The 130,970-nt window shown below is 40.7% G+C and overlaps 1 protein-coding gene, 2 long non-coding RNA genes and 1 pseudogene across 13 annotated transcripts; 1 reads left to right on the forward strand and 3 right to left on the reverse strand.

Moving 5' to 3' along the window:
• Positions 1–14,740: 14,740 nt before the first annotated feature.
• On the reverse strand, positions 14,741–19,766 carry LOC147576914 (uncharacterized). Its single transcript, XR_015241278.1, has 2 exons — positions 17,237–19,766; positions 14,741–15,598 (listed from the first exon to the last, which is right to left on the reverse strand). It is a non-coding gene; the product is annotated as an uncharacterized LOC147576914 (long non-coding RNA).
• Positions 19,767–21,613: 1,847 nt separating this feature from the next.
• SC5D (sterol-C5-desaturase) lies at positions 21,614–28,567 on the reverse strand. Its single transcript, XM_025928059.2, has 4 exons — positions 26,429–28,567; positions 25,486–25,618; positions 23,517–23,617; positions 21,614–23,167 (listed from the first exon to the last, which is right to left on the reverse strand). Exons 1-4 carry the CDS (start codon positions 26,636–26,638, stop codon positions 22,712–22,714), a joined length of 900 nt encoding a protein of 299 aa, XP_025783844.2. The 5' UTR covers positions 26,639–28,567; the 3' UTR covers positions 21,614–22,711.
• A 4,068-nt stretch (positions 28,568–32,635) lies between these two features.
• LOC147576915 (uncharacterized) lies at positions 32,636–101,894 on the forward strand. Of its 11 annotated transcripts, none has more exons than XR_015241287.1 (5): positions 32,646–32,719; positions 45,059–45,210; positions 46,901–46,988; positions 98,018–98,099; positions 101,701–101,894. It is a non-coding gene; the product is annotated as an uncharacterized LOC147576915 (long non-coding RNA). The 11 variants fall into 11 exon arrangements; XR_015241279.1 differs by having other exon boundaries at positions 32,647–32,719; positions 46,901–46,997; XR_015241280.1 differs by lacking the exon at positions 32,646–32,719 and adding an exon at positions 32,940–33,044 and having other exon boundaries at positions 46,901–46,997.
• On the reverse strand, positions 86,817–87,216 carry LOC112865987 (large ribosomal subunit protein eL30 pseudogene; annotated as a pseudogene).
• Positions 101,895–130,970: the final 29,076 nt, after the last annotated feature.

Here is a 130,970-nt window from a genome sequence, read left to right on the forward strand (position 1 = left end):
CCGAGGGTGGGAGCCAGTCCTTACCACGTAAACAAGGCTGGGCACTGTTCATTTCTCCAGCCTGAAGCAGCAGGCTGACCCTCCCCAGGACAGTCATGCACTGAGTGGAAGGGGAGTGACAAGGGGGATCCATAGACCTTCGGGGGCAGTGTCGCTCAATTTCTGTGGGTTGTGAGTACACATCTCTCCAGAAGTGCAAGTGACCTGGAAGGAGGGGTATAGGATTTTAAGGTGCAAAAAAGCCACAGCAGGTCACCCTGACCTAGCCAAATAAGAAGTTTGATTTGAGCCTAACAGTGGCATTAATAATGTTGTCGAAGTGCTCCGCAAACATTTTAATTTAGCCCACAGTTTTTTTAATTGTAAAAAAAAATTTTTTTAATTACAATGATGATTTTCAAAAACATTAAAGAAGACTGAGCAAGAGAAAATTTTGGCGACTGCAAATGTATTAAAATTCGTCACAAAAGAGAAAGCCTGCTACATATTAAAGGTGCCTGTGGCTGCACCATCCAGATGGTTCCTGACACATTGCGATCTTAGGCATAATCGTTTTCTACCCTAAAAGGTGGAGATGGGCCATTTGAAAATAATAATGCAATTCCAGTTACCAGTTCAGGTTACCGAGCCCGAAATGTCCCTCTATGAATTGTTATGCTCTATTGAAACTCCCAATTTGCTTTAATAACGTGTCAACTTTTAGACTGAAGTATGAAGGTAGCTGTTTTCTGAGAGCATGTTTGAATGGGTTTCTGGAACACTCAGGGAGACAACAGGAGGAACAGGATCATGTTTATTAGAAAGTGCCACTCGCACTCACCACCCAGCTCCCAACCCAGCTCTTACAGCCACACCCAGGACCTTCTCAACTCAGCCCCTCCTTCTTGAAGTTTCCTCTTCTTGTGACAATGTCTTCTTCTCCCATTCTCTTGGCTGTTGGTTTCTCATCCATTAAGTTCAGGATTAAATATCATCCCTTAAGAGACCTTTAACGACTATGCCATCTAAAGCGGATCCCCCCCCCCCCCGCCATGACTCCAGCTTGCAGTGTGCTGGTGTGTTTCATAGCACACATCAGTGTATTTCCTTTGTTTGTTTCCTTGTCAATGGGCTCTCCCTACTAGACTCTAAGGTCCGTGAGGGCAGATGGACAGGATCCACACCTGCTTCATTTCTCATTACAGCTTTAGCATCTAGCACAGAGGCTGTGATCTAGCGGAAGCCCAATAAATACTGGTTAAATGAGAGAAATAAAAGTTCAATATTTCCTTTTAATTTATCACCTACTTATAGAAAATATACTAAAGCATGAGCCCTTTCTTAGCTCTGTTCTTAGATCTCTGTAGGAAATTCATGCAACTTATTTAGCTGAAGATGGGTAGCATTTGACCTTGGGTTATTTAAGGCCCAGAATAAGATTGTCAAAATGTATTGCTCAATGACATGAGTCATACACACACACACACACACACACACACACACACATATATCTTTGCAACAGAAGCAAAAATATATTACTCAATGACATCATATCAAATATATATATCATCATGCATATATACATATATATTTGCAATGGAAGCAAAATGTATTACTCAATGACATCAGTCATATATATATATATATATATATATATTTGCAACAGAAGCAAAAATAAACAAATAGGACTGCATCAAACTAAAAACATTTTGCACAGTGAAGAAAACCATCAGTGAAAGGCAATCTACAGAATGGGTGAAGATACTTGCAAACAATATATCCAATGAGGGGTTGATACCTAAAACATAAAGAACTCATACAACTTAATAACAAAAAAAATCCTAATTAAAATGATTTAATTAAAAAAATGGGCAGGGTGGGGGCGCCTGGGTGGTGTAGTCGGTTAAGCGTCCGACTTCAGCCAGGTCACGATCTCGCGGTCCAGGAGTTCGAGCCCCGTGTCAGGCTCTGGGCTGATGGCTCGGAGCCTGGAGCCTGTTTCCGATTCTGTGTCTCCCTCTCTCTCTGCCCCTCCCCCGTTCATGCTCTGTCTCTCTCTGTCCCAAAAATAAATAAACGTTGAAAAAAAAAAAATTAAAAAAAAAAAAAATGGGCAGGGGATCTGAATAGGCATTCTTCCTAAGAAGACATACAGATGGCCAACAGGCACATGAAAAAATGCTCACCATCATTCATCATCAGGGAAATGCAAATCAAAACCCACAATGAGATACCACCCACATCTGTCAGAATGATTAATATCAAAAAGACAAGAAATAACAAGTGTTGGTGAAGATGTGGGAAAAAAAGGAACCTTCATGTACTGTTGACGGGAATGCAAATTGGTGCATCCACTGTGGAAAACAGGATGGAGGTTCCTCAAAAAATTAAAAATAGAACTACCCATGATCCAGCAATTCCACTTCTGGGTATTTATCCAAAGAAAATGAAAACACTAATTTGAAAAGATATATGCACCCTTATGTTTATTGCAGCACTGTTCATAATAGCCAAGATATGGAAGCAACCTAACTGTCCACTGATAGATGAATGGATAAAGAAGATGTGGTATATATGTGTATACACACACACACACACACACACACACACACACGGGAATATTACTCCGCCATTAAAAAAAGAAATCTTGCCATTTGTGATCATATCGGTGGACCTAGAGTATATTATGCTAAGTGAATTAAGTCAGACCAGAGAAAGACACATACTGTATGATTTCATTTATATGTGGAATCTAAAAAAAAAAAAAAAAAAAAAAAAAAGAACAGAAACGCACTCATAGATACAGAGACAAACTGGTGGTTGTCAGAGGGGAAAAGAGTAGAAGGATGGCTAAAATAGGTGAAGGGGATTAAGAGGTAAAAAACTCCAGTTATAAAATAAGTCTCAGGGATGTAATGTACAGCATAATGAATATAGGCACTAATATTGTAATAACTTTGTATGGTGACAGATCGTAACTAGACCAATCATGTTGGTCATTATGTAATGTATAAAAATATCAAGCCACTCCTAATATAATATTGTATTCAAAGCAATTATAATTCAATAAAAACGTCTTACTAAATACAGTTTGATTTAAGGCTCACCTCCATTTGAGTCATTGAGACAGTGTTTTCTTACCATTTAAAAGAAACGAGGATGCCCTCACTTTCGGCCCTTCATATATAGAGCCAATATCTTACACAACATGGGCACAAAAACTTGTCCCTTTCCTTATAAAACTGTGAAAGGTAAAGATCACATCTCAGACTCTTTTTTTTTTTTTTTCATTTTTTTTTTTCAACGTTTATTTATTTTTGGGACAGAGAGAGACAGAGCATGAACGGGGGAGGGGCAGAGAGAGAGGGAGACACAGAATCGGAAACAGGCTCCAGGCTCTGAGCCATCAGCCCAGAGCCCGACGCGGGGCTCGAACTCCCGGACCGCGAGATCGTGACCTGGCTGAAGTCGGACGCTTAACCGACTGCGCCACCCAGGCGCCCCACATCTCAGACTCTTAATAGCAGTTGGATTGAGAATCCACTGTGTGTCAGGTGCTGGAATAATGCTACAGAGTCCTTGGCATACCAATTCTCACTTTACTCATGATGAAAATGAGGCCAATTAGAAATTCAGTAACCTTCCCCAGTCTCCAAACTTAGCAAGTGGCAAGGGGCAAGATCCGAAGCCAGATCTGTCCAATGCCAAAACTCATATGCTTAGCCCTCTAACAAATAAACAGTCCAGCTTTGCCCAGGTATCTCAGTCTGCATCACACAGAAGCAGTGACAAGCATCCTAGGACACAAGTTGAAGAAAAAGAAAGCTGTCTACTTTACCTTTCCTTGGATTATATCATCACAACATACACAAAACATCCCCAAAATGCACCCAGCAAAGGCAAGCCTGACGTTTCTGAGTAAGTAAATGTATGAAGGACAAGAAAATGAGATACGAGGGGTAGGTAGGCTGATTGGGAAGCCTTTCAAAAGGTGAATGTAGTTCACTAGATTTTAACGAGAGGAGAAAGAGGGACGGAGGAAGGAAACAAGAGGAGGGTGGCTTCTGTGGTGGTCACTTTTGGCCCCTCCAACACCATTAGCTGTACGGCTTTTTGGTCATGGCCCGAAATAGAGCCAGGAAGGATGAGGAGGATGGTCAGGATATTGCATGTCTTAGTATAGCCAACACTGGCTGCGAGATTCTTGGGGAAGCAGGGTAATGACCTTCAGGAAAAGAGTAAGTCTTTCTTCTTTGCTGTCGTGAATGAGTTGCTCCAGTGCGACAAAGGGACACGGGGCGGATGTCAGTAGTGGCTGGCATTTTCATTAGAGTAGGACCCACGTGAGTATGGCTTCCAGGACTGCGCCACCAAAGCCAAAGTCATTAGAGTTTATATTTAGAATGAGGTGAAGGAGCTTCTGTGCCCTTGTGGGTTAACTGTGGCTTCCACGTTAATCTTCCAAGCTTGCTGTAGAGAACAATTAATATGAGGGACTTTGTACAGAGCAGACTTCCAAAGAGCTAAGATCTGAAGGACTACCCTAATGATTACTCGGAGAACGTTCCCGCCTACGGACCTGGGTTGAAAATAGGGAAAATTGTAGCTTGAGTTCTAACAAAGGGAACTTTGGTTCCTGTTGCTGAGTAGTCCTCCTGACGCTTTATGGGTCCTTTCTGGAAGACAGGTGCTTCCTCCTCTCAAAAAATGATACCACGGAAAAGATCTCAGCTTCAGCTAGGAGGATTAACTCTTTATGGTTTGGAACATTGGATTCTGCATGATCTTAAGACAAGGAAACAACCAGTTTGTGCTACCTCCCTGTGCTCTCCTTCCCTCCCTCCCCCAGGGTGGGCTCCACGTGAATAAAAGTGTGATGCATTTATTCTGTCTAATTTCTTCAAACTTCATTGACTCTGTTTGTGTATATCCTTATTGGACCATGCTGTGATATTTAGTATGCACTTGAGGTGGATATCAAAGAAAGCACTTGCTTATTGCCAGCATTTAACACAAGCATCTAATCAAGTTCAGGTTACCGGGTTAATTATCATCCAGTTCCATAAAGTTTAATATAATTCTACTGCAATTAGTGATTATGTATTCATCCAACTGTTCAGAGGAGAAAAAAAAAACATTAAATCTGGATGTGTAAGGTAAATTGTTTTAATTCAGCTAACCATTAGATTTGTTCATAAAATGTTTGTTAGGGTAAGATGTACAACTTGAGTTTGAATTAATATCTTTAGTGAGCCCACCATCAACTGCTTAAGGACAGAATTTTCACGAGTCTCTTATCTTCATACTCTGTCTTGACCGTGAATTACATTGATCTAAATCTGTTTTTTTTTTAATTTTTAAAAATGTTTATTTATTTTTGAGAGAGAGAGAGAGACAGAGTGCAAGCGGGGGAAGGGCAGAGAGAGAGGGAGACACAGAATCCAAAGCAGGGTCCAGGTTCCAAGCTGTCAGCACAGGGCCTGATGCAGGGAACCCACAAACCATGAGATCATGACCTGAGCCAAAGTCAGACGCTTAACCGACTGAGCCACCCAGGCGCCCCTATAGAAATCTGTTTTTAAAAATACAACATTTTAAGAATTTTCTCTTCACATCAAGTTCATGAAAGCTTTTAGACACTTCCTCTTAACAAGGATTTTATTTTATTTATGTTTTAATTTATATCCAAGTTAGTTAGCATGTAGTTCAACAATGATTTCAGGAGTAGATTCCAGTGATTCATCCTTTATGTATAACACCCAGTGCTCATCCCAACAAGTGTCCTCCTTAATGCCCCTTACCCATTTAGCCCATTCCCCCACCCAAAACCCCTCCAGCAACCCTCACTTTGTTCTCTGTATTTAACAGTCTCTTATGTTTCCCCCCTCTTTGTTATTATATTATTTTTGCTCCCCTTCCCTTATGTTCCTCTGTTTTGTATCTTAAATTCCATATATGAATGAAGTCATATGATATTTGTCTTTCTCTGACTGACTAGTTTTGCTTAGCATAATACCCTCTAGTTCCATCCATGTAGTTGCAAGTGGCAAGATTTCATTCTTTTTGTTTGCCGATTAATACTCCGTTGTATATATATACCGCATCTTCTTTATCCACTCATTTGTCAATGGACATTTGGGCTCTTTCCATACTTTGGCTATTGTTGATAGCACCGCTATAAACATTGGGGTGCATGTGCCCCTTCGAAACAGCACACCTGTATCCCTTGGATAAATACCTAGTAGTGAAATTGCTGGACTGTAGGGTAGTTCTATTTTTAACTTTTTGAGGAACCTCCATACTGTTTTCCAAAGTGACTGCACCAGCTTGCGTTCCCACCAGCAATGCAAAAGGGATCCTCTTTCTCCACATCCTCGCCAACAGCTATTGTTGCCTGAGTTGTTAATGTTAGCCATTCTGACTGGTGGTATCTCATTGTGGTTTTGATTTGTATTTCCCTGATGATGAGTGATGTTGAGCATTTTTTTCATGTGTCTGTTAGCCATCTGGATGTCTTCTTTGGAATAGAATCTATTCATGTCTCCACTGGATTATTTGTTTTTTGGGTGTTGAGTTTGATTAAGTTCTTCATAGATTTTGGATACTAACCCTTTATCTGATATGTCACTGGCAAATATCTGCTCCCATTCCGTCGGTCGCCTTTTAGTTTTGCTGATGGTTTCCTTTTCTGTGCAGAAGCTTTTTATCTTGATAAGGTCCCAATAGTTCATTTTTGCTTTTGTTTCCCTTGTCTCCAGAGACGTGTTGAATAGGAAGTTGCTGTGGCCGAGGTCAAAGAGGTGTTTGCCTGCTTTCTCCTCTAGGATGTTGAATGCTTCCTGTCTTATGTTTAGGTCTTTCATCCACTTTGAGTTTCTTTTTGTGTCTGGTGTAAGAAAGTGGTCCAGGTTCGTTCTCCTGCCATGTCGCCGTCCAGTTTTCCCAGCACCACTTGCTGAAGAGACTGTCTTTATCCCATTGGATATTCTTTCCTGCTCTGTCAAAGATTAGCTGGCCATACATTTGTGGGTCCATTTCTGGGTTCTCTATTCTGTTCTCTAATGATCAACAATAATTTTAAAACTTCTTGGGGCGCCTGGGTGGCGCAGTCGGTTAAGCGTCCGACTTCAGCCAGGTCACGATCTCGCGGTCTGTGAGTTCGAGCCCCGCGTCGGGCTCTGGGCTGATAGCTCAGAGCCTGGAGCCTGTTTCCGATTCTGTGTCTCCCTCTCTCTCTGCCCCTCCCCCGTTCATGCTATGTCTCTCTCTGTCCCAAAAATAAATAAACGTTGAAAAAAAATTAAAAAAAAAAAACAAAAAACTTCTTAATGGGTATGTTGAAAAAGGTCCCCCTCAGACCCTTTTTCCCTCACAGAGAAAATGAGAGTCACCGGACAGGAACAACCTCAAATATTCGCCACTAAACTCACAATTGTCTCAATCTCCACACCCCATTTCTCCTCCTTCCCTCCCTTGACAGCAGAAGCACATTCCTCCTTCTTTCCAAAGTCGCTGCTCTTCCTGTATCCTGAATCTCAGCCTCTCCAGTCTCCAGTGACCTCCTCACAGACTTTCTGCAACTCCCTCCGCTCAATCCGTCACTTCCTTCAGTACTTAAATATCCTCCAATTTTCTCGCATTTATAAAACATATCCCACCTTGACCCAATGCCCCACCATCCACCCCTGGCTCCATCTTTGCTCTGCATTTGCTGCTGGACTTCTTGAAGAGCCATCTATCTTCATGTCTTCACTAACCAGTCACTGCACACCCACCCCAGGCTAGCTCTGCTCCTCTCACCCTACTGACACGGCGTGAGCCGAGCTCACCCTAGACGTCCCTGTGCTAAATACACTAGAAGCTCCTCAGTCCTGAGTTTGCTTGGCTACTTGGCCACATGTGTTACCGCTGATGGTTGCTTCCATTTTGAAGCAGTCTCTTATCTTGGTTCCTGCAAAGCAACATTCTCCTGGTTAACCTCATTGGGTGGGCTCCTTCCAAGTTTCTTTACTGGTTTCTCTTCTTCTGCTTGACCTTCCAGTATTATTCAGGTTTCTGTCCTTGGCCCTTTTTTCACTCAACACGTACTCCCTGGGCCACGTCTCTCAGGGCTCTTATTAACATCTATATGCTGCTAACTTCCAAATCTATATCCCCCTGTCACCCATCCATTCACACAGCAGGCAGTGTGGTATTCCTCAGACACAGGTCTCAACCTGTTACTTCCCTGAATACATTCTTCAGTATCTTCCCGTTGCTCTTGGGATAAAACCGAACATCCTCACCTTGCATACCAGTCTTTCTAGGATTCCATATTCCCACTGTGCTAGACCTCCTTCCTGGTCTTTGATGGCCCATGTTCTTCCAACTCTCGACTTCCTTCCATCCAGTTCTTTCTACCTGGAACCTTCTTCTACTGGCCCTTCCACGTGTCACCTTCAGATCTGTGATTAACGGTCCATCATTTTTGGAGACCTTTCCTTCTCCCCCACCTCCAACCCCAGGCTGAGTTAGTTAGGTCCTACTGCCTTGGGACCCCATAGCACTTCTGTATATTTCCTATGAAAGCATTCACTATTTTTTATTTATTGATATTTCCCATTTAACTGTTCACAGCTCTATCTCACCTCCTATCTAATGTCCAATATACACTAGATTCTCACAACTGCTAGTTGAATGAACAAATTTACCTAAATGGTAATAACAACGTTATCTGAACATTCATATGCGAGGATTTTCCCATTCCTTCCAGAAGGTGGTCCCTGTGCATTTTCCCATTTGCTAATCAGCTAATTCCAAACCAACCTGTTCATTTGAAAATAACTAGGCTCTTTTATAAACTTGTGGAGGAAAAGGTTACAACACAAAAAGACAGCCGTGTCCTCTCCTGTTGTAGAAAACTGGGCGCGAGTGTAACTGAAAAGGCGTCTAACATCTGATTTAAATAACTCACGGCTTTTATTCCCTTTAGGCTTGCTGGCTAATTTGCACACATACTCTGCAACCTGCTTTGAGTAGTATGATTAGTGGTTGACCATGAAAACATTGTCCTTTAAACAGTTAAAAATTACTATACCCCTAAATGTGGCTTTATTAACTCTTAGGCCTAGGTTTTTCCAAAGAAGGGGGAAACACTGTGATTTCTTTCTTTCTTTCTTTCTTTCTTTCTTTCTTTCTTTCTTTCTTTCTTTCTTTCGGTTTATTTATTTATTTTGTGGGGGAGACCAGAGAGAGAGGCAGAGAGAATCCCAAGCAGGCTCTGTGTTGTCAGCACAGAGCCCGACGAGGGGCTGGAACCCACGAACCGTGAGATCATGACCTGAGCCAAAATCGAGTCGGACTCTTCACCAACTGAGTCACCTTGGTGCCCTAACGCTGTGATTTCTAATGGAAAAACAGGATTAAATATGCAGACAGTAGAGCTTCACAGAAAAAATTTCAGGAGCATACTAGTTGCATATAATTGAAAAAAAAAATCTTTTCATACACCTCCTTCTGGGCGAGACACGCATTATTGACATAAGCATCTTCCCGGGGCCAGTGGGGATGTTCATCTGTCTAAATCTTGCCCTGCTGATTTTTAGTCCTGCCATTTTGTAAATATATTTGCTGGTGTTTTCTCTCTATCAGGACCCAAAATACTGGGAAATAACCTAAGACAACCACGATGCTTTGTGAGAACCCACAGATGACATTTACTAAGCCATCAGAATGTGGAAAATCACTCCGATAGCCTGCCGCACCAAGAGTGCTATGCTGCCCCACGGGGAGGGGATGTGGGCACATGCACATACTGGATTTTATTTGGCTTGCGTATTTTGTTGTTGTTGCGCCTAAAATAAACGGCCAGGCCCGGAACGGTGGAGATTTAAACTCAGCCAAAAGGAACCTAGCAGGGAGAATGGATGCATCAGCGCCGGGCTGGTTGAGGGGCGAGATTTTCTAAAGACAAGGGAGGGAGCAGATGACCTTTCCAGAGCCCTCCGGTCTGCAGGTTTTATGATTCTGTGCACGTCCTCTGTCTAGACAAGAAGTGTGGATGAGCTAGCTTTTACTGCTAGCACGTGGGGAAAAGTGTAACTGCTCCACCTACAGTCTGATGCTGGAAACTACTCAGCCTCAGCAGGGAAAAACAGAACAAAACAAACAAAATCGGGGAGAGGAAAAAAAAAACCCACTGGAAAGAATGTAATGTCAGTCTATAACAAAGAACACCCCCCCCGCCCCGCCCATTACATGTGCTTTTACTTCAGCCTTTCAAAGCGATTGTAATTTTAATGCCCGTGTGTTGTCCCGTTATCAGTCTTCATTCGTATATTTAAACGTCTAATATGTAAGACGGTGGCACGGGAGAAGGAAGAGATAGGAAATTTGGCTCTTTCTTTGATGGGGGGGGGGGGGGGGACAGAAGCCTGGAGGGGTAAGTCAGCTGCCCCAAGTCAAGACCCAAGCGTCTGACTACCAAAAAGTCAGGTCGTGCAGATTTATTTCCATGCTTTTGAGACTGACGCAACATTGCAGCATTTTCATTAAACGTTATACCTCAAATCCTTTCTCCTTCAACTCACAGGTCCTGGTACTCACTCCTCTAGACTCCAGGCAACCCGAGCACACCTTCCGGCCTTCCCACTCTCCTTACCTCCGTGTGTAACTTCTAGACTTCCTCATAGTTCCATAACTTTCCAGATCTTACCAGGCCCAGGTCACAGCAGCCTCATTGTTCTTTCTCAAACACCCCAAAGACCTGCCCTGAATGCTTCTCTCACAGATGCCCACACAGCTCGCTCTCTTTTCATTCGGGCGGGTCTCTGCTCTGCTTATGAAGCAGCACCGTGGGAGTTCATTTTTTAAAAATTTTTTCTAACGTTTATTTATTTTGGAGAGAGAGACAGAGAGTGAGCAGGGGAGGGGCAGAGAGAGACAGAGAAAGGGAGACACAGAATCCCAAGCAGGCTCCAGGCTCTGAGCTGTCAGCACTGAGCCTGACGTGGGGCTTGAACCCACGGACCGTGAGATCGTGACCTGAGTCGAAGTTGGACACGTGACCGACTGAACCACCCAGGCGCCCCCCCTTCATTTTTTTAAAAAACATTAATTAAATGTACTTTAAAACTTTTATTTATTCTCAAGGGTAGTGCATATACCGAACGTCGCATGAAGCCCAAAGCCTCCCTCAGCCTGCGAGGGGTCCAGCTCCTGTGCCAGACGGTCACTGAGAGGGATCGTCCTTGTTTGACACCACCTAGTGGCTTCAGGTGTGAATTACTGAACAGAAGGAGGAAGAGGAAGCGAGGAAACATTTCCCTTTCACTTTGAGCCCTCGTGCTGGGTGCTAACTAAAGTCTAACATTGAGTCTAACATAAGCCTTTCTCTGTCCATAGGCACCGAATTTCTAATTACTACTCAAGTAGCTGGAAGCTTGGCATCTCAAAGGGAGTGGAAACTTCCCACACCAGCTCTTAATCCAAAAGTCTGATAAACAGATTCCTCAATTTCCTACAGGATGGTACTTCGAACAATAGGATCTGCAAGGATTACCCACAACTACCCACTAAGTGATTTCACACTCATCGAGAGAGAGTACTTTTTCTGAAACGCCGGCCCCTCCAAAAAGTTTACAGTGGGAGCTGCCCTACATGATATCATTAGCATAGTTGCTTTAGAGGGAATTTGAACACCTGCTTTAGTTTGTTTTTCTCTTAACCTTCTCCACAGAGTTACCATCCTGCCTACAAACTCACAATGTGACGCTGACTAATTCCGCGTATCTCTTTGGACTTGTTCCTTCTGTAAATAAAGGGTTGAACTCATGATCCTTAGTGTCCTCCACAGGTCTGACATTTTGCAATTGCATAAAAGGTTCTAGAAGAAGGGTTACGATGTTAATCATTCACCCCTGTGAATGAATTAATCACCGGGCTTTAACCTAGAGAAAGAGGGTGATAGGAGCGAGAGTTGAAGGGAAGTAAAACTGGTCAAAGGGCTTTGGTTAGCTGGTGTAGAATGAATAATAACAATTACCGAGCGCTAACCATGAGGCCCTTTGATCTAGGTACTCTGTAAGGGTTAAGTCAGTTTATCTTTACATTACAGCAGTGTTATCCTAGTGCATAACCAAAGGTTGTGAATTGAAACAGAACTGTTTGAAATTTTTTTTAACGTTTATTCATTTTTTTAGAGACAGAGAGAGACAGAGTATGAGCGGGGAAGGGGCAGAGAGAGAGGGAGACACAGAATCCGAAGCAGGCTCCAGGCTCTGAGCTGTCAGCACAGAGCCTGATGTGGGGCTTGAACTCACGAACTGCGAGATCATGACCTGAGCCGAAGTTTGATGCTCAACCGACTGAGTCACCCAGGTGCCTCTAAACAGACCTACGTTTAAATCCTGAGTTCAAATCCTGACTTCCCCATAAGTTTGCTCTGTGATTTTGCACAGATTCACCTTTGCAGTCTCAAATTTCTTCATATGTAAAGTATAGAATGTGCCTCATAGGTTTTTGGGAAAGATTAAATAAGATAGTGCATGTAATGGGCTCCGCACAAGGTATTACACAAAATATTATTCGGGGCACCTGGGTGGCTCTCCACTGGGAGATCTTGGAAGGCAAGGGATTTATTTTACACAGGTGGGTGCAGAGGAGATCATTCTCCAGAGGTCTGAGCCCAGAGCATCAGCAGTGGGGACAATTTATAGTCTTTTGGAGTGTGGCAAGTCTTTTGGGTAGGAAGAAAAACCCGGAAGGGGGGTCTTTGGGCAGGGACTGGAATCCCCCATCAGTCCTGTCAGCCATCTTATAACAGATTTTTCCCTATCAATAGAAGAAACTATATAAGCTCAGAACCAGTATCTGAATGCATATTACTTTTATGCCATATATCTTTCTGCTAAATAGTGCTGTCACAATACTTTGCCTACTACACAATTTTCTCTTCTACTGCCCGAGGAGGCTCAGAATTTATGGGCTCAAGGTCCCTAGTTGCATCAAATCTGCCTATCTACCTGTGATATTGTGATTTATAATAAAAAAATATATATTTGGTCTTCATCTAGTTTCTGGCACACACAGCTCCTAAAACTCTTGGGATTTCTTAAGTGAGGAGAGTAATAAAAGTGTCATTTGTTATGTTAATGGGCTAACTTTTGGACCACACTGAAGGATGGGGACTGATTGCCAGGAGAGACAACCATGTGATTAGAGGGATAGAATTTTCAGTTCTCTTATTTCCTGGGAGGGGTGAGGGACTGGAGGTTGAATCAGTCACGAATGGCCAATGACTTCATCAATCATGCCTCTGTAATGAAGCCTCCATAAAAAAAAGGGGGGGGGAGGGCTTCAGAGTGTATAGGTTTGGGAACTGGAACCTTTCTGCGTGGCACCAGGCCAAGCCCCGGACTCCACAAGGAGGGAAGCTCCTTTGTTCAGGACCCCACCCTACGGAAGTCTCCACCTGGCTGCTGATTCGTATCCTTTAATATCCTCTGTAATAAGCCAGTAATCTAGCGAGTAAACAGGTTTCCTGAGTTCTGTGAGCCACTCCAGCAAATTATTCAAACTCAAGGAGGCGGTTGTGAAAACCTCTGGGTTATAGCCTGTGGGTCAGAAGCAAGTACAGATAACAACTGGCATCTGAAGTGGCCAGTCTTGTGGGACTGAGCCCTTACCCTGTGAAATCTGATGCGATCTCTGAGTCAGAGTGGAGTTGAAAGGCAGTTCACCCAGCTGGGGTCAGAGAATTGCTTGGTGGTATGAATCCCTCCCTCCCCAACACACACACACACACACACACACACACACACACACACACGCTGGAGTTGGGGTGCAGAATTCTTTTAATACCTTTATCTCATTTTCAGAGTCCTATTCGTTCCCCATCAATGCCATACCTTTAACATATAAAAGTCAATAAGATCAGGAATTTAATTTGCTGCCAGCACAATGAAACTTTGATGTGGCTTTCAGAAATTTGGCTCTACAACTGCAGAGGTAAGAGTTTATTTTAGGGCAATCATATTCTCATTTAAGGCAATTCTCATTTAGGGCATTTGGGCTCCTTAGTTGGGTGCTGAACTGGGAATTTAAAGTCATAAACTCATCATCTTTGTCTAAGTTTCTCAGCACGCTTAGAAGCTCTGCATAAGCTTCTTACACTCCGTTTCCACTAGAATGTTCTATGCCTCAAACACTTGTTCCTCCCAAGCCTTGTCTTCCACATGCACTTGATTACAGGTGTCTCCAAGTGATTATTTAAGTAACTGTTTTGCTATTGCAAGATCACGGACTTCCAACATCCCCTTTAATTTTGGAAACAGGGTCACTGATGACTTTAAAGCTAACTGAATCAGAGAACCGCTTGCAGATAACACAAGACCAGTTCAGAGAACTGATTGTTTTTTAAATTTTTTAATTGAAATACACAATGTTATGCTAGTTTCAGGTATCCAAACATAGTGACTTGAAAAGTCTGCAGAGATCTGATTCTTTAAAAAAAATTGTGTTTAATGTTTATTTATTAAAAAAAATTTTTTTTTTAACGTTTATTTATTTTTTGGGACAGAGAGAGACAGAGCATGAACGGGGGAGGGGCAGAGAGAGAGGGAGACACAGAATCGGAAGCAGGCTCCAGGCTCTGAGCCATCAGCCCAGAGCCTGACGCGGGGCTCGAACTCACAGACCGCGAGATCGTGACCTGATCCGAAGTCGGACGCCCAACCGACTGAGCCACCCAGGCGCCCCAATGTTTATTTATTTTTGAGAGAGAGAGAGAGAGAGAGACACAGAGTGTTAGCGGGGGAGGGGCAGAGAGAGAGGGAGACACAGAATCTGAGACAGGCTCCAGGCTCTGAGCTGTCAGCACAGAGCCTGAACCAGGGCTCCAACCCATGAACTGTGAGATCATGACCTGAACTGAAGTCAGATGCTCAACCGACTGAGCCCCCCCAGGTGCCCCAACAGAGGTCTGATTCTTAAGATTCTGACCCCTGGGATCACTTTCAGTGGCAGGTTCTTTATCAGCGTTCCATCAGAGAAGCGAGGATTTGACCACAGCTAACTGTGAAGGCTGGTTACAGTTCATAGGAGGTGATCGTTTCCGTCTGGTGTTGGGATCTGAAGTCTGTGGAGGAGGAAGTCAGGAAGGAGAGGCAAATGTGAGGTGGGCACGAGGGGGCGACGAGGACGGACTAGCACTTGGGAGACTGTGCAACTCAGGACGGTGGACCGGTGCCTTTGTCAACCCCTCACCACCCCTTTGAGATGGAGGGCGGCAGAGGCTTAAACACACATCAGGCCCAGAACTGGGAGAAGCCCAAGGGGAGCAGAGCGGAGTCACGGCTGCCGCAGGCCCAGATGCTGCGTTGGGCCGACCAGGCGAGCCAAATGCGAAGTTACAACGTGACTGAATCGGCAACAGTGATTCCTAGACCGCCTCATCTTTCCAAGCGTGAAAAGTAACATAGTTGCCGCTCCATTTCCACCTTCTAAATCTGACACAAAACGACTTGGGCAGCCGTGCTAACCCACAACCCTGTAGGAGAGTAATTTCGGGAAACACCATTCTGGCTCGGCTAAGCTGACCCAGTACAAGGCCATCGTACCACTGGTCACAGAAGGGATCGCTCTGAAAAATAGAAAATACTTGCAACTCAATAGCAATGAAGACACAGCATATCACAATGTGTGGCATGCAGTCACCGCAGACCTTACAGGAAATTCGGTGGCTTTAAATGTTTATATTTATAAAGGAAAAAAAAAATCACTGATCTGAGCTTCTGTCTTGAGAAGTTAAGGAGAAGACATAGAAAGGGAGAAAGGGAGAGAGACAGAGAGATCAATGTAACCCCAAAAAAATAAAAGGAAAAAGAGGCAGAAAGTAACAAAACCGAAGACAAGCAATGGAGAAAAATCAACAGGGCGAAAAGTAGATTTTTTTTTTAATTTTTTTTAATGTTTACTTATTTTTGAGACAGAGACAGAGCATGAATGGGGGAGGGGCAGAGAGAGAGGGAGACACAGAATCAGAAGCAGGCTCCAGGCTCTGAGCCATCAGCCCAGAGCCTGACGCGGGGCTCGAACTCACGAGCTGCAAGATCGTGACCTGAGCCGAAGTCGGACGCTCAACCGACTGAGCCACCCAGGCGCCCCGCGAAAAGTAGATTTTTAAAAAAGATCAACTAAATGTATATTCGCTCCGCTCTACTGATCAAGAAAAGGAAGAAAACAAATGATCAGTATCAGGAATTTTAAAAAGGAACATCAAAAAAAAGATCTTCTAAAAAAAAAAAAAAAAACCGAAACATGACTACAGATCCTGTAAGCGTTGAATGTGTAAGAGGGAGGGGCGCCTGGGTGGCTCAGGCCACGATCTCTTGGGTCATGAGTTCAAGCCCCGAATCGGGTTCTCTACTGTCCTTGTGTAGCCTGCTTCAGATCCTAAGTCTTCCACTCTCTGCCCCACCTCCCGCTCAAAAATAAATAAACATTAAAAAAAATAAAAGTGTAATAGGGGAATGTTACAACTTTATGGCAAAAAATCTGAAAACTTAAAACGAAATAAACAAATTTCTTAAAAACCAGTGTATCAAAACTGACAAATGGAGAAATAAAAATATGAAAAGTCTTCTATTACGAGTTTGAATGCATTATCAAAAATCTTCCCACAAAAAGAAGTCCGAGCTTGCTTTGAGATAGGCAAAGACTTCTTAAATGGGACATAAGATGCAATAATTATCAAAGATGTAAATTGATAAATTGGTCTTAATCAAAATTAAATAACTTTCCTGTTTTTGACTTTAAAAATACAATTAAGGAAATGAAAAGGCAAGCTACAGATTGGAATAAACATTTGTAACACATATATCTGACAAAGGATTTGTGCCAATATATAAAAATTCTTATAAATCAATAATAGAAAAACAACTTGATCTAAAATGTGGCCAAACGACTTGAACAGATACTTCAGCAAAGAAGTGTAAAACAGCCAAAAAGCATGAAAAAAAAAAAAAAAACGTGTTTAACATAATTAGTCACAGGAAAATACAAATCAAGTACAATGAGACACTACTCCACGAACCCACTAGCAGGCTAAAAATAAGGACTGACAACACTGTTTGTGAGGATGTGGAGGAAATGGAATTCTCATCATTTGTAGTCAGAATGTAAAATGGTACAGTCACTTTGGAGAAGAGTTTGATCGTTTCTTGTAAAATTAAACACATATCCACCCTGGTACTGAGGCATTATACGAACAGGTATTTACCAGAAAGAAAGGGAAACATAGATCCATACAAAGACTTGCACATTTGTTTGTAGCGGCTTTATTCATAATAACCTCACCTAGAAATAGACCAGAAATCCATCGGTAGACACACAGATAAACAAATTGTAATATACCGCAATGGAATAGAGATAAAAAGGAACAAACTACAGACATATGCAATAGCCTGAATTTCAAAACATGTAAGCTAAAAAAACTAGACACAAGAGTACATACTAATTCAATCTATAAGAAATTCTAGAACAAGCAAAATTCATCTCCAGTAACAGAAAGTGGATTGGTGGTTACCTAAGGGATGTGGAGAGATTGTGAAGGTAGATCAATTTTTTTCTGGTAAAGAAAATGTTCTGTATCTTTTTTTTTTATTTTAATATTTTTAAAGTTTATTTGAGAGACAGAGAGAAAGAGAACAAGTGGGGGAGGGGCAGAGAGAAAGAGACGGTCCACGCCATCAGCGCACAGCCTGATGCAGGGCTTGAACTCACGAACCCGTGAGATCATGACTTGAGCTGAGATCAAGAGTGGGACGCTTAACTGACTACACCACCCAGGCACCCTGAAAATGTTCTATATCTTAACAGGGTGCTGCTTGGATGGTGTACGTATTTGTAAAAGCTCATTGAACCATACAATGAGTACTTTTTACTATATTTAAATGATACCTCCATTAAGTTAATTAAAAGAAAAAAATCTTGATGAAGCACTGGACAAAACTCACCACAGCAAGTGCTCTCAAATATCGGAATGTGCACTAAGTGTCCAGGTTCCTATTTGTTTGTTTGGTAGAACATGTCAGGAGGCCACATTTTCATACAGGGAAATGGCTTAGTGTGTAAAATTATAATTTTAAAATAGATAAAATGAGGGGTGCCTGGGTGGCTCAGTCGGTTAAGCGTCCGACTTCGGTTCAGGTCATGATCTCACAGTCTGTGAGTTCGAGCCCCGCGTCGGGCTCTGTGCTGACTGCTCAAAGCCTGGAGCCTGTTTCAGATTCTGTATCTCCCTCTCTCTGACCCTCCCCCATTCATGCTCTGTCTCTCTCTGTCTCAAAAATAAATAAACGTTAAAAAAAATAGATAAAATGATATAAGAAGTGGATGAAAGTCTATAGTACAAATATTTTATTTTTTTGAAGTTTATTTATTTATTTATTTATTTATTTATTTATTTATTCTGGTGGCGGGGGGAAGGGCAGAGAGACAGACATAGAATTCCAAGTAGGCTCTGTACTGTAAGCTCAGAGCCTGACCCCATGAACGGTGAGATCATGACCTGAGCTGAAACCAAGAGTCAGACGCTTAACCGACTGAGTCACCCAGGTGCCCCAGCAATGCATTTTTAAAATAAAATTATTTAGCAACAAATAATTTAGATATCTTACAATTGTTACAAAGAAAATTTACAGTATATGTGTTAACTTTGGCTTTTCTTAGGATTTTCCTCTGTGCTCCCTATTTCTTGTTCACCCCGTGTCTTTCACCCTCCCATGTTAAGGCCAAAGTACCCAGGGGCGTTTTTTTTCTCCCAGTAGTTGATTTCCATTGAGGGGCTATCCTAGGTGTAATGACAATAATCATTGAGCCTAGAAAGCAGAGGCTCACAATTTACATGAATTATAGCCTCTGTTGACATTTAATTGAGTGTTTCTAACCCGTTTAATCTTATCAGGTAGGCAGTATTTTCATCAGTTTGCAGATAGAGAAACCAAGGTCATGCAATCTGCAAGGGGCAGAGTCAGGACTCAAAACTATTTAACTCCAAAGCAATTGGTGTCTGTAATTCCTCTGAGATGAATTATACTCCAGCTGAAGTTATAGATTGTCCTCCCAGGTTCGTCATTTCTTGGTGTAATCAACCAATAATTTTGAAGATCTTTTTTTTTTTTTGTATCCAGAACACTGTTATGTGGTAACTCCACGTGGACGCATTCAACTCCCTGATCGGTTCTCTTACTACTGATTCCTATATGGTCAGAATCCAGGGTACTGGCAAGTTTTGTTCCTTCATTCCTAGTGAACTTTGAGTGGAAAGAAAAAAAAAAAAAAGGACAGTCCATCCTTGATTAGGACCCATCTGAATCCTCTTTACTTTCCCTTTGACTCCTCCCAGGCACTCAGCAAAGGTCAGCTAATGAGTAAGACCTGAATTGTTGGCTAAAAAGACAGTGCTTAAGAATCTACAGCATTTGGGCGCCTGGGTGGCTCAGTGGGTTAAGCGGCCGACTTTGGCTCAGGTCATGATTTCGCGGTCTGTGAGTTCGAGCCCCGCGTTGGGCTCAGAGCCTGGAGCCTGTTTCAGATTCTGTGTCTCCCTCTCTCTGACCCTCCCCTGTTCATGCTCTGTCTCTCTCTGTCTCAAAAATAAACGTTAAAAAAAAGAAAAGAATCTACAGCATAAATATTTGCAGCATCTGGTGCAGTGTGTGACCCCTGGTAGGGGTTCCTTAAGTGTTTATTGAAGGGAAGGGCATTTCCACCATTTCATTAATTCATTCAGCAAAGTATTTATCAAACCCCAAAACCCCGTATTTTGAAACCTACACAAGGTTTCAAAGTCAAGGGGAAAAACCTTTCACTTGATGTTCCTGTGAGAGGGAATTTAGATCCTCACTTCCACGAATATTGTCTGAATTCCTCTAAAGGAGATTGGCCAATGCAGTAGTAGTATAGAAAATAATGGCAGACTACTAAACATCATACTGCTTAATAAGATTAGAATTTTTTTTAAAAAGGCGGAAAAAAAGAAAAAAAAAAAAGATGGGAGAGTACAGACCAGCTAGATTATTACTAACGTTTTTGGGAAGCTTTCCTCTCCCTATAAATTCTGTCCTTTCTTTTCTATTAGCGACACAGTAGTAAGAACCTAGAGGAAACTAACACACAGTTAATTAAGGGCACAAAGACATCCAGTGGATGGATAACTTGAAATACTCTGGGGGCTCATTCATCACTTCAATGCCTTTTACTGGGACCCCCGAAAAGAATAAATTATGTGCGCATGGCAAACTGGCTAGCTGTTCCAGAAAGCAGTTGCCCCATCCTTCCAGGCACAATTGGACACATTTTCCAGAATCTCTTTCAGTGTGATTGGCCATACAACTAAGTTCTGTCCAAAGGAACATGGCAAGGGATATGCATGACTTTTAGGCCTGACCCACAAACATTTTCCATGGGTACCTTTCCCTCTTCCTCTGTGGGCCTCTCCAACAAGCAAGACTGTAAACTAGAGATAGGTAGCCCCAAGATGGAAGGAGCCTGGGTCTCAGAATGACTGCGGAGAGCTGCCCACTGACCAGAAACATCCACACTAGGCTTTACATGAAAGAAATAACCTTGGAAAAGTCATACAACTGCATTCCAATTTCCTCATGTCAAGGACTTGTAATAGTGCCTGATCAGGAGTGAAACTCAATAAACACTAGCTGTCATCCACAAGAGTCCAAAACTTTTGGGATGCAGCAAAAGTGATCCTAAGAGGGAACTATACAGCGATACAGGCCTACCCTCAGAAGCAAAATAAAATCTCAAATAAACCACCTACCCTTACACGTAAAGAAGCTAGAAAAAGAACAACAAAGTCTAACACCAGCAGAATGAAGGAAATAATAAAGATTAGAGCAGAAATAAATGATATAGAAACTAAAAAAACAATAGAACAGATCAATGAAACCAGGGGCACGTTCTGAGAAAAAAGTCAGTAAAATTGATAAACGTCTAGCCAGACTTACCCGAAAGAAAAGAGGGAGGACCCAAATCAATAAAATCACAAATGAGAGAAGAGAAATAACAACCAACACCACAGAAATACAAACTATTACAAGAGAATATTATGAAAAACGATATGCCAACAAATTGGACAACCTGGAAGAAACGGGTAAATTCCTAGAAACAGATAAACTACCAAAACTGAAACAGAAATAGAAAACTTGAATATTAGCCGTCATTATCAGAGGAAACAAAGTTTGCTTAATTTCCTAATTTTGGGGGGTCCAAGTGGAGCACTGGAGCCAGGGGGGTTAGTGACCATCACTTGTCTGCATTTGTCAGTTACAAAACACCAACTGGCACGCTAGTATGTTTAAGTAGCAGGACCCTGTCAACAGTAACTCAGAAAAAAATACTTTCTTCAGGACACCAAGCATTACGTTTTATGACGGGTCTCTTGCTAAAACACTCATGTCTAGTAAGAATGTGAATATAAAAAGAATGTGCTACCCCTTCTTTCTCTCTTGACTCGGAGCATTTGGGAACATTTAAAAGCTTCAACAATCCACATCATGTCTGTGGTTTCAAGTTGACACAAAATTTGTACAAAGAATACTTTGTGCGGTTACAATATTTAACTGATACAGTTTAATAATAGTGATAATCAACTTTTATTGATTTTACATAAATAGCTTATAGAATGCCTTTCCAAATCATGTTTTCCCAACATATTTGTTACAACACACAACATTTCTTTACGAAAGTATTTGTTAAATCTTCTTGCACAGAATGTGGGGGAAAGTGAAGGGAGAGGAGAGAAAATTTCAAAGCTAATCTTCAGTGATAGGCCTAAATTTTTGGCAATTACTTCCTTTCATAGGAAATTACAGGATTGTAACTTTGAAACATATCAAAAGTGCAGTGCATCCTTTTAATTAAAAAAGCAGTAATGTCAAATATATTACTTGGGCATCAAATTTCCCTTTCTAAATATACTCAGGTTCACATAATACTTATTAAACAACGGTTTAAAACAATAACCATCAAAATCTTAAAATAGTCCCAGGTTTGGATTAAATCATGGTAGTATGAACATTTTCTTAAAAATTCTAGTTTATGTTTTCATCAGTAAAATGCAATTATTTGACAATGTCTACAGAGAAGCTTCCTACATGTAGGAAGATGATAATCTTCTTATACCTGCTATTAATTAGGTCATTTACTTGGCTGCTAATGTTTTATCAGAGTTTTTTTTCACACTGATGTTTCCACTTGAACAAACACTATGGGTAGTCATTACCACACCAACACTGAAGACTTAACCATTCCTGAAATAAGGAACCCTATTCCTATTAGTATTTCTTTGTTATGACGCTTAGCGTTGGTATTATCAAGCATAACATATTTTTCTTAATCAGTATGGGTGGATTAAGGCAAAAGGACATAACCTAGTCCCCTCGATAATTTATTCTCTATCCTTACAAAAACCACTGAGGCTATACAAATTATAGATACGCTGGCTAGAAAGACATAACTTGCCCTTCAGACCAACACTTAGTATTGTAAGCACGAGGTTGAAAATCTTGGTGTTCACAGACAGCATCTTTCCTTGACCTACCATCATGATGAGCAGAACCCACAACGTGGACTTTCAAATACCATTTACTTGCTATGTCTCTTGGTTGTATGTATGTAGATTATTTTTCCTTAACTAAAAATATTTTGTCATATTCAATAACAGGGCAAAAATCTACTACTCAGTCTTTGTAAGCTCTCCACTGAATAATTTTCCATTTTTACAACCGTTTTCTGCGTGGCTGTTCCATTTTTCTTCTGTCATCTTCTTCACGTAACTAAGTGGTCCCTTCCCTTCGAAGGAGGAAGGATTTTTGAATGAGCCTCCAATTCTATCCCACAAGGTGAAATACTGTCCATAGTTATAGTCAAAGAACATGTGGTGGTCTGTATGATGGGCTGAGCCATTAATAAATGGCCTTAAAATGTGGGGAACACGGAAATCACCATCATGAATGGAAATCGTCCAGATATTGACCAGGATGTACAAGCCTAAGTAAACCACCTTGTGTAGTGGAAAGATAAAAGGGTATATATGGTAAGGTAGACTCTGAAGGAAGCCATCCACGGGGTGAAAAGCATGACTTGCAAATGGAGTAGGAATCTTCCAGAGATGATGAGGTTTGTGTATGCGCTACAGAAGGAAAGAACACAGTTAATAACCACCTTCACTTTTCAACTTAGCTTTCCATGCCCATGTCATGAGCATGTCATTTCCAATGACCTAACTAAAAAATCTCTATAAATTCAGCAAAATCACTCATGTTATAAAATGCCCTCCTTTACCTGAAACAGTAACATTTTAACATAGCCCCTCCAGACCCATAAAGAACACAAACAAAATGAACCTGGTATCTGTCATGCTGTGGCTACTTAGGTATTTAGTAAGTTACAGGAAATTCTGGGAAACAGAAAACAGAATTTGTAACCATACACTGCTGAAATGGATATAGTTTTTCTCTTTCCCCTAAATATCACTCTACCTTATACACAAGCCTATGATGAAGGCCTCTGTGAATCCAGTAGATCAGCATGTCAGTGAAAAAGAGGAAGGACAGTATACTAACAATGAGCCGAAACCAGCCTAGAAGAGACAACACGATAGATCAGAACCAAGATCCGGCTTCCAGGATCAGAATTTACTTTGTACTTGACTTGTCCATCTCAGTGGACCAAATATGATCCTAGACCTAACACTATCAACTGTTTTGGCTAATTCAATACATTATAAATTAATCTTCCTAATCTCTCTGGTATCTGCTCATTTTCTCATTTGCCTCTCATAAAACCTTAAAGTGCCCCCACCTCAAATATTAAATTATGAAGACATTTATGAGACAAAAAAAACATATGCTTAAGGCATCTTTCTTATTTAAATCTCTGGGCATAAATAACACTGTTTATTTTTCCTTCATCTTAATCCTCATAAAACATATCTTTACATACTATTTTCCCGCTTAGAACTTTATTTCCTGCTAAATACCTAAAACCTAGCATTTCCTCCACAACCCAACTTTTTCTGATCTTTCCTGCCTGATCCATTCCTGTACTAACCAGGCTAGTTTACTCACTGTCCTCCCAACATCTTGAAAGTCTCACCTCTGTACCTTTACTCATTCTGTTCCATGTGTCTAGAATGCACTTTCTCCTTTTATATTTACTCAGAGTCCTATCCACTTTTCAAGGCCTAGTCAATTCATCGCCCTACTGTATAATTCTTGTTCCTTCTTTTAAATATCTAACCTCTTACTTGGACAGCAGCTGTGCGGGTGCAAGCGAGCCTGAGGACCAGTCCCAGATAGACCACTTATTTGCTGAATGACCACTTATTTGCTGAATGGGCAAGTTACTGACACTCTCTGTACATTAATTTACTCACCTATAAGAGGAACGTAATAACAGGACCTATGTCGTAGAACCGATATAGAATAAAATGGATTGATACGTGTGGAAAGCTTAGAAGTAGCTGGTACGTATTAACACTCAATAAATGTTAACTACTATTCTCGCTTTCTAATACTAGACACCAGAAATGTCTCTTCATTAAATAATTTCAGAATTTCACAAAAATTTAGTCACTGCAGGACTGGCTACAAGAGAAAAAAAGGAATAATCTAAAGGCCTAAAATCGGGGATCATTTAAATAAACTATTGATATCTACATAATGTGATACTGTAACTCATACACTATATAAGGTCAATATTTACTGAATGAAAAGATGGCCATATATATATACACTACCAAGAAAAAAAAGCAAAGTCCAAACCAGTACATGTAGTAGGGTTTCATTTTTGTAGCAGAAATGATGAAGTATACATGCATAGAAAACTAGAGGATGTATGTCAAAAGAGGTAGTTTCTAGGTAGCAGGACAGTGGATTTAAAATCTGTATTTTCTGATTTCCTATAATTATGTACTATTTGAGCTTTTGAGGGAGTCTGAATTCAATAAAGAGAATAGTAAATGAATGCAAAGCTCTATCTCTGATCTATCCATCTTCCCCTAAGCATAATTCCATCCACAACCAGCTTTAAAATTGATAGATTAGGAAATGTGCATTGTGTGGCAAGACATGAATGCATAAAAAAAAAAGCATTAAAAACAATTAAATGGGGAGCCTGGGGGGCTCAGGTGGTTGAGCGTCCAGCTCTTGATTTTGGCTCAGATCATCATCCCGGGGTCATGGGATTGAGCCCACATCGGGCTCTGCGCTGACAGCTCAGAGCCTTCGGATTCTGTGTCTCCCCCTCTCTCTGCCCCTCCCCTGCTTGCACTCTGTCTCTTTTTCTCAAAATAAATAAACATTAAAAAAAATTTAACCAACATAAAAAATTTTTAACTGAAAAAAAAACCCCACAAACAATCTGTAATTATTTTAAAAGAAGAAAGAGAGGCAGATTTGGTTCTTGAGAGAAACCACTCTGTGCCTCATGTTCATATTATTTACTTACCACTTGGAAACTCTCCTATGTCATCATATAATTTGCTGTAACCTCTCAACTCTAGCAGGAACAATGCAACAGTGGGAATACTAATCCACGGCAATGACTGCACAGTAAACGTAATCTCTCTATAGACTTGATTCTGAAAACGAAATTTCCAATACTTAAAAACCACAAAGTCTATGTTAAACAAAACCAGCATGAAATTGATGAAATTGTCTTGGAATGGATTTTTCAATCTCTTTTATGTGAAGGAGCTTACTGCTAAACTGTTTCTGTTAAAATGTTAATACGTGGGAATGCATGTGTAAGAAAGACACTTCTTTTTTAAAAAGCAAATACGCTAAGTACCTTGAATTCTTGATCTTACTCTTTTTCTCACAAAATCCGCATTCTACACGTCTATTTATAAAATGATCCTTTCTTTCATAAATAACTTCCATCCCCAAACCTCTCTTGATTTTTTCTTTTTTTAGTCCTTGGGGGAACTGATAAATATAAATAACTGAAATAGAAAATGACTGTAAATAAATTTACAATCTCCTATCGTGTCAAAAGATATATATATATATATATATATATATATATATATAAAGATATATATATATACACACACATAGTAAAAACATACTTCAGTTTGTGAAAGTCAAACATTAAAGCAAATACACAAATGTGTGCATTTATTTATTCATCACTGTTAGCAAAGAAATTCTATATATCTAGCAAGACACCAGGCTTATAATTAAAAAAGAAAAAAAAAAGAAGTTGGGTTCATTTATTTGTTTCCATTAAGAGAGGGGATTAGCCCTACCAAAACTATCTAACCCATCTAATGCTGGTTGCAGAAATTTTTCTTAATGGTTATAACCAGTTTAACCTGAAAATCTCACACACAAATACGTATTATTTTTACGGTAAAAACAGTTAAAAAGTAGGTAAGAAAATCACTTACCTTTAAAAACTGTGGATGCTTCATTAATGAATGATCAAAGACAAAATAATAGCTCAGTGTTGCAAAGAAGAAATAAAGGATATAAGCGCCAAGATTTGTTACAATTAGGAGACTAATAGTTTGCCGGAAGATGTCGTCCTCGGGCCACGAGGCTGGGTAGATGTACGGCGTAAAAAAATAATAATCTGCAGCACTGAGTACAAGATCCATCTTAGTCCCTGAAGGATAAGCATGTGCAACAATTATTTAGCCATGTTGATATTTTTTAATGCGAAACATTTTTAGAAAAACTATATATGAAGTTCCTGCTTAACGAATATCCTGAAGTTTGAGGACATTCTCTGCCGGTAAGGTTGTAGGGCAACAGGCACTACCCTACATTGCTATGGCCTTGCAAAGTGATACAGTTCCTGTGCAGAGCAATTTAACAATATGTTACCACAATATTCCGCCACCACTGCAAATGTATTCAGCACTCACGTTTCCATCGGGTATTACCTTAGCCAATTCACCAGGGTTAGGTGTAGCTGTTTCCTGACCAGCAGAGTAATTTTCACCATACTTTCAGATATTTTTCATTACCCTGCTCCCTAAACTTGATTCCTCTCTTCTTAATACTAACATTCTTCTTCAGTAGTAGTTCTTCCTGATATATTCCAGCTTGTTTCAAGATCAACGAAGCAACCGGTGGCATTTATTTATGTTCTTGTTGTCAAATCCACTTAATCGGAACATGGTTAGGATCTTTGTTTTCTGTCCTGGGCGGTGGTTTCCTGGTTTTCGTTAGTTCTCTCTTGGTCCTCACCACCAGTGTAAAACTTTGGCAATCTGTTCTTCTAGTCTTTAAGTCACATGGTGGTAGTGCCCACACCGTCTTCTTCAGCAGGAGGCCTCACAGACACACGACGCACAAGTTCCTACAATATATAACTCCGTGTTCTGTGCTATTACCAATGACAGGTGCTTCCATTCATTCTGTTATTCATATGGACTTTCATTACCTCTTGTTTCTTTTTTAATGTTGCCATATGCAATTAAACCGAAAGTAACAAAAACAGTCCCAGCAAATTGCAAGGGGTGGGGGTACCTGACAGGTGCACCAACACAAAATGGGCACCTCAGTCAGTGGGAGTAAGCCCTTGCCACCAAATGAGTTTGAGTGCCCACCTTTAAAAAACAAAAAAACTTCTGGTTTTTCAGGGCTTTTCGGACGTTGAAAGTGTGGCTAAGGGACTATGGACATATGTTTCCTTTGTGTGACTTCGCTGCTGTTTATCTAACTCATGTACAAGGATTTGGATAGATTCTAATCTTAGGTGATTTAAAACAATGCTACAACGATTAACCCTACTTTGTGTAAATTTCTACAAGCAGAAAAGCTAGGACAGAGTTGAACTGCATTGGTCACTCTGGTAGACACTGCCCAATTGCTCTGCACAGGAACTGACCACTTTGCAAGGCCACAGTGCCTATAGCTCTACAACCTTAACAGACAGTATCATCGAACTTTAAGATGTTTGCTAATCTGATAGCAACAAAAATGATATCTCCGTGTATATTTACCTTTTTCTTATTATGAGTGAGGTTGAGCATGACTCCACATATTTAGAATAATTTATATTTTTTTCTGTGAAGTAATGTCTTTATCCCTTGCCCATTTTCCCACTGAGTTGTCAGTTTCTTAAAATCAAATTCTAGAAGTTCTTATTTATTAAGAGTGTTTAGCTCCTTTTCTGTGATAGGCGTCGCAAACATTTTTTTCTCACTTTGGCATGGAAAGTTTTTTTTTTTTTTAAGTTTATTTTTATTTATTTTGAGAGAGATACAGAGAGCAAGCAGGGGAGGGTCAGAGAGAGAGGGAGAGAGAGAATCCCCAGCAGGCTCCGCATTGTTGGCACAGAGCCTGATGCGGGGCTCAAACTGGGAGATCATGACCTGAGCTGAAATCAAGGGTCGGATGCTTAACTGACCAAGCCACCCCGGTGCTTAGTTTTAGTTAACTAATGCCAAATGCCAGATATTGACATATATCCTTCATCATACACTGTTAATTCATTCAAATAACAATTAAGCATCAAGCTCTACACTAGATAATGAGCCTATAAAGATTGAAAAGATACAGTCAAAATCCATCTTCAAGATAAGGCAATTTTAGAAATAATTACATCAATGCAAGTGCTATAACAAAGGTATACACACATCTGATTCAGGCGTTAAAGGACATTATCAGAAAGAAAAGTTTAGAGAGAGGCATTTCAAATAAAAGTAACAACTTGCAAAGGCATGGAAAAAAGTCATGCTACATTCGTGACTCAATGGGTGTCCCTGGTGGGTGCCAAACAGTGTGACGGGTAAAACAGAGGGGAAAAAAATGTTTGAGGATAAACCTTATAAAAGGAAAGTGGTGTCAGACTGGGAAGGGCTCTGTTGCCCTGCTAGGGAATCGAACTTTCCCTCATACACGACGGGGAGATACCAAAAAGTCTCTGAGCAGGGAAGAGATTATAATTACACCCGTACTTCATAGAAACCATTCCATTAGGAATATGAGTATTGATGAGAAAAAAAGCAAGAGCCAGAGCCAGAGATAGACTAATTTGGTTGCTCCTGTGATAGACTAGCTCAGCTCTAAGAGCACACATATTCATCAGAGATTGAGCAAGTAAAAAACCCACAGGGCTTGGGATGCCTGGGTGGCTCAGCTGGTTAAGCATCTGACTCTTGATCTCAGCTCAGGTCTTGATCCCAGGGTCATGAGTTCAAGCCCCATGTTGGCCTCAGCACTGGGGGGGGGGGGGGGGTGCGATGGGGGGGGATGAGGGGTGGAGCCTGCTTAAACAAACAAAAAACAAAAAAACCCCATAAAACCCACAGGGCGTGACAACCAATTAAATACTGGAATATGAAAGAGGGAGAAATGCAGGATGACTATGAGATTTAAGCTGGCTCATGTGGATGATGATGTCATCATAATCAAAAGAGGGAACTCTGGGAGAGCTGTTATATTTGGTGCCACAGGGACAAATATATATATTTGGGACACGCAGGGCGTGTAAGGAATGATGGAGTCAGTTTGGGTCTTAAATCTAATTAGCACAGACTAATAAGCTTTAACTCTATGCTTCTTCTTAGACATAAAGTAGTAGATTACATGCAAATATGAATCGGAAGTTCAACAGCGAGCTTGTACTGGTTGAAGCTGAAGCCATGAGGAGTAGAGACTGCTAAGGGAAATAATGTAGCAAAGGAAGTACACTAAGTCATACCAGGAAACATAAACATTTAAAAACAACCCAGCAACTAGATATTGTGACACCACTAAAGGTTGGTTAAGAGTTTCCAGACTAATCTACATGTTACCTATAGAGTCCCGTAGCCCTAAGACAATACAGTAAGTACAGTGCAGCCAAAAACAATTCAAACGGTAACCAGAAATCTACTTTAATCAACCTTCAATATCAGACGTGAGTAATAGCTTTCACAAGATCTCAGTCCCTAACTTCAGTTTTGCTTTTATCTGAGGACCATGCTAGTTGTGTTCATTTGTACATTCCCTGTGCATAATTGCTGCAACGACAAACCAGTGCCGGAAAGGGAGGCAGTTTAGATACTGTGAAATGAAACCTATTTTAAGTGTGTTTAGAATTTTGGCTTCAATTAATTTTATTTGTTGAATGTAGAAATTAAGTATTCCTAAATACGTTGCCATACTTTCTGACATCTAACAAAGAAATCTTTTGAAATCAGTAACAATATAATCTCAAAATTGCAGTTCAACTTGGAAGTTTATATTCAAACCCACATCTGTAAAATGAGATAATGTATCTTCATTATAGAATTGTTCTCAAGGTTTAGGCACTAAGTTTCTAGTCTTTCGGCACTGACACAGAGAAGTTATTCAAGAAACAGGAGCGATTATTACTGCTGCTACAGGAGCCAAAGCTGAGTCAAAATTACTTTAACCTAAGGGAGAAAGAGGTCATTTGGTTTTTCTTTGAAAAATAACTGATAATATCTAGTATCAATATTTACTGTACACTAGGCAGTGTAAATATTAGCTCATTTAACCCTTTCAAGAAACCCCATGAGTTAGGTACTAGTATTATCTTATGGATCAAGAAGCTGGGCACAGGAAATACTAGTAACCTGCTTGGGATCATCAAGTAACAAATGCTGGAGCTGGAACTCAAACACATGCAGTCTGGATGCAAAGTCCAAGTTCTATTTTTTTTTTCTTCTTTTTTTTTTTTTTAAATGTTTAGTTGTTTAGAGAGAAAGAGCAACCGGGAGTAGGGGAGGGGCAGAGAGAATCCCAAGCAGGCTCCGCAATGGCAGTGCAGAACCTGATACAGGGCTCAAACCCACGAACTGTGAGATCATGACCTGAGCCCAAATCAAGAGCTGGACGCTCAACTGACTGGGCCACCCAGGCACCCCACAAAGTCAAACTTCTTAAACTCGCACCAAGTTCCACTGCCTCTTCATCACTATCTCAACTCTTCAGCTCCTTAATGTTTACAATTCTCAGTGACTACAAATTCACATAATTTTGCATACGATTTTAAGGGGTTTATACCCCACTGAAGTCAGGGTCTTCACAGACCCTAAGTTAACTACCCATGACTGAAACAAAGCTGGTACTATTTTACATTTACAGAAACAAAGAAACTTTATAAAAATAAAACACAGTTTTTAATAAAACACAATTAGGCTTAGAATATCGGAGTCTACTCTTACTTTTGCTTTATTTTAAAAGTATAGACAGTAACGGCTAACATTTGTTGAGAATCAGGTATTATTTAAAAACATTTTTTCTGTATCACTTGGCTTAATTATCACAATCCGAGGAGGTAGATAATTCTGTAACCTTCACTTTAGAGAAAGGGAAACTGAGGGCAGGAGTGTTTAAATAACTTAAGTAACAAGTAACAACTGGGATGTATAGTCTAGAGTCTGTTCTCCCAGCTTCTACATTATATTATCTCTCAAGTTGTACTCATACGGATGCGGCATTCTGAGTATTCCACGCTAATTACATTACATAATGAATGGGAAAGCATTCTGTAAGTGATCAAGGATCATGTACTTATTATTTTTTAGATGCTTATCATTAGAAACCTAAATACGCACGCACGCACCAACGGTGATATAAAGACAGGTAACCTGCTGGAAGGTTTTGGTTAAAAAATACCTGCCTACCGCAAGCTTTCCAGTTTGGAAACTTTACGTACTGACATTTGGAACTTTATCTATTTACACCACCTCCAAATTTATTCTGCTATAACACAGGGATGCCAAGAGACAGGACTTCTTCCTTTTTTCGACGCTAACTTGATACATTATTTCCCTTCCCTTTTAGTCTTTACAAACCGCGGACTGTTGTCCCTCCATCCTAATTACGTTGCAGTAACTGGGGTTTGCACTGCAATTGTCAGGAGGTCCCAGCCTAATTTCTTTGCCCCTTTAAAAAACAATAAAGGGAAAAATCCCTCCAAAACATAGGGAAGTCTGTCTCAAAGCAAAGCATTAGCGTTCACTGGACAGACTTCCCTGGGATGAGCGATCCGCAGTAGCCAACTTGTCGTTTTCCTGACGTCCCTCACCGTGTGTGTTGCTTTCATGTGCGGGCCTCCTCGGCGCCCCGAAACGTCCTCGGGCCAGGCTACAGCCCCCAGACACCGCAGGTCTCCCGGATCGCCCCTCTCCCCATCCCCGCCAGCGAGCGCCAGTGAGCGCCCCCTGCGCCCGCACTCGACGCCTCACGGCCTGCGCACGCTGTCAGGATGCCCGGCTGCCTGCCAATCCCTGCCGTGGGTCACCGCTGGAGCCCCAGCGCCCGCCCGGAGCCTGACACCCCGCAGCCGGTCGTGAAAAAAGCGTCTGGCGCGCTCCCAACTTCCCCACCTGGGACCCATCCTGCGGATTTCTCTCCCTCCACTTCCCTTCCTCTCCTCGCCCATCCCTCTCCGGAGGTATTCCGCCGCCGCCGCCGCCTGCCCTGCTGGCATCCCTACCTTCCGAAGGTCGTCCGCCAACGACGTCGCAGGTTGCCTTGGGCCAAAGTGAACCCAGCGGCGTTCAGCCAGCGGGCCTGGCAGGGAGGGGCGTAGCCAGACCCACGCTCCTAGCGGCCGGAGCCGCCAGCCAATCAGGGGCCGGCGGCATAAGCTGATATGACGGCAGATCGCGCGACTTGGCTGCGCGCGGCGCTTGGCGGTCACGTGGGCGCCGCGCACTCGGCCCTGCCCCCTTCGTCCTCCCAGTGGAAGAGAGGGCGGGACCGTGGTTCAGGTACCGTAGCAGCGGCGGGTGGAGTTTCAGGTTTTGTTTTTGTCTTTTTTCACTGTCACTGACGTGTGTAGCTCAGATGCTGCCCGAATCAGGTTTCCTGTATTAATGGAAACATCCCTAAAACCGATGCTCTACGTTGAGGGAAATAGATATTTCCTTTGAGGTGAATGTCGGGTCGGGGAGGGGGGCGGGGGGCGGGCGGTGCATTTTTCGACCCAGGTGAAGGAGGCTCGATTATCCGTAAGACGATTGCTGATATTTCTTAGCCGGGAGCCTGCCCTTTTATATAGCATTGAATGGCGGGAGTTTGGCTGAACCAGTTTAGGTAGGTGTTTTAACTGACACGAAGCTTTTCATAGAACCGATAAAGCAAATCTGTGCAGACTGAACGGGAATATGTGTGGCTTCCTAGAGCTTTGCTGTTGTCTGGGAGTGTGTCGGCTTTTTGTTTGTTGGATTGACTTTTTTATTTTTATTGTTTTTTTTTTTTTTTTGCGAAGTTTGCTTTTCTAGACGTAAATTGCGGTGGTCACCCTTGTAAATTTCCTGCGCGCCTCAGTGTAGTGCTTCCCACAGTCCAACCGGCAGTGTCAGCATCATCAGGGAGTTTCTTGGAAATAGAAATGTGGGGGAAATACAAATTTCAGACTTACTGGATCAGAATCTCCTCCGGGGCGGGGGGAGGGCGGGCAGGAATCTTTTAATAAACCGTGAGTGAGTCTAATGTTTGGTAGAGAACCACTGCTCTAATGAATTTGACCAGTCAGAAGAAAATCTGGCCTTCAGTTTTGCTCCCTCCAGGGGGATACATAGGAAAAAAAAATGCTGGAAAGTAGGAGATGACAAAGTTTGGGAAATCATTTCTGTTTCCTTATAGGACCGTCAGAAGTGCAACAATGTAAGGGGAGAAATTATTAAACTCCGATCATAAACACCTGTTGTGTGAATACTGCTTTAAATATCTGTGGCTTGTCTCCTATTTTCTTTTTTTAATTAGCTGCAACAGTATCTTAGCTGCAGGTGTGCAACATAATGACTTGATAACAGTATGTTTGTTTCAGGTATACAACATCATGATTTGTGCAATTGCCTGCTACTTTTTTTTTTTTTTTAGTTTATTTATTTATTTTTAAGAGAGAGTGGGGCAAGGGCTGAGAGGGGCACAGAGGATCCAAAGCAGGCTCTGCGCTGACAGCAGAGACCCGGATGTGGGGCTCCAGCTCACACACCGGGGGATCATGACCTGAGCCCAAGGCAAATGCTTAACCAACCAACTGAGCCACCTGGGCGCCCCGCCTCCTACTTTCTAAATCGCATCTCTTCTTTGTTTCTTTTGTTATTGTTCTCATTTCATCTTTTAATTTTTGAAATTAAGATTTTTTTTTTGGTTTCGTTTCTGGGGAACATAAACATGCAGCTTGTTAACCTTAAAAATAAACAGCTAGTTATTTTGCCAGCAAAAAAAAAAGGGGGGGGGTTTGTTTGAGAATAGCAGAGAATTACACTGGGGGACAAGCAAGCGATGGGAAAATCACAGGCAAATCCACAGAGCGAAAGAAAGGATTGCCAGTTTATAGAGGAAAAGGGGAACGGGGGACGGCTTTTATAAATTGGAAGTCCATCGGAATGCACTGGGAGTTGGAAGCATGGTGGTTTTCATTGGCTGAGCTGTTGCCTGGGCAGAGGAAAACCTTTCTCCTACTGGGGTAGTCAAGTAATAGCAAAAGTAAATGGACTTGCAAGGTAGGCTCTTCCTGTTGTGTCCGCAATGGACTAGGAGAGCTAGGGTGTGAAAGCACCGGCTGCTGACCTCTCAGCTTCATTTTAGTGAGATTTCCTTGTATTGATACAGATTTAAAAGGCATCGACCTAGTACAAAGTTTCCAAATTTGCAGCTGCTGTAGGCTCCTTGTGTGGTTTGTTTAGTCCAGAATATTTTTCTCCTTCACTTAAGTAATTTCACATTAAAAAAAAAATAACAGACTATCGTGAAAGACTGGGAAATCTGATATTGAAATTATAAACAAATGTCAAAAATAATATCCTGAATAGTTTGAATTTTTTCATTGAATATGTACTGGATAGTAAAACAGACAGTCATAAGTGCTACGAAGAAAACCAAAGGGTGAAAGGATCAGAATTGATGAGGGCTATTCCTTTAGACAGCATGGTCAGAGTCTCTCTGTGTGGGGAACATTTGACCACAGCAGAGTTAGGGGGCCCCATTTAGTTGGAAGATTCTGAACTGAGATTCAGAGTCTGAAAGGCTTTTTTTTAAGTTATTTTGAGAGAGAGAGAGAGCGAGAGCGTGCAAGTGGGGTGGGGCAGAGAGAGAGGAGAGATAGAGAAGCCCAAGCAGGCTCCACATTGTCAGTGCAGAGCCTCGTGCAGGGCTTGAACTCATGAACTGTGAGATCATGACTTGATCCGAGATCAGAGGTAGAATGCTTAACCGACTCAGCCACCCAGGCTCCCCTAGGGTCTGAATGTTTTTGGTGAACAGTTAGGGTCACCGGCTCTCAAACATCTATTTGTATGCATTTAGTGTAAAAAAAGAAAAATTTTTTGAGAGAGACAGAGCGAGCAAGGGAGGAGCAGAGAGAGAAGGGGGAGAGAGAATCCCAAGCAGGCTCCACACTGTTAGCACGGAGCCCTCACGAACCATGAGATCATGACCTGAGCTGAAACCAAGAGTTGGATGCTTAACCAACTGAGCCACCCAGGTGCCCCTGTATGAATTTAGTTTTTTTTGTTTGTTTGTTTTTTGTTTTTTTTTTTTTAAATTTTTTTTCCACGTTTTTATTTATTTTTGGGACAGAGAGAGACAGAGCATGAACGGGGGAGGGGCAGAGAGAGAGGGAGACACAGAATTGGAAACAGGCTCCAGGCTCTGAGCCATCAGCCCAGAGCCTGACGCGGGGCTCGAACTCACGGACCGCGAGATCGTGACCTGGCTGAAGCCGGACGCTTAACCGACTGCGCCACCCAGGCGCCCCTGAATTTAGTTTTTAGAGGAAAAGGAGTATTCAAGAAAAAGGTAGATGCACAAGTATCCAAAATCAGATATAGGAAGAGAAGATGTTTAGGCCTCAGCTTGGTGCCATGGATTAGGTTTTAACTTTTAGTATAGTGCTTAATATTTTAGAGATCAGAGCTCCCTCTGAAAAGTAGATGAAATCTATGGTCTCTGTTCCCCTAAAAGTACACATTGTATATAGTAGAAGCTCTTCCTAAACACTGTCCACTTAACGTTTTTTAATGTTCTTTCTGAAATATGCAGCTGATCCCTGGGAAGTACTAAAGAAAGTACTACACAGCTAGTAACCTTCACTTTGGTTCACTCCTGTGTATCTGCGACCCCAGTTGAGAAGAATGCTTAGCAAGAGTTGGTTATGTTTGTTACCAATCTATTTCCATCATACTCATAATTATGTAGCTAAATTACACAAATTGATAAAATTTGAGTCTGCAAAGAAAAAGAACTGTTTCTAAGAAAACCAAGAAGGTCGGGGTGCCTGGGTGGCTCAGTTGGTTAAGCATCCGACTTCAGCTCAGGTCATGATCTCGCGGTAAGTTTGAGCCCCGTGTCGGGAGCCTGGAGCCTGCTTCGGATTCTGTGTCTCCGGCTCTCTCTGCCCCTCCCCCACTTGTGCTCTGTCTCTATCAAAAATAAATAAAATGTAACAAAGAAAACCAAGAATGCTTTGGAAAGACGGGATAAAGGTGAATGCTAATAAAAAATAGCTATTCATGTTATTTTCTACTTTTTGTGTTGTGTAAGGCTTTAGATTGTATTTTTTCAACGTGGGTCATTTTAACTGCAAAGATAGTTCCATCAAAAGGCAAAGATGTTCAAAATTTAATACTGTGCAATTAAGATGTAAAGACACTAATTGTATAAATGTCTGTTTTTATATCTTGTCCACAATGATCATTTCTTCTCCCTCTCATCATTAACAAATGTTTAAATAAATTGCTTAAAACTTAAAAAAAAAAAAAACTATTGAATTGGGTGTAGGCAAAGTGGTTATGAGCAACTAGAAAGACTTTTTTTTTCTAAGTTTTTTCACTTATTTTGAGAGAGAGTGAAACCATGGTAGGGGAGGGGCAGAGAGGGAAGGAGAGAGAGAGAATCCCAAGTAGGTCCCGATGCGTGGCTCAAACTCACAAACTGTGAGATCATGACCCGAGCCGAAACCAAGAGTCAGACGCTCAACTGACTGAGCCACCAACAAGCCCCCTAGAAAGACTTTTTAAAGCCCCAGGTCTGGTAGGATTCTGCATTCGATTTGATTTGCAAGAGTCTTTGACTTGTCTCTGCTTTGAACAAGATGAAACTGAAAGTCAAATGCAAAGCACTAGGCATATAGTTTGTGCAAGAACTCCAATCAGACGGACCATACTCAAGAGAAAGGCCTTGGAGAATGACAAGGGAGTACATATCTAGGTAAAAATAATATTCTTTTTTTTCCTAAGTTAGAATTCCAAGGTTTCGTTTTTTTTTCTTTAATTTTATTTTTTAAATTTACATCCAAATTAGTTAGCATATAGTGCAACGGTGATTTCAGGAGTAGATTCCTTAGTGCCCCTTACCCATTTAGCCCATCCCCCCTCCCACAATCCCTCCCATAACCCTCAGTTTGTTCTCCATATTTAAGAGTCTCTTCTGTTTTGTCCCCCTCCCTGTTTTTATATTTTTGTTTCCCTTCCCTTATGTTCATCTGTTTTGTCTCTTAAAGTCCTCATATGAGTGAAGTCATAGGATTTTTGTCTCTCTCTGACTAATTTCACTTGACATAATACTCTCCAGTTCCATCCACGTAGTTGCAAATGGCAACATTTCCTTCTTTTTGATTGCCGAGTAATAGTCCATTGTGTGTGTGTGTGTGTGTGTGTGTGTGTGTGTGTGTGTGTAAATAAATAAATAAATAAACACACACACATACATACACCACATCTTCTTTATCCATTCATCCATGGATGGACATTTGGGTTCTTTCCATACTTTGGCTATTGTTGATAGTGTTTCTATAAACGTGGGGGTGCATGTGTCCCTTTGAAACAGCACACCTGTGTCCCGTGGATAAATGCCTACTAGTGCAATTGCTGGGTCGTAGTTCTATTTTTAGTTTTTTGAGGAACCTCCATACTGTGTTCCAGAGTGGCCGCACCAGCTTGCATTCCCAAAAAATAATATTCTTAAGGCATATATATTGATAAGGATACAGGTTAGGCTTCATGTGACAGACACCCAAAATAATAGTGATTTACTCCAGAGAAAAGTTTTTCTTTTCTTTCACATAAAAGTGTTAATTAGCATGGCTGTCTGCGGCCACAAACCCCCAAATTATAATGACTCCGACACAATAGAAATTTATTTATCACTCACAGATAGTTCAAATGGATGATCCTGGTCCCTGGGTAGCCCTCCTCTACAGGGTGATTCAGGGATCCAGGTTTTTCCATCTTGTAGTTCTGCTATTTTCATAACTTTCTGTGTCTTATCTAGAGGAATGGGCAAGGCAATGGAACCTGCATAGCCACATTTTAAAAGCCTTGGTCTGAAAATTCCATACATCATCTCTCACATTCTGTTGGCTATAACTCTGTTACCTGGCCACATCTAACTGTTAGGGAGGCTGAGAAACAGCCTGGTAGAAATCGGCTGGAAGTCTGTTTGTTCAGCTAAAATCAGAGTTTCTGTAACTGTAACAGTTAACTATTGCTTTGTAACAAATCGCCCCAAAATGTAACGGCTTAAAGCAAGAAACATTTACTTCACAGTTTCTGTGGAGCAGGAATCTGGATGCAGCTTAGTCTAGGTGTTGGCCAAGGCTGTCTTTGGAGAGGAGTGCTTCTGGGCTCACTCTGTTGGCTGTCAGCAGCCTCAGAAGATCCACTTCCAAGCTCACTCACAAGGCCATTGGCAGCCATCAAGTCCTTGTTGGCTATTGCCAGAGGAAATGATTGCTTGTCCTGTGGGCTTCCTCAGAGGGCAGCTCATAACATGCAAGCTGGAACAGAGGAGGAAGGGGAGAAAGCAAGAGAATGAGCAAGATGAAAGCCAGAATCTTTTTGTAACTTAATCTCAGAAGTGATATTCTATCACTTTTGCCATATTCTTTTGTTAGAAGCAAGTCATAGGCCCAGTCCACATTCAAGGGAGTGGATTTCACAACACGAATACCGGGAGGCAGGGACTCATAGGTTGTATTTTAGATGCTGTCATTAATTACTCTGAGAGAAGGGAAAGCAGATAACTGAGAAACAAGCAACCTATTCCAGTGTATTTATCTTTCTTTTTTATGGTTCCACACTTCAGTAAGCTTTTTCAGTTAACCAACCAATTCCAAATATGTTGGATAATAATAAAAACTAACACTTTAACAAGTGTCAACCACCAATTTTAGTCCTTTATTTGTATTATCTTGTTAAAATGCTGACACCAACCCTTTGAGGTAAATGCATTTTTGTGAACAATTTATAGACCAAGAAATTGAAAGCACAGAGAATTAAAAAAAATTTTCTTTTTTTAAACTTTCATTTATTTTTGAGAGAGAGAGAGAGACAGAGCATGACCAGGGGAGGGGCAGAGAGAGAGAGAGAGAGAGACAGAATCTGAAGCAGGCTCCAGGCTCTGAGCTATCAGCACAGAGCCTGACCTGGGGCTCAAACCCATGAACTGTGAGATGACCTGATCCAAGCCGACGGCTTAATCGGCTGAGCCACCCAGGTGCCCTGAAAGCACAGAGAATTTAAATAACTTGGCCAAGGGCACACAACCTCTCCACACTCCTCACTCTTTCTCTTCACTCAGGCAGTCCACTGGACCCCACCATGGTTCTGTCCCTGTCCCACAGCCTAGAAACTCTCTTAGGTCAGAAAACTGGGTCGGTCACTGGGCTCATTCATTTGTTTCCTGTTTCTCAGGCAGTACTATCCTCCATTGCTTGACTTCCTCACAGATGACCTCACTAATGCTGACCAGGAAGTCCCAGGCTGATTGGTTTAAAATTCCACTCCTGGGGGAGGCCGAGACTGCAGTTCAGTTCGGTATGAAGTCTTGGTGGGGCTTCATAAAAGTGACACTCCACTTTGGGCCTGTTGTTTCTTTTTAGCACTCCCTTAGATGGACTCCATAGCAGAGAAGAACAGAGGATCGTTCACAGGCACCCATGACGCACACCCATAAGTTTCCGGAAATAACAAAGGAAGAGACAGTGGGTAAAGGAGCAGTCCTGTGACATTTGAACTGTTAATGTTGAGGTGTTGTCATTCCTAACCGTGGGCTCATGGTGCCTGAGGAAGTTTGAGTTATAAATAAAAAGTATGTTCTGGAATAGAAGAGTGCACAGAGATGGTATTGACTTTCTCTAAGGAACTCCATGCAGCTTCACAGGTCAAGCTAAGACTTGAAGGAGAAATGGGAGTTCACCAGTGTCAGGTGAGAGGTAGGACAATAAGGGGGAGGGAATTGTTTGTGCTGTGGGTGACAGCCTAGAAGACCACAGCATGTTCTGGAATGTGAACATGGCCCTATAAAGCTCAAGTTGAGGGGTGCCTGGGTGGCTCAGTCATTTGAGCCTCTGGCCCTTGATTTTGGCTCAGGTCATGATTTCACGGTTCTTGGGATTGAGCCCTCTGTGCTGTCAGCACAGAGCCTGCTTGGGATTCCCTCTCTCCCGCTCTGTCTCTCTCTCTAAATAAATAAATAAACATTTAAAAAACACCCAAGTTGAGAATTGTCTTATAAACTGTGTTGTCTAAATGGAGTGTCTCTCAATCAGATGGGGCCCCAGATGTGGGGCAATGGTCAGGTGGAAGCAGGTGGTGCAAGAGGTGAAAGGATTCTCCTGGGGCAGAACAAAGGCAATAAAAGTTTATTGAAAGGTTTATTGAATATGTCCTGGGGGGCAGGACAGCAGAGAGGCTATCTGAAACAAGGTAGTGGGAGGAGGTTGTTTTTAGGGAAGGAAGGTGAGGAGGTATGGCGAAATATGGAATTCTCCCTTTTTGGTAACTATGCTTGGTTGTAAGTATCCCATTGGTCAGTTAGGGCCTAAGGATATTTTGAGGTGAGTCGCCTGATGGGCCTGTCTGTACCCAGTGGGCGGGCCCTTTCTACATTCTTTCGCTCAAGCCTGCTTGCCTAAAAGTGGCCTCTACATAAATGAGACCTAGAAGGATGCACCGATGATTGGGTTCTATTTGTTGGCATCCTTTGAAGCTTGGGATGAATTTCTCCATGGGAGGATTTAATTTGCATCTGCTGGGTTTCCTGGGAGTCCTCTAATCCAAGATCACTCTAAAATTCTCACTTTGAGGTTTTTAATACTACCAACACAATAAGAATTTGGCCTGTGGGCTGGCTTTTAGTCCTAAAGTTTTGTTGTTTTTGTTAAGATTTTATTTTTAAGTAATGTGTACATCCAACGTGGGGCTCAAACCTACAACCTTGAGATCAAGAGTCCCATGCTCCACCAACTGAACCAGCCAGGCGCCCCTCAGTTCTAAGTTCTTGTCTGTGATTTCCTCCCTTTGCTCAGGACCAACATTTGAATTTATTTATTTGCTTCTGTAGTCCCCTGGAGCCAGGGGTGGAAATTTTTTAGTGAAGAAGTTTATCCAGATACCTAGGTCACCAAATAATCAGAAACAGAATGAAAACCGTCTTTTGAAAAGGCTAGCGTTTTATTTACTGTCACCTTATATGCTGAGAAAACTATTTCCAGATTTCTTTGCTTTATAAAATTTGGGGAAAGGAAAGAACGTGGAAATGGCTAATCCAATGACAGAGAGCTGGACTTTTGCAAATATTTTTAATCTACTTATCACCAATGGGCCTTGAATGCCAGAGCAAATTTAGTCTGGTCTCTAGGTTAGTGACAAGAACAATAAATTTGAAGGCTTGCGTCCAATGCCAGCATTGTTACACATAAAGTTTGTGACTTTGGGGATTCATTCCTCCCCTGTAAAACACAGGACACGAATGCATACTGTACCTATTACATTCTAGGGCTACCATAACAAAATGCCACAATCTGGGTGGCTTAAAACAACAGAAATTTATTGTCTGACGGCTCCGGAGGCTGAAAGTCCAAAGTCAAGGTGCCAGCAGGGACATGCTGTCTCTGAAAAATTTACGAAAGAATCCTTCCTTGCCTCTTCTGATTTGAGGTTCCTTCCTCAGTGCCTTGGCTTGCAGTGACCTCACCTCAACCTCTGCCTCTGTCAGTTACATGGTGTTCTCCCTGTATGTATATCCAAATTTCCGTTCTTAGTAAGGACATCAGTTATTAAGGGTTCGTACTACTCCGGTAGGACCTCATTTTCATTAACTGATTCTTTCTGTAACAATTCTATTTCCAAATAAGATCACCTCCGGAAACACTGGGAGCTAGGACTCCAACGTTCCTTTTTGTGGAATTCAACCCAACTCATAACAACTATCTTCTAGGTCACTCCCTCCTCTGTTCCTCACAACACATCGTAGGTATTGTATATACCTTAGTTAAACACTTCTCGTTTTTTTTTTTAAGGCTGCTGACCTTTTTAAAAAAAATACCGGTATAATTAACATACAATGTTATGCTGGTTTCATGTGTACAGTACAGTGATTCAATAATTCTAAATGTAGGGGCACCTGGGTGACTCATTTGGTTAAGTGTCCAACTTCTGCTCGGGTCATGATCTCCCGGTTTGTGGGTTCAGGCCCCACATGTGTCAGCACAGAGCCCGACAGCACTGGAGCTTGCTTCAGATTCTGTGTCTTCCTCTCTCTGCCCCTCCCCCGCTCACACTCTGTCTCTCTCAAAAATAAATAAACATTTAAAAAATTTAAAAGAAAACAAAAAACAACAATTCTAAACATTACTCCGTGCTCATCAATGCAAGTGTACTCCTAGTCCGCTTTTCCTATTTCACCCATTCCCCCATGCACCTTCCTTCTGGTAACCATCTGTTTGTTCTCTACAGTTAAGACACTGTTTTTTGGTTTGTCTCTTTTTTAATTTGTTTGTTGTTTTGTTAAATTTCACATATGAGTGAAATTATATGGCATTTGTCTCTCTCTGACTTACTCCACTTAGCATTATGCCCTCTACATCCATCCATGTTGTTGCAAGCGACAAGATTTCATTCTTTGTTTTATGGCTGAATAATAGTAGTGTGTGTGTGTGTGTGTGTGTGTGTGTGTGTGTGTGTGTGTGTGTGTGTGTGTGTGTGTCTGGGTGTCTGTGTGTCTGTGTGTACCGCATCTTCTGTATCCACTCCTCTATCAGTGGATACTTGGACTGCTTCTATAGTTTGCCTATAGTAAATAATGCCGTAAACATAGGTATGCCTATATCTTTTTGATTTGGTGTATTCATATTCTTTGGGTAAATACCCAGTAGTGGAATTACTGGATCGTAGGGTAATTCTATTTTTCATTTTTTTGAGGAACCTCCTCCATACGGTCTCCCACCAGTGGCTGCACCATTTTGCATTCCCACCAATAATACACGGGGGTTCCCTTTTTTCTACATCCTTGCCAATCCTTGTTGTTTCTTATGTTTTTGATTTTAACCATTCTGACAGGTGTGAGGCGACACCTCGTTGTATTTCTGATTTATATTTCCCTGATGATGAGGGATGTCGAGCATCTTCTCATGTGTCTGTTGGCCATCTGGATGTCTTCTTTGAAGAAGTGTCTGTTCATATCTTCTTGTTTTTTTAACTAGATCATTTTTTAGTGTTGGGTTGTATCAGTTCTTTGTATATTTTGAATACTGACCATTTATCAGCTAGCTATGTCATTGGCAAATATCTTCTGCCATTAGTAGGTTGTCTTTTTGGTTTTTTGATTGTTTCCTTTGCTGCTCAGAAGCTTTTTGTTTTGATGTAGCCCCAGTACTTTATTTCTGCTTGAAGTTATCACAGATAACTTCTGCTATTTCCCTTGCCTCAAGAGATATATCTAGAAAGAAGTTGCTGCGGCCACTGTCAGAGAAATTACTCTCTGTGTTCTCTTCCAGGCTTTTTATGGTTTCAGACCTTATGTTTAGGTCTTTAATCCATCTTTATTTTTTTTAATTTTATAACATTTATTTATTATTGAAAGAGACAGAGCGCGAGCAGGGGAGGGGCAGACACACACACACACACACACACACACACACACACACACACACACACAGAATCTGAAGCAGGCCCCAGGCTCTGAGCTGTCAGCACAGAGCCCGATGTGGGGCTCGAACTCACAAACCGCGAGATCATGACCTGAGCCAAAGTTGGACGCCTAACCGACTGAGCCACCCAGGTGCCCCATCTTGAGTTTATTTTTGTGTTTGGTGTGAGAAAGTGGTCCGGGTTCATTCTTTGCATGTAGCTGTCCAGTTTTGCCAGCAATGTTGAAGAGATCATGTTTTCCCCATTGTGTATTCTTGCCTCCTTTGTCAAAGATTAATTGACTATATAGTTATGGGTTCTCTGTTCTTTTAATTTATATGTCTGTTTTTGTGTCAGTACCATACTGTTTTGGTTACTACAGTTTTGGATTATATCTTGAAATCTGGGATTGTGATAACTTCAGTTTTGTTCTTCTTTTTCAAGATTGCTTTGGCTATTTGGGGGTCTTTTGTGCTTCTGTACAAATCTTAGGATTATTTATTGTAATTCTGTAAAAAATGATGTTAAGTATTTTGATAAGGATTGCATTAAGCCTATAGATTGCTTTGGGTAGTATGGACATTTTAACAATATTCTCCCAATCCATGACCATGTAATATCTTACCGTTTATTTGTGTCATGTTCAATTTCTTTGATCAGTGTTTTATAGTTTTCATAGTACAGGTCTTTCACCTTCATGTTTAAGTTTAATTCTAGCTATTTTATTATTTTTGGTGCAGTTGTGAGTGGGGTTGTTTCCTTCTTCTACGTCATCATTAATGTATAGAAATGCAACATATTTCTGTATATTGATTTGTATCCTGCAAACTTACTGAATTCATTGATCAGTATTAGTAGTTTTTTTGGTGGAGTCTTCAGAATTTTCTACATATGGTATCATGTCATCTGCAAAGAGTGAAATGTTTACTTTTTCCTTACAAATTTGGATGACTTTTCTTTCTTTATGTTGTCTAATTGCTGTGACTTGGACTTCCAGTACTATGTCGACTAGAAGTAGTAAGAAGTGGACATCCTTGTCTTGTTCCTGACCTTGAGGGGAAAGCTCTCAGTTTTCCCCAATTGAGTATGATGTTAGCTGTGAGTTTTTCATATATGGCCTTTATGATGTTGAGGTATGTTCCCTCTAAACCTACTTTAAGTTTTTTGTTTTGTTTTGTTTTGTTTTACCAGGAATGGATGCTGTACTTCTGATGCATTTCTGCATCTACTGAAATGATCATATGGTTTTTATCCTTTTTCTTGTCGATGTGATGTATCATGTTGATTGATATGTAAATATTGATCCACCCTTGCATCCCTGGAATAAGTGCCACTTGATTATGGTGAGTGATTTTTTTCATGTGTTGTTGGATTTGGTTTGTTAATATTTGGCTGTGGATTTTGCATCTATGTTCATCAGAGATATTGGCCTGTAGTTCTCTTTTTTTTTTGTAGTGTCTTTATCTGGCTTTGGTATCAGGGTAATACTGGCCTCATAAGATGAATTTGGAAGGTTTCCTTCCTTTTCTATTTTTTGGAGTAATTAGAGGAGAATAGGTTACGCTTCTTTAAATGTTTGATAGAATTCACCTATGAAGCCATCTGGTCCTGGACTTTTGTTTGTTAGAAGTTTTTTGATTACTGAATCAATTTCATTGCTAGTAATTGATCTGTTCAAATTTTCTCTTTCTTACTGATTCAGTTTGGGAGGTTATGTGTGTCGGGAAATCCATTTCTTTTAGGTTGTTCAATTTGTTGGCATGTAATTGTTCATAATACAGTACTCTCTTATGTTTCTTTGTATTTCTGTGATGTGATTTTTCTTCTTTCATTTCTGATTTTGTTTATGTAGGTCCTCTTTCTTTTTTTGATGAGACTGACTGGAGGTTTATCAATTTTGTTGACCTTTTCAAAGAACCATCTTATGGCTTCATTGATTTATTCTATATTTTAGTTTATATTTTGTTTATTTCTGCTCTAATCTCAATATTTCCTTCTACTGGTTTGGGTCTTGTTTATTCTTCTTTTTCCAACTCCTTTAGGTATAAGTTTGGGTTGTTTGAGGTTTTTTTTTTTCTTTTTTTTTTTTTTTGCTTCTTGAAGTAGGCCTGTATTGCTAAAACTTCCCTCTTAGAATAGCTTTTGCTGCATACCAAAGATTTGGGGCCATTATGTTTTCATTTTCATTTATCTCCGTGTATTATTATTGTTTTAAATATAATTTGTTGTCCAGTTAGCTAACATACAGTGTGTACAGTGTGCTCTTGGCTTCGGGAGTAGATTCCCATGATTCATCGCTTACATACAGCACTCAGTGCTCATCCCAACAAATGCCCTCCTCGATGCCCATCACCCATTTTCCCCTCTCCTTCTGCCCCCTCCATCAACCCTCAGTTTGTTCTCTGTGTTTAAGAGTCTCTTGTGGTTTGCCTCCCTCTATGTTTGAAACTATTTTTCCCCCTTCCCTTCCCCATGGTCTTCTGTTAAGTTTCTCAGATTCCGCTCATGAGTGAAAACATATGACACCTTTCTTTCTCTGACTGACTTATTTCACTTAGCATAATGCCCTCCAGTTGTTGGAAGTGACAAGATTTCATTCTTTCTCATTGTCAAGTAGTATTCCATTGTATATATAAACCACATCTTTATTCATTCATCAGTTGATGGACATTTGGACTCTCTCCATAATTTGGCTATTGTTGAAAGAGCTGCTATAAACTTTGGGGTACATGTGCCCCTATGAATCAGCACTCCTGTATCCTTTGGATAAATTCGTAGTAGTGTTATTGCTGGGTCATAGGGTAATTCTATTTTTAATTTTTTAAGGAGCCTCCACACTGTTTTCTAGAATGGCTGCACCAGTTTGCATTCCCTTCCAACAGTGCAAGAGGGTTCTGTTTTTCCACATCCTCACCAACGTCTGTTGTTTCCTTAGTTGTTAATTTTAGCCACTCTGTTTGGCGTGAGGTGGTATCTCAATATGGTTTTGATTTGTGTTTCCCTGATGATGCGTGACATTGAGTATCTTTTCAGGTGTCTGTTGGCCATCTGGATGTCTTCTTTGGAGAAGTGTCTATTCATGTCTTCTGCCCATTTCTTCACTGGATTATTTGTTTTTGGGGTAAGTTTGGTAAGTTCTTTATAGATTTTGGATACTAACCCTTTACCTGGTATGTCATTTGCAAATATCTTCTCCCATCCCATTGGTTGCCTTTTAGTTTTGCTGATTGTTTCCTTCGCTGTGCAGAAGCTTTTTATCTTGTTGAGGTCTCAATAGTTCATTTTTCCTTTTGTTTCCCTTGCCTTCGGAGACGTGTCAAGTAAGAAGTTGCTGTGGCCAAGGTCAGAGAGGTTTTTGCCTGCTTTCTTCTCTAGGATTTTTGATGGCTTCCTGTCTTATGTTTGGGTCTTTCATCCATTTTGAGTTTATTTTTTGTGTATGGTGTAAGAAAGTGGTCCAGGTTCATTCTTCTGCATGTTGCTGTCCAGTTTTCCCAACACCGTTTGCTCAAGAGACTGTTTTTATTCCATTGGATATTCTTTCCTGCTTTGTCAAAGATTAGTTGGCCATATGTTTGTTGGTTCATTTCTGGATTCTCTATTCTGTTCCATTGATCTGAGTGTCTGTTTTTGTGCCAATACCATACGGTCCTGATGGTTACAGCTTTGTCATACATCTTGAAGTCTGGGATTGTGATGCCTCCTGCTTTGATTTTCTTGTTCAGGATTGCTTTGGCTATTTGGGGTCTTTTCTGGTTCCATGCAAATTTTAGGAATGTTTGTTCTAGTTCTGTGAAGAATGCTGGTGTTATTTGACATGGATTGCGTTGAATATGTAGATTGCTTTGGGTAGTATTGACATTTTAACAATATTTGTTCTTCCAATCCATGAGCATGGAATATTTTTCTATTTTTTTGTGTGTCTTCTTCAATTTCTTTCATAAACTCTCTATAGTTTTCATTGTATACATTTTTCATCTCTCTCGTGAGGTTTATTCCTAGGTATTTTATGGATTTTGGTGCAATTGTAAATGGAATTGATTCCTTGATTTCTCTTTCTGTTGCTTTCTTATTGGTGTATTCTCTTTTCTTCACATTCTTGCTGACACTTGTTATTTCTTGTCTTTTTTATACTAGCCATCCTACCAGGTGTGAAGTGGTATCTCAATGTGGTTTTGATTTCTGTTCCCCTGATGGTAAGTGATGTTGAGCATCTTTTGATGTGTCTTTTGGCCATCTGGATGTCTTCTTAGGAAAAGTGTCTATTCACGTTTTCTGCCCATTTCTTCACTGGATTATTTGTTTTTGGGGTGTTGAGTTTGGTAAGTTCTTTATAGATTTTGGATACTAACTCTTTATCTAGTATATCATTTGCAAATATCTTCTCCCATCCCGTCGGTTGTCTTTTAGTTTTGTTGATGTTATCCTTTACAGTGCAGAAGCTTTTTATCTTGTTGAGGTCTCAATAGTTCATTTTTGCTTTTGTTTCCCTTGCCTTCAGAGATGTGTCAAGTAAGAAGTTGCTGTGGCCCAAGTCAAAGAGGTTGTTGCTTGTTTTCTCCTCTAGAGTTTTGATGGTTTCCTGTCTCACATTTGGGTCTTTCATCCATTTTGAGTTTATTTTTGTATTCGATGTAAGAAAGTGGTCCAGTTTCATTCTTCTGCATTTTGCTGTCCAGTTTTCCCAGCCCCATTTGCTAAAGAGACTGTCTTTTTTCCATTGGATACTCTTTCCTGATTTGTCAAAGATTAGTTGGCCGTACATTTGTGGGTCCAATTCTGGGTTCTCTATTCCTTTGATCTGAGTGTCTGTTTTTGTGCCAATACCACACTGTCTTGATGGTTACACCTTTGTAGTGGAGGCTAAAGTCTGGGATTGTGGTGCCTGCCGCTTTGGTTCTCTTTTTCAACATTACATTGGCTATTCGGAGTTTTTTGTGGTTCCATACAAATTTTAGGATTGTTTGTTCTAGCTCTGAGAAGAATGCCAGTGCAATTTTGATTGAGATTGCATTGAATGTGTAGATTGCTTTGGGTAGTATTAACATTTTAACAATATTTATTCTTCCAGTCCATGAGCATGGAATGTTTTAACATTTCTTTGTGTCTTCTTCAATTTCTTTCATAAGTTTTCTATAGTTTTCAGCATACAGATATTTTACATCTTTGGTTAGGTTTATTCCTATGTATTTTATGGTTCTTGGTGCGATTGTAAATGGGATCGATTTCTTGATTTCCCTTTCTGTTGTTTCATTATTGGTGTATAGAAATGCAACCAATTTCTGTACATTGATTTTGTATCCTGCAACTTTGCTGAATTCATGTATCAGTTCTTGTAGCTTTTTGGTGGAGTCTTTATGGTTTTCCATATAGAGTACCATGTCATCTGTGAGAAGTGAAGGTTTGACTTCTTTGCCAATTTTGATGCCTTTGATTTCCTTTTGTTGTCTGATTGCTGAGACTAGGACTTCCAATATTATGTTAAACAACAGTGGTGAGAGTGGACATCCCTGTCGTGTTCCTGATCTCAGGGGGAAAGCTCTCAGTTTTTCCCCATTGAGAATGATATTAGCTGTGGGCTTTTCATATGTGGTTTTTATGATGGTAAGGTGTGTTCCTTCCATCCCAACTTTCTTGAGGGTTTTTATTAAGAATGGGTGCTGTAGTTTGTCAAATGCTTTTTCTGCATCTATGTCCCAGACTAGGAGTCTCTTGTCCAGCAAGAGAGCAGACCCAGAATTGAATGCAAGAGAGGTTAATGTCTGGAAGGAGACAAGAGCCCCGAGCAGGGGTTTTTTCTCCATATTTATTGAGCACTCAAGATCTTATACATGTGTGAACATGAAGAAAACAAGATCTTAAACACAGGTTGAACATGAAGAAAGCAATTAGATAGTAATCATTAACTTATGTGTGTATGAAGCAAAGGGTCTGGGGGGGCAAGTGGAGTTTGTGATCAAAGTACAATAGTATATTGGTGTTAGATAGAAAGTAATTTCCTGCAGGTGATATAACAAGTTACTAATGATCCCCTTACAATATCTCACTAGCTATTATCGGATGCTTTCTCCCGGTAGTGGTGGCTTTCCGCCCTAAGCTTTTTTCTAACCCATTTATGTAAGCAGTACCTATTTCCCCGCACATCTATTGACAGGATTATATCGTTCTTACCCTTTCTTCTATTAATGTGGTATATCACATTGACTGATTTGCAAATGTTGAACCAGCCCTGCAGTCCAGGAATGAATCTCACTTGATCATGATGAATAATTCTTTTAATACACTGTTGAATTCTATTTGCAAGTATCTTTTGAAAATTTTTGTATCCATGTTCATCAGGGATATTGGCCTGTAACACTTTTTTAGTGAGGTCTCTGTATGGTTTGGGAATCAAGGTAATGCTAGCTTCATAGAATGAGTCTGGAAGCTTTCCTTCTGTTTCTATTTTTTGGAATATCTTGAGAAGCATAGGTATTGACCGTGCTTAAAATGTTTGGTAGAATTCCCCTGGGAAGCCATGTGGCCCAGGACTCTTGCTCGTTGGGAGATTTTTGATAACTGATTCAGTTTCTTTGCTGGTTATGGGTCTGTTCATATTTTCTATTTCTTCTCATTTGAGTTTTGGTAGTGTGTGGATGTGTAGAAATTTGTCCATTTCTTCCAGATTGTCCAGTTTGTTGACATATAATTTTTTATAGTATTCTCTAATAATTGTATTTCTGTGGTGTTGGTTGTGATCTCTCCTCTTTCGTTTGTGATTTTATCTTTGGGTCCTCTCTCGTTTCTTTTTGAGAAGTCTGGCTAGGGGTTTATCAGTTTTGTTTATTTTTTCAAAATACCTGCTGTTAGATTCATTGATCTTTTCTACTTTTTTAAAAATTCTGTATTGCTTATTTCTGATCTAATCTTTATTATTTTTCTTCTGCTGGACTTGAGGTTTCTTTGCTGTTCTGTGTCTAGTTCTTCTTTAGGTGTATGGCTAGGTTTTGTATCTGGGATTTTTCTTGTTTCTTGATCTAGGCCTGGATTGCAATGGATTTTCCTCTTATGACTGCTTTGTTGCATCCCAAAGGGTTTGGACTGTCATGTTTTCATTTGTTTCCATATATTTTTAATTTCTTTTTTCATTGTCTGGTTAACTTATTCTTTAGTAGGATGTTCTTTAACCTCCATGCATTTGGAGGCTTTCCAAATTTTTCCTTATGGTTGATTTCAAGTTTCATAGCATTGTGATCTGAAAGTATGCATGTTATGATTTCAATTCTTTTATATTTATTGGGGGCTGTTTTGTGACTCAGTATGTTATCTATCTCGGAGAATGTTCCATGTACACTCGAGAAGAATGTGTGTTCTGCTTTTGGATGAAAAGTTCTGACTATATCTGTCAAGTCCATCTGGTCCAGTGTATATCATTCAAGGCCATTGTTTCTTTATTGATTTTCTGTCTAGATGATCTGTCCATTGTTGTTAGTGGAGTATTAAAGTCCCCTGCAAGATTGCTTATGTTTGTGATTTATTGATTTATTTATTTGGGTGCTTCAAGTTGGGGGCATATACATTTACAATTGTTAGCTCTTCTTGATGGATAGACCCCATAATTATGATATAATGCCCTTCTTCATCTTGTTACAGCCTTTAGTTTAACATCTTTTTTAATGTTTATTTTTGAGAGAGACAGAGCGTGAGTGGGGGAGGGACAGAGAGAGAGAGTCAGACAGACAGACAGAATCTGAAGCAGGCCTCAGGCTCTGAGCTGTCAGCACAGAGCCTGATGCGGGGCTTGAACCCATGAGCTGTGAGATCATGACCTGAGCCGAAGTTGGAAGCTTAACCAACTGAGCCACTGAGGCGCCCCTACAGCCTTTAGTTTAAAATCTAGTTTGTCTGATATAAGCATGGCTACCCCAGCTTTCTTTTGACTTCCAGTAGCATGATAGATGGTTCTCCATGTCTTTTGATTGGGGCACTTAGTCCATTTACATTCAGAGTTATTATTGGAAGATAAGGATTTAGTGTCATTGTGTTATCTGTAAGTTTCATGCTTGTGGTGATGTTTCTGGTCCTTTGTAGTCTTTGCAGCATTCCACTCACAGAGTCCCCCTTAGGATCTCTTGCAGGCCTGGTTTGGTGGTCATGAACTCCTTCAGTTTTTGTTTGTCTGGGAAAGCCTTTATGTCTCCTTCTATTCTGAATGACAGCCTTGCTGGATTCTTGGCTGCATATTTTTCCTATTTAGCACATTGAATACTTATATCAGACAAACTAGATTTTAAACTAAAGGCCCTTCTGGCCTGCCAAGTTTCAGTGGACAGGTCTGCTACTGCCCTTATGTGTCTCCCCTTGTAGGCTTAGGACCATTTGTCCCTAGCTGCTTTCAGAATTCTCTCTTTATCTTTGTATTTTGCCAGTTTCACTATGATATGCTGTGTAGAAGGCCTATTCTTGTTGAATCTGAAGGGATTTCTGTGTGCCTCTTGGATTTGGATGTCGGCTTCCTTCCCCAGATTAGGGAAGTCCTCAGCTATAAATTGTTCAAGTAAACCTTCTGCCCCCTTCTGTCTCTCTTCTTCTGGAACGCCCATGATATGGATATTATTATGTTTCATTGAATCACCTAGTTCTCTAATTCTTCCCTCATGTCTAGTATTTTCTTTTCTCTCTTTTTCTCAGCTTCATCATTTTCCATAATTTTATCTTCTATTTCACTTAATCTCCTGCTTGCTCCTTGCTGTCACTATATCTGCTTTATTTTGCACCCCATTTACAGCATTTCTTAATTCGTCATGGCTATTAGTTCCTTGATCTCTGCAGCAATAGATTCTCTGCTGTCTTCTCTGCTTTTTTCAATCCCAGCCATTAATCTTATGATTATTATTCTAAATTCTTGATCAGATACATTGTTTATATCTGTTTTGAACAGTTCTCTAGCTCTCATTTCTTCCTGTAGTTTCTTTTGAGGAAAATTCTTCCTTTTTGTCATTTTGTCTACATTTCTGTCCTTTATGTGTTTTAATAGCTTCTTATGTGTCCTGCACCTGTGAGCACTACTATATTAAAAAGGGGTCATACACTGTCCAGGGCCTCGCCCTTCAGGAGGTGTTTTTGGAGTGTGTTGCATGCTGTCTGTTGTTGTGACTCTGGTTGCTTTTATCTCCCTGCTCGTAGTGGTGGTTTGGACCTTCTACCAGACGTGCTTTGATTTGTTCATTGAAGTAACCCTGAAAAAAATTTAAAAAGGGGTGGTGGTGGAAGAAGCCTGATCTCTCATACAAAGAGAGAAATGACAGGGGTGGAGAAAAAAGAAAAGAAAAAAAAAAATTGACCAGGCAGAGAATCAGAGAAACTATATGGCTTAATCCAGAGAGAGAGAGAGAGAGAGAGGAAAATAAAGGAGATATAGAAGAGGTGTGAAAAGAATAGATTAAAAATGTCTGCCTAAACAAATCAACAACCAGAATAGAGAAGGGAAGAAATAAGAGGAGGAAAAGAAAGAAATATATATATATATACACACACACACACATATATATACATATAAGAATTGACCAAGAATAAATATATATATATATATATATATATATATATATATATATATATATATAATTGACCAAGATACAATTGACCAATATATAATTGATCAAGAATATATATATATAATAAGAATTGACCAAGAATCAGATCCAAAAATGCAAAGCCACTGGACCGATATCTGACAGTGCCTTGGGACTGGTGGCTATGCTGGTCTGGAGGAGGGACTGTCTGGTTTGATCAGTGTCCATCTTGCTCCAGTAGATCCGCAGTTATCAAGCACAGAGGGGTGGGGTTTGGTGTGAGCAGGTCCCCCCTCCGCTGTGGGCCTGATGTCTTGTTCCCTGAAGCCCCGCCTCGGTGATGGGGAGACCAATGGTGACACCCCAGTCTTTCCTCCCTGGACCGGGTGTCCCAGACCACTCTGTTCAGGCTGTCCTCACAGAGCTGCACGGGCATGAGTGAGCTGGTTTCTCCTGCTGCACAGTTTCCAGCGCCTCCCACGTGTTTGCCTGGGATTCAAACCCCAGCGTCTTAAAGGATCCCACTCCACACGCCCTGATTCCGGAGTAGTGCCACTCCACCCAGCTGACAAAGAGCCTCTGGCTGGCGGGTGCCTGCAAGGTCTTTTGTCCTTGGAACAGGTATATATACCTTCTTCCCAAGCACTCAAGGGAGGGGACTGCTCTCTCCAACTGCGCCTCTGAGCTCACTTCCGAACCCTGGGATGGCTCCTTTCCCCTCTAGGTTTGTGCGCAGGGCAGCTGGCCCCAGTCCGGAGGAAGACCCACAATCCCGGATCCTCACTCTTAAGGGTATTTGCAAGTTAGAAATTGGTTCTTTATCCATTTTTTTCCATTCCCTGGTCCAGTCCGTGGTCTGGGGAGGTTTTCCTCTTGTCCAGATACAACCCTACACTTCCACAGCCTCTCTTTCTCTTCCTTTCATCTCTCCACAGAAAGGGATCCTTCCCCTCCGTGCCTACACCACCTGTTTTATCTCTCCAAGTTTGCAAGCACGCACCTGTGGCCCTCCAGGTTGTCCCCTTGGGCCCCTGGAGATGTTTCTGTCACTCTGTAGCCTTGATTCCTGGAATTCCAAAACTTCTGGCCTTAATACTGCTATGTTTTTTTTTTTTTTCAAAAATTTTTTTTTTCAACGTTTATTTATTTTTTGGGACAGAGAGAGACAGAGCATGAACGGGCGAGGGGCAGAGAGAGAGGGAGACACAGAATAGGAAACAGGCTCCAGGCTCTGAGCCATCAGCCCAGAGCCTGATGCGGGGCTCGAACTCACGGACCGCGAGATCGCGACCTGGCTGAAGTCGGACGCTTAACCGACTGCGCCACCCAGGCGCCTCAATACTGCTATGTTTGAGGGACGAAGGAACTTTGGGTCCCCCTATTTTTCTACCTTGTTGACTCCCCTCCATGTATTTTTTAAAGTTCCTCTTTGATTTCTTGGTTGAACCATTTGTTGTTTAGTAACATGTTATTTAACCTCCATGAATTTGTGTTATTCCAGATTTTTTCTTGTGGTTGATTTCTAGTTTCATAGCCTTGTGGTCAGAGAAGATGCATAGTATGAGTTCAGTTTTTTTGAATTTGTTGAGACTTGTTTTGTGATCTGTTCTGGAGAATATTCCATGGATGCCTGAAAAACAATGTGAATTTTACTCTTTTAGGTTGGAATATTCTGAATACTCATTCAGAATACATTCAAAGTAATTATCGATAGGTATGTATTTATTGCCATGTTGCTACTCATTTTATGGTTGTTTTTGTAGTGCTCTTTTCCTTTCTTGCTCTTTTGTCTCACAGTTAGTTGGCTTTCTTGAAATACTTGGATTCCTTTCTCTTTATTGTTTTGCGTATCTGTTAGCAGTTTTTGATATGTGCTTACCGTTAGGTTTATATTTAACACCTCTGCATATAGCGGTCTATATTAAGTTGATGGTCACTTAAGTTTGAACCTATTCTAAAAGCACTACATGGGGCGCCTGGGTGGCTCAGTCGGTTGAGCGTCCGACTTCGGCTCAGGTCATGATCTCACGGTCCGTGAGTTCGAGCCCCGCGTCGGGCTCTGGGCTGACAGCTCAGAGCCTGGAGCCTGCTTCGGATTCTGTGTCTCCCTCTCTCTCTGACCCTCCCCCGTTCATGCTCTGTCTCTCTCTGTCTCAAAAATAAATAAAAAAACATTAAAAAAAAATTTAAAAGCACTACATTTTTACTCCTCCTCTCCCCTCCTGCCCACATTTTAGGTATGTGGTGTCATACTTTACATCCTTCTATTTTGTTAATCCCTTGACTGATTTTTTTATAGATATACTTAATTTTACTGCTTTTGTGTTTTCCTTACCCTTACTTGAGGTCTTTCCTTTCAGCTCCGAGAGTTCCCTTTAACATATCCTGAAGTCTGGTTTAGTGGTGATGAAGTCCTTCAACCTTTTTGTCTGGGAAACTTTCTCTCTCCTTCCATTCTGAATGGTAGCCTTGCCAGATAGAGTACTCTTGGTTGGAGTTTTTTTTTTTTTTTCTTTTCATTCATCACTTTGAATATATCTTGCAACTCCCTTCCGGCTTGCATAGTTTCTGATGAAAAATCAGCTGATAGCCCTAAGGGGTTTCTCTTGTATGTAACTGTTTTCTCTTTGCTGCTTAAAAATTCTCTTTTTACTACTACTTTTTGCTGTGTGTATTGGTGTATATCTCCTTGGTTTGATTTTGTTGGGAGTTCTTTGTGCCTCTTGGGTCTGGATTTCTGTTTCCTTTCCCAGGTTTGGGTAGTTTTCAGCTATTTTTTGTTCAAATAAATTTTCTACCCCCCATTTTCTCTCTCTCTCTCTCTCTCTCTCCTCTTTCTAGGATTTGCAATATATTGCAAATGTTACTATGCTTGATTGTGTCACTGAGTTCCCTAAGTGTATTTGTTGTTGTTGTTGTTGTTTCTCTCTCGCATTCAGCTTGATTGCTTTCCATTGCTGTGTCCTTGAGGTTGCTGACCCGTTTTCCTGCTTCTTCTAGTCTATTATTTATTCCATCTAGTATATATATTTTTAATGTTTATCTATTTTTGAGAGAGGGAGACAGAGACAGAATGTGAGCGGGAAAGGGGCAGAGAGAGAGAGAGCAACACAGAATCCGAAGCAGGCTCCAGGCTCTGAACTGTCAGCACAGAGCCTGACACGGGGTTCAAACTCACGGACTGCAAGATCATGACCTGAGCCGAAGTCAGACGCTTAACAGATTCAGCCACCCAGGCACCTGTCCATCTAGTGTATTTTTAATTTCAGTTATTGAGTTCTTCATCTGTGATTGTTTTTTTTTCTTCTTTACTTTCTGTATCTTTGTTGAGGGTCTCACTGAGGTCCTCCACTCTTTTGTCAAGCACAATGAGTATCTTTATGACCATTACTTAATTTTTTTAATGTTTATTTATTTAGAGAGAGAGAGGGAGAGTGTGAGCAGGGGGAGGGGCAGAGAGAGAGAAGAGAATCCCAAGTAGGCTCCGTGCTAATAGCATGGGGCTTGATTCCGTGAACTGTGAGATCATGACCTGGGCTGAAATCAAGAGTTGGACCCTATCTGACTGAGCCATCCAGGCTCCCTTGACCATTACTTTAAATTCTCTATTAGGCATATTGCTTATCTCCATTCGTTTATCTCTTGCTGTGATTTTGACCTGTTCTTTCATTTGAGATATATTCTTTTGTCCCCTCATTTTGTCTAACTCTGTGTGTCTGTTTCTATGGGTTATGAAACTCATGAACGTCTTCTGCTCTTGAAAGTGGTGGTCTTATGGGGCGCCTGGGTGGCTCAGTCGGTTGAGCGTCCGACTTCGGCTCAGGTCATGATCTCACGGTCCGTGAGTTCGAGCCCCGCGTCGGGCTCTGTGCTGAATCTCAGAGCCCGGAGCCTGCTTCGGATTCTGTGTCTCCCTCTCTCTCTGCCCCTCCCCTGCTCATGCTGTGTCTCTCTCTGTCTCAAAAATAAATAAAACATTGAAAGTGGTGGTCTACGAAGAAGAGGTCCTCTAGTGCCCTGTAGTGCAGTACCCCCTTCCCCCACATCTGCCACTTCAGGGGCATTTCCTATGTGCGTTGCATGGGCACTACTCTTGTGGCTGAGCTGCTTTTACCTATAGTTTAGTCAGCTGCAGTGGCTCTCTTTGTTGTGGGGAGGGTCTGGTCCCTGTGTTGTTAGTGGGCCAGCGTGGGACCACCCTGGGCTTGAGTTGAGTCAGACCAGGCATTTGCCAGAGCTATGGTAGCACTGAACCACAGGGCACTTTCCCTGTGTTGTCTCCTGAGAAGCTTTTGTTGGCGGGAGGCGGGGAGGGCTGCAGTCGGACCAGATATTTGCCCCTAGCCCATTGCTAGCACCACAGTCAGACTGATGCGTGTGGTTATCTTGCCCTCTCTGGAGCAGGAGTCACTTTGGGATGGTGCTGGTCGCTGGTGGGGCTGTTGGCAAGCTGGCAGGCTTGTTGCAGCACTTTGGGTGGACTCCTGCCAAGGATGTGTTGGAGCTGGTGTGTCTGTAAAAGAATGCTGGGGCGTGGTGTGCCAGTCTACTCTGGGAGGGAAACTGCAGCCACCTTGGGAAATTCCTGCCCAGGCCAGTATGGAGAGGTGTGGGTCTGCAGGAAAGCATGGGCGCAGGTGCACTGTTAGCAAGTTGGGTGGAGAATGTTCACTCTGAGCTGGTTCCCACAGGTATCCATGTATCTAGGCTGGAGGGCAGAGGAGGGACATGGTGCCCACCAGCTCTTTTGTTCTTGGAGAAGTCTCCCAAAGATCCTGCCTCTCTTGCATATGCTCTGAGATTAGCAAATAAATTTCCCTCCTATGAACCCTAGGCATTTTTCAAATTACTCTTTCTGTGCTGTATCTCAGTGGGGCTGTTTGTTGTGCTGTCTCTTTAGGGTCAGGGACTCCATTTCCTGTCACCCTCTCAGCTCTCCCAGACCCAAGCTTGGTGATTTTTAATATTCTAGGTGTTAAGCCCCACTAGTTGTAAGAAGTCACGAAGGTAAGGCCCTCTGGTTTGGAAAGCCAAATGCTACGGGGATTTGTCTTTCCAGTGTAGGTCCCCCGTGCCTGGGGTACCTGGTGGGGGCCTGTTCCTCTCCCCTTTCCATACTCTTGGCTTCCCTCCCTCCTGCAGACAGTTCGATGGGTTAGTTTGGCTCTGGAGCAAGTGTCCGCCCTTCCTACCTTCTTTGATGTGGTCTCTTCTCTACATTTGGCTGCAGAGAGTCTGTTCTGCCAGTCTTTGGGTTGTTTTCTGGGTCATTTACACTGATGTGGATGTTATCTGGGTGTACTCATGGGACAAGGTGAGCCTTGGGTCTTCCTACTCTGCCATCTTCCTTGAAAGTCCAGCATACTTATCATTGTTTTAAGTAAACTGTTATTAACATGTAGCATATGTACAGGTAAAAACCTACAAATAAGTAGAAGTTCTCTCTTCCCAGGTCCATCCTTGTACATATCCCTGTAGGACGGGGAATTAGTAAATTCTACTTTGTGAATTACTTGTTACTGTAAATAAAGTTTTATCAGAGTACAACCATGCCCATTTTTTTTTAACATATTGTTTATATCTGCTTTTGCCCTACAACAGCAATGTTGAATAGTGGTGACACAGACTATGTGGCCTGCAAGCCTAAAATATTTACAGTGTGACTTTTTGAGGGGTGCCTGGGTGGCTCAGTTGTTTGAGCATCAGATTTCAGCTCAGGTCATGATCTCACTGCTTGTGGGTTTGGGCCCCATGACAGGCTCTGTGCTGACAGCTTGGAGCCTGGAGCCTGCTTCAGATTCTGTGTCTCCCTCTTTCTCTCCCCCTCCCCCACTCATGCTCTGTCTCTCTCAAAAATAAATAAACCTTAAAAAAATTAAAAAAATACAGTGTGGCTTTTTAAGAAAAAAAAAAAAAAAAAGCCAACCTCTGTCCTAGACTGTGATGGGCTATGACTCTGATTATATGTCTAAATGCAACGAGAGATGGTGGGGGTGCATTTGAGGAGAGCCCGAATCTGCTTTAAGTGAGACAATTATGGGATCTTCAAGCCTGAGAGGCTAACCTTTGATGGGAAAACGGGCTAATTCTACTGGAAGGGAAGTATACAGATATTCAAGTGTCTCAGTCATTGAAGTGCATACAGATGTCATCATTTCATTCAAGATCCCATTTTTTTTCAATTAACACCCAAAATTTGATGTAAGAGACTTGACAAGGCTGTGACCACAGTATGTATTGTAATTTGGCAATAAGTATCAATTTAAATCTGGTTATGTTTTGTTTTGGGTTTTTTGGTTTTTTTTTTTTTTTTTTTTTTTTTTTTTTTGGAAATATCAACCCCCAAGACTACGAGGGATAGGAGACTTTTCCAAGGGGCTCTTGGATGTTCTTTGGTGCTCTAAGAGTGCTTTGACCCAAGATTTTAAAGAAGTGAGCTTGTCCTTTTGCTTCTGTGGGATGTTTAGTCCGAAGCATCTAGCCCACCCTTGTAGTTATTACCATCCTCATTTCCACCTGAAGGTCCTGTTGTTTCAACTATAAGTGATGATTTTTTTTTTTTTTAATTTTTTTTTTTTTCCAACGTTTATTTATTTTTGGGACAGAGAGAGACAGAGCATGAACGGGGGAGGGGCAGAGAGAGAGGGAGACACAGAATCGGAAACAGGCTCCAGGCTCTGAGCCATCAGCCCAGAGCCTGACGCGGGGCTCGAACTCACGGACCGCGAGATCGTGACCTGGCTGAAGTCGGACGCTTAACCGACTGCGCCACCCAGGCGCCCCAAGTGATGATTTTTTTTAATGTTTATTTACTTTTGAGAGAGAGAAGGAGAGAGGGAGAGGGGGAGAGAGAGAGAGAGAGAAAACACGAGTAGTGGAGGGGCAGAGAGAGAGGGAGAATCTGAGGCAGGCTCCAGGCTCTGAGCTGTTAGTACAGAGCCCAATGCAGGGCCCAAACCCATGAACCGTGAGATCATGACCTGAGCTGAAGTTGGATACTTAACCGACTGAGCCACCCAGGTGCCCCAGTAATGATTTTTAATAGTTACTTCTCACTGAATTCCATGGATTACTAGTGTCATTTCTACTAGGAAGGTCATCCCTGATTACATGTATAATCAGGAAAGAAAACTAATTCTATATGGTCAATTCTTTTTTTTTTTTTTTTCAACGTTTATTTATTTTTGGGACAGAGAGAGACAGAGCATGAACGGGCGAGGGGCAGAGAGAGAGGGAGACACAGAATCGGAAACAGGCTCCAGGCTCTGAGCCATCAGCCCAGAGCCCGACGCGGGGCTCGAACTCACGGACCGCGAGATCGTGACCTGGCTGAAGTCGGACGCTTAACCAACTGCGCCACCCAGGCGCCCCTATATGGTCAATTCTTAAGGATCTGTTTCTTGGAACCAATACCGACATCAAACTAGTTATTAGTTAGGATTCAGACAGGAAATCAGAAAACAGATATTTGACAAGAAGGGATTTAATACATGTATTTAGATACCTGAAAAATTACAGGAAGATCTGGGTGGAGTAAAGGTCAGGGTTCCAGAAAGGTAAAGACCATAGAATCACGGGAAGCTGCCATAGATAATGTTAGCTACGTACAGTACTGACACAGGAAATTCACAAAAGGGCTCCTGGAAGCTACTGCAAACCTTCTATCTGCCCTCTGCCCACAAGTCCACGTGCCAGTTCTGGTGTAAATAATGGCTTCCTCACCTGTTCTTCAGGTGTCCTACGAGTGCCTTGTATGGGCCAAATCTACCCCCGCCCCGCCCCCAGAAAGAGATCCTCAGGAATGTAATGAATATGCTTCCAAATTTGGCAGGAAGAGTGATGATTCCTCCATCAATAAGGCACATCCAACTGCTAGGGGATATTAGAATCAACAATAAGAAGGAAGCTTCTAAAACATGCTGGAAGAGACCTTTCGGCTGACAACATAAAAAGTTGAAGGAAAAGGTCCTCAGTTCACAGCAGACAGTCCACCGCATTGCATAAGTATTTCCCCAAATGTTCTGTGGGATGTTGGTGCTATGATGCAGTTGGTCAGTAAAGGATTTTACAGCCAGATACATTTGAGAAAATCTTAAAACTCTAACTTGTTCTTTTAAAAAAAAAATATTTATTTTTGAGAGAGAACACAAGCAGAGGAGGGGCAGAGAGAGCGGGGCGGCGGGGGGGGGGGGGCGGGGGTGCGTGGACAGAGGATCCAAAAGTAGGTTCTGTGCTGACAGCAGAGCCTGATGCAGGCAGGGCTCAAACTCATGAACCCTGAGATCATGACCTGATCATGATCAGGTCATGTCGGATGCTCAACTGACTGAGCCACCAAGTCTCCCCAAAACTCTGACTCATTCTTAGAGAATTACAGTACGTATACTTATATTAAGGAGTCTGAGAAAACCTGCAATAAAGACACCATCCTTTAACTTAGGCCAGCATTATCAACAGCGTTAACTACTCTGGTTTTCCCCTTAGTGTCTGAAGAACATTCTGAAAAACACACTTAGGGAAAGGCTAACAATGAACCATTTCTTGGGTTAGTTTTGTGGGCTTGTGTTAGGTCACCATTGACAAGGAATGTTAGAAAGGGTGAAATAGGAAATTGCAAATCTAGAAATCCCAAGCCACCACATTTGAAATAGACCGAAGCAATATTGAGAACATCTTGTGGAAAGACATCATTCACATTGCAACAGTTTGTATACACCAAGCAATATAGGGTGTGTGCCTGTCTGCAAGCAAAAGTTGAAGGAGCTCTTCACGTTCTCTGAGGCGTAAGAAACACTATAGCATGTTGCATCAGCATTTTGTAGACAAAGCGTGTTGTACAAAACAATGGGAATATCTGAAAAGTGTTCCTCCTGGAACTCTGAGTCCACCATAATGAGGCTTTGTTCTGATGTAGGGATGGGTTCAAATGTGTTTCATTACTTGCTTCCAAAAAGTAATAGCTAATGCAAAATCAATACTTGAGATGGTCTGTTGAAAATGACCATAAAATATGGAACTGAATCTAAGTGAGAGAAGCCAGACACAAGAGATCACACAGATTTAATTTATATACAATATATAAGTAAAGTTTATAGAAAATAAAAGGGTAGGTAAGTCCACAGAGAGAAAGCAGATGAGCAGTTGCAAGGGGCTGGAAGAAGGAGAAAACGAAGAGTGGCTGCTTAATGGATATGAGGTTCCTTTTGGGGTGATGGAAATGTTTTTGAACTAGATAAAAGTGATGGTTGCACAACACTGTGAATGCACTGTCACCGAATTGTATGCTTTAAAATGATTAATCTTACATGAATTTTATGCTGATTTTTTAAAAAGAAAATATAGGGGTATCTGGATGGCTCAGTCAGGTATCCAGCTTCAGCTCAGGTCATGATCTCTCATGGTTCGTGAGTTCAAGGCCTGCATCGGGCTCTATGCTGACAGCTCAGAGCCTGGAGCCTGCTTGGGATTCTGTGTCTCCCTGTCTCTCTGCCCCTCCCCTGCTCACGCTCTGTTTCTCTCTCTCTGTCTCTCAAGAATAAATACATTAAAAATATATATATAAAACTGATTAAGTCAAAGTGGATGAGAGGACTTCAAGGAAGAACCCTCCATCCAAGGTGGGAAAGCTAGCAGAGCTTGTTCTGTGCCCAGAAAAGAAGTTGGTTAAGACATTGTCATCTTTTCTTGGTTGTTCTAGAAAGTATCCACCAAGCTGGAGCAATTGGTGATGTGACAGTAAAATAACATGGTGCCGGAATGCTAGCTCGCTCTTTCAGACTATAGGAAAATCCAAGAGCGAGCCAGAGAGAGAAGAGTAATTGATAACGTTGAGAAAGTTGCAGACTAAGCATACAGGCAACAGCAACACAAGTATGTAACTTCGATGAGGAAAGGCATTTCTGTTTACAGCGATTGATCTCAGGTTGCTAGCTGCGAGTCAGGAAAACAAATATTTTGTTGAATTTCAGCAGCCAAATTGTAACACCCTAAAATTAGCATGGTGATTATTAGTGAACTCTGGGATATTAGTAAACTGGAAAGGGGATCTCCATGTGTATTAGTGATCTGTTGCTGCTGTGTACCCACAGCCCCTGAACCCCCCTGCCCACTGCACCCAGCCCCCACCCATCATTCCCTGATGCATTCATTGCTACACAGCTGGTAGCGGACTTGAACTGAGTATTTTTTATATCTGTTTGGGGACATTTTTAGTGGTGTTTTAAAGATTAAAATATACATCTTTAACTTACTATAGTTTATTTTCAAGTAGTCTTGTACTATTTTTAAGTAATAAAAGAACCTTACAATATTATTTATCGCTTCTTAGACAACATTGCACTTTTTGTGTGTTTTACTTCTACGTGTGCTGTAAACGGTACAAAATGCTATGTTTTGCTTTAAGTAGTCCAGGGTCTTTTAGTTTTTAATTTTAAAAATTTTATTTCTAGTGTAGTTGACATACAATGTTGTATTAGTTTCGGGTGTACAATGTAGTGATTCAACAATTCCATACATTACTCAGTGCTCATCAAGATAAGTGTAGGGGCGCCTGGGTGGCTCAGACAGTTAAGTGTCTGACTCTTGGTTTCGGCTCAGGTCATGATTTCACTGTTAGTGAGATGGAGCCCTGCTTTGGGCTCTCTGCTGTCGACGTGGAGCCTACTTGGGATTCTGTCTCCCTCTCTCTCTGCCCTTCCCCTGCTCATGTGGGTGTGTGTGTACTCGTTCACACTCGTTCTCTCAAACAAGTAAACATTTCATTAAAAAAAAGATAAAGTGTATTCTTAATCTCTTTCTCCTATTTCACCCATCCCCCTCACTTACCTTCCCTCCAGTAATCATCTGTTGGTTCTCTGTAGTTAAGAGTCAGCGTTTTGATCTGTCTCCTTTTTTCCCCTTTGCTCATTTGTTGCTTAAATTCCACATATGAGTGAAATTATAATGGCATCTGTCTTTCTTTTTTTTTTTAATTTTTTTTATTTTTTTTTTTTTTCAACGTTTATTTTTGGGACAGAGAGAGACAGAGCATGAACGGGGGAGGGGCAGAGAGAGAGGGAGACACAGAATCGGAAACAGGCTCCAGGCTCCGAGCCATCAGCCCAGAGCCTGACGCGGGGCTCGAACTCACAGACCGCGAGATCGTGACCTGGCTGAAGTCGGACGCTTAACCGACTGCGCCACCCAGGCGCCCCGCATCTGTCTTTCTTTGAATTATCTTGCTTAGCATTATATTCTCTAACTCCATCCATGTTGTTGAAAAGGCAAGATTTCATTATTTTTATGGCTGAATAATATTCCATTTATGTATACAGATACCTCACATCTTCTTTATCTTGGTCTACTTCCCTAGTTTGGCTATTGTAAGTAATACTGCAATAAACATAGGGGTGTTTATATAGTTTTGAATTAGTGTTTTAGTATTCTTTGGACAGATTCCCAGTAGTGTAATTACTGGATTGTATGGTAATTTTATCTTTAATTTTTTGAGGAGCCTCCATAGTATTTTCTACAATGGCTGCACCAGTTTACATTCCCACCAACAGTTCAAGAGGGTTCTTTCTTCTCTAGATCCTCATCAACACTTGTTTCTTGTGCTTTTTTTTTTTTTCAACGTTTATTTATTTTTGGGACAGAGAGAGACAGAGCATGAACGGGGGAGGGGCAGAGAGAGGGAGACACAGAATCGGAAACAGGCTCCAGGCTCCGAGCCATCAGCCCAGAGCCTGACGCGGGGCTCGAACTCACAGACCGCGAGATCGTGACCTGGCTGAAGTCGGATGCTTAACCGACTGTGCCACCCAGGCGCCCCTCTTGTGCTTTTTATTTTAGCCATTCAACAGGTGTAATAAGATATCTCATTGTAGTTTTGATTTGCATTCCCCTGATGATTAATGGTGCTGAGCATCTTTTCGTGTGTCTGTTGGCCATTTTGTATGTCTTCTTTAGAGAAATGTTTGTTCATGTCTTCTGCCCATCTTTTAATTGAATCATTTGATTTTTGGTGTTGAATTTTATCAGTTCTGTATATATTTTAGATACTCACCCTTTATCAGATATGTCCTTGGCAAATATCTCTCCCATTCAGTAGATTGTCTTTAGTTTTGATGGTTGTTTGCTTTGCTGTGCAGAAGCTTTTTCATTGTGATGTAGTCCCAATAGCTTATTTTTGCTTTTGCTTTCCTTGCCTCAGGAGACATATCCTGAAAAATGTTGCTATGGCCGATGTCAGAGAAATCACTACCTGTACTACTCTCTTCTAGGATTTTTATGGTTTCAGATTCACATTTAGGTCTTTAATACATTTAAAATTTACTTTTGTGTATGGTTAGGAAAGTGGGCCAGTTTCATTCTTTTGCATGTAGCCGTCCAGTGTTCCCAGCACCATTTGTGGAAGAGACTGTTTTTTTTTCCATTGCATATTATTGCCTCCTTGTTCGAAGATTAATTAACCATATAATCATGGGTTTATTTCTGGGCTTTCTATTCTGTTCCATTGATCTGTGTCTGTTTTTTGCCAGTACCATACTGTTTCGATTATTACAGCTTTGTAGTATGTCTTGAAATCTGGAGTTGTGATACCTTCAGCTTTGTTTTTCTTTTTCATGATTACTTTGGTTATTTCCGTACAAATTTTAGGATTATTTATTTTAGTATTTATTGCAATGCAGCTCTTCTGGGGATGAAATCTCTCCACTTTTGTCTGTCTGAAAACATACTTTTCAGTTGCTTTTGGAGGATGTATTTTGCTATATATAGAATTCTTTGTTAACTTTTTTTTCCTTTCAAGTATTTAAAAGTTGCCTTTCTATTGTCTTCTGGCCCACCTGGTTTCCAATGAGAAGTCAGCAGTATTTCTCACTGTTGTTTCCCTATGTGTAATACATGTGGCTGGTTTGAAATTTTATCTTGGTTTTCAGCAGCTTGAGTCTGATGTGCCTAGATGTGCTGGGTACTGTGTGTGTGTGTGTGTGTGTGTGTGTGTGTGTGTGTGTATGCGCGTGCATGTGCATACACGCTTAGGGTTTGCTAATTGACATCTTTCAACAATTCTGTTAAACTGTAAGCCATTGTGGCTAATTGACATCTTTCAACAATTCTGTTAAACTCTAAGCCCCATTGCCAATGGGGCAATTTCTTCTGCCCCATTCTCTCTCCTTTTTCTCTGGTGCTCCAGTTCATGTATGTTTCAGAGATTGCAGATACTCATTGCATTTTCTGTCCAATTTCTGTATTTTGGTTTATATAATTTCTACTATCTTTAAGTCATTTTCTTGCATGTGTCCAGGCTGCTTCTGATCCCGTCGAATGGATTCTTCACCAGGATATTATGTTTCCCATTTCTAGCACTTCCATTTGATCGTTTTTATTGTTTCATTCTCTCTGCTGAGATTCCCCGTATGTTTATGAATGTTGTCCAGCTTTCCTATTAGATCCTTTAACATGTTTTCATGGTTATTTTAGAGTCCTTGTCTCATAATTCCAATATCTGATTCATCTCTTGGTCTGCTTCTTTCCTCTCATGATTGTAAGTTTCATTTGCTTGTTTCTTTGTAGGTGTCATAGTTTTTTTTTTTAACGTTTTATTTATTTTTGAAACAGGGAGAGACAGAGCATGAACAGGGGAGGGTCAGAGAGAGGGAGACACAGAATCGGAAACAGGCTCCAGGCTCTGAGCTGTCAGCACAGAGCCCGACGCGGGGTTCGAACTCACGGGCCACGAGATCATGACCTGAACTGAAGTTGGCCGCTTAACTGACTGAGCCACCCAGGCGCCCCGGTAGATGTCATAGTTTTAATTGTACATTGCACAGTGTATAAAAGAATAGTAGAGGCTAAAGGAAATGGTCTCTTCCCCAGAAAATTGCTCACCCCTTCTGTCAGAATGCCTAGAATCCCTAGCCCTGCAGAGACACCAAGTAAGTACCTGTAAGACCTCAGAAATTTTGTTGTTAATTTACAGCCTAGATACCAGCTTTGTGAACCATGAGAGATTTCTCTCTGCTTCACAGCCTGTATTCTAGCTTTTTGAGTCACTAGAAATTTCTATTTGCTATTTAGTTCCATCCCTATCTTTATATAGTCAAGGAGAGCTCTCTCTGCTCTACTCTTCTTTCACTCTTTGGCAGTTGCTGCTCTGCACTCCAAAGTGACTGAGAAAGAGTTCTCTCCTCTTTCTGCCTTGCTCGTATACTTCATTGAGCATTCTATTTACTTAGGAAAGATCTGAGCACCTTATACGGGATCTCTCTAAGCCCTTCTGCACTGTCTCAGCCTTTAGCATATGATCCATGTGCCCTTGGTGAGGGCCTATGGTAAATAGCAGGTAGGTGCATACTCTGTGGCTGGGGCTCCTTGGGATTCTAGTTCATCATGCTAGTTCACTTGCAGTCATTAAAAATTCATTAAAATGTGGCTGGCTTCACCCTATCACCTGCTATGATGCATTCCTTTCATCTTTCAGCTTCTCTGCTAGGATGAAATATCTATAGGTCTTGACTGTTAAGGGAAGGACTCTTTACCCTCTAGATTTCAGTGTAGTTAGGTTTATTTTCTGTCCTCAGGTCTCTGGTAGGTTTAAAAACTGATTTTGTAGCTTATCTGATTTGTTGGTATTGTTAGGATAGCAGTAACAATCTTTTGTGAGTCAAAGTTGGAAGGCCTGGAACTTGGATTTTAATGACCTCTAGTAGACAGGAGGCAAAGTCAGGATCTAAGGAACGGTAGGAGGTAGAATCCAAGATTCTAACATAAGTTGGAACTCTAAAAAGGGTTGATGTAGAAACTGACCACTCAAAGGGGAACTTACTTGTTTAGGTTGGCTGTATGATGAGTAGGAAAAGAGAAAAAGAATCTACTTGAGAAATTTGAACCACAAGCATACACTCTTGCTTTTGGGGACAGAATTCACTCTACCTGTGTGGTCTGAATACCACCAAGCCAGATTTCACTTTAAAGTAACCATAGGTTGGTATTGTCCGTATATGCCTGGCAGGAGCAAAGCAAATCTTCCCTGTATAATTGATATAAAACATGGATTTCAGCTCTTTCTATACCCAGAACAGTCATGACTCATGGTCCTGAAGCATGTAGCGGCTCCAAAGCCTTGGATGCTAGACATACTAACTGAGGCTTATGTCCTTTGTGCACCCGCTGGGCCCTCTTGTTATTTTACTGAAGAACAGACTCAAGTGTGCTCTGAAAGGAGAAAAAGGAGATCTACCTGCAGTGTTCCTTAAGATTGATGGCAGGCTGTATACCGATATAGGATACCCTACTAGTTTTATGGATGTCTTCAATATTGACAATAGTGGTGAGAATTTCCATCGAATCTATGACCCAAGGGTCATGTTGCTGTTCATCAAACTATGCCGGAGGAGGCCACGTATAAGTTCTATGAAATGAGAAAAATCTTTGTAGGTACCACCCAGATTGACATCTTCTTGATTGATTTGGAGCTTGACCAAATCAATTAGGCATTTCATCAAGTTCCGCCAGCCTACGTATGTTGACTGAACGTGCTAACCTGGGACACCAATAGAGAGAGACAAGCTGCTCTTGATGTGACTCATGTGAAAGATGGCAGTAGCTTTGCCACCAGGCTTTCTAAAATATTCATCTTTGGAGAAGACGATAATCATGGATTTCCCTGCCCAAAAGAAAGAATACTTGCCTCATCATTGCTAAAGACAGAGACTATTATCCAAACAGAGCAATGGGTGAAATAATTTCCAATAAGAAAAATGGAGAGCTCCTTGCAGTTAATTAAGGATATATTAGCACGGGGGAGAAAACAAAAACAAAACACTATTTTAAGAGAATTTCCAGGGCGCCTGGGTGGCTTAGTTGGTTAAGTGCCTGACTTTGGCTCATGTCACAATCTTGGGGTTTGTGAGTTTGGGCCCCGCTTGGGGCTGTGCTGACAGCTGAGAGCCTGGAGCCTGCTTCGGATTCTGTGTCTCCCTCTCTCTCTGCCCCTCCCCCATTCGTACTCTGTCTCTCTTTCTCTCAAAAATAAATACACATTAAAAAATTTTTTTAAAAAGGAATTTCCACCAAGGAACATATACTCACAGTTTTTTCTTAATTACTAAAGCCCATGAAGAAACAAGCCCAAGTAAATGAAAGTCAACAGGAACAAAAATAATAATACATTGAAGGATCAGACTCCCAACATTGATATTGCAATTACTATATACAGATTACATATCAACAGTGTTTAGTCTGTCTAAATTTTGTATGCATAATGAAAATGAGAATCTTAAAATCATAGTGTTGAATGAAAAAAAGCAAGTCTAAAATCCTTAACACGGATAAACAAATTTTAGTCTACTTGTACAGCAGCATATCATAGAGCAGTTTGAAAAAGCACTAGACCTATTCGTACCAACACAGATGAATCCCAGAAATAGAATGAAGAGTGAGAAAAGCATTTGAAATACATATAATGGAAGTTCTTTTATGTAAGTTTCAAGACCTAGAAAAATCAAACATTATGCTGTTAAGTGATACATCATGTATCGTAAAACTAATTAAAAAAATTTTTTTAACATTTATTTTTGAGAGATAATTTTTAAAAGTAGCTGATAATTGGGGCGCCTGGGTGGCTCTGCCAGTTAAGCGTCCAACTTCAGTTTAGGTCATGATCTTGCAGTTGGTAAGTTCGAGCCCCACGTCAGGCTCTCTGCTGTCAGTGCAGAGCCTGCCTTGGAGCCTCTGTCCCCCTCTCTCTCTCTGCCTCTCTCTCTCTCTCAAAACTAAATAAACATTAAAAAATTAGCTAATAGTTTATAATTCAGAATGTTGGTTTCATATGAATGGTAAGAAATTGAAGAAGATCAGAGAGGGAGTATAGTTGGCTTAACAGATTTATTGGGTTGTGTTTTATTACTTAAACCAGGAGGCTTAACAGACAGGTATTTGTTTTCATTACCATTATTTAAGTATAGGAATATGTGTCATTCACTATTTCATATGAATGAATTATTTATTTTTTTTAAACTCAAATCTTTTTTTTTTTTTTTTTAAACGTTTATTTATTTTTGGGACAGAGAGAGACAGAGCATGAACGGGGGAGGGGCAGAGAGAGGGAGACACAGAATCGGAAACAGGCTCCAGGCTCTGAGCCATCAGCCCAGAGACTGACGCGGGGCTCGAACTCACGGACCGCGAGATCGTGACCTGGCTGAAGTCGGACGCTTAACCGACTGCGCCACCCAGGCGTCCCAACTCAAATCTTGTTTTAAGATCAGTGATCTAAATCCTTGTTAGGAAGACCTCCCTGAATCTGCAGCGGTTTTTTCTCCAAAGACAGAATATCAAACAGGTCCATCTAGTGGTGAATTAGAGAATCTCAAACAAGGAATAAACGAATAATACATGAGGATGTAAGGCTTTTTGTTCAAAAATAGCCCATTCAACCAATAATCCAGTTAAACAATGGGCAGAAGACATGAGTAGATATTTCTCCAAAGAGACACATGAAAAAGATGCTTAATATCACTTATCATCAGGGAAATACACATCAAAACCACAATGAGATACCACCTCACACCTGTCAGAATGGCTGAAATTCACAACACAGGAAGCAATGGGTGTTTGGGAGGATGTGGAGAAAGGGAAACCTTCTTGCACTACTGGTGGGAATGCAAACTAGCACACCCACCCTGGAAAACAGTATGGAGCCTCCTCAAAAAGTTAAAAACAAAACTACTCTACAATCCAGCAATTGCACTACTAGGTAGTTACCCAAAGGATGCAAAAACACTGATTTGAAGGGATACATGCACCTCGATGTTTAATGATCGCATTATCAACAGTAGCCAAAGTATGGAAAGATGCCCAAATGTCCATTGACTGATGAACGGATGAAGAAGATGTGGTGTATACATAAAATGGAATGTTAGCCGTAAAAACGCATGAAACCTTGCCATTTGCAATGACCTGGATGGAGCTAGAGAGTACTATGCTAAGTGAAATAAGTCAGAGAAAGACAAAAAATACGATTTCACTCAGATGTGGAATTTCAGAAACAAAACAGCATACCTGTCGCAGGCAGAGGCAGATTTTTCCCCTTCCTTCCAGTGCTGTGGCATTTTCCTCCGGACCTCCTATTTATTGCATCGTCCCTGCCTGAGTATTGGAGAACTCCTTCCTACTTTTTTTTTTTTTTTTGCCTAAGCTCAAATGCTGCCCTCACTTCACCTCTAAGGTCATAAGATGAATTCATGCCACTATTCAAGATATACGTCATTCTAGACGTGTGAATAAATTGTTGAATGAAAATGTGCAGAGTACGGAACTGTTGGTGGCATATGTTCCCATTTGTATCTTTTTAAAGTTTATTTTGAGAGAAAGAGAGTGTGCACATGCACACGAGCAGGGGAGGGGCAGAGAGAGGGGAAGAGAGGAGAGGAGAATCCCAAGCAGGCTCCACGCTGTTCACGAGCAGGTTAGTGAGTCCTGATGGGGGGTTCGATTCCATGAAGCGTGAGATCATGATCTGAGCTGAAATCAGGAGCCGAGTGCTTAACCAACATAGCCACCCAGGTGCCCCCATTTGTATTTTTAAAAAGGATATATGTGTGTTTTCATATATCTAGACTATCTGGGGAAGGACAAAGAAGAAAGCGATAACCTAGGCCTTTGGAGGGGGGAGGACTCTTGGAGAAATTGAGAAGGAGACTTTGTTTTTCTTTCACTGTCTACTTATTGATGCTCATTGAGTTTTGTTGCAATGTGCATATATTACTCCCTCATACAAATTTTACAGAGAGAAAATGCTATGTATTCTATACATGTAGATGCCATCACACTGATAAACTTCCTACAGATAAAGCACATTGATGCTTTCTAACAGATTTTATATCTTATATCTAACAGATTTTATATCCAGTTATAAAACTGGATGATATATGTGTATAAACATGTATATGTTTATGCGCTGTGGCATAGGACAAACTTAGATTGTCAGGAGAAGGGTCTTGCTTGGATCGAAAGGCTCTCTCCTGTGTGTCTTTGGAAATACTCACTGCCCTTAACATTTAGCTATAACTTTTAGCTTAAAATGATTTATCTTAACAACTGACTTTTTTCCCGATTAAGTTGAAAAAAATCAGTTTACCCTTTTTGTTTATGTTTGAGTCTTGTTTCTTTATAAACCCAGTGAAATGTAACAGCAATCTCAAACTGACACATAACCTTTGCAAAGATCTACTTCAGACACTAACTGGAAGAAACACTATAATTCCGTTTGTCTTAACAAACTCCAAAATGAATGTGCAATCAAGTATCACCAGTGAAAACGTGAGTGTTTTCTGAGCAAATCTTTTGTAGTGGATGGAGAGTGCTTGACTCCTCAACATTTGCTCCCCCTTCCCATTGTAAGGCAGCAGTGAGCTTCCAGGAACTGACTTGAGCTCCATTGATGTGCCCTGGTTAGGAAGCCAGTGATTCTTTCTTTCTTTCTTTCTTTCCTTTCTTTCTTTTCTTTCTTTCTTTCTTTCTTTCTTTCTTTCTTTCTTTCTTTCTTTCTTTCTTTCTTATTAAAAAAAATTTTTTTTAAATATGAAATTTATTGTCAAATTGATTTCCATACAACACCCAGTGCTCATCCCAACAGGTGCCCTCAATACCCATCACCCACCCACCCCTCCCTCCCACCCCCCATCAACCCTCAGTTTGTTCTCAGTTTTTAAGAGTCTCTTATGCTTTGGCTCTTTCCCTCTCTTACCTCTTTTTTTTTTCCTTCCCCTCCACCATGGTCTTCTGTTAAGTTTCTCAGGATCCACATAGGAGTGAAAACATATGGAATCTGTCCTTCTCTGTATGACTTATTTCACTTAGTGTAACACTCTCCAGTTCCATCCACGTTGCTACAAAAGGCCATATTTCATTCTTTCTCATTGCCACGTAGTACTTCATTGTGTATATAAACCACAATTTCTTTATCCATTCATCAGTTGATGGACATTTAGGCTCTTTCCATAATTTGGCTATTGTTGAGAGTGCTGCTATAAACATTGGGGTACAAGTGCCCTTATGCATCAGCACTCCCGTATCCCTTGGGTAAATTCCTAGCAGTGCTATTGCTGGGTCATAGGGTAGATCTATTTTTAATTTTTTGAGGAACCTCCACACTGTTTTCCAGAGCGGCTGCACCAGTTTGCATTCCCACCAACAGTGCAAGAGGGTTCCCGTTTCTCCACATCCTCTCCAGCATCTATAGTCTCCTGATTTGTTCATTTTAGCCACTCTGACTGGCATGAGGTGATACCTGAGTGTGGTTTTGATTTGTATTTCCCTGATGAGGAGCGACGTTAAGCATCTTTTCATGTGCCTGTTGCCCATCTGGGTGTCTTCTTTAGAGAAGTGTCTATTCATGTCTTCTACCCATTTCACTGGATTATTTGTTTTTCGGGTGTGGAGTTTGGTGAGCTCTTTATAGATTTTGGATACTAGCCCTTTGTCCGATATGTCATTTGCAAATATCTTTTCCCATTCCATCGGTTGCCTTTTAGTTTTGTTGTTTCCTTTGCAGTGCAGAAGCTTTTTATCTTCATGAGGTCCCAATAGTTCATTTTTGCTTTTAATTCCCTTGCCTTTGGGGATGTGTCAAGTAAGAAATTGCTGCGGCTGAGGTCAGAGAGGTTTTTTCCTACTTTCTCCTCTAGGGTTTTGATGGTTTCCTGTCTCATATTCAGGTCCTTTATCCATTTAGAGTTTATTTTTGTGAATGGTGTGAGAAAGTGGTCTAGTTTCAACCTTCTGCATGTTGCTGTCCAGTTCTCCCAGCACCATTTGTTAAAGAGACTGTCTTTTTTCTGTTGGATATTCTTTCCTGCTTTGTCAAAGATTAGTTGGCCATACTTTTGTGGGTCTATTCTGGGGTTTCTATTTGATTCCATTGCTCTATGTGTCTGTTTTTGTGCCAATACCATGCTGTCTTGATGATTACAGCTTTGTAGTAGAGGCTAAAGTCTGGGATTGTGAGGCCTCCTGCTTTGGTCTTCTTCTTCAAAATTACTTTGGCTATTCGGGGCCTTTTGTGGTTCCATACAAATTTTAGGATTCCTTGTTCTAGCTTCGAGAAGAATGCTGGTGCAATTTTGATTGGGATTGCATTGAATGTGTAGATAGCTTTGGGTAGTATTGACATTTTAACAATATTTATTCTTCCAATCCATGAGCACAGAATGTTTTTCCATTTCTTTATATCTTCTTCAATTTCCTTCATAAGCTTTCTATAGTTTTCAGCATACAGATCTTTTACATCTTTGGTTAGGTTTATTCCTAGGTATTTTATGCTTCTTGGTGCAATTGTGAATGGGATCAGTTTCTTGATTTGTCTTTCTGTTGCTTCATTATTAGTGTATAAGAATGCAAATGATTTCTGTACATTGATTTTGTATCCTGCAACTTTGCTGAATTCATGTATCAGTTCTAGCAGACTTTTGGTGGAGTCTATCAGGCTTTCCATGTATAATATCATGTCATCTGCAAAAAGTGAAAGCTTGACCTCATCTTTGCCAGTTTTGATCCTTTGGTTTCCTTTTGTTGTCTGGTTGCTGATGCTAGCACTTCCAACACTATGTTAAACAACAGCAGTGAGAGTGGACATCCCTGTCGTGTTCCTGATCTCAGGGAGAAAGCTCTCAGCTTTTCCCCATGGAGAATGATATTAGCTGTGGGCTTTTCATTTCTAGGGCCATACCACCCTGAACACGCCCGATCTCATCTGATCTCGGAAGCTAAGCAGGGCAGGGCCTGGTTAGTACTTGGATGGGAGCCAGTGATTGTTTCAAGGACCTAGCCCTACCATTGTTTTTGGGGAAACGTAAATTCGTCCCCCAAAACTGAAGATAAAGACTTCCTCTTTTGGTGGCTTAGGGAGAGGCAATTTCTCTCATCTGCTGGATGTAAATAAAGGAGTAAGCAAGCTTTATTGTAATTGGTAGCTGTCCTCCAACCTGGAGGGGAAACCAGACATGGATTGATACAGACACTGTGGTTATAGAGCAAAGAAAGGGAAAGAAGCTGTGTTCTTGATGACACAAGTGAGTCGCTCAACCAACCAACCCTGGAGCCTGCCCCATCCCTGGACCTCATGTAAATGCCATTTGGTCGGTTTTTTATTGTTTGAGTCAAATTGCTTTGCTTGGTTTTTCTATTACTTTCAGTTGAAAGCATCCTGGTGCATATTTCAATAAACAGTAAGAAAAACCCTCAGTAAGTAAATGACACAATATCAAGGCTAGATTTTGGGTACCCTTCTCCTATTGGATCACTTGAATATTTTAATTGTAAAAGTGCAAATATATTTCAGACCATGGATATTCATATACCCTCCTACTGGTTCTCCTACTAGTATGGTGTAGTGTCTTAGTCTGTTCAGACTGCTCTAACAGAATACCACACACTGGGTGGCTGAAACATCAGATATTTATTTCTCCTGGTTCTGGAGGCTGGAAGGTGGAGATCAGGGTACCAACAGGTCAAGTTCTTGGTGAAGACCTCTTCCTGGTTAACAATGGCCACCTTTTTCTTGCATGCTCACATGGCAGAGAGAGATGATTTCTTTCGTGACTCTTTATAAAAGCACTAATCTCACTGATGAGGGCTCTACTGTCATGACCTTATTACTTCCCAAAGGTCCAACCTCCCAATATCATTACATTTGGGGTAAGGGCTTCAACATATGAATTTTGGGGAGACATAGACTTTCAGTGCATACCATAGAGTATAACATGGATAGTATTAAATGGTAATCCAGGTAAACTATATCTCTACTGTGAGAGAGAGTTAACCCTAGATTAACCATTAAGCAAAATCAGCACATACTTAGGTGTTCTACACAAAACACCTGTAACATAATAGCATATTATTATGCTATAACAAAAATACTATAAACTCGCTGGCTTAAAAACAACAAATATTTATTTCTGACAATTCTGGAGGCTAGGAAGTCCAAGATCAATTTACCAGCAGATTCAGTATCTAGCGAGCACCCACTTCCTGGTTCTTAGATGGCCTTTGTTTCTGGTTTGGTTTTTGTGTTTTTTGTTGTTTTGGTTTTTGTTTGTTTGTTTGTTTTGTTTTTCACCTCCCTGTGTTCTCCGTGGAGAAAGAGATAAGGAATCTCCCCTCTGGGGCCTCTTTTATAAGGGCACGAATTCCATTCACAAGAGCTTCACTCCTAATCACCTCCCAAAGACCCCTCCTTTTAACATCATCACATTGGGGATCAGCATGTGAATTTTGGAAGGATATATTCAGTCTGTAGCGTTAGGGCACTAGAGAAAGAGGGGCATCATGGGGCTTTTTCAAATTGTAATAAAATCAGTTTTAGATCAAGTTTTAGGAATTCAGTACGTCCTGGTGCTTAATCTAGAAACTAACCCTATGATTCAGAAGCTACATATAAGTTGGTTGGCTTTTTATCCATGTATTTAGCTATGCTATTGATTGTACATTCATTATAAACTCCTAATTCAGGGTGGTTTTTTCCCCCCATGTTTCAAGTTTTCTATTTTTTTTGAGTCAGTTTTAATAAATTCAATTTATATTTATAGGAAATTGTTTTGTCTACATTTTCCAGTTGACAGAAAGTTGTTCACAATATTCTTTTTATTTTTTTATTATTTTTTTTTAATGTTTATTTATTTTTGAGACAGAGACAGAGCGTGAACGGGGGAGGGGCAGAGAGAGAGAGGGAGACACAGAATCGGAAGCAGGCTCCAGGCTCTGAGCCATCAGCCCAGAGCCCGACGTGGGGCTCGAACTCACGGACCGTGAGATCGTGACCTGAGCTGAAGTCGGAGGCTTAACCGACTGAGCCACCCAGGCGCCCCCACAATATTCTTTTTAAAATCCCTGCAGCATGTGTTTGTTCATACCCTTTTTTATTCCAACAATTTTTGATTTTTTCCTTTTTCTTTTCCAGTCATTTTTTATTTTCTCTCATTCACTAGTCTTTCTAAGCAACCATCTTGATAAATAATTTTTAAGAAAAAAAAAGAGTAAAGGGAATATTTCTTCCACATGTTAGAATGCATTTTAAATATAGAACTGATCCAAAACAGATGCTACAAAGAGTATGGCAAAGTAGAAAATCTATTAATGTATGAAATTACACATAAAATATATAATGAGTGTCATAAATGAGATTAATGTGTGTATATATGTGTTTATATATGTATATGCATATCATATACTTTGTAAACCTCATCAATAAGGTACATTGAGTCACAGAGAAGGAATATCAGCTAATAAACATTTTAAATCTAGGGGCGCCTGGGTGGCCCAGTCGGTTGAGCATCTGACTTCAGCTCAGGTCATGATCTTTTGGTTTGTGGGTTCGAGCCCCGCGTCGGGCTCTGTGCTGACAGCTCAGAGCCTGGAGCCTGCTTCAGATTCTGTGTCTCCCTCTCTCTCTGCACCCCCACTATCTCTCCTTCAAAAGTAAATAAACATTAAAAATATTTTTTAAAAAATAAACATTTTAAATCTAATAGTGTTAATCATAATAACACAAATCCAAATGGTAATAAAATATCATTTACATCTTATAAAAGAAAAAGTAAGTGTAATAGTTAATTTAGGTATGTGTTCAAGATAACTGGTTAACCCAACATTTGTAAGAATTATTCCTTAATTCATTTTGGATCCCTATTGGACAATATGCATTAAATGCATAGAAATAATACTCACATCCATTGTTCTAATGAGGAATGTCATAAGGATTTATTTTAAAATAATTCAAAAGATAAAACTATATTCATGATGATTAATGCAGCACTAATTATAAAATTGAAAATTGGAAAAACTTTAAATGCTCGACAATAGAGGGAGTGGTCAGGAACAGCATCATCTGTAAACTGGGTTAAACATTACGTGCTTCTGAAAAATTAAAAATGTAGCGTTTGATATGCGTATCACCATTTACTGAGCACTTACTATGAAACAGATACTGTATATATATTACCTCTAAATCTCACAATCAGTCTGCACATTAAGTCCTTTTCCTTCTCAGTGTAAAGCTTCTAGGTCTGGTGCTTTATGAAATTAAGTCACTTGCTCAGGGCAGCGCAGCTGGCAAAGTGGTAGAGTGGAGTGTTCATCCCGTGCCAGTGCTGTGCCTGCCGTACGGGTGGCCCGGTGAGAGTGGAAAGGCCCTACTCACAACCTCTGCTGAAGGAGTGGCCTGTGGCAGCCACATTCTGTACTGTGTGATTTCTGCACTTTTACCACAGCCACCTTTCCTGTTGCTGTCGGGGCCGGGGTCTCACCCCAGGGCAGCCAATCCAAGCTCAGGCTAGCAGCTTCTGATACGGCCTGTCATGGAACGCTCTGCTAGAGAAGAGAGGGATTATCTCCTTTCTTACTCTTATTTCTCTAGTTTTAGGCATAATGAGCAAATCAGGCAGTTGTTGGGAACTGAACTGGGAGAATGTGAGACAAGCTTGGAGGGCGTTTCATAATGCTCTCGAGAGCACTGCTAACCGGGTGAGACAGAGGTCAACTGCTAGATCACCCACGCCAGAAAGACGGGGGTGGGTTCAAATCAGACAGGAAAAATCAAAATATGAAGTAAGGCGAAATGGGTGTCAATCACACTAACTTCTGTAAATAATGCCTGCGTCTGTGAAATCACGCTCATTACATAATCTAGTCCCTTCATGATCTTGTCGCTTCTCCAGGCTCATCTCTTAACTCCAGCTAAGTCAGAAAACTCGTGTGTCTGTAAGTACACTAAGCTGGTTATCGGTTTATTGCTTCTCAGCTCCAGATTTATCCTGCGCCTGAATTAATCAGCATACCATGCCTTCCTCTCCATAGAATGCATTTTCGTTCGTCTACCTTATTCCCTTGCATCTTCCGAGACTTGGTTCAAGAGAAACTTCCTCTGAAAAGCTTTCCGTGATCTTCTCGATCACACTAAAGCCACCTGAGCACAAGTCCATGGAGACCCTCTTGGCTGTCATAGCTTTACCTCAGAAGTTAGTTTGAGTCGTGATCAGATGTGAAATAAGCAGGAGACAAAAGAGAGGATTAAGTAGCAGCTGTCGCAAAGGAGTGACTGAGGAAACAACAGAATGCCGGCTCCTAAAAGTGTTTCCTCAAGAGAGAGGCAGACGCATGAGTTATAATTGCTCACCCATCCTTCTTTTACTTCCTGAGTTAAAGTAGATAATATACACATATATGTATATAAAATATACTTCAATATATATGTATGTGTATATTTGAAAGCCTGAAACAGATAGACTTTTTATCCATTTGTAACTGGGGCAAAACTGATCTGGCTCTACATTAATGAGAATGACACACTATAATAGCAATTTGTGCTACAAACTGTTCTTGAGGTAACCATCTGTGCTACGCAAATAAATTTGCCTCTGAAACTGCAAGACAACACTTACCCAGAGTCCTACAGAGAATCCAGATGCAAATTCGCCTGGCTCGCTGCCTTTGCTGTATCTCTTTGGCTTCCCAGTTTGTGAGCAAATTTATATATAAAATTTAAAAAGCTGGCTCAGGACTCTAGGGTGAGGCAGAAACGTAATAGCAGCAATTTGTATTTGTGTAAGTAGAGTATCTGTCCCAAACGATCAGATCATTTCAAAATATGCTCTCATTCATTTACACCACATTATCAAAAGCCGAGAAGGCTTAAATAAATATTTGAAAGTGATTCGAAGTAAGTATCTGCAGCAGTCTGCATTAGTTTGAACCAGACATGGGTGTTGTGATTTGTATGTCCTTTAGGGAATGTTCCTTAGGGAACAGCACTTTCAATCCAGACATTTTATTTCTCACCAGCTGATTGTTTGAAGTCCCATAAGGTTTTATTTCTTCATCTATTACGCCTAAGATCTACCAAACACTGAGCTCAGAAGTAGAAATAAAATCATAAGACTCAAACTTCGGAACATATAAAACTTAGAGCTTAGCTATACTTGTCTTCCCTAAGCTTTACTGAGATATAATCACATATAAGGTATGTGTAAGTTTAAGATGTACAGTTGTGATGATTTGGTACACATATCTTTTGTGAAATGTTTACCACAGAGAGTTTAGTTAACACACCCTCTTTATCACATAGCGTCATTCATTGGTGTTAATATGAGAACGTTCAAAATCTACTCTGATAGCCACTTGTAATATACAGTATTGTTAACCATGGTCACTGTGCTGTGCATTAGATTCCTGGAGCTCACTCCGCTTGTAACTTGAACTTTGCACCCTTTGATCGACATCTCCTCAGTTCCCCATCTCCAGTCCCTGGCAACCATGGTTCTACTCTTTGCTTCTGTGAGTTTACCTGTTTCAAATTCTGCACTTAAGAGAGATCATAGAGTATTTGTCTTTTCTGTCCGACTTAATTCACTCAGCCTAGTAACCCTCCAGGTCCATCCGTATTGTTGCGATGGCAGGATTTCCCTCTTTTTAAAGACTGTCTAAACACTCCATTGTGTGTGTGTGTGTTATTTATTAATCCATCGACAGACGCTTTGGTGGTTTTCATGCCGTGGCTATTGTGAGTAATGCTGCGGTGAGCACAAGCGTGTGGATGCCTCTTCGAGATAGTGATTTCATTTCCTTTGAATATACACTCAGCAGTGGAACTGCCAGATCGTATGAGAGTTCCATTTTTACATTTTTCCCAGTTTTAATTTTTTGAGTAACCTCCATCCTGTTTTCCGTAGTGGTTTGCCCCAGGTTACATTCCCATCAACAACGCGCCAAGCGTTTCCTTTTCTTCACATTCTTGCTGACAATTGTTATCTCTTGTCTTTTTGATACTAGCCATCCTATCAGGTGTGAGGTGATACCTCACTGCAGTTTTGATCCGCGTTTCCCTGATGATGAGTAATGCTGAGCACCTTTCCATGTACCTGCTGGCCATTTGTATGTCTTACGTGGAAAAATGTCTATTCAGGTCTTTGCCCATTTTTAAATCAGAGAGTGTGTGTGTGTATGTGTGTTTTGCTCTTGTCTGAGCGCCTTTTATATTTCAGATATTCCTTGTCAGAGAGGTGGTTTGCAAATATTTTCTCCCATTCCATAGATTGCCTGTTCATTTTGTTCCTTATTTCTTTTCCTCTGCAGAGCTTTTTATTTTTTTAATTTTATTTCATCATGTGTAATCTGTAATACCCATCCCCCCCCATCCACCTCCCATCTGGTAGCCATTAGTTTGTTCTCTATAGTTAAGAGTCTGTTTCTTGGTTTGTGTCTCTTTTTTTCTTTGCTCATTTGTTTTGTTTCTTAAATTCCACACGTGAGTGAAATCATATGGTACCTGTCTTTCTCTGACTTATTTCACTTAGCATTAAATCCCTAGCTTCATCCATGTTGTTGCAAATGGTAAGATTTCATTCTTTTTTTATGGCCAAGTAATATTCCATTATTTATATATACCGCATCTTCTTTATCCATTCATGCATTGATGGAGAGTTGGCTGCTTCCATAGTTTGGCTATTGTAAATAGTGCTACAACAAACATAAGTGTGCATGTATTCCTTTGAATTAGTGTTTTTGTATTTTTTGGGTAAATACCCAGTAGTACAATTCCTGGATCATAGGCTAGTTCTATTTTAAATTTTTTGAGGAGCTTTGGTAATGTCTTCCACAGTGGCTGCACCAGTTTGCATTTCCACCAACAGTGCAAGAGGGTTCCTTTTTTGCATATCCTTGCTAACACTTGTTGTTTCCTGTGTTTTTTGTTTTTGTTTTTTACTGTTAGCCATTCTTACAGGCATGAGGTGATATCTCATTGTAGTTTTCATTTACATTTCCCTGATTATGAGTGATGTGGAGCATCCTTTCATGTGTCTTTTGACCATCTGTATGTCGTCTTTGGAGAAATGTCTGTCCATGCCTTCTGCTCATCCTGCCCATCTTTTAATTGGTTTATTTATTTGGGGGGTATTTAGTTGTATCAGTTATTTATATATTTTGGATACTAACCCTTTGTTGAATGTCATTTGCAAATATCTTCTCCTATTCAGTAGGTTGCCTTCGTGCAGAGCTTTTTAGTTTGATGTATTCCCGTTTACTGGTTTCTTGTTGCTGTTGCTTGTATTTTTGGTGTCCTGTTGAAAAAGTCTTGTCAAGACCAATATCAAGATTTTTCTCTATGTTTTCCTCTAGGATTTTTATAGTTTCAGGATTACATTTCAAATTTTAGGATTGTTTTTCTATTTCTATAAAAATACCTTTGGGTTTTGCTTTGGATATTATGAACACTTTAACAATATTAATGTTTCCAATCTATGAATTGAAATGTCTTTTCACTTATTTGTGTCTTCTTCAGTTGCTGTGATCAGTGTCTCCATAGTTTTCACTTCTTTGGTCAAGTTTATTCCTAAGTATTTCATTATTTTTGATATTATTATAAATGGGATTGTTTTCTTTCTTTTTCAGATAGTTTGTTGTTAGTGTACAGCAATGCATTTGACTTCTGCACTTTGATTTTTTATCCTACAACTTTATTGAACTAATTTTTTCATTGTAACAGTATTTTTGGTGAGGTTTTTAGGATTTTCTATTTACAAAATCATGTCATCAGCAAACAGAGACCATTTTACTTCTTTTCTGATGATGCCTTTTATTTGTTTTTCTTGCCTAACTACTCTGTTAGGACTTCTAATACTATGTTAAATAGGAGTCTTATCTTGTTCCTGATCTTAGAGGGAAAGCTTTCAGCCTTTCACTGTTTTTTTAAAAATTTTTTTAACGTTTATTCATTTTTGAGAGAGACAGAGTCAGAATCTGAAGCAGGCTCCAGGCTCTGAGCTGTCAGCACAGGGCCCAACGCGGGGCTCGAACCCACGAACTGTGAGATCATGACCTGAGCCAAAGTCGGACGCTTAACCGATTGAGCCACCCAGGCGCCCCAGCTTTTCACTGTTGAGTGTGATATTAGCTGTGGGCTTGTATATATGGCCTTTATTATGTTGAGGTACATTCCTTCTATATTCACTTTATTGAGAATTTTTATCATGAATGAATGTTGAATTTTGTCAAATGATTTTTCTGTAGATGATGATCTGCATAATCTGTGCATCATTTTTAAGATGACCTTATGATTTTTATATTCTCTTCTATTGTGGTATATCACGTTTATGTATTTATAGGATAAATAAGCCATCCTTGCATCCCAGGGATAAATCCCACCTGACATGATGCATAGTCCTTATAATGTGCTGTTGAATTCAGTTTGCTAGTATTTTGTTGAGAATTTTGCATCTGTATTCATTGGGGATTTGGGCCTGTAGTTCTCTTGTCATGTCCTTGTCTCGTCTTGGTATCAAGGTAATGCTGGCCTTCTCAAATGAATTTGGAAGTGTTCCCACCTCATCAAATTTTTGGAAGAGTTTGATAGGGATTGATGTTAATTCTTCTTTAAATGTTTGGTAGAATTTATCCATGAAGGCATCTGGTCATGGGCTTTTCTTTGATGGGAGGTTTCTGATTACTATTTCAACCTCCTTGCTCAGGATTGGTGTATTCAGATGTTCTATTTCTTCTGATTCAGTCTTGGTGGGTTGTATGTTTCTAGGAATTTATTCATTTCTTTGAGGTTGTCCAGTTTGTTGGCATAATTGTTCCTAATTGTCTCTTATGATCCTTTATCTTTCTGTATATCAGTTGTAATGTCGCTTCTTTCATTTATAGTATTATTTATTTGAGTCTTCTTTTTTTCCTTGGTAAGTCTAGCTGAAGGTTTATGGATTTTATTTATTGTTTCATAACACCAGCTCCTAATTTTGGTGATCTTTTTTATTTTTCTATTTTTTATTTCTGGCTCAGATATTTGCTATTTCCTTCTTTCTGTTAATTTTGAACTGTGGGATTAGTTTGTTCTATTTCTGGTTCCTTGAGGTGTAAAGTTAGGTTGCTTATTTGAGATCTCTTTTTTTTCTTAATTTAGGCATTTATCAGTAAGCTTTCCTCTTAGAACTGTTTTTGCTACATCCCAGTAAGTTTTGTTGCTTCTATTTTTGTTTGTTTGAAGATGTTTTTTTATTTCCCTTTTGATTTCTTCTTTGACCCATTGGTTATTTAGAAGCGTGTTAATTTCCACATTTGTGAATTTCCTAGTTTAACTTTTAAAAAAACTTGATTTCTAGTTTCATACCACTGAAGTTGGAAAAGTTACTTGGTAGATTTTCAATATTTTTTAAATTGCTAAGACTTGTTTTGTGGTCTAGCGTATGATCTACCCTGGAGAATGTACCATGTGCACTTGAGAAGAATCTGTATTCTGCTGCTCTTGGATAGGATGTTTTATATATTTCTGTTAGAAACATTTGTTTTGAAATATAGTTCAAGTCCAGTGTTTCCTTATTAATTTTCTGTCTGGATGCTCTGTGCATTGTTGAAAATGGGGTATTGAGTTCCCTACCTTCGCTGTATTTCTGTTTTTCCCTTTGTATCTATTGATATATGATTAATATACTTACGTATATAACTTTATATATCACTATATACATATATATATATATATAACTGTGTATGTGTGTATATATATAATATATATGTATATATATATATATATATATAATTTATTATGTTCCTTTGGTGGTGGCATGTTTCCCTGATTCTTCACCATCCCTCTAGCCTTATACAGATATCTGCACATTGGAAGACACAGTCACCTCTTCCAGACTTTATGGACTGTCTTTGGTTAGGAAAGACCTCTACCCCTGTGGGTGGGGACAAGCTGGAGCATGTTGGAACCTGGCTCTAGCAGCACAGAGCACCACATGTAGGGCCTTGTCCAGGTCCAGCGGTTGTGATGTCTCATCTTCTCAACCTGCTGGGGTCCATGACGATAACTGCATGATTCTAGACAAGGACTGCAGAGGGATGGCATGGCTACAAGGCCTGTTGGAGTCCTCGGCGGTGCCTTCAGGTCCAGTGGCCAGGGACCAGGGTGGGCCTCGGCGACCAGAGCTGGTGATGCACAGGTACTCAGTTGTGGGGACCAGCTACAAACGCCCTGTAGTGGCAGCGGTTGGATCAGACTTGGTGGTGGTGGCCAGGGCCAGCAGCAAGGTACCATGGCCAAGTGCGAGTATATTTGCAGCTGCAGGGGCTCTGGCTGTCAGCATGCACTCCGTAGCTGCAGCGTCTCCCTGTGGGCACAGCAGAGCAGTATATAAGCCAGTGACGGGAGTTAGCCTGGAGGCACACACACGCGTCGTTAGAGGGGCTAGCTGCGGGGGAGCCCCCTGGTGCAGGCCAGTGCCAGGCGACGGGGCTGGATCCAGGCCCATCAGCAGCCGTCAGGGCCCTGGCTGTTGGTGTTCACTCTAGTGACCGTAAGATCTCTCCGTGGGTGCCAGCATGTGCTGGCAGAGGCTGGCGGTGGAAATCAGGCCGGCAGCATGTAGGTGCACAGCTGGAGGGGCTAGCTAGCTCCAAATGTGCACACAGCGGCGAGGGGTCAGCCTCCAGCACCTAGGCTGTGTCGTGTACTCGCACAGCCACAGAGGCCAGGGCTGGCTGCCAGCATGGATAGCAGTTCTGGAAGGGAGTGGGACTGGGGACAGAGTTACGGGGGCATCAGGCAGCTGGCATCCGTGATTAGGAAAACCTTCCGGGGAAACCCTCAGTGGTGAAATCTGTAGGGGTCCGCGGTGGCTGTGTCGGTCATTGGTTTCTTCAGTGGCAAAAGCTACTGCTGTCCTCTGCAGAGCAGGTCACTGGGAACCACAGTCACTTCTGCTGTGTGGCTACTGCAGGCAGCTCTGCTCTTTTTTGTTCCTAGCTACCTCCATTGTGTCTCAGCCTTTTCAGTCTCTGGGTGGGATGAGACCAAAGTGGGTTCTTTGTGCAGTGCCCCAAAAGACTGGGGGAGCTGGTCGCTCTCCCTGCTCTTCCTTTGCCTTTGAGGGAACACTCAGTGCTGTGCAGTATTGGCCTGGGGGATGGGATGATGCAGGCAAAGCAGTCCTATTCTTTCTTTTTTGTGTGGTTGTTCTCAGGTTTTGTTCCACTGTGTTGCTTGCTGAAGTTCAAGTGGACCCTGAACTTGATCAGAGCCATTTTTGTTTGTGGATAGCCAGCTGTTGATCTTTATGGGTGGATGGAGGGTGGGGTCTCCTACTCTGCCGTGGTGGTGATGACACTCAGCTTAGTTTTTTATTTTCTTTTTTTTTTAAATTTTTTTTTCTTTTTTTCAACGTTTTATTTATTTTTGGGACAGAGAGAGACAGAGCATGAACGGGGGAGGGGCAGAGAGAGAGGGAGACACAGAATCGGAAACAGGCTCCAGGCTCCGAGCCATCAGCCCAGAGCCCGACGCGGGGCTCGAACTCACGGACCGCGAGATCGTGACCTGGCTGAAGTCGGACGCTCAACCGACTGCGCCACCCAGGCGCCCCTTATTTTCTTTTTAAAACAAGCTCTGGCTAGTTTTATTAAAGAGAAATTTTGCACCATTTACTTTTCACCAGTCTGTTCTGGCATGTTTCCAATGCTATCAGAATCACCTGGATCAATGGTAGCCAGTGTGCACATTGACAGTATTTCCCGCATGCTGTGCCCAGTCCAGTATGATTGCTACTGTAGTGATGGACACCAGTTTTGGCCAACATGGCAGAGTGTTCTATTTCAGATCTCCTCAAAGCTGGGCAGTTGCTGGTGAGGATGACCAGAGTTTCGCTTTGCCATGTCTGATCATTTTCAGACTCTGCTTGTACCCCAGCACGTACTTTCCACTTTCATAACGATCTGGAGCCTAGAATTTATGGACTCCAGTGACATTTTTGTCTTCTTTGTGGCCGCCATATTCCTGCCTTAGGTGTGGGGTGGCCCCAATCTAGAACATACAGAGGGCAGGATAGGAAGTTTAGGATTGGAGCTCCAAGTGGCAACTTTCTGGGCTCCCCACGCTGCCTAAACCGCAGCCCCACAGACTCAAGCCCAGCTTAATTATTCTTAACAGTAACTTGGCACTCTTCTAAAAATGAGTCATTTGTTTTCTAGCATGCTTTTAAAAGCATATCATTATAGAATTAACACAGACTAATTAGAAAAAAAATAGAATGTATAGAAAAGCAAAAGGAAGAAAATGAAGCTGTCTGCAATCTAACATTTGGGAATAGCTACTGTTAAACATGTGGTACATTTTTCTTTTATTCTTTGTAAGTGCTCCTGTTAAAATATAAATTTTATGTAGCTCATACAGATCTTGTTTCCCAGATGAAACATAATGTGGATTTTTAAAAGGGGCAAAATCTCCTTCACAAACTCTATTAAAAACATTTTTTAATGTTTATCTATTTTTGGGAGAGAGATGGAGACAGAGCATGAGCAGGGGAAGGGCAGAGAGAGGAGACACAGAATCCAAAGGAGACTCCAGGCTGTGAGCTGTCAGCACAGAGCCCAGCACAGGGCTTGAACCCACAAACTGTGAGATCATAATCTGAGCTGAAGTCAGACGCTCAACTGAGCCACCCAGGCGCCTCCACAAACTCCATTTTAACGACTGTGTGGTTATTTATTTACACAACCATTAAATACTTCTTACACATCTTATGTCAGTTTCTAATTGCTCGCAAGTTTAGGTACAAACTTAGCATGGCTTCCAGGACTATTCTTAAACTTTGCCTTGCCTCACATCATGCTTTTTTTTTTTTTTTAATTTTTATTTAATTTTTTTTAAAATTTAAATCCAAGTTAGCATATAGTGCAACAGTGATTTCAGGAGTAGATTCCTTAATGCCCCTTACCATTTAGCACATCCCCACTCCCACAACCCCTCCAGCAACCTTCTGTTTGTTCTCTATATTTGAGTCTCTATGTTTTTGTCCCCCTCCTTGTTTTTATATTATTTTTCCTTCCCTTCCCTTCCCTTATGTTCATTCTTTTGTATCTTAAAGTCCTCATATGAGTGAAATCATATGATATTTGTCTTTCTTTGACTAATTTCACTTAGCATAATACCCTCTAGTTCTATCCACATAGTTGCGAATGGCAAGATTTCATTCTTTTTGATTGCCAAGTAATACTCCATTGTGTGTGTGTGCGCGCGCGCGCACACACACACACACACACCCCACATCTTCTTTATCCATTCATCCATTCATCCATTGGTGGACATTTGGGCTCTTTCCATACTTTGGCTGTTGTTGATAGTGCTGCTATAAACATTGGGGTCCATGTGTCCCTTCGAAACAGCACACCTGTATCTCTTGGATAAATACCTAGTAGTGCAATTGCTGGTTCGTAAGGTAGTTCTATTTTTAATTTTTTGAGGCACCTCCATTCTGTTTTCCAGAGTGGCTGCATTCCCACCAGCAGTGCAAAAGAGATCCTCTTTCTCCACGTCCTGGCCAATGACTTTTGTTGCCTGAGTTGTTAATGTTAGCCATTCTGACAGGTGTGAGGTGGTATCTCATTGTGGTTTTGATTTGTATTTCCCTGATGATGAGTGATGTGGAGCATTTTTTCATGTGTCGGTTGGCCATCTGGATGTTGTCTTTGGAGAAGTGTCTATTCATGTCTTTTGCCCATTTCTTCACTGGATTATTTGTTTTTTGGGTGTTGAGTTTGATAAGTTCTTTATAGATTTTGGATACTAACCCTTTATCTGATATGTCATTTGCAAATATCTTCTCCCATTCCATCGGTTGCCTTTTTGTTTTGCTGATTGTTCCCTTTGCTGTGCAGAAGCTTTTTATTTTGATGAGGTCCCAATAGTTAATTTTTGCTTTTTTTCCCTTGCCTCTGGAGATGTGTTGAGTAAGAAGTTGCTGTGGCCGTGGTCAAAGAGGCTTTTGCCTGCTTTCTCCTCGAGGATTTTGATGGCTTCCTGTCTTTCATCCATTTTGAGTTTATTTTTGTGTATGGTGTAAGAAGAATGGTCCAGGTTCATTTTTCTGCATGCCACTGTCCAGTTTTCCCAGCACCACTTGCTGAAAAGACTGTCTTTATTCCATTGGATATTCTTTCCTGCTCTTCAAAGATTGTTGGCCATATGTTTGTGGGTCCATTTCTGGGTTCTCTATTCTGTTCCATTGATCTGAGTGTCTGTTCTTGTGCCAGTACCATACTGTCTTGATGATTACAGCTTTGTAATACAGCTTGAAGTCCGACCTCATGCTTTTCTCCTTCACATTTTAGACTTCAGCTATACGTACTTTCCATGCATCATATTCTCTCATCTCCTGGGCTCTGCCCCTGCTCATCATTCTAACACATTTTTATTCTTTTTCTTCTCCATTCCCTCTCTCCACTTCTCCTACTCTTTTTTTCTAATTAACACCTATTAATCTTTGATGAAGGGAGGGTGTGTAGATATAAAAATAGAGGGAGGCCTAGGATGAAGTCCTGGATACCTCATTTATAAAAGGAGAAAACCAGGAGAAGGGTGTTTAAAAAAAAAAAAAAAAAAGAGAACTGGCCAAAGAGGAAACCCAGGAGAATATAGCATCACAGAAAGTAAGCAAGGAAATGTCAAAATTTAGAGACCAACAGAACAGAGTCCATAAATAGACCCATGCGTATACTGTCAGTTGATTTTGACAAAAAGAAATAAGGTAACTGAAGGAAGAAAAAAACCTCTTTTCAACAAAGGGGGCTGGAACAACCACATATCCATTAGAAAGGAAGAACTTTAACTTTGACCTCACACCACATATAAATATTAAAATAAATCGTGGACCAAAATGTAAGCATTAAACTACAAAACTTCTAGATGAAAACATGGAATATAATCTTTTGAGATTTTGGAGTGGGCAAATAATTCTTAGGACACAAAAGCATGAATCATAAGAAAACATTTCATAAAATGAGCTTCATCAAAATTAAAACTTCTTGAACTCCATTAAGAAAATGAAAAGACAGTGGGGCACATGGGTAGCTCAGTCTGTTAAGCATCTGATTTCAGCTCAGATCATGATCTCATGGTTTGTGAGTTCGAGCCCCGCATTGGGCTCTGTGCTGCCAGCTTGGAGCCTGGAGCCTGCTTTAGATTCTGTGTCTCCCTTTCTCTCTGCCCCTTCCCCGCTCTCTCTCTCTCTCTCTCTCTCTTTCAAAAATAAACAAATATTTTAAAAATTAAAAAAAAAAGAAAATGAAAACATAAGCCCACATATAGTGGGGAAAAAAACATATGATACATGTATGCAACCCAGAATTTATCTGGAATGTAGAGAACACTTGAATCTCAATAAGACAACCAGCCCATAAAAAATAAGCAAAAGATTTGAACACTTTATTAAAAAGATATGCAGTTTGTTAATGAGAACACAAGATATTCAGTATCATTAGTCATCAGGGAAATGCAAGCTATAACCACAAGATGTCAGAAAACATCTATTAGACTAAAATTAAGGGGCGCCTGGGTGGCGCAGTCGGTTAAGCGTCCGACTTCAGCCAGGTCATGATCTCGCGGTCCGTGAGTTCGAGCCCCGCATCAGGCTCTGGGCTGATGGCTCAGAGCCTGGAGCCTGTTTCCGATTCTGTGTCTCCCTCTCTCTCTGCCCCTCCCCCGTTCATGCTCTGTCTCTCTCTGTCCCAAAAAAAAAAAAAAAAAAAAAAAATGTTGAAAAAAAAAAATTAAAAAGACTGACAATGACAAGCATGGGTGAGGTGTGGACTAACTAGAACTCTCATCATTGCTACTAAGAATGTAAAATGGTACATCCACTTTGGAAACAGGTTGATATTTCTTATAAATTTAAACATATACTTTATGATCCAGCAGTTCCATTCTAAGCATTGATCTAAGTGAAACGAAAACATATGTCCACACCAAGATGAATGTTTATAGCAGCTTTATTTGTAAAAGCTCCAGACCAGAAATATCACAAATGTCTATCAACAGGTAGATGGATAAACAAATTGTAGCTTGTCTATACAATTTCCATACTACTCACTAATAAAAAGGAATGAATCACTGATAGATGCAATAACAGATAAATCTCAAAAACTGCCGAGCAAAATAAGTCAAAAGAAGAATACATCATATATGATTCCATTAATATGAAATTCTAAGAAAAATCTAAATATATAGTAACAGCATGTCCGTTGTTGTCTAGGGTCAGGATGATTGTGGGGTTAGATTGGAAGGGGAATAAAGGTACTTTTTGGGGTGATGGAGAGGTTCTAGATGTTGTGGTAGTGATGGGTACAGAGATGTATATCAAATTATACACTTACTATGTGTACATTTTATTGGAAATTATACATCAGTAAACTTGATTTTCAAAAATTGTTTCAATTGCTGAGACTTTAGGTAAGTCAAGAACAGAGAAGGGACTTTGGACATGGCAATATTATAAGTCTTGGGTGACTGCATTAAGAATACTTTCAATTATGGAGGGGTGAAGACCAAAACCTGATTGAAATGGATTTAGTTAACATACAGTGTTATATTAGTTTCAGGTGTACAATATAGTCATTCAACAACTGTACATTTCTCAGTGCTCCTTATGATAAATGTACTATTTAATCCCATCACCTAGTTCACCCATACCCCCCCCCCCCCCCCCCCGCCGGTAACCATCAGTTCTCTATAGTTAAGTCTGTTTCTTGGTTTGTCTCTTCTTTCTCCTTTGCTTGTTTTGTTTCTTACATTCCACATATGCATGAAATCATATGGTATTTGTCTTTCCTGATTGACTTATTTCACTTAACATTATACTCTCCAGCTCCATGTTGTTTCAAATGGCAAAACTTCATTCTTTTTTATGACTGAGTAATATTCCATTGTATATATGTACCACATCTTCTTTATCCATTCATCTGTCAATGGACACTTGGACTGCTGCCATAATTCAGCTATTCTAAATAATGCTGCCATAAACATAGGGATGCACGTATCCCTTTGAAATAGTTTTTTGGTATCCTTTGGGTAAATATGCAGTAGTGCAATTACTAGATTGTAGGGTAGTTCTGTTTTTAACTTTTTGAGGAAACTCCATACGGTTTTCTAGAGTGGCTGCACCAGTTTGAATTACAACCAACAATGCACAAGAGTTCCTTTTTCTCCACATCCTTACCAACACTTATTTCTTGTGTTTATATTGCCATTCTGACAGGTTTGAGGTGATATCTCATTGTACTTTCTTTTTTTAATGTTTATTTTGAGAGAGAGCGCACGCAAGTGGGGAGGGGCAGAGGTTGGTACAGAGGATCCAAAGCAGGCTCTGTACTGACAGCAGTGAGCCCAATGTGGGGTTCAATCTCACCAACTGCAAGGCCATGACCTGAGCTGAAGTTGTGTGCTCAACCAATTGAGCCACCCAGGTGCCCTGATCTCATTGTACTTTTGATTTTAAATTCCCTGATAGTTGAGCATCTTTTAATGTGTCTGTTGGCCATCTGTAGGTCTTCTTTGGAGAAATGTCTGTTCATGTCTTCTGACCATTTTTAATTGGATTATTTGTTTTTTGAGTGTTGCATAAATTCCCTATATATTTTGGATACTAAGCCTTTATCAGACATGTCATTTGCAAATATCTTCTCCCTTTCATTAGGTTGCCTTTCAGTTTTGTTTCCTTTGCTGTGCAGAAGCTTTTTACTTTGATGTAATCCCAATAGTTTGTTTTTGCTTTTATTTTTCTTGCCTCAGAGACATATATAGAAAAATGTTGCTAAAGCTGATGGCAGAGAAATTACTGCTTATGTTCTTTTCCAGGATTTTTGTAGTTTCAGGTTTCACATTAATCCATTTTGAGGGGCGCCTGGGTGGCGCAGTCGGGTAAGCGTCTGACTTCAGCCAGGTCACGATCTCGCGGTCTGTGGGTTCGAGCCCCGCGTCGGGCTCTGGGCTGATGGCTCAGAGCCTGGAGCCTGTTTCCGATTCTGTGTCTCCCTCTCTCTCTGTCCTTCGCCCGTTCATGCTCTGTCTCTCTCTGTCCCAAAAATAAACGTTGAAAAAAAAAAAATAATCCATTTTGAGTTTATTTTTGGGTTTGGTGTAAGAAAGTGGTCCAGTTTCATTCCTTTGCATGTCGCTGTCCAGTTTTCCCAACACCATTTGCTGAAGAGACTTTTTCATATTGCATATTCTTGCCTCCTTTGTTGTAGATTAATTGACCACATAATTGTGGGTTTATTTCTGGTCTTTCTGTTCTGTTCTGTTGATCTAGGTGTCTATTTTTATGCCAGTACCATACTGTTTTGATTACAACAGCTTTGTAATATAATTTGAATTGAAAAAAAAATTAAAAAAAAAATAAATAAATAAAATAAAATGAAAAAAAAGGGGCGCCTGGGTGGCGCAGTCGGTTAAGCGTCCGACTTCAGCCAGGTCACGATCTCGTGGTCCGTGAATTCGAGCCCTGCGTCGGGCTCTGGGCTGATGGCTCAGAGCCTGGAGCCTGTTTCCGATTCTGTGTCTCCCTCTCTCTCTGCCCCTCCCCCGTTCATGCTCTGTCTCTCTCTGTCTCAAAAATAAATAAACGTTGAAAAAAAAAATTAAAAAAAAAAAATTTGAAGTCTGGTATTGTGATACCTCCAATTTGGTTTTAATTTTTCAAGATTGCTTTGACTATTCAAGGTCTTTTGTGGTTCCATACAAATTTTAGGATTATTTGTTCCAGTTCTGTGAAAAATGCTGTTGGTATTTAGATAGAGATTGCATTAATCCTGTAGATTACTTTGGGTAGTATGGACATTTTAACAGTGTTTTTTCTCTCAACCATGAGCATGGAATATCTTTCCATTTGTTTGTGTTGTCTCAATTTCTTTCATCTTTGTAGTTGTCAGAGTACGGGTCTTTCACCTCTTAAGCTTAGTCCTAAGTATTTTACTGCTTTTGGAACAATTGCAAATGGGATTGTTTTCTTAATTTCACTTTCCCCTGCTTCATTATTAGTTACAGGAATGCAGTAGATTTCTATACATTGATTTTGTATCTTGCAACTTTACTAGAACTGACAAGTAAATTCAATAGTTTTTTGGTGGAGTCTTTAGGGTTTTTTATATATGGTATCATGTGAAAGTTTTACTTCTTCCTTATCAACTTGGATGCCTTTTATCTCTTTTTGTTGTCTTATTGCAGTGGCTAGCACTTCCAGTGCTGTGTTGAGTAAACATAGGGAGAATGCACATCCCTGTCTTGTTCCTAACCTTAGAGGAAAAGCTCTCAGTTTTTCCCCATGGTTAGATGTGAGTTTTTCATTTAAGGCCTTTATTATGTTGAGGTTTGTTCCCTCTAGACCTACTTTGTTGAGGGTTTTTATCATGAATGGATGTTGTATTTTGTCAAATCCTTTTTCTACAACTACCAAAAGGATCATATGGTTTTTATCCTTTCTCTTATTGATGTGATGTATGACGTTGATGGATTTGTGACTATTGAACCACCCTTGCATGCTGGAAAGAAATCCCACTTGATTGTGGTGAGTGACTTTTTTAAATGTATTGTTGGATTCAGTTTTTTAGTATTTTGTTGAGAGTTTTTGCGTCTATGTTCATCAGAGATATTGGCTTGTAGTTGTCTTTGTGGGTGTGAGTGTGGTGTCTTTGTCTGGTTTTGGTAGCAGGGTATTGGCCTCATAGAATGTATTTGGAAGTGTTTTTTTCCTCTTCTACTTTTTGGAATAGTTTGAGAAGAATAGATGTTGATTCTTCTTTAAATATTTGGTAGAATTTGCCTATGAAGCCACCTGGTCTTGGACTTTTGTTTTTGGGAGTTTTTTGATTACTGATTCAATTTTATTGCTTGTAATTGGTCTGTTCAAATTTTCTATTTCTTCCTGTTTTAGTAGGCTGTGTTCTGGGAGTTTACCCATTTCTTCTAGGTTGTCCAGTTTGTTGGCATATAGTTTTTTATAAGATTCTCTTACAATTGTTTGTATTTCTTTATTAATTATTACTTCTTTCTCATTTGTGATATTATTTGGGTCTTTTTTATTTTGATGCATCTGGCTAGAGATTTATCCATTTTGTTGATCTTTTCAAAGAACCAGCTCCTGGTTTCATGGATCTGTTGTATTTTTATTTTGTATATCCTTTGTTTCAGATCTAATCTTTTATTATTTCCTTCCTTCTACTGGTTTTGGGCTTTGTTATTTTTCTACCTCCTTTTGGTGTAAGGTTAGGTTATTGGAGATTTTTCTTCTTGAGGTAGGCCTGTGTTACTATAAAATTCCTATAGAACAGCTTTTTCTGCATCCCAGAGATTTTGGACTATTGTCTTTTCATTTGTCTGTCTATATTTTTCGATTCCACTCTGATTTCTCAGTTGGCCCATTCATTGTTTAGTAGCATATTATTTAACATACATGTATTTGTGCTCTTTGCAGATTTTTTCTTGTGGTTGATTTCTAGTTTTATACCATTGTGATCAGAAAAGATGCATGGTATGACTTCAGTCTTTTCAAATTTGTGGAGACTTGTTTTGTGGTCTGACCTGTGAGCTCTTCTGGAGAGTGTGGGTTGGGTTTTTTTTTTTAATGTTTATTTTTGAGAGAGTGAGTGCACAGGAGGGGCAGAGAGAGAAGGAGACAGAATCCCAAGCAGGCCCCACGCTGCCAGTGCAGAGCCCGGTGCAGGGCTCAAACCCACAAAGTCATGAGCTCATGACCTGAGCTGAAACCAAGAGTAGGATGCTTACCTGACTGAGCCACACAGGTGCCCCTAAATTTTTATAATGTCTATTTTTGAGAGGGAGAGAGAGTGTGCGTGCGTGTTGGGGAAGGGCAGAGAGAGAGGGAGACAGAGGATCTGAAGTGGACTCTGTGCTAATAGCAGAGAGCCCAACGTGGGGGCCATGAGATCATGGCCTGAGCCAAAGTGGGACCCTTAACCAACTGAGCCACCCAGGTGCCCCCATCCCTTCACTCTCAACCTGCCTGTGTCTTTAGGTCTGAAATTATAGATGGGTCTTGCTTGTTTATCCATCATCATATGTCTTGATTGGAGCATTTAGTCCATGTACAGAAAAATGGGCATTTTAAATAACATAATGTTGCTATTCTGGAAAGCAGATTCTCTTCACTCTCAGGATTTGTTGTTGCTCTTTGTCTAGGTTTTTTCTGAACTAAATGTGTAGTCTGTAGTGTCTTGTGTGGCTGAAGTCTCTGCTTGATTAGCTTAGTGGTGAGCCAATGATTGGACACAGATTTTCTTAGATGTCTAGAATCATTAAGTCTTCCAGTCTTTGCAAAAGGGCCGTGTGTGTGTGTATTGGCCATGCCTTCAACATTCAGCCAGGCATTTACAACTCTGTTTTGCCTTTAACCTTGAGGCTCTACTCAAGCAGAATGTAGCCAGAAGTGGGGACTTAGGACCTTTTTAGCTCTTTCCGGAGCACGTGCATGGCACTGGCCTTGCATACAACCTTATGCATCTGCATGGACTTCTACATTCCCAGGAATAAGTCAAAGCATGTCAAAGCTCCATAGAGATATTGTATTCCTCAGTTTTTTTTCTTTTAACCCAGAGCTTTTTGGTTATCCTATTGTGTTTTGTTTTGTTGTTGTTGTTGTTGTTGTTGTTTTAACAACTGGCTCCTTTCTGCTACTTCCAGTGGTTGCCAGGCTACTTGATTTTAGCTATGATTGTGGGCTGTTGGTTTTCATGGCCAGCATAGGTGTTGGATGGGAATAGGGCAAGTTAAAATGTCAAAAGTCTCATTGTTCTTGCCATTTCCTCTTGAAAATGTTTCTGAATTGCTTAAATCTTTGATTGTTTTTCAGAGTTGATGACAAGTTTTGCCAGTGTCCTCATTGCTTTTATAGAGAGTTTTCAGAGGTCCTTACTCTGTCATTTTCACTGATATCACCCATATCTTCTTAAACTTAGATTTTTAAACTGAAAATATGTTGTCAAGTGCATTTTAAGAGGCCTATTTATAAACAACATTGATGTAGATCTTCTAATAGCCAAATATTTTATTGTGTAATGAGATGTTGAGAAAAAAAGGCAATGAGGGAATGATGAATTTAATTTATATCCTAATTCTATAAGTGCTCTGACTAGGAGGTGTGTGTAAATATCAGCTTGGAAGAGGCTAATGTATTAAATAAAGTAGAAATAAATAGCCATATTCTTCACGATTCATTAAGAAAAAATTGGGAATGTTATTAGGAATTAAGGTGGCCTCTGGCTATGTTAAACATGGAAGAATATGTTGCTCTGGAAAATTCAACCTCCCTAGCTTCCTTTTATTTTCCAACAAATCACTTCACAAGTCAGAACAAAAGCTCTCATACCTTGTCTCTTTAACATTAAATTCCCAAAAGCTTAGTCTTAAAAAAATGTGTACTGGGTCATACCATCATCTGGCTAGTAGACAATGAAATGCAGAACTGCAATGTCTACCCTCTAAAGCAACAATCAGTTCTGAGCCTTTGGCTGCCATGACATGCTTGATAAATGATTCTGTCAGGTGGGAAACACTCTGAAGGGCACATTCATATTTTGACAAACATCTCCCAAATTTGGAAGTCATGCCCTGTGATAATTTGTAATCATCAGAACAGTTTAACTGCCCATCTGTAATGGTGGCTCTTTGTGATATATTGCAGAGATGAACTTGGGCTGTAGGGCAGGACAGTTCTCAGCATTCTGGCTATAATGCCATTCTGTTATGTCCCAGAATTCATAGCTATGTATATATTTATAATTTCAGCACATTGGGCTCAGAAGACTTCAAGAAGAAGACATCTACTGAAAAACACACTCTCACCTAGAAGACAATCTGGAAATATTTGGTAGGTTTTAGCTTATTTTGATATATGAAAGCCACAACAAATATAGTTTTGTTATTGAGACTAAAATTTGGTTTTGTATTTACTATTCAAGAACTAAGACAAGTTTCTGGTGAAGCATGACCCTTTGTATAAGCAGACGTGGAAGGGGGAATTCTTGTTTTCCATGCTTGAGCAGCAAGAACAGTAATAGAAGCTCCTGTCGATGGTTTTCATTTCTGTTCCTTTTAAAGCATAATTAGAATGACTAGTCTATCATGTAGGTTGCAGTATTTGCTAGTAAACAACTTATTCATATGTTCCTTCTGAAATGATAAGAGTGATGAAAATGCATGAGACTTTTCTGGAATGAATCATTCAGGCATCATTTTTGATGATGAGAACTGAATTAGAAAAGTGAATACTTATACAAGTTAAATACATTTAAATGAAAGGACATATTTCCCTATTGGGGGATGATGTCCTACTGTTATCATCCATGGATGAGAATTACTGCTGCAAATGAGTGGTCCCCAAATTCACTGGGGGTGGGCAGAAAATGTTAAACTTGTATTTATATTAATATTTTTAGCTAACAAGGGAAACAAGTTAGACTTTACTAATAAGGAAAATTAGGTAACACTGATACTCCTACTTGATTTGTAAGTCAAACACCTGTGATCTATTGAAGCTGAGTATTTTGAGGAAAGAAAATTATATATGCCATAATTGATATGGAACAGCAAATGCCAAAGGATAGCCAAGACATTCTGATAGAAGCTATCAGGGAACAAGAAGTCCTATCCCCTTGACGGTCCTAGGTGGACTAAGAATCAAACTGACAAAAAAAAAAAAAAAAAAGATTAACCAGAGAAAATCTAATTTAATAGCAACACATGGGGAACCTACCCAGACCTGGAAATTCCAGAGACAGGCAAAATGAGGTATATAGGTCTTCCTGAACTAAGGAGAAAAGGGTGGGCGTCTGGGATTTCAGAGGAAAGGATTGCACTTCACAAGACAGAGCAGTTTGGTAATTAGATGTTTGCCCTGCCATATAGATGGCTCACTCAGATAAAATTCATCTCTGCTAATCACCCTTGTTCTGGAGAAGACTGCCAATTTAGACTCATGTAGTCAAGGGAGGAGCAAAGATTTCTCTTGAGCCCACAGGGTCTTAATTGGCCTGAAAGGTTATTCTGAGGGAGAGGCAAAGTGGTTCATCTCCGGACAGCCTGCCTTGGGCCTGTTACCTCCTCTGAAACTTCCCTGAAGTTTCACACTTTAAAATTTGAGCTGGTAGCAGATACACCTAGGTAAAAGCCACATCAGTGTAACCCACCCAGAAAATCATGAAGAGGCTACACTGAAAATGGTAGAAAGGGTGGAGGTGCAGGAACCAAACCAGTCTGCGAGACTAACCACAAATGGAAAGGACACCACGAGCATGGAGCAGCCCCCACACCAGGCACCGCAGCCACAGGGGTGCTGCACTGGGAAGACAAGTCCTCCCTTGGCTTTGAAAACCAGAGGGACTTAACTTCACGAATGTTTAACATAAGTGGGACTTAATATCAGGAACTTTAAAAAAATCAATGGGCTCAACTCAGCTGGAGAGCAATAGGAAACTGAGTCTCCACGCTTAGAGAGATGGCATAATAACCCTGCCCAAGTACTGCATAGAAGCAGCAGTTTGAAAGGAGCCTGAGGCATATGAGAAGGAGGTATATTCACTAATCTCAGAACTTGTGGTAGAAGTGGGGGGATCTTTAGGAGACTTCTTCAAGAACAAAAGAGCTGACAAGGTCTTTTCTCTCCCCTGCCCCCCAGTCTAGATACATTGACACTTATAGGAACCAGTGTGGAATGCTCAGCACCTACCTTGCTAACAACTTGCCTTGCCCTTGCATTCTGCTGTACTGCCTCACTCCACAGGAATTCCTCCAAAGTGGATCCACAAGGGTCTCATTGCACAAACAGCCTCAACAGGGGCCAATACCACTCCAAAGTGACTCTTGCCCTGGGGAAAGGAGAAGATAACCACACACAGCAGTTCAAGGGCAGCCCCAGCAGGGTGCTGTGGGCACACATCCAATCTGACTGCCCCACCAACCAACAGAAACCTCATAGGGGCAGCACAAAGAGAGTCCAGTAGTTCAGGGTCACTGCAGCCCCAGCAGAAGGCTGGAGTAGACATCTCTCACTGCTGACCCTGCCCACCAACGAAAGCCTCTTGGGGACAACATAGGGAGAGCCCTGTAGTTCAGTATAACCACAGTTCCAGCAAATGGGCTAAGGCAGGGATCCAGCTGACCCAACTCAAGCCCAGACTGGCTCCTTAACAGCACAGGGACCAAACCCTGATGACCATGGGCAAAGAGGGCCATTGCAGCCAACTGGACTGAAGGCACATGTGGCTCAACCGCAGCAGTGGGGCACATGCAACACACGTAGGAGACACCTCTGAAGCACCAGGTTCTAGTGAAGAGAAAACCAAAAACCCAGAGAGAAGAATCTTGAAATTAAAAATACACTAGAGTAAATAAATAGTAGACTGGAGGAAGCAGAAGAACAGAGAAGCAAGCTAGAAGACAGTAATGGAGAGCAACCAACCTGAACAGGAAAAAGAAAAAAAAATGAGACTAGGCCAAGAGAACTCAGCAACACCATCAAGTGTAACAACATCCACATTTAGGGATCCCAGAGGAAGAAGAGAGAAAAAAGGGGGCAATAACTTTGAATAAGTATCTGAAAACTTCCCTAATCTGGGGAAGGAATTGGAAATCTAGATTCAGGAGGCACAGAGAGCCACCAAATACCAACCCAAGGAGATCCTCCTCAAGACAATTAAAATGTCAAAAAAGTAGTGATAATTTTAAAAGCAGCAAGAGAAAAAACAATTACATACAAGGGAAATATCGGGGTACCTGCGTGGCTCAGTTGGTGGAGCGTCCGACTCTTCATCTCAGGGTTGTTAGTTCAAGCCCCTCATTGAGTGTGGAGCCTACTTACACACACACACACAGGAAACTCCATAAAGCTGTCAGATTTTTCAGCAGAAACTTTGCAGGTCAGAAGGGAGTGGCCGGATATATTCAAAGTGCTGAAAGAAAAAACCTGCAGCCAAGAATACTCTAGCTAGCAAGACTGTCATTCAGAATAGAAGGAGAGATAAAGAGTTTCTCAAGTAAAAGCTAAAAGGAGTTCTTGACTGCTAAATCAGCCCTACAGGAAACACTAAAGGGAATTCTTTGAGTGGAAAGGCAGGCCATAATCCTTTTCTTAGGAAAGGAAAAGATTTCTCAGGTACATGCAAACATAATAGAAGTAGATCAATCCCTTATAAAACCAGTACAGGGGTTAAAGCACAAAAACAGTAAAATCAATTAGATCTTTTTAAAAAGTCAATAAAGGGATTCACAAAGAATGTAAAGTATGACATACATAAAGCATGCAGGGGATAAGGGGAGTAAAAATGTAGTGCTTTTAGAATGGGTTCAAACTTAACCATCAACCTAACATGCATAGGATGTTATATACAAACCTAATGGTAACCACAGTTCAAAAACCTATAATAGATGTGCTTGGATTCTTTTGTTTTTTTTTTTTTTTTTTTTTTTTGCAGATCAAAGGCATCAAAGAAAGGCATCAAACCACCGCCAGACAGCAAGAGGAGGAAAGAACAGAGAACTGCAAAACAACCATAGAACAAGTAACAAAATGGCAATAAGTACATACCTATCAATGATTACTTTGACTGTAAATGGACTAATTAATCAAAAGACATAGGGTGACTGAATGGATAAAAAGGCCCATCTATATGCTGTCTATGAGACTCCTTTCAGATCTAAACACACAGATTGAAAGAGATGGAAAAGAATTTATGATGCAGATGGAAGTGAAAAGAAAGCTGGGGTAGCAATACTTAGATAAAATAGACTTTAAAACAAAGACTGTAACAAGAGACAAAGAAGGACACTATATAATAAGAGGAACAATCCAACAAGAAAATGTAACAATTGTAAATATTTATGCACCCAACATGAGAGTACCCAAATACATAAGGCAACTATTAACAAAATAGTAATACAATAATATTAGGGGACTCTAACACCCTACTTACATCAATGGACAGATCATCCAGACAGGAAAATCACCAAGGAATCAGTAGCTCTTAATGATTGGACCAGGTGGATCTAACAGATATATTCAGAACATTCCATCCTAAAACAGTGGAATACACATTCTTTTCAAGTGCACATGGGACATTCTCCAGAATAGATCACATGTTAGGCCATAAGTCTCCCCAAATTTAAGAAGACTAAAGTCATACAGTGCATCTTTTCCAGCCACAGTGGTACCAAACCAGAAATCATCACAAGAGAAAACCTGGAAAGAACACAAATATATGGAGGTTAAATAACATGTTACTAAGAAATCAAAAATGCATGGAGACAAGTGAAAATGAAAACACAACAGTCCAAAATCTTTGGGATGCAGCAGAAAGAGGGAAGATTATAGCAATTCAGGCCTACCCTCAAGAGGCAAGAAAAATCTCAAGCAACCTAACCTCAGACCTAAAAGGAGCTAGAAGAACAAAGTCTAAGGCCAGTGGAAAGAAGGAAATAAAGATTAGAGCAGAAATGAAATAGACTTAAACAATAGAACAGATCAACAAAACCAGAAGCTTTTTCTTTGAAAAGATCAACAAAATTGATAAACCTTTAGACAGTTTCATTTAAAAAAAAAAACCAAAAAGGACTCAAATTCAGAAATGAAAGAAATATCAACACCACAGAAATACAAAGGATTTTAGTTATTATGAAAAAGTGTATGCCAAATTGGACAACCTAGAAGAAATGGATAAATTCCTAGAAACATAGCCTCTCAAAACTAAATCAGGCATAGGAAATTTACTAGTTACTGACAATGATTGAATCAGCAAACAAAAAGCTCCCAAAAGTTTGGCACCATATATCTTCTCAGGTGAATTCTACCAAACATTTAAAGAAGAGTTAATATCTATTCTTCTTAAACTATTCCAAAAAATAGAAGAGGAAGGATAACTTCTAAATTCATTCTATAAGGCCAGCATTATTCTGATACCAAAACCAGAGAAAGACACCACAAGAAAAGAACTATAGGCCAATATCTCTGATGAACATAGATACAAAAACTCTCAACCAACTATTAGCAAACCAAATCCCACAGCAAAAAATTAAACCACGATCAAGTGGGATTTAAAAAATTCACCACGATCAAGTGGGATTTATTCCAGAGATGGAATGTGGTCCATTATTCACAAATCAATGTGATATATCACATCAACAAGACAAAAGAGAAAAGCCATGTGATTGTTTCAATATATGTAGAAGAAGCATTTGACAAAGTACAACATCCATTAAAAAATTCAAAGGTTTAGAGGGAATATACCTCAACATAATAAAGGCCATTTGTGGAAAAACCCAAAGCTAACATCCTACTCACTGGTGTGAGTTTTCCCTCTAAGAAAAAAGGATGTCCATTCACCACTTTTATTCAACATAGTACTGGAAGTCCTAGCCACAGCAATCAGACAAGAAAATAAAAGGAATCAAAATCAGTATAGAAGTAAAACTTTCACTAGTTGCAGAAGACATTATACTATATATAGAAAATTCTAAAGAATTCACCAACAACCTGCTAGAACTGATAATTCGGTCAGGTCACAGGATACAAAAATCAATATACAGAAATCTGTTGCATTTCTGTACACTAATAATTAAGCAGAAGAAAAATTAAGAAAATGGTCCTATTTACTGTTGCACCAAAAGTAGAATACATAGTAAACTTAACCAAAGAGGTGAAAGACCTGTACTCTGAAAACTATAAAATATTTATGAAACAAATTGAAGACAATACAAACAAAAGGAAATACGTTCAGTGCTCATGAATGAGAATCTTGTTTAAATGTCCATGATACCCATAGCAATGTACAGATTTAATACAATCCCTATCAAAATACCAAGAGCATTTTCCATAGAACTAGAACAAATAATCCTAAAATTTGTACAGAACCACAAAAGACCCTGAATAGCCAAAGCAATCTTGAAAAAGAGAAACAAAACTGGAGGTATCACAATTCCAAATTTCAAGATACACTACAAAGCTACAGTACTCGAAACAGTATGGTACTTACACAAAAATAGATACATAGATCAATGGAACAGAATAGCCCCTAAATCCACAATTATATGGTCAATTAATCTACAACAAAAACAAGAATATATAATGGGAAAAGTCTCTTCAACAAATGAGATTGGGAAAACTGGACAGCTACATATGGAAGAATGGAACTGGACCTCTTTATTATAACCATACACAAAAACCCAAGATGAATTAAGGATCTAAATGTGAGACTTGAAACCATAAATATCCTAGAAGAGAGCATAGGCAGTAATTTCTCTGCTGTAGTCTGTAACAACATTTTTCTAGATAGGTCTCCTGAGGCAAGGGAAACCAAAGCAAAAATAAATTATTGGGATTACATTAAAAAAAAAAAAAAAAAACTTCTGCACATCAAAGGAAATAATCAACAAAACTAAAAGGCAACCCATTGAAAGGCAGAAGATACTTGCAAGTGACATATCCCTTAAAGAGTTGGTATCCAAAATATATAAAAGAGCTGATACAACTCAACACCCAAAAAACAACTAATCCAATTCAAAAATGTCAAAAATGGGTAGAAGACATGAGACATTTCTCCAAAGAAGACATCCAGATGCCCACAGACATATGAAAAGATGCTCAAAATCAATCATCAGGGAAATACAAGTCAAAACCACAATGAGATCTCACCTCCCACCTGTAAAAATGGCTAAAATCAACAATACAAGAAACACCAAGTGTTGGCAAGGATATGGAGAAAAAATAACCCTCTTGTACTATTGGTGGGAATACAACTGGTGCAGCCACTGTGGATAACAGGATGAAGATTATTCAAAACAATTAAAAATAGTAGCAGAATTACTGGATTATATGATAATTCTGAGTACCCACAGAAAACTAAAACACTAAATTGAAAAGATATATGCATCCCTATGTTTAATGCAATATTATTTACAAGAGCCAAGATATAGAAGCAATCCAAGGGTCCATCCATAGATGAGTGGATAAAGAAGATGTAGTATATATACAGTGGACTATTACTCTGCCATAAAAAAGAATGAGACCTTGCCATTTGCAACATGGATGGATCTAGAGGGTATAATTCTAAGTGAAGTCAGAGAAAGATCCTGTGATTTCACTGATATGTGGAATTTCAGAAACAGAAGGGAAAAAAAAAAACCAAAAAGCATACTCTTAACTGTGGAGAACAAATGGATGGTTACCAGAGGGGAGATGAGGGAGTGAAATAGGTGATGGGGATTAAGAGTACACTTCTCATGACGAGCACTGAGTAATGTATAGGATTTTTGAATTGTATTGTACACATGAAATATTATGTTAATTACATTTAGATTAAAAATAAAAAAAATTAAAGATACAACTTAAAAAAATGAGCTGGTAAGTGGTTTCATCTCATTGAGTTAGTCTCTCGGTCCTGACAATAAGCCAAACCCATTTCATGAGGCAGTAAAGCAAGTATATTCTGGTTCAAGTAATTAGGTATTGAATACAAGGCATTTCTATTTTCTGTATATGAGGTACTGTGGTGACTTCTCTGAAGTTTGCATCAAGTCATTTATACTTAATTCACAGGGCTTCAGGACAAAGGGCAGCTTTGTCTCAATCATTTTTCTCAAATGATTTGAAGTCAGGTGGGAGAAAAAAATGGTAACTTGGAGAGTTGTAGCCAGACATTGGAGGATATTAGAATAAATCAGGATCTAGTCCAGTTTACAATGAGTAGCATTAAAATCTAATATCTACAAAGATGTGTTATTGAAGTATTTATTTTCTCTAACTGCCCCCTCCCTTTTCTTTTACACAAAAGATAGCCAAGTTAACACTAGTTTGTTTTAAACCAGACTTATTTTGCAAACAAACAAGGGCACTTGGCTCAGTCAGTAGACACAATGACTTTTTTTTTTCTTTTTGGGGGTAAGTTTATTTATTTGAGGGGCAGGGAGAGGAAGAGGGAGAATCCCAAGCAGGCTCCATGCTTGGTACAGAGCCTGATGCGGCAGCTGATCTCACTACTGCAAGATCATGACCTGAGCCAGTATCAAGAGTCAGATGCTTAACTGACTGAGCCATCCAGACACCCTGAGCATACGACTCTTGATCTCAAGGTTATGTGTTTCTATGCCCAATATGGGGCTCAGATTACTTAAAAATAAAATCTTAACAACAACCTTGGTCTGAATGTCAACGTAAATGTAGCAAGAATAGTGGTTGGCCATACAGACTTTTTAAACCTGCTTTGGAACTTTTCATAAGGAATCTCTAGACTGAACTTTTAAAAGCATCTCATTGCTAGAAACCAAGCCAAATACTTCCCGTCAGAATTTGCCTACAGTACCTGTGGATTTGGGTGAATTCATGTCTTAGAGGTCCCTCAAATATCTTGAGGTTTTTGCACCTGCCGGGGGGGAGCTTTATTCAACCAGTTAAACTGCTAGAGACTCTGTAACGAAAGGTGCCAGGCTAATATGTCCAAGGGGCCCATTGGCTCCATAAATCTTAGTTTTTTAAAGCTGTCTGGTGATATATAAATCTATGCATGTCTCTCTTAAATATGATATGCCAGGGGTGCCTGGGTGGCTCAGTCGGTTAAGCGTCCGACTTCGGCTCAGGTCATGATCTCGCGGTCCGTGAGTTCGAGCCCCACGTCAGGCTCTGTGCTGACCGCTCAGAGCCTGGAGCCTGTTTCGGATTCTGTGTCTCCCTCTCTCTCTGACCCTCCCCCCTTCATGCTCTGTCTCTCTCTGTCTCAAAAATAAATAAACGTTAAAAAAAAATTAAAAAAAAATATGCCAGTCAAAGCCTTCTTTCCAACAATGTCCTGTCATAAGAAGAATATACTCTTACTGAATTTATGCAGATAAATATATTGCTATAAAAATATAGGAGTACTTGAGAGTCTGAAGTTTTGAGAGTTCAGTTAGGGAGAAAAGATGAGTGTTCAAAGGTGTTTACCAGTTATTACTATAAGTCAGCAGATAGCTTAAGAGAAACAGTTCACTTAAATCTGGAGAAAAAGATTGCTGGGAAGATGGCAGAGTAGGAGGACCTGAAGCTCACCTTGTTCCATGGATACAAGTACATAACACCCACATTAGTGTATATAACGCAGAAAATGACATGAATACTAGGAGAACAAACTCCACCACTAAATATAGGCACCATATTTAAGCAGGAACAAAGGGCAGAGTCATGGTAGAAAGCTAAAAGGACCATGGGCCATCTATGGGAGGGAGGGACTCGGTGCAGAGAGTGGAGAGAAACTGCTACACTGGGGGAGCCCACAATGAGAAGACAAGTTGCCATAACATTTGGCTTTTGAAAACCAGAGAGGCTGAATTTCCTCAATTCTTACAACCAACATGACTTAAGACCTGGGATTTTAAAAATAAGCAGGGTGTTCTGGAGGAGCCCAGAGGGTGATAGGAACCTGAGTCCCCACCCTTGAAAAGATAATACAACAAACAAGCTTGGAGATATAGCATAGAAGCAGTTTTGAAAATGCCTGGGATATTCAGGAGGGAGTGCACTCATTTTGGAGCATGGCCCAGAGAAGCAAAGATTCCTGAGAGAATTCACCAGGAACAAAGGAGCTGGTAGACTCTCTCCCTTGACCACCAGCATAAACATGCTGCCAACTATGGGAACCAGAGCAGTGTTGACAGTTACTACACCTAAGTTGCTTACACCAAGGCCTGCACCCTGCAATTTGGCAGATCTGCCCTTTCCAGTCACATTTGCCTCAGTTCCAGCACTGTGGGTCCCCTCCCCCAGGATACTGGTACAATCCTTGCCAATACCCCATGCATTGCGTGGGGCCTCGATCCTGACCTGACAGCAGGCCCTGCAGAAGTTGGAGGTATACCTTGTTAAAATTGCATGCCACACCCATGCACGCTCTGTAGATTTGCCCAGGCTGGCCCTAGCCCTGGCTGTGGTAATAGGCCTCATTTCACAAGTAGGACTGGCACACACCTTGATAAAATTGTATACTACACCCTGGCTGGGGACCAACCATAGCCCACAACAGGCAAAGAGCACTTCTGCAAATTAGCAGACTGAAGGGAAAAGGCCAGGACATAACAGCAGGGCACAAACACAAATAGCAGACAACCTCTGAAGTGCCAAATTCTCAGGGACAGAGGCACTGCACTGCAGGGCACGCAGGACCTCTTCTTCATAAAGCCTTTATTTCAAGAGCAGGAAAAGTAGCAGACTTTCCTAAGAGAAACACACAGAGTTAGACAAGAGGAGGAGACAGAGGACTATGTCCCAAATGAAAGAACACGACCAAATCACCAGAGGCAAAATGGACATAAATAATAGGCCTGATAGGGAATTTAAAGTAAAGATCATAACGATACTCACTGGACTTGAGAATATAGGATATCAGGAACTCTTAAAAGAGATTAAAAAAAAAAAAAAGTACCGGGGAGCCTTGCCGGCTCAGTCACTTAAGCGTCTGACTTCTGCTCGGGTCACAATCTTGCAGTTTATGACTTTGAGCCCTGAGTTGGGCTATGTGCTGACAGAGCCTAGAGCCTGTTTCATATTCGGTGTCTCCCTCTCTCTCTGCCCCTCCCCTGTTTGTCCTCTCTCTCTCTCAAAAATAAACATTAAAAAAAAATTTTTTTTAATCAGAGGTGAAGAACACAATAAATTAAAACACAATAGATTGAATAAACAGCAGGGTAGAGGAAGCAGGGGAATGAATTAGCACCCTGGAGGACAGAGTAATGGAAAGTAATAAAGCTGAGCAGGTGAGAGGGGAAAAAATTATGCAAATTGAGAACAGACTTAGGGAACTCTGTGACTCCATCAAGTGTAATGACATTCACATTATAGGGATCCCAGAAGGAGGAGAGAGAAAAGGGAAAGGGGTCAGAAAATTTAATTGAAATGATAGCTGAAATCTTCCTTAATCCAGGAGGCACAGAGATCGCCCAACAAAATCAACCTAAAGAGGTCTACACCAACACACATAGTAATTAAAATGGCAAAAAGTAGTGATAGAGATAATTAAAAGAAATTTTTTTAATGTTTATGTTTGAGAGAAACAGTACAAGTTGGGGAGGGGCAGAGAGAAAGAGACACAGAATATGAAGTAGGCTCCAGGCTCTGAGCTGTCAGCAGCACAGAGCCTGATGCAGGTCTGGAACTCACAAACTGTAAGATCACGACTTGAGCCAAATTTGGACACTTAACTAAGCCACCCTGGCTCTCTGATATAAAGAGAGAATCTTAAAAGCAGCAAGAGAAAAGGTGACTGTTACATATAAGGGTATGTGTAGTCACAGCCCTAAGGCTGTGAGCAGACTTTTCAGCAGAACATTTGCAGGCCAGAAGGGAGTGGCATGATATATTCAAATTGTTGAAATAAAAAAAAAAAACAACAACAAACCTCTAGACAAGAATACTCTACCCAATAACGCTATCATTCAGAATGGAAGGAGAAATAGTTACTCAAATAAAAAATAAAGGAGTTCATGACCACTAAACCAGCCCTACAAGAAAGGTTAAAGGGGACTCGTGGGGAGTTGAGAGACAAAAGAAAAAGGGGAGGGGGCCCTTATCAGTGGCGCTCTGGGCAGTTGGTGGATGCAGGAAGCAAATAAGTTTACCGAAGCCAAAAGTATGCAAGGGGAGTATCCAGCCTCAGGGCATCTGGCTGGCCCCTTTTATCTTGTTTTTATTAGCTTTTCTTCTCACAAGAAGCAAGAAAAATCTCAAACCACCTAACCTGACATCTAAAGGAGCTAGAAAAAGAACAAACAAAACCCAAGACCAGCAGATGGAAGGAAATAATAAAGATTGGAGCAGAAATAAATGATATAGAAGCTAAAAAAAGAAAAAACAATAACAACAGATTAATGAAACCAGGATTAACACCACAGAAATAAAAACAATTATTAGAGAATATTATGAAAATTATATGCCAACAAACTGGACAACCTAGAAGAAATGGATAAATTCCTAGAAATATACAACCTACCAAAACTGAATCAGAAATAGAAAATTTGACCAGACTGATTATCATCAATGAAGCTGAATCTGTAAAAAACAAAAACAAACAAATAAACAAAAAACAACAACTCTCAACAAACAAAAGTTTAGGACCAGATGGTTTCACAGGCAAATTCAACCAAACATTAAAGAAGAGTTAATACTTATTCTCAAACTATTCCAAAAAAAATAAATAAATAAATAAATAAATAAATAAATAAAAAATAGAAGGGGAAGGAACACTTCCAAATTCATTCTATCAGTCCAGTAACACCCTGATACCAAAACCAGATACCAAAACCGACACCACACCTACACCCACACACAAAGACAGCTCTGATGAACGTAGATGCAAAAATCCTCAACAAAATACTAGCAAACTGAATCCAAGAATACATTAAAAAAAAAAAAAATCACCACAATCACATGGGATTTTATTTCCTGTATGTAAGAGTGGTTCAATATTTACAAGTCAATCAATATATATCACGTCAATAAGAGAAAGGATAAAAACCATATGATCCTTTTAGTAGATGTAGAAAAAGCATTTGACAAAGAACAGCATTCATTCATGAAAAATACCCTCAACAAAGTAGGCCTAGAAGCAACATACTTCAACATAATAAAGGCCTTATATGAAAGACCCGTAACAAGCATCATACTCAATGAGGAAAAACTGATAGCTTTTCCTCTAAGGTTAGGAACAAGACAGGGATGTCCACTCTCCCTACTTTTATTCAGCATGGTACTGGAAGTCCTAGCCATAGCAATGACACAACAAAAAACAAAGGCATTCAAATTGGTAAGGAAGGAAGAAGTCAAACTTTCACTACTTGCAGATGATATGATACTATATATATAGAAAACCCTAAGACCCCATAAAAAACTATTAGAATTGATAAATGAATTCAATAAAGTTGCAGGATACAAAAATCAATGTATAGAGAAATCTGTTGCATTCCTATACACTAATAATGAAGCAGCCAAAATTAAGAAAACAGTCCCATTTGCAATTGTTCCCAAAACAATGAAATACCTAGGAATAAACTTAAAGAGGTGAAAGACCTGTACTCTGAAAAATATAAACATTTATGAAACAAATTGAAGACAATACAAACAAATGGAAACAGATCCCATGCTCATGAATTGGGAAAACAAATATTGTTAAGGTGTCTGTACTAGTCAAAGCGATCTACAGACCTGATGCAATTCCTGTCAAAATACCAACACCATTTTTCACAGACCTGGAACAAATAATCACAGACCTGGAACAAATAATCCTAAAATTTATATGGAGCCAGAAAAGACCCGAATAGTCAAAGTGATCTTGAAAAATTAAAATAAAACTGGAGGTATCACCATTCAAGACTTCAAGCTATATTACAAAGTTGTAGTAATCAAAACAGTATGGTGTTGGCACAAAAATATAGAACAGAATAGAAAGCCCAGAAATAAACTCATTATATAGTCAGTCTTCGACCAAAGAGGTAAGAATATGCAATGGGAAAAAGTCTCTTCAGCATATGGTGTTGGAAAAACTGGACAGCAACATGCAAAAGAATGAAACTGGACCACTTTCTTACACCATACACAAACTAAACAAAATGGATTAAGGACCTCAATGTTAGACCTGAAAAAATGAAAGTTCTAGAAGAGAGCACAGGCAGTAATTTCTCTGATATTGGTCTTAGCAACACTTTACTAGATATGTTTCCTGAGGCAAAGGAAACAGGAGCAAAAATAAACTATCGGGACTACATCAAAGTAAAAACCTGCACAGCAAAGAGAACAAAACTGAAAGGCAACCTACTGATGCAACCTACTGATGCAACCTACTGATGCAACCTACTGATGCAACCTGTTATTTGCAATAACATATCTGATAAAGGCTATGCTAAGGCTTAGCCTTAACATATCTGATAAAGGCTTGGATATAAGCCTATATTCCAAAAGCCTATATTCCAAAATATATAGGGAATTCATTCATACAACACCCAAAAAACAAATATCCAATTAAAAATGGGCAGAAGACACGAACAGACATTTTTCCAAAGACGGCCTACAGATGGCCTACAGGCATACGAAAAGATGCTCAATATCACTCATCAACAGGGAAATGCAAACCAGAAGTACAATGATCTATTACCTCACACCTGTAAGAATGGCAAAATAAACACAAGAAAACAAGTATCGGTAAGGATGTGGTGAAAAAGGAACTCTTGTGCATCGTTGGTGGTAATGCAAACTGGTGCAGCCACTGTGGCAAACAGGATGGTACCTCAAAAAGTTAAAAATAGAGCTACCTTATGATCCAGTACATTGCATTACTGGATATTTACCCAAAGAATACAAAAACACTAATTCCAAGGGATATGTGCACCTTTATGTTTATTGCAACTTTGCAATAGCCCAGGTATGGAAGCAGCCCTGGTGTCCATCAATAGCTGAATGGATAAAGAAGATGTGGAATATATAAACAATGGAATATTATTCAGCCAAAAGAATGAAATCCTGCCACTTGCATGGATGGATCTGGAGAGTATCTAAAGCAAAATAAGCAAATAGGTCAAAATAAGTAAATAACCAAAATAAGCAAATAAGTAAAATAAGTCAGAGAAAGAGAAATACCGTATGATCACTCATATGTGGAATTTGACAAACAAATGAACAAATGGGAAAAAAACACAAACCAAAAAAACCTAAAAATATATATATATATTAGGGGCACCTGGGTGTCTCAGTAGGTTAAGTGTCCAACTTTGGCTCAGGTCATGATCTTGCAGTTCGTGAGTTCGAGCCCCGCGTTGGGCTGTGTGCTGACAGTTCAGAGCCTGGAGCATGCTTTGGCTTCTGTGTCTCCTTTTCTTTCTGCCCCTCCCTGCTTATGCTGTATTTCTCTCTCTCTCAATAATAAATAGACATTAAAAAATAACTAAAATATTACATTTTTTTAAAATTTAAATTTATTAACATACAACATAGTATTGTTCTCAGGAGTAGAACCTAATGATTCATCACTTACATAGAACACCCAGTGCTCATCCCAACAAGTGCCCTCCAATGCCCATTACCCATTTAGCCCACTGTCGCACCCACCTCCCCTCTAGCAACCCCCAGTTTGTTTTTTGTATTTATCTCATATGGTTTCCCTCCCTGATTTTATCTTATTTTTCCTTTTCTTCCCCTGTGTTCATCTGTTTTGTTTCTTAAATTCCACATGAGTGAAATCATATGATATTGGTCTTTCTCTGCCTGACTTATTTTGCTTGGCATAAGACACTCTAGTTCCATCCTTGTTGCAAATAGCAAGATTTCATTCTTTTTGACTGCTGAATAGTATTCCATTGTATATATATGCCACATCTTCCTTATCTATTCATCAGTCAATATGGAAAGATTTGGGCTCTTTCTGTAATTTGGCGATTGTTGATAGTGCTGCCCCTTTGAATCAGCATCTTTGTATCTTTGGATAAATACCTACTACTGCAATTGCTGGGTCATAGGGTAGTTCTATTTTTAATTTTTTGAGGAACCTCCATACTGTTTTCCAGAGAAGCTGCACTAGTTTGCATTCCCACCAACAGTGCAAAAGGTTTCCTCTTCTCCAAATCCTCACCAACATCTGTTGTTTCCTGAGTTGTTAATTTTAGCCATTCTGACAGGTGTGAGGTAGTATTTCATTGTAGTTTTCAAAAATTTTTTTAATGTTTATTTTTCAGAGACAGAGTGTGAGCGGGGGAGGAGTGGTGGGGGGACACAGAATCTGAAGCAGGCTCTGGGCTCTAAGCTGTCAGCACAGAGCCCGATGCAGGGCTCGAACCCACAAACTGCAAGATCATGACCTGAGCCCACGTCAGACACTTAACTGACTGAGCCACCCAGTCATTGTGGTTTTGACTTGCATTTCCCTGATGAGGAGTGATGTCTTTTCATGTGTTTGTTAGCCATCAGGATGTCTTCTTTGGAGAAATGTCTCTTCGTGTCTTCTGCCCATTTTTAATCGGATTATTTGTTTTTTTGGGTGTTGATATTGGTAAGTTCTTTATAGATTTTAGATGCTAACCCTTTATCCAATATATTGTTTGCAAATATGTTCTCCCATTCTGTCAGTTGCCTTTAGTTTTGTTGATTGTTTACTTCACTGGGCAGAAGCTTTTTATCTTGATAAGATCCCAATAGTTCATTTTTACTTTTGTTTCCCTTGTCTCCTGAGACATGTCTAGTAAGAAGTCGCTGCAGCTGAGGTCAAAGAGGTCATTGCCTATCTTCTCTAGGATTTTGATGATTTCCTGTCTCACATTTTGAGTTTATTTTTGTGTAGTGTATAAGAAAGTTGTCCACTTTCATTCTCTTGCATGTTGCTGTCCAGTTTTCCTAGTACTATTTCCTGAAAAGACTCTTTTTTCCATTGGATACTCTTTCCTGCTTTGTCGAAAATTAGTTGGCCATATATTTGTGGGTCCATTTCTGGGTTCCCTATTCTGTTCTATTGATCTATGTGTCCTTTTTTGTTCCGGTACCATACTGTCTTGATTATAGCTTTATAATACAGCTTAAAATCTGGAATTGTGATGTGTTCAGCTTTGGTTTTCTTTTTCAACATTACTTTGGCTATTCGAGGTCTTTTCTGGTTCTACACAAATTTTAGGATTGTTTGTTCCAGCTCTGTGAAGAAAGCTGGTGTTATTTTGATAGGGATTGCATTGAATGTGTAGACCTCTCAAAAAGAAAACAGAGAGGACCCAAATGGATAAAACCACGAATGAAAGAATAGAGATCACAGCCAACAGCACAGAAATAAAAACAATTGTAAGAGAATACTATGAATAATTACATGCCAACAAACAGGATAATCTAGAAGAAATGGACAAATTCCTAGGCACTCACACACTACCAGTACTCAAACAGGAAGAAATGTTTGACAGACAGCCAGAGAGTGTGAACAGGGGAGGGGCAGAGACACAGGGAGACAGAGAATCTGAAGCAGGCTCAAACCGGTGAACGTGAGATTATAACCTGATTATAACCTCAGTTCAACCAACTGAGCTAACCAGGGACCCCTAGCTATTTTACTCTTAAGACTCAGTTTTCTTACATAATCAAAGTTCTGATAAATATAGCAAATTATTATGGCAAACAGAATCATTGTCTTTTAGGCAGATAAAAAGGTAAAGAAAAACTTGTTTATGGTTTCTTAAGAGCAGACAGACAGTAGTTCAAGAAAACTTTGTATTTTAACAAAGAGAAAACCAAAACTTTGTGTCAGTGTGCTTTAGATATTAAAATACATTAACTTAAATTTACTCTAATCTTAGCCAATACTGACCTCACACAAAATTTCTTCCCATTCATGCTATATAAATCATTTCAATTTTTCTTAATATTCAGATTTTGTCCTAAATTTTCCCTCTTTCAATAACCAGTCTCCCTTTAGGACAAAATTTTCTTTTCCTAACAAATACACATTTTTATTCTTCAGACTTGCTCTCAAAAAGCAAACAAAGAACATCTTACTTTCCAGAATTGTTTCCCTTATTATTTGTAGTAGTCTCAATTACATTTTTTAGAATTCTTTTTTTTATGTTTATTTATTAATTTTTGAGAGAGAGAGAGTACGAGCTGTGGAAGGGCAGAGAGAGAGAGAGGGAAACAGAATTAGAAGCAGGCTCCAGGCTCTGAGCTCTCAGCACAGAGCCCGATGTGGGGCTCGAACTCACAAATGGTGAGATCATGACCTGAGCTGAAGTTGGACACTTAACTGACTAAGCCACCCAGGCACCCCAATTTTTTAGAATTCTTAATGCTTAGAAACTTTAATCTCTAGTGGAAACTAAATAATAAGCAATTGTGAATGGTTACACCAGAACTCTTTACACTGGCAAATTTATGAATATATTTCAGTTTTTTGAAATATTTTTTTCATCTTTCAGTAAAGTGTATGTTTACTAACAGACCCAATTTAGATTCTCTATAGCTTTAGATTCTCTATAGTAAGAGAAAAGTGGATACAATAATGCAACGTTAAGTACTGAACATGATTCCTTATTTAGAAAGGACCTCCATGATCTATGAAATTTACTCATCATTTAACTTAGCAAAACTTTAAAATCTAAGGTTACCAAAGGCTATCTAAAAGTTTATACAAAGCTTTTTATTTGATTTACATCTATTTAATTCTCTTGGTTTTTTAAATTTTTAAAAATTGAAGTTAGTTAACATACAGTGTTGTCTTGGCTTCAGGAGTAAGGGGTCATATGTAAGAAATCAATCACTGGGGGCGCCTGGGTGGCGCAGTCGGTTAAGCGTCCGACTTCAACCAGGTCACCATCTCACGGTCCGTGAGTTCGAGCCCCGCGTCGGGCTCTGGGCTGATGGCTCAGAGCCTGGAGCCTGTTTCCGATTCTGTGTCTCCCTCTCTCTCTGCCCCTCCCCCGTTCATGCTCTGTCTCTCTCTGTCCCAAAAATAAATAAACAAAAAAAAAAAAAAAAAAAAAAAAGAAATGAATCACTGAGTTCTACTCCTGAAGTTTTTAGCTTTAATACCAAATATTTTCCCAAATCACATAAAACTGAGAAACATTTGGGTTAGTTTCTATCCTTCGGGGTTTTAGAACCCCGCAGTCCTTACAAGTGCTTGCCTTTAAACCAACTAAATAAAGCTCGTTTACAAATTTTAGCAATACCATCTGGAGGTAGAGAAAATCTCATCTATAACATCCACGGACACACAAAAATATAAGATGCAAACAAAACCTTAATTTTGTTTTTACTGATATTTATGAAGAGGACATTACAGGTGCAATTTTTAAATACTTCCCTCTTTTTCTTCAGCCTCAGGAGACTGTGGGCTGTGTTTGCATTCCAAGGACATAAGATTTATCATTTCAATGGACAAAGAAGGTAAAAAAAAAAAAAAAAAAAGAATTTCTAGAGTTTCAGGGTAATTGTTATTTGAAATTTACTTTTCAGAATTTTCAAAAGCCATAGTGTAATGGTTAGCACTTTGGACTCTGAAATTTACTTTTAAGTACAATTTTGTTCCCATATCCTGATCCTTTACAACATTTATAAACATTCTGAGAGGAATATTCAGGGTTTGGAGGTTGGTAGAGATCGATGGGCTCTAACTTGTTTCTAGAGCTGTAGTTCTAGTTTTATAGATATTTGTAAAATAAAGACAGCTGTTCCTAACTCCCCAGTGACTGGATTATAGCCTGAATATGAAAGGATCGGTCCATCTTTTAAACTAAACTTGCCTCTTTTATTATCGGGAAGAAATTTAAAATAGGAGCCAAGTGATTTATGCCTTTATGAAGTCTGTATAAAGCATTTTAACAAAAGCCTTTTTTTTTTCTGGGTACATAACTTAATTTTGGCTTCTATTAGCTGCTGAATATTGGTCTTTTGCACATCATCTATAGGAGGGCTTCAGAGGAATTTTGGTCATTTGTTTCCTCTGCAAAGGGAAGGTTGTAAATATAATCAAATACTTTTTCTAGTTACTGTCTAAATTCGGTAGGATCTTTTGAAAGTAGAGGCTTTATAGAATTTAAAAGCTCTGCTGCTGTCTAGGGATGCAAATTCTTTTGCAGTGTGTGGGGGTGGGGTGGGGTGGGTAGGATACATTCCCACCCATTCTTGTAAGGAATGTTGTATAGAAATGCCTAAGGTTGACAGAGCCTGATAACAGAGCCCTGGAAGGTCCAGCACTTTTGTTAACTTCATTTTCTGGCTTTCAGCAGTTACACGTGCAATCTAGTACTTTGAACCTAGATATTAGGCCAGAGTGATCTCCGTTAATCTAGTAGGGAAAGGGAAGTTAAAACAGGCAGATGAGACCAGATTTTAAGGGGAATTTACATTGGATGGAGACGTTTCTTTCTTAGATCTAATTTGTTCTTTTATCTGGCCAAGGGAGTCCCCAAGGCTAGCTGTTACACTAAGACAATGGAGAACTCTTTATTTTATTTTTTTAAAAAAGTTTTTTAACGTTTATTTATTTTTGAGACAGAGAGAGACAGAGCACGAACGGGGGAGGGTCAGAGAGAGGGAGACACAGAATCCGAAACAGGCTCCAGGCTCCGAGCTGTCAGCACAGAGCCCGACGCGGGGCTCAAACTCATGGACCGCAAGATCATGACCTGAGCCGAAGTCGGCCGCTCAACTGACTGAGACACCCAGGCGCCCCATGAGAACTCTTTATTTTAAATATAGCCAGTTTAGGGGTGCCTGGGTGGCCCAGTCAGTTGAGCATCGACTCTTGATTTTAGCTCAGGTCATGATCCCAGGGTCGTGGGATCAAGCCCCATATCCAGCTCCATACTGAACATGGAGCCTGTTTAAGATTCTCTCTCTCTCTCACCCTTTTCGTGCACTCTCACGCTCTAAAATAAAAAATAAAGCCAAATTAAAGGATTCATCATCTGATCATTGATAAGTAGGATCTGTTAATAGCAACTCAAGCCAATAAGCCTTTTAATGGCTTAACCAAAGAAGCAAGAGGCATCCAGACAAGGCATAAATGATGCAGCCTTGTGATCCAAAAGTTTACTCCTGAAATTAGCCTAAGAAAGCCAAGACCTTTGTTGCACCGGCTATAAGGATGACATAGTAAAAATGAGGTCTCTTGTCTCCCTTGAAAATGTAAGACACCTCCAGTCACAGACTGGAGGGTATTCAGTTTTATTCAGACCCACTAACTTGTGACACAGGCAGATGCTTCTGCAGTGGAATTTTCCTTGCACTAACAAGCAATGAAGGCTGAGATGACAAAGGTTCCTATAGGCTGACACCTCTCATGGTAAACATCCCTGAGAGTTGGCACAACCAGACAGGGAGACAGACTCTGATCCATAGTCTATATGAGCACCAAGGTGCTCCCCAGTAATTGCAGTGGTGGAGACCAAAGAACATATTGTCATTGTCAAAAAGCCAAGCTCTCAGGTCATAGATCTTTTGCTTTCATCTTGTTCTAACAGCTTTATTTAAACTGTGGGGCTCTCGGAGCCACAGCAGGAATGTGCAGCAGGGTTGAGGACTGTGTGTTCTTTCACAACGTATCCCATTGCACACATGTTTTTTTTCATATTGGCAGGTGACCTAGAGTCACTCTAACCCCTTTTGTGACCAACTTTCTCCATCACTGGGGTCTTCTTGAGGTGGTGAGGACTCTTACAGTTGTTAAGTGTTTGACCCGTGCCTACCAAGATGTCCCCTTAGCAACAGATGCAAACAACCTGAGACACAGAGGAAACAAGACCATCTCCAGGAAGAAATGAATCGGTAACCAAAGGGCACTCTACCAAATTTAACCCAAGAGTTACTAAGCCCAAGGAACTAGTTCCACAAATATTTTCTCCTGCTAATCTAAATATGGGAAGAGAAAAAGGACTCTCAACACTCGTGCTCTATCAGACTCTGCAGACAGAGATGTTGGGAGGATAACGTGGTAAAAAACAAAACAGAACAAAACCTTAGCTTCTGCTGGCTGTGGGTCCGATTTCCCAAGGACCTCTCAGCTGCAACAGTGTTGGGTGAGTGGCATCCAGCAAGTTCAAGTGTTCTGCTGACTATGCCAGCTGTCAGGGGGGAAGAATTCCTGCCTCCCTCAGAGGTCCTTCTAGCTGGACTAAGCAATTGACACGAAACAGATTCACAGGGGAAAGCCAAAGTAAATAGCATACATACGGTGAATTCACACAGACATGAAAATTCCAAAGACAGTCAAGCAAAGTTAGGTCATCCTGAACTAAGGAGGAGGAGGTAGGGGCATGGGACCTCAGGGGAAAGGAATCTAATTCTCAGGGTGTTAAAAAGAGCCACTGCTCTGCCATTCAGATGGGTCACTCAGATAAAATTTATCTCTGCTAATAACACTTATTTAGAGAAAACCTGCCAATTTAGATTCTTCTGTGTGGTTAAAGGCAAAATTTCTCTTGAGCCTAGAAGGTCTCAATTGCCTACAGCTCGAAATAACCTTCATGCCAAAGTGGTTCCTCTTGGGGTGGCCTGCCTTCAGCCCCTACAAAATAGAAGAAGCTTTCCTTCTAAGTATCAAGATTACAAAGCCACAGTAATTAAGACTATGTGGTTTTAAGGCAGGGATAAAGAAATAGACCAATAGATCAAATGGAGCTCATAGAAAGCGAACATCACCAAAAAATTGTTTTAGAAGGTGGAGGTGGGTCAGTGAAGTATCCCCCAACCTGAGAAGTCACCTTAAGACTGAAAAACCAAGCAAGCTACTCCATACCATTTACAGAGTTTTATTCAGGGTACGTTACTGACAGGTGGGTTCAGGCAGATGGACAATCCAGGTGGTACCCAAATATTCTCTGCCCAGCCCAGACCTGAATCCCCAGCATTTATGGAGCGAGGGGCACGGTGGTCTGTGCACCAGTCAGCTCTACCAGTTACCAAAAGTGAAGCCTTCTGTGCGCCACTTTAGGGAAGATCAGAACAAGCCTTCTCCCATTCTGATTACGGCATTCACGAACCTCCACGGGGCCTGGAACACGTAACCCCAAGGGAAATTCTCTCATTGGCAGGAACAAGCTGGAGGGCCAACGATGGGGTCGGTGTTATCGGCACTCCCACACCCCACTCGTGACATCTTTATGGCCATGCAATCTTTTGCGTACCGTCCTTCCATGAGCCAAATATTGGGAGGTCACTCGCATCCTTATGCCACAGCAGCAATAGAAGCAGCAACAGATTAACCAGTAGCACCCCTGGTTTTTCACCATTCATCATTCTTGAGAAATAAGGGCAACGTTCACTCTAGCTACTTCTTGCTAAAAAGGGACGTAGATCAGGATTTGAGGAATGAAACTGCCTTGTATCCCATTACAGATAGTCCCTAGTGCAAAGTTGAGACCCCATCCTTCGTAGACCCATTATTCTGGCACTCCCATGTATAGTCTTAGCATCTTATTCCACATTTCATCATGAGCTTGATTAGGTCGTTTCAGTTAAACAGTGGCCTCATTTCAGGAGGTGGTCCTGCCAGTGAGCTGTCAAAGTCAGGCCTATTGTGTGCAAGCAGTCAGGTAAAAAGCTAGCTATGCAAGGAAACCAGAAGAACTCAGGATCCAGCCTGGTTTTATGGGTAAACAATAAACATACAAGGATAATTACTCAGATTTAGAATCTAACTATAAAGGTGTGTTACTGAAATAATTTTTTCACTCTATAATCACCCTCACTTCTAGTTGTAAAACAAGTCCAGTTTTAACATACTTGGCCTATGTATATAAGGGCAGCAAGAACATTGACTGGTGGTTCAGGTTCTTCTAAATCTCATAAGAAATTTGGGAAATACAAAGCAAAGCCACACCGAGATACCACCTCACACCAGTCAGGGTGGCTAAAATGAACAAATCAGGAGACTATAGATGCTGGAGAGGATGTGGAGAAACGGGAACCCTCTTGCACTGCTGGTGGGAATGCAAACTGGTACAGCCGCTATGGAAAACAGTGTGGAGGTTCCTCAAAAAACTAAAAATGGATCTACCCTATGACCCAGCAATAGCACTGCTAGGAATTTATCCAAGGGATACGGGAGTGCTGATGCATAGGGGCACTTGTACCCAATATTTATAGCAGCACTTTCAACAATAGCCAAATTATGGAAAGAGCCTAAATGTCCATCAAGTGATGAACGGATAAAGAAGATGTGGTTTATATATACAATGGAATACTACTTGGCAATGAGACAGAATGAAATCCTGCCATTTGCAGCAAGGCGGATGGAACTGGAAGGTATTATGCTAAGTGAAATAAGTCAGAGAAAGACAGATATCATATGTTTTCACTCCTATGTGGATCTTGAGAAACTTAACAGAAGACCATGGGGGAAGGGAAGAGAAAAAAGAAAAGTTACAAACCGAGAGGGAGGGAGGCAAACCATAAGAGACTCTTAAATACAGAGAACAAACTGAGGGTTGATGGGGGGGGGGGGGGGTGGGAGACAGGGGAAAGTGGATGATGAACATTAAGGAGGGCACTTGTTGGGATGAGCACTAGGTGTTGTATGGAAGCCAATTTGACAATAAATTATATTTAAAAAATTCATAAGAAATTTCAAATCGAGCCTCTGACAGCCTTTCAAGGCCAAGAGCCAAGCCAAACACCTGCCATCAGACATGCCTTCAATACCTATAGATACGGGTTACTTCCTCTCCCTAAAATATTCTGAGGTCCCTGAGCCTGCCAGGACCTGGCCTTCCTTACTTATCTGGAAAGGCTCCTGGGAATTCTGTAAACAAGGTACTAGGGTGATTTTTTTTCCCAAGGGGCTTCACTGCCTCCATAAAAATCAACCTTAGTTCCTTCAAGCCATCTGGTCATATCTGAGCTGATGCATCTCTCTCAAATAGGACATTCCAGGCAAACCTGGGTAATATAACCGACGTTTCCAATGGTGTCCTGTTATAAGAACATGTTCTTATTGAACTTATGCAAATAACCAGAATTTATTTCCCATTTAGCCATTGCCACAAACCCCAGCCAAACCCTCCTGGATATGAACTTATATCCAGTTCACAACTCCTATCTGGCATTAATACCCCCAAGGCCTATGCTCGATTTGCTACATTTTGCCTTTAAGAGAGCTTCTTTCTGGCTAGCACCCCAATCCCATTGGCTTCCTTTCTTAACCAAGTTTTTTTTTTTTTTTTTTTTAATGTTTATTCCTTTGAGAGAGAAAGAGAATCCCAAGTAGGCTCTGCATCACCAACACAGAGCCTGATGTGGGGCTCGAATTCACAATCTGCAAGATTATAACCTGAGCTGAAACCAAGAGTGGGATGCTTAACTGACTGAGCCACCCAGGCACCCCTCTTAACCAAGGTTTATAAAGGTCTTGCCGTCTGTGCTAGGTGGTGAATAAAAGGTCTCCAGTAGCCCAATAAACAAAAGCTTGTAAATCCTTTACCATTTTAGGGATTGGGAAGGCTTATATTTTATCAGTGACTGCCCCTGGCATCACTTTTATCTTACCCGCCCGTATGACACCCAGGATCTTTACCTATTGACCCAATCCTTGCACAGTGTTGTATATACCTCCCATCCTCATGGCTAAGCACGCCTGTAACGATACAGCTGCTTGAGACAGGGGGGAGAAGTTACAAGTTAACATAACATCACCTATACCATCCTGTGACAAATTGTGGGACTATGGAGATACCATGGGGCAGAGCCTGGAAAGTCCATTGTTTCCCATTCCACATAAAGGTGAATTGCTCTTGGAATTCAAGTCCTAATGGAATGCTGAAAAAGGCATTACATAGATAGATCCAGTACAAAATGACCCAGTCTTAATGGATGCTGTGGTGTTTTTCTAACAATGAGGCCATATTAGTTGGCTTGGACGGGTGGAGTAAATTTGTGGCATTTCCTATAATCTGTTGTCATTCACCAGGCCCCAGATTTTTTTTTTTTTTAATTTTTTTTTTCAACGTTTATTTATTTTTGGGACAGAGAGAGACAGAGCATGAACGGGGGAGGGTCAGAGAGAGAGGGAGACACAGAATTGGAAACAGGCTCCAGGCTCTGAGCCATCAGCCCAGAGCCTGACGCGGGGCTCGAACTCACGGACCGCGAGATCGTGACCTGGCTGAAGTCGGACGCTTAACCGACTGCGCCACCCAGGTGCCCCCCCAGTAGATTTCTTTATAGAATGAACCAGACTACTGAAGAGCTTTCAACAGGCCCGATTACCCCTGCCTTTTCTAATTCTCTCATGGTGGTAATCTTGTTATGCGTGCCAATCTGTAGGTAGAGACTAGTTGGTCTGACCTTGATAGTTTGTCCCCCTATACCAACAATAGCCTTTGTTTCTCCCTGAAATGTTGAGTGGTCTCCACAGATAAGTGCACGTTCAGCTCTGGGGCCTAATAGAGCCAGTACAGTTCATTTGTTATTGTGAGACCAATAAATGTTTAATTCCACATAGAGCCTCAGGAGGCCCCTTATTGGACACCCTAGAGGGCAAAGTTGGCCTAATCCCTAGCTTCTAGGGGTAGGGGTAGCCACCCCCGAAACCCTCTGTTAGAGGAGGGGCACTCAATGACACACCAGGCTTTTTTGAGCCTTCTTTCAACAGAGAAAAAGGTTTTCCTTTGGGCAAGGTCTTCCAGTCTTAGCAAGGCTGAACTGGGTCGTTGGTCTAGATTTTCCTTGGGGCCCCAGAGGACATTAAGGCTTGCCACAATGCTTACATGACACCTTGATGGGCCTCCTTTCCACCATTTGATCGTTGGCAGGATTCTTGATTTTTCCCTGTTCTCCAACCTATTTCCCTTATGATGGATTCTTTCAGTTCCACTTAGGCCAGCCACCATAGGGGCCACTGTACCAACGGGCCAGTTAGCCATAGGGGCAAGGACAGATACTCAAGTCCCGAACCATGCCCCCAGGGCTGACTGGGATTGGGTCTTTCCTACCAGAGGAAAACAATTCTTTGGGCTTGTACAATGTTGGGTGTAAATGCAGGTTTCATCCCCGGTTCATGCACAATATTGTGTAGTTCTTCCACAGACGTCCAGCATAACGGAGGGGAGGGAACATCCCTTCCTTGGGTCAGGTTATCTTCATGCCAGCATTTAATCAATCAAATTAGCTAAGCACCAGTGATTCTCACCCATGCCTGCATCACACTGTCTCCACCACAAGGCAGGTAGAATAGCGACTGAGGCCATCCCCGACATCCCAAACCTATCCAACACAATCCCATCTCCCCCAGTCTCAACAACCAAGCTGCCACCCCCACCTGGGCCCCCACCCCCACTAAAAGCAGCTGGTTAGCTTCACCAACTCGTGGCAGAACCTTCCCTGTCTAAAGGCAACGCTTCCCTCGTCTGTCCAAGTGCTCTCCTTACAACTCCCAGGCTGCGGGGACTCACAACACACAGATCAAGGCCAGACTACACCCAGGAGAGCTTGTTCAGTCCCCTTCTCCATTTCCTTTCCCCTACTCTCTAGGAGAAAGTAACAGTCCCCCGGGTGTCCTAGGTGTTCTGGGGGCATCCTCTACTTACACCCTGGTTTCAAACGCTCCAGGGACCTGGCTGTCTCCCCACGTAGCGGTGGCCAGCCAGCGTGGGACTCAACCAGACTGTGGCCTCTCCCCCAGTTGGCCCCTCTACCTGTGCTTGTTCCCATTTGACTCTCTTTCCTGACCCAGCAACTTCTAGAAGGTGGAAGAGGACCAGGAAAGTATCCTCTAGCTTGAGAAGGCACTTTAAGACCGAAGAACGGAGCAAGCAACTCCATACCACTTCTTCAGTATTATGCAGGGCAACTTACTGTCAGGAGAGTCAGAAGGGCAATGACCCAGATGATAGGCAGCCATCCTCCACAGCTCTCCTCTGCCCTGACCTTCCTTAATCCCAGCTTTACGGCGCAGGCGAATGGTGGTGAGGTCACAGGGTGGTTATCCGAATGGGCACCACCTGTGCACCAGAGGGTCTATGCTCATTACCTAAAGTGGGGCCTTCTGTGTGCCACGGCAGGGAAGGTCAGAACAAGCCTTCTCCCATTCCAGTCAGGGCACTCATTAACCTTCTTGGGGCCTGGGACATGCAGTCTCAAGGGGGGTCATCTCAGGGACGTGAACAAGATGGAGGGCCAAGGATGGAGTGTTGTTAGCCTCCCTATAGTTGGAGAAAGGATAATTCTATAAATGGTGCTCAGGCTATTTGTTACCAAATGGAAAGAAAAAAGTGAACTTCTCCCAATCTCACACAAAAAATAAACCCTAGTAGATTAAAGCCTTAAATATACAACTTGAAATTTTGAAATTTTTAGAAGAGCTTTATGAAATGGAGGTAAGAAAGATCTATTTTAAAGTTTATTTATTTTGAGAGTGGGGGGGGGCAGAGAGAGAGAGAGAACCCCAAGCAGGCTTTGTGCTGTTAGCTGATCCCACCAACTGTGAGATCATGGCCTGAGCCAAAATCAAGAGTAGGGCACTTAACTGCCTGAGCCACTCAGGTGCCCCAAATACAGATTTCTGAAAATACAGATGCCTCTAACCATTGATTGACAAATCAATTATATTAAAATTAAGAATGTATATTCCCTGCAAAAATATGTCAAGTAAATATAGGGTAAAAATAGTTCACAAACTGGGAGAAGATACCTTCAACCTGTGTAATCATACAGATTACAGTCCAGAATATAAAAGAAATGTATGAATTAATAAAATGACAATGTGTCGGAAAAATGAGCAAAAGACACCAACAGATGGCACAGAAGAGGAAACACAACTGAGTCATAAACTTATGTGAAGATACTTAACCTTAACAGTAATCAAGAAAATTTAAATTAAAGACACAAGACATTGTTTCACACTCAACAGATTGGCAAAATTAAAGAAGGCTTTACAAGACCTCCTGGGCAAGGAGTCCAATCAATGGCAACTCCAATGCGTTGTCGTTAAGGGAACAGGTGGATACAATCACTGTGGGAAACTGTTGGCATCATGTTGTAAAGCCCAACATCCCCTATGAGACGGCACATCCACTCCGGATATATACCTTGAGAAACAAAAAAGTACATGGTAGCACCGTTTGTAGTGGTAGTAATAATAATCATAACCATAATAGTAATAATAGAAACCTGAATGCCATGAAATTGTCCTTTTATAATAGAAAGGTACGTGAGTTGTGGGTTATTCCTCTAATGAACGGTGTGCAGAAGAACGAACGGGAGTGACACCTGTTAGCATGGACTGTTGTCACAATGATGATGTTGAGGGAAAAGGCAAGTCAGTAAACACGTACAGTATGATCCATTGTATACATAATGTGAACTCAAGAAAAAGGAAGTACTACGTTATTTGGGGATACAAACCACCACTACATAGTGGTAAAAATATAAGGATGGGAGAATGAATGATTAAAAAGATAATAGTTAATGCAGAGGAGGGTTAAGTGCATAGGTTTACACTTACTGATTTTCGAGAAACAGAGTGAGACAAAGCGTGAGCGGGGGAGGGGCAGAGAGAGAAGGAGACACCGAATCTGAAGCAGCCTCCAGGCTCTGAGCAAGCGGTCAGCATGGAGCCTGATGCAGGGCTCAAACACACAAACTGAGATCTTGACCTGAGCTGAAGTCGGAGGCTCAACCGACTGAGCCACCCAGGTGCCCAAAGTGCATAGGTTTGGTTGGGGAGGGCCATGCAAAGAGGTTTCCAGCTATTAGCAATATTCATTTTGTGACCTGCATGATTGGTATATGAGCCTCTGGTTTATTAGAATTCTTTTTTTTTAATTTTTAAATTTTTAAAAATTATTATTTTAATTTTGAGAGATAGAGAGCAAGCATGGGAGGGGCAGAGAGAGAGGGAGAGAGAGATCCCAAGCAGGCTCTATGCTGTCAGCACAGAGCCCGATGCATGAACCGCAAGATAGTGACCTGAGCCAAAATCAAGGGGTGGACACTTAACCGACTGAGCCACCCAGGAGCCCCTACTATAACTCTTTATTTATCTTTATTCACTCATATATATATATATATATATATATATATATGATGAGATATATATCACATATATCATGATATATATGTCATATATAATAATATATGATTATTATATATATATTTCACAACAAATATATATATATATAATATATTTCACAACAAAAAATTTAAGTAAACATTTACAATTCTGCAAAGTGCATATTTGGGCATCATTTACAAACATGCATCTCAAAGCTTTTTCATAAATCAGAAGCCACCTCCAAAAGCAAGAATAACATTAACTGTAGAGAATCTTCTTCATGTGCTGGTATTTGCCTGATGATTCTAGAATTCCTGGATAAGTATCTAAAATTTTCAAAAATAATGAAGCTTATCCTATCACTTTGCTTCTAGTCAGATATTACTACGTAATAATGATTTAAAGCCTCATCCTTTAAAAATTTATGTGTGCTTTATAGTATGTGTACGCGTAAACTAGCACTGAGATCTCATTTGTCCACCAAAACAATACTAAATTGAGGAGGCATGCCCCCCAACGCCTCACTGGTTGGGCAACTAAAACATTTAGAGACCACGGCTCAGGAAACAGGCAGTGTTTCTCTCACTGGAGGCACCTAAGGGTCTCCTGCGCACCTGTTTCAAATGCCACCTCCTGGACATAACCTCCAGGATTCCGATTTAGTATGAAGAGAGACCCCGGAACATGTAGTTTGAATCCGCACTGCGGGCTCTTCTAATGGAAGCGGCTCGCCCGCCGCAATTCTGCTGTACGTTGACACGACAGGTAAGCCACATCTTTAGAGAGCTGTGTCCCCAGACTGTGCAGAACTGCTTTTACCGAACTGAACCTCGGCGTGATGCCACTGACTTGCACGGAGGGGCTCCGTAAGCAAGAATAGGGATAAGGGTGTAGAGGGAGATCATGGAGGCTAGTACAGAGTGTGTTTTCAATAAATGGTGGCTGCTTCTTGTTATAATTCTGTTTTATGTATTAATTCTTCTGATGAGAGCACTTAGGGGCAAGTTCTTTTCGTCTAGAAGAATTACGCTATTCTTTATAACACAGCAATTTGGCAGTGTGGTTCTTAGTTCAATTTATTTTGATACTCGGTTTAAATGGCTGTCAGAGCTGACAAAATGTACCTCCCGCAGATATGTAGATCTCGACAGAGGAAGTGAATCATTGGTTGGACTTAATGTTATACCTATTTTTTCTGCCTCATTTACCAGTTATTCTAAGCAGTTTGGTTTTTCTTTTTTTAAAATAGACACTCAATTAAGTGACTTTTGCATTGTTTTCTAGGGAGCTTGGAACCAAATTAGTGACTCGTATCACCTAGGTAGACTTTCATCGTGTGCAAAAAAGCATCTCATTTTTCATACTGTTTTATATTCTAACCCTTTTTTTCTCACCTACTTCTTTTTTTAAAGTTTACTTATTTTCAGAGAGAGAGCAAGAGAGCGTGTGAGCATGAGCAGGGGAGGGGCAGAGAGAGAGGGAGAAAGAGAGGATCCCAAGCAGGCTCCACACTGTCACCACAGAGCCCAACTCGGGACTTGAACCCATGAGCAGCGAGATTATGACCTGAGCCGAAGCTGGATGCTCAATCTACTGAGCCACCCAGGTGCCCCTCACCAACTTCTAAATAATGCTACTTTTGGGTTATTTTCTTGGAAGAGGAAGAGAGGAAAGAGAGCGTGAGGGGGAACGTGGCTGAGAGCAGACATGAGCAGACAGGAGGGACCGAAGTGTCTCAGTCAAACTCCAGCTCGTACATGCCCCTGTTGCGATAATCAGAAATCGGGGTCAGATATCCCATCCCTGTTATAGTCCTTCATGGGTGTTTCACTCTCTGATGGATATTTATCCGCAAATTCTCTATTCATCACATAAATGTTACCAAATTAATAACCACTGTTGTGGAGAATTACCTGTTATTTTTGCTTATAAAGTGGTCTCCATTGCTTCATAAAAGCTTTCGAGACGCATCTTTTCAGTTGGGGAAAGTGTCCAAGTGTTCAAAGAGGAGCAGTCCTTACCCCATTTCTCTTGGATTCTTTTTGCGAACTTAGAAAAACTACTTTTAATTAATCTTTAAATTTTCACTGCTTGAATTATTGTAGGCTAAACTAATTGTTATCATTCCAACTAGTCTTAAGAGAACTTGGTGAGGATCACGGTTTTGAAAAGAAGTTTCTATTTTTATTTTTTTTTTAAATTTTTTTTTTTCAACGTTTTTTATTTATTTTTGGGACAGAGAGAGACAGAGCACGAACGGGGGAGGGGCAGAGAGAGAGGGAGACACAGAATCGGAAACAGGCTCCAGGCTCTGAGCCATCAGCCCAGAGCCCGACGCGGGGCTCGAACTCACGGACCGTGAGATCGTGACCTGGCTGAAGTCGGACGCTTAACCGACTGCGCCACCCAGGCGCCCCAAAAAGAAGTTTCTATTTTTAAATGCTAGTTCAGAGCACATTGTCATCTTGTATTTCTACCTGCTGGTAACATTTAGCCAAAAATATCCAAGAAGAGTAATAATGGGTCTGAAATGACTGTGTTTACCTAATTTTTAATAAATGAAAGGTACTCATTTTCTTTTTATCAATGCTTCACTGTTTTTAATAGCTTTTAATTTCTCATGCTTTTTTGGAAAGCTTGCATGCTTAATCATTTTCCTTTTTAAAATTTTTTTTTTTTTAATTTTGGAGAGAGCGTGCCTGTGAGTGGAGCAGGGGCACAGGGTGAGAGAATCCCAAGCAGGCTTCATGCTCAGCACAGAACCCATCACGGGGGCTTGATCCCATGACCCTGGGACCATGACCGGAACCAAAATCAAGAGTCAGACCCCCAACTGATTGAGTCACCCAGGCGCCCCAATCATTTTCCTTTTTTAAAAAAAATTTTTTTTTCAACGTTTATTTATTTTTGGGATAGAGAGAGACAGAGCATGAACGGAGGAGGGGCAGAGAGAGAGGGAGACACAGAATCGGAAACAGGCTCCAGGTTCTGAGCCATCAGCCCAGAGCCCGACGCGGGGCTCGAACTCCCGGACCGCGAGATCGTGACCTGGCTGAAGTCGGACGCTCAACCGACTGCGCCACCCAGGCGCCCCTCATTTTCCTTTTTAAATAGTACTTCAGCATTCAGAAACACCAGCAAGCTTTTTGGGAGAATATTCCCCAAAGAGATATCTGTATGAGTGCTTTTACAGTAAGTGGCCTAGTATTTTTAAGATGTTAACT

This window comes from Puma concolor, chromosome D1 (assembly GCF_028749965.1).
Source record: "Puma concolor isolate L17-30 chromosome D1, mPumCon1.1.hap2, whole genome shotgun sequence".
Lineage (NCBI taxonomy): Eukaryota > Metazoa > Chordata > Mammalia > Carnivora > Felidae > Puma > Puma concolor.

What these genes read in the sequence shown, in the direction of transcription:
- SC5D (XM_025928059.2), bottom strand. Translation starts at nt 26,638, where the DNA reads ATGGATCTTGTACTCAGTGCTGCAGATTATTATTTTTTTACGCCGTAC. An exon ending in CATAGGAGAGTTTCCAAGTG is followed by an intron (nt 23,618 to 25,485) that starts GTAAGTAAATAA and finishes TGTCTCTTCTAG; the next exon opens with GCTGGTTTCGGCTCATTGTT. An exon ending in ATCATAGGCTTGTGTATAAG is followed by an intron (nt 23,168 to 23,516) that starts GTAGAGTGATAT and finishes TTCCTTCTGTAG; the next exon opens with CGCATACACAAACCTCATCA.